General features: G+C 45.1%; 1 protein-coding gene across 1 annotated transcript; it reads right to left on the bottom strand.

Annotated features, from left to right (window-relative positions):
• Positions 1–89,184: 89,184 nt before the first annotated feature.
• mbd2 (methyl-CpG binding domain protein 2) lies at positions 89,185–141,513 on the bottom strand. Its single transcript, XM_058060905.2, has 7 exons — positions 141,074–141,513; positions 113,831–113,990; positions 104,860–105,000; positions 95,672–95,762; positions 95,425–95,602; positions 92,300–92,436; positions 89,185–89,786 (listed from the first exon to the last, which is right to left on the bottom strand). The coding sequence occupies exons 1-6, from the start codon at positions 141,181–141,183 to the stop codon at positions 92,319–92,321; spliced, it is 798 nt and encodes a 265-aa protein (XP_057916888.2). The 5' UTR covers positions 141,184–141,513; the 3' UTR covers positions 89,185–89,786; positions 92,300–92,318.
• Positions 141,514–144,179: the final 2,666 nt, after the last annotated feature.

Below are 144,179 nucleotides of genomic sequence, written 5' to 3'. Positions count from 1 at the left end.
CCATATATGGCACATGTATGCCGCGTCCAAAAAAGCACTCCACTCGCTCAGAGAAGGCCTCCGAAGCGCGTTTTGGCACTTATGGAACACATTTAGTGTGATGTGCTTTATTGCTTGTCACACACAACCATTGTTCGAAAATGCACTTTATTCGCTCTCAAACACGTTGTGAGTAAAGCATGATACGGCGTGTCATATTGAGCCAGCGGAAGGTGCCAGGAGGCTCATTCCAAGTGTGCCTGACGCAGCTTCGCATCCTGTTCTATGTGCCACAGTTTCAGGTGGCTGAGAAGCACTGCTGTGGAGTTAGAGCGAGAAATGAGAAAATGTGTTTCTCTCGCTGTGATAATGTTTTTCAAGCTACCTATAGGCTTTGTGGTCAAAATTTTCTCCATATATGCCACATTGTGTGCCGCGTCCAAAAAAGCACTCCACTCGCTCAGAGAAGGCCTCCGAAGCGCGTTTTGGCACTTATGGAACACATTTAGTGTGATGTGCTTTATTGCTTGTCACACACAACCATTGTTCGAAAATGCACTTTATTCGCTCTCAAACACGTTGTGAGTAAAGCATGATACGGCGTGTCATATTGAGCCAGCGGAAGGTGCCAGGAGGCTCATTCCAAGTGTGCCTGACGCAGCTTCGCATCCTGTTCTATGTGCCACAGTTTCAGGTGGCTGAGAAGCACTGCTGTGGAGTTAAAGCTAAAAATGAGAAAATGTGTTTCTCTCGCTGTGATAATGTTTTTCAAGCTACCTATAGGCTTTGTGGTCAAAATTTTCTCCATATATGCCACAATGTGTGCCACGTCCAAAAAAGCACTCCACTCGCTCAGAGAAGGCCTCCGAAGCGCGTTTTGGCACTTATGGAACACATTTAGTGTGATGTGCTTTATTGCTTGTCACACACAACCATTGTTCGAAAATGCACTTTATTCGCTCTCAAACACGTTGTGAGTAAAGCATGATACGGCGTGTCATATTGAGCCAGCGGAAGGTGCCAGGAGGCTCATTCCAAGTGTGCCTGACGCAGCTTCGCATCCTGTTCTATGTGCCACAGTTTCAGGTGGCTGAGAAGCACTGCTGTGGAGTTAGAGCTGAAAATGAGAAAATGTGTTTCTCTCGCTGTGATAATGTATTTCAAGCTACCTATAGGCTTTGTGGTCAAAATTTTCTCCATATATGGCACATGTGTGCCGCGTCCAAAAAAGCACTCCACTCGCTCAGAGAAGGCCTCCGAAGCGCGTTTTGGCACTTATGGAACACATTTAGTGTGATGTGCTTTATTGCTTGTCACACACAACCATTGTTCGAAAATGCACTTTATTCGCTCTCAAACACGTTGTGAGTAAAGCATGATACGGCGTGTCATATTGAGCCAGCGGAAGGTGCCAGGAGGCTCATTCCAAGTGTGCCTGACGCAGCTTCGCATCCTGTTCTATGTGCCACAGTTTCAGGTGGCTGAGAAGCACTGCTGTGGAGTTAGAGCGAGAAATGAGAAAATGTGTTTCTCTCGCTGTGATAATGTTTTTCAAGCTACCTATAGGCTTTGTGGTCAAAATTTTCTCCATATATGCCACATTGTGTGCCACGTCCAAAAAAGCACTCCACTCGCTCAGAGAAGGCCTCCGAAGCGCGTTTTGGCACTTATGGAACACATTTAGTGTGATGTGCTTTATTGCTTGTCACACACAAACATTGTTCGAAAATGCACTTTATTCGCTCTCAAACACGTTGTGAGTAAAGCATGATACGGCGTGTCATATTGAGCCAGCGGAAGGTGCCAGGAGGCTCATTCCAAGTGTGCCTGACGCAGCTTCGCATCCTGTTCTATGTGCCACAGTTTCAGGTGGCTGAGAAGTACTGCTGTGGAGTTAGAGCTAAAAATGTGGAAATGTGTTTCTCTCGCTGTGATAATGTATTTCAAGCTACCTATAGGCTTTGTGGTCAAAATTTTCTCCATATATGACACATGTGTGCCGCGTCCAAAAAAGCACTCCACTCGCTCAGAGAAGGCCTCCGAAGCGCGTTTTGGCACTTACGGAACACATTTAGTGTGATGTGCTTTATTGCTTGTCACACACAACCATTGTTCGAAAATGCACTTTATTCGCTCTCAAACACGTTGTGAGTAAAGCATGATACGGCGTGTCATATTGAGCCAGCGGAAGGTGCCAGGAGGCTCATTCCAAGTGTGCCTGACGCAGCTTCGCATCCTGTTCTATGTGCCACAGTTTCAGGTGGCTGAGAAGCACTGCTGTGGAGTTAGAGCTGAAAATGAGAAAATGTGTTTCTCTCGCTGTGATAATGTTTTTCAAGCTACCTATAGGCTTTGTGGTCAAAATTTTCTCCATATATGCCACATTGTGTGCCACGTCCAAAAAAGCACTCCACTCGCTCAGAGAAGGCCTCCGAAGCGCGTTTTGGCACTTATGGAACACATTTAGTGTGATGTGCTTTATTGCTTGTCACACACAACCATTGTTCGAAAATGCACTTTATTCGCTCTCAAACACGTTGTGAGTAAAGCATGATACGGCGTGTCATATTGAGCCAGCGGAAGGTGCCAGGAGGCTCATTCCAAGTGTGCCTGACGCAGCTTCGCATCCTGTTCTATGTGCCACAGTTTCAGGTGGCTGAGAAGCACTGCTGTGGAGTTAGAGCTGAAAATGAGAAAATGTGTTTCTCTCGCTGTGATAATGTATTTCAAGCTACCTATAGGCTTTGTGGTCAAAATTTTCTCCATATATGGCACATGTGTGCCGCGTCCAAAAAAGCACTCCACTCGCTCAGAGAAGGCCTCCGAAGCGCGTTTTGGCACTTATGGAACACATTTAGTGTGATGTGCTTTATTGCTTGTCACACACAACCATTGTTCGAAAATGCACTTTATTCGCTCTCAAACACGTTGTGAGTAAAGCATGATACGGCGTGTCATATTGAGCCAGCGGAAGGTGCCAGGAGGCTCATTCCAAGTGTGCCTGACGCAGCTTCGCATCCTGTTCTATGTGCCACAGTTTCAGGTGGCTGAGAAGCACTGCTGTGGAGTTAAGCTAAAAATGAGAAAATGTGTTTCTCTCGCTGTGATAATGTATTTCAAGGTACATATAGGCTTTGTGGTCAAAATTTTCTCCATATATGGCACATGTGTGCCGCGTCCAAAAAAGCACTCCACTCGCTCAGAGAAGGCCTCCGAAGCGCGTTTTGGCACTTATGGAACACATTTAGTGTGATGTGCTTTATTGCTTGTCACACACAACCATTGTTCGAAAATGCACTTTATTCGCTCTCAAACACGTTGTGAGTAAAGCATGATACGGCGTGTCATATTGAGCCAGCGGAAGGTGCCAGGAGGCTCATTCCAAGTGTGCCTGACGCAGCTTCGCATCCTGTTCTATGTGCCACAGTTTCAGGTGGCTGAGAAGCACTGCTGTGGAGTTAGAGCGAGAAATGAGAAAATGTGTTTCTCTCGCTGTGATAATGTATTTCAAGCTACCTATAGGCTTTGTGGTCAAAATTTTCTCCATATATGGCACATGTATGCCGCGTCCAAAAAAGCACTCCACTCGCTCATAGAAGGCCTCCGAAGCGCGTTTTGGCACTTATGGAACACATTTAGTGTGATGTGCTTTATTGCTTGTCACACACAACCATTGTTCGAAAATGCACTTTATTCGCTCTCAAACACGTTGTGAGTAAAGCATGATACGGCGTGTCATATTGAGCCAGCGGAAGGTGCCAGGAGGCTCATTCTAAGTGTGCCTGACGCAGCTTCGCATCCTGTTCTATGTGCCACAGTTTCAGGTGGCTGAGAAGCACTGCTGTGGAGTTAGAGCGAGAAATGAGAAAATGTGTTTCTCTCGCTGTGATAATGTTTTTCAAGCTACCTATAGGCTTTGTGGTCAAAATTTTCTCCATATATGCCACATTGTGTGCCGCGTCCAAAAAAGCACTCCACTCGCTCAGAGAAGGCCTCCGAAGCGCGTTTTGGCACTTATGGAACACATTTAGTGTGATGTGCTTTATTGCTTGTCACACACAACCATTGTTCGAAAATGCACTTTATTCGCTCTCAAACACGTTGTGAGTAAAGCATGATACGGCGTGTCATATTGAGCCAGCGGAAGGTGCCAGGAGGCTCATTCCAAGTGTGCCTGACGCAGCTTCGCATCCTGTTCTATGTGCCACAGTTTCAGGTGGCTGAGAAGCACTGCTGTGGAGTTAAAGCTAAAAATGAGAAAATGTGTTTCTCTCGCTGTGATAATGTTTTTCAAGCTACCTATAGGCTTTGTGGTCAAAATTTTCTCCATATATGCCACAATGTGTGCCACGTCCAAAAAAGCACTCCACTCGCTCAGAGAAGGCCTCCGAAGCGCGTTTTGGCACTTATGGAACACATTTAGTGTGATGTGCTTTATTGCTTGTCACACACAACCATTGTTCGAAAATGCACTTTATTCGCTCTCAAACACGTTGTGAGTAAAGCATGATACGGCGTGTCATATTGAGCCAGCGGAAGGTGCCAGGAGGCTCATTCCAAGTGTGCCTGACGCAGCTTCGCATCCTGTTCTATGTGCCACAGTTTCAGGTGGCTGAGAAGCACTGCTGTGGAGTTAGAGCTGAAAATGAGAAAATGTGTTTCTCTCGCTGTGATAATGTATTTCAAGCTACCTATAGGCTTTGTGGTCAAAATTTTCTCCATATATGCCACAATGTGTGCCACGTCCAAAAAAGCACTCCACTCGCTCAGAGAAGGCCTCCGAAGCGCGTTTTGGCACTTATGGAACACATTTAGTGTGATGTGCTTTATTGCTTGTCACACACAACCATTGTTCGAAAATGCACTTTATTCGCTCTCAAACACGTTGTGAGTAAAGCATGATACGGCGTGTCATATTGAGCCAGCGGAAGGTGCCAGGAGGCTCATTCCAAGTGTGCCTGACGCAGCTTCGCATCCTGTTCTATGTGCCACAGTTTCAGGTGGCTGAGAAGCACTGCTGTGGAGTTAGAGCGAGAAATGAGAAAATGTGTTTCTCTCGCTGTGATAATGTTTTTCAAGCTACCTATAGGCTTTGTGGTCAAAATTTTCTCCATATATGCCACATTGTGTGCCACGTCCAAAAAAGCACTCCACTCGCTCAGAGAAGGCCTCCGAAGCGCGTTTTGGCACTTATGGAACACATTTAGTGTGATGTGCTTTATTGCTTGTCACACACAAACATTGTTCGAAAATGCACTTTATTCGCTCTCAAACACGTTGTGAGTAAAGCATGATACGGCGTGTCATATTGAGCCAGCGGAAGGTGCCAGGAGGCTCATTCCAAGTGTGCCTGACGCAGCTTCGCATCCTGTTCTATGTGCCACAGTTTCAGGTGGCTGAGAAGTACTGCTGTGGAGTTAGAGCTAAAAATGTGGAAATGTGTTTCTCTCGCTGTGATAATGTATTTCAAGCTACCTATAGGCTTTGTGGTCAAAATTTTCTCCATATATGACACATGTGTGCCGCGTCCAAAAAAGCACTCCACTCGCTCAGAGAAGGCCTCCGAAGCGCGTTTTGGCACTTACGGAACACATTTAGTGTGATGTGCTTTATTGCTTGTCACACACAACCATTGTTCGAAAATGCACTTTATTCGCTCTCAAACACGTTGTGAGTAAAGCATGATACGGCGTGTCATATTGAGCCAGCGGAAGGTGCCAGGAGGCTCATTCCAAGTGTGCCTGACGCAGCTTCGCATCCTGTTCTATGTGCCACAGTTTCAGGTGGCTGAGAAGCACTGCTGTGGAGTTAGAGCTGAAAATGAGAAAATGTGTTTCTCTCGCTGTGATAATGTTTTTCAAGCTACCTATAGGCTTTGTGGTCAAAATTTTCTCCATATATGCCACATTGTGTGCCACGTCCAAAAAAGCACTCCACTCGCTCAGAGAAGGCCTCCGAAGCGCGTTTTGGCACTTATGGAACACATTTAGTGTGATGTGCTTTATTGCTTGTCACACACAACCATTGTTCGAAAATGCACTTTATTCGCTCTCAAACACGTTGTGAGTAAAGCATGATACGGCGTGTCATATTGAGCCAGCGGAAGGTGCCAGGAGGCTCATTCCAAGTGTGCCTGACGCAGCTTCGCATCCTGTTCTATGTGCCACAGTTTCAGGTGGCTGAGAAGCACTGCTGTGGAGTTAGAGCTGAAAATGAGAAAATGTGTTTCTCTCGCTGTGATAATGTATTTCAAGCTACCTATAGGCTTTGTGGTCAAAATTTTCTCCATATATGGCACATGTGTGCCGCGTCCAAAAAAGCACTCCACTCGCTCAGAGAAGGCCTCCGAAGCGCGTTTTGGCACTTATGGAACACATTTAGTGTGATGTGCTTTATTGCTTGTCACACACAACCATTGTTCGAAAATGCACTTTATTCGCTCTCAAACACGTTGTGAGTAAAGCATGATACGGCGTGTCATATTGAGCCAGCGGAAGGTGCCAGGAGGCTCATTCCAAGTGTGCCTGACGCAGCTTCGCATCCTGTTCTATGTGCCACAGTTTCAGGTGGCTGAGAAGCACTGCTGTGGAGTTAAGCTAAAAATGAGAAAATGTGTTTCTCTCGCTGTGATAATGTATTTCAAGGTACATATAGGCTTTGTGGTCAAAATTTTCTCCATATATGGCACATGTGTGCCGCGTCCAAAAAAGCACTCCACTCGCTCAGAGAAGGCCTCCGAAGCGCGTTTTGGCACTTATGGAACACATTTAGTGTGATGTGCTTTATTGCTTGTCACACACAACCATTGTTCGAAAATGCACTTTATTCGCTCTCAAACACGTTGTGAGTAAAGCATGATACGGCGTGTCATATTGAGCCAGCGGAAGGTGCCAGGAGGCTCATTCCAAGTGTGCCTGACGCAGCTTCGCATCCTGTTCTATGTGCCACAGTTTCAGGTGGTTGAGAAGCACTGCTGTGGAGTTAGAGCGAGAAATGAGAAAATGTGTTTCTCTCGCTGTGATAATGTATTTCAAGCTACCTATAGGCTTTGTGGTCAAAATTTTCTCCATATATGGCACATGTATGCCGCGTCCAAAAAAGCACTCCACTCGCTCAGAGAAGGCCTCCGAAGCGCGTTTTGGCACTTATGGAACACATTTAGTGTGATGTGCTTTATTGCTTGTCACACACAACCATTGTTCGAAAATGCACTTTATTCGCTCTCAAACACGTTGTGAGTAAAGCATGATACGGCGTGTCATATTGAGCCAGCGGAAGGTGCCAGGAGGCTCATTCCAAGTGTGCCTGACGCAGCTTCGCATCCTGTTCTATGTGCCACAGTTTCAGGTGGCTGAGAAGCACTGCTGTGGAGTTAGAGCGAGAAATGAGAAAATGTGTTTCTCTCGCTGTGATAATGTTTTTCAAGCTACCTATAGGCTTTGTGGTCAAAATTTTCTCCATATATGCCACATTGTGTGCCGCGTCCAAAAAAGCACTCCACTCGCTCAGAGAAGGCCTCCGAAGCGCGTTTTGGCACTTATGGAACACATTTAGTGTGATGTGCTTTATTGCTTGTCACACACAACCATTGTTCGAAAATGCACTTTATTCGCTCTCAAACACGTTGTGAGTAAAGCATGATACGGCGTGTCATATTGAGCCAGCGGAAGGTGCCAGGAGGCTCATTCCAAGTGTGCCTGACGCAGCTTCGCATCCTGTTCTATGTGCCACAGTTTCAGGTGGCTGAGAAGCACTGCTGTGGAGTTAAAGCTAAAAATGAGAAAATGTGTTTCTCTCGCTGTGATAATGTTTTTCAAGCTACCTATAGGCTTTGTGGTCAAAATTTTCTCCATATATGCCACAATGTGTGCCACGTCCAAAAAAGCACTCCACTCGCTCAGAGAAGGCCTCCGAAGCGCGTTTTGGCACTTATGGAACACATTTAGTGTGATGTGCTTTATTGCTTGTCACACACAACCATTGTTCGAAAATGCACTTTATTCGCTCTCAAACACGTTGTGAGTAAAGCATGATACGGCGTGTCATATTGAGCCAGCGGAAGGTGCCAGGAGGCTCATTCCAAGTGTGCCTGACGCAGCTTCGCATCCTGTTCTATGTGCCACAGTTTCAGGTGGCTGAGAAGCACTGCTGTGGAGTTAGAGCTGAAAATGAGAAAATGTGTTTCTCTCGCTGTGATAATGTATTTCAAGCTACCTATAGGCTTTGTGGTCAAAATTTTCTCCATATATGGCACATGTGTGCCGCGTCCAAAAAAGCACTCCACTCGCTCAGAGAAGGCCTCCGAAGCGCGTTTTGGCACTTATGGAACACATTTAGTGTGATGTGCTTTATTGCTTGTCACACACAACCATTGTTCGAAAATGCACTTTATTCGCTCTCAAACACGTTGTGAGTAAAGCATGATACGGCGTGTCATATTGAGCCAGCGGAAGGTGCCAGGAGGCTCATTCCAAGTGTGCCTGACGCAGCTTCGCATCCTGTTCTATGTGCCACAGTTTCAGGTGGCTGAGAAGCACTGCTGTGGAGTTAGAGCGAGAAATGAGAAAATGTGTTTCTCTCGCTGTGATAATGTTTTTCAAGCTACCTATAGGCTTTGTGGTCAAAATTTTCTCCATATATGCCACATTGTGTGCCACGTCCAAAAAAGCACTCCACTCGCTCAGAGAAGGCCTCCGAAGCGCGTTTTGGCACTTACGGAACACATTTAGTGTGATGTGCTTTATTGCTTGTCACACACAAACATTGTTCGAAAATGCACTTTATTCGCTCTCAAACACGTTGTGAGTAAAGCATGATACGGCGTGTCATATTGAGCCAGCGGAAGGTGCCAGGAGGCTCATTCCAAGTGTGCCTGACGCAGCTTCGCATCCTGTTCTATGTGCCACAGTTTCAGGTGGCTGAGAAGTACTGCTGTGGAGTTAGAGCTAAAATGTGAAAATGTGTTTCTCTCGCTGTGATAATGTATTTCAAGCTACCTATAGGCTTTGTGGTCAAAATTTTCTCCATATATGACACATGTGTGCCGCGTCCAAAAAAGCACTCCACTCGCTCAGAGAAGGCCTCCGAAGCGCGTTTTGGCACTTATGGAACACATTTAGTGTGATGTGCTTTATTGCTTGTCACACACAACCATTGTTCGAAAATGCACTTTATTCGCTCTCAAACACGTTGTGAGTAAAGCATGATACGGCGTGTCATATTGAGCCAGCGGAAGGTGCCAGGAGGCTCATTCCAATTGTGCCTGACGCAGCTTCGCATCCTGTTCTATGTGCCACAGTTTCAGGTGGCTGAGAAGCACTGCTGTGGAGTTAGAGCTAAAAATGAGAAAATGTGTTTCTCTCGCTGTGATAATGTATTTCAAGGTACATATAGGCTTTGTGGTCAAAATTTTCTCCATATATGGCACATGTGTGCCGCGTCCAAAAAAGCACTCCACTCGCTCAGAGAAGGCCTCCGAAGCGCGTTTTGGCACTTATGGAACACATTTAGTGTGATGTGCTTTATTGCTTGTCACACACAACCATTGTTCGAAAATGCACTTTATTCGCTCTCAAACACGTTGTGAGTAAAGCATGATACGGCGTGTCATATTGAGCCAGCGGAAGGTGCCAGGAGGCTCATTCCAAGTGTGCCTGACGCAGCTTCGCATCCTGTTCTATGTGCCACAGTTTCAGGTGGCTGAGAAGCACTGCTGTGGAGTTAGAGCTAAAAATGAGAAAATGTGTTTCTCTCGCTGTGATAATGTATTTCAAGGTACATATAGGCTTTGTGGTCAAAATTTTCTCCATATATGGCACATGTGTGCCGCGTCCAAAAAAGCACTCCACTCGCTCAGAGGAAGCCTCCGAAGCGCGTTTTGGAACTTATGGAACACATTTAGTGTGATGTGCTTTATTGCTTGTCACACACAACCATTGTTCGAAAATGCACTTTATTCGCTCTCAAACACGTTGTGAGTAAAGCATGATACGGCGTGTCATATTGAGCCAGCGGAAGGTGCCAGGAGGCTCATTCCAAGTGTGTCTGACGCAGCTTCGCATCCTGTTCTATGTGCCACAGTTTCAGGTGGCTGAGAAGCACTGCTGTGGAGTTAGAGCTGAAAATGAGAAAATGTGTTTCTCTCGCTGTGATAATGTATTTCAAGCTACTATAGGCTTTGTGGTCAAAATTTTCTCCATATATGGCACATGTGTGCCGCGTCCAAAAAAGCACTCCACTCGCTCAGAGAAGGCCTCCGAAGCGCGTTTTGGCACTTACGGAACACATTTAGTGTGATGTGCTTTATTGCTTGTCACACACAAACATTGTTCGAAAATGCACTTTATTCGCTCTCAAACACGTTGTGAGTAAAGCATGATACGGCGTGTCATATTGAGCCAGCGGAAGGTGCCAGGAGGCTCATTCCAAGTGTGCCTGACGCAGCTTCGCATCCTGTTCTATGTGCCACAGTTTCAGGTGGCTGAGAAGCACTGCTGTGGAGTTAGAGCGAGAAATGAGAAAATGTGTTTCTCTCGCTGTGATAATGTTTTTCAAGCTACCTATAGGCTTTGTGGTCAAAATTTTCTCCATATATGCCACATTGTGTGCCACGTCCAAAAAAGCACTCCACTCGCTCAGAGAAGGCCTCCGAAGCGCGTTTTGGCACTTACGGAACACATTTAGTGTGATGTGCTTTATTGCTTGTCACACACAAACATTGTTCGAAAATGCACTTTATTCGCTCTCAAACACGTTGTGAGTAAAGCATGATACGGCGTGTCATATTGAGCCAGCGGAAGGTGCCAGGAGGCTCATTCCAAGTGTGCCTGACGCAGCTTCGCATCCTGTTCTATGTGCCACAGTTTCAGGTGGCTGAGAAGTACTGCTGTGGAGTTAGAGCTAAAATGTGAAAATGTGTTTCTCTCGCTGTGATAATGTATTTCAAGCTACCTATAGGCTTTGTGGTCAAAATTTTCTCCATATATGACACATGTGTGCCGCGTCCAAAAAAGCACTCCACTCGCTCAGAGAAGGCCTCCGAAGCGCGTTTTGGCACTTATGGAACACATTTAGTGTGATGTGCTTTATTGCTTGTCACACACAACCATTGTTCGAAAATGCACTTTATTCGCTCTCAAACACGTTGTGAGTAAAGCATGATACGGCGTGTCATATTGAGCCAGCGGAAGGTGCCAGGAGGCTCATTCCAATTGTGCCTGACGCAGCTTCGCATCCTGTTCTATGTGCCACAGTTTCAGGTGGCTGAGAAGCACTGCTGTGGAGTTAGAGCTAAAAATGAGAAAATGTGTTTCTCTCGCTGTGATAATGTATTTCAAGGTACATATAGGCTTTGTGGTCAAAATTTTCTCCATATATGGCACATGTGTGCCGCGTCCAAAAAAGCACTCCACTCGCTCAGAGAAGGCCTCCGAAGCGCGTTTTGGCACTTATGGAACACATTTAGTGTGATGTGCTTTATTGCTTGTCACACACAACCATTGTTCGAAAATGCACTTTATTCGCTCTCAAACACGTTGTGAGTAAAGCATGATACGGCGTGTCATATTGAGCCAGCGGAAGGTGCCAGGAGGCTCATTCCAAGTGTGCCTGACGCAGCTTCGCATCCTGTTCTATGTGCCACAGTTTCAGGTGGCTGAGAAGCACTGCTGTGGAGTTAGAGCTAAAAATGAGAAAATGTGTTTCTCTCGCTGTGATAATGTATTTCAAGGTACATATAGGCTTTGTGGTCAAAATTTTCTCCATATATGGCACATGTGTGCCGCGTCCAAAAAAGCACTCCACTCGCTCAGAGGAAGCCTCCGAAGCGCGTTTTGGAACTTATGGAACACATTTAGTGTGATGTGCTTTATTGCTTGTCACACACAACCATTGTTCGAAAATGCACTTTATTCGCTCTCAAACACGTTGTGAGTAAAGCATGATACGGCGTGTCATATTGAGCCAGCGGAAGGTGCCAGGAGGCTCATTCCAAGTGTGTCTGACGCAGCTTCGCATCCTGTTCTATGTGCCACAGTTTCAGGTGGCTGAGAAGCACTGCTGTGGAGTTAGAGCTGAAAATGAGAAAATGTGTTTCTCTCGCTGTGATAATGTATTTCAAGCTACTATAGGCTTTGTGGTCAAAATTTTCTCCATATATGGCACATGTGTGCCGCGTCCAAAAAAGCACTCCACTCGCTCAGAGAAGGCCTCCGAAGCGCGTTTTGGCACTTACGGAACACATTTAGTGTGATGTGCTTTATTGCTTGTCACACACAAACATTGTTCGAAAATGCACTTTATTCGCTCTCAAACACGTTGTGAGTAAAGCATGATACGGCGTGTCATATTGAGCCAGCGGAAGGTGCCAGGAGGCTCATTCCAAGTGTGCCTGACGCAGCTTCGCATCCTGTTCTATGTGCCACAGTTTCAGGTGGCTGAGAAGCACTGCTGTGGAGTTAGAGCTGAAAATGAGAAAATGTGTTTCTCTCGCTGTGATAATGTATTTCAAGCTACTATAGGCTTTGTGGTCAAAATTTTCTCCATATATGGCACATGTGTGCCGTGTCCAAAAAAGCACTCCACTCGCTCAGAGAAGGCCTCCGAAGCGCGTTTTGGCACTTACGGAACACATTTAGTGTGATGTGCTTTATTGCTTGTCACACACAACCATTGTTCGAAAATGCACTTTATTCGCTCTCAAACACGTTGTGAGTAAAGCATGATACGGCGTGTCATATTGAGCCAGCGGAAGGTGCCAGGAGGCTCATTCCAAGTGTGCCTGACGCAGCTTCGCATCCTGTTCTATGTGCCACAGTTTCAGGTGGCTGAGAAGCACTGCTGTGGAGTTAGAGCTAAAAATGAGAAAATGTGTTTCTCTCGCTGTGATAATGTATTTCAAGCTACCTATAGGCTTTGTGGTCAAAATTTTCTCCATATATGGCACATGTGTGCCGCGTCCAAAAAAGCACTCCACTCGCTCAGAGGAAGCCTCCGAAGCGCGTTTTGGAACTTATGGAACACATTTAGTGTGATGTGCTTTATTGCTTGTCACACACAACCATTGTTCGAAAATGCACTTTATTCGCTCTCAAACACGTTGTGAGTAAAGCATGATACGGCGTGTCATATTGAGCCAGCGGAAGGTGCCAGGAGGCTCATTCCAAGTGTGTCTGACGCAGCTTCGCATCCTGTTCTATGTGCCACAGTTTCAGGTGGCTGAGAAGCACTGCTGTGGAGTTAGAGCTGAAAATGAGAAAATGTGTTTCTCTCGCTGTGATAATGTATTTCAAGCTACTATAGGCTTTGTGGTCAAAATTTTCTCCATATATGACACATGTGTGCCGCGTCCAAAAAAGCACTCCACTCGCTCAGAGAAGGCCTCCGAAGCGCGTTTTGGCACTTACGGAACACATTTAGTGTGATGTGCTTTATTGCTTGTCACACACAACCATTGTTCGAAAATGCACTTTATTCGCTCTCAAACACGTTGTGAGTAAAGCATGATACGGCGTGTCATATTGAGCCAGCGGAAGGTGCCAGGAGGCTCATTCCAAGTGTGCCTGACGCAGCTTCGCATCCTGTTCTATGTGCCACAGTTTCAGGTGGCTGAGAAGCACTGCTGTGGAGTTAGAGCTGAAAATGAGAAAATGTGTTTCTCTCGCTGTGATAATGTATTTCAAGCTACCTATAGGCTTTGTGGTCAAAATTTTCTCCATATATGGCACATGTGTGCCGCGTCCAAAAAAGCACTCCACTCGCTCAGAGAAGGCCTCCGAAGCGCGTTTTGGCACTTATGGAACACATTTAGTGTGATGTGCTTTATTGCTTGTCACACACAACCATTGTTCGAAAATGCACTTTATTCGCTCTCAAACACGTTGTGAGTAAAGCATGATACGGCGTGTCATATTGAGCCAGCGGAAGGTGCCAGGAGGCTCATTCCAAGTGTGCCTGACGCAGCTTCGCATCCTGTTCTATGTGCCACAGTTTCAGGTGGCTGAGAAGCACTGCTGTGGAGTTAGAGCTGAAAATGAGAAAATGTGTTTCTCTCGCTGTGATAATGTTTTTCAAGCTACCTATAGGCTTTGTGGTCAAAATTTTCTCCATATATGCCACATTGTGTGCCACGTCCAAAAAAGCACTCCACTCGCTCAGAGAAGGCCTCCGAAGCGCGTTTTGGCACTTATGGAACACATTTAGTGTGATGTGCTTTATTGCTTGTCACACACAACCATTGTTCGAAAATGCACTTTATTCGCTCTCAAACACGTTGTGAGTAAAGCATGATACGGCGTGTCATATTGAGCCAGCGGAAGGTGCCAGGAGGCTCATTCCAAGTGTGCCTGACGCAGCTTCGCATCCTGTTCTATGTGCCACAGTTTCAGGTGGCTGAGAAGCACTGCTGTGGAGTTAGAGCTGAAAATGAGAAAATGTGTTTCTCTCGCTGTGATAATGTATTTCAAGCTACCTATAGGCTTTGTGGTCAAAATTTTCTCCATATATGGCACATGTGTGCCGCGTCCAAAAAAGCACTCCACTCGCTCAGAGAAGGCCTCCGAAGCGCGTTTTGGCACTTATGGAACACATTTAGTGTGATGTGCTTTATTGCTTGTCACACACAACCATTGTTCGAAAATGCACTTTATTCGCTCTCAAACACGTTGTGAGTAAAGCATGATACGGCGTGTCATATTGAGCCAGCGGAAGGTGCCAGGAGGCTCATTCCAAGTGTGCCTGACGCAGCTTCGCATCCTGTTCTATGTGCCACAGTTTCAGGTGGCTGAGAAGCACTGCTGTGGAGTTAAGCTAAAAATGAGAAAATGTGTTTCTCTCGCTGTGATAATGTATTTCAAGGTACATATAGGCTTTGTGGTCAAAATTTTCTCCATATATGGCACATGTGTGCCGCGTCCAAAAAAGCACTCCACTCGCTCAGAGAAGGCCTCCGAAGCGCGTTTTGGCACTTATGGAACACATTTAGTGTGATGTGCTTTATTGCTTGTCACACACAACCATTGTTCGAAAATGCACTTTATTCGCTCTCAAACACGTTGTGAGTAAAGCATGATACGGCGTGTCATATTGAGCCAGCGGAAGGTGCCAGGAGGCTCATTCCAAGTGTGCCTGACGCAGCTTCGCATCCTGTTCTATGTGCCACAGTTTCAGGTGGCTGAGAAGCACTGCTGTGGAGTTAGAGCGAGAAATGAGAAAATGTGTTTCTCTCGCTGTGATAATGTATTTCAAGCTACCTATAGGCTTTGTGGTCAAAATTTTCTCCATATATGGCACATGTATGCCGCGTCCAAAAAAGCACTCCACTCGCTCATAGAAGGCCTCCGAAGCGCGTTTTGGCACTTATGGAACACATTTAGTGTGATGTGCTTTATTGCTTGTCACACACAACCATTGTTCGAAAATGCACTTTATTCGCTCTCAAACACGTTGTGAGTAAAGCATGATACGGCGTGTCATATTGAGCCAGCGGAAGGTGCCAGGAGGCTCATTCTAAGTGTGCCTGACGCAGCTTCGCATCCTGTTCTATGTGCCACAGTTTCAGGTGGCTGAGAAGCACTGCTGTGGAGTTAGAGCGAGAAATGAGAAAATGTGTTTCTCTCGCTGTGATAATGTTTTTCAAGCTACCTATAGGCTTTGTGGTCAAAATTTTCTCCATATATGCCACATTGTGTGCCGCGTCCAAAAAAGCACTCCACTCGCTCAGAGAAGGCCTCCGAAGCGCGTTTTGGCACTTATGGAACACATTTAGTGTGATGTGCTTTATTGCTTGTCACACACAACCATTGTTCGAAAATGCACTTTATTCGCTCTCAAACACGTTGTGAGTAAAGCATGATACGGCGTGTCATATTGAGCCAGCGGAAGGTGCCAGGAGGCTCATTCCAAGTGTGCCTGACGCAGCTTCGCATCCTGTTCTATGTGCCACAGTTTCAGGTGGCTGAGAAGCACTGCTGTGGAGTTAAAGCTAAAAATGAGAAAATGTGTTTCTCTCGCTGTGATAATGTTTTTCAAGCTACCTATAGGCTTTGTGGTCAAAATTTTCTCCATATATGCCACAATGTGTGCCACGTCCAAAAAAGCACTCCACTCGCTCAGAGAAGGCCTCCGAAGCGCGTTTTGGCACTTATGGAACACATTTAGTGTGATGTGCTTTATTGCTTGTCACACACAACCATTGTTCGAAAATGCACTTTATTCGCTCTCAAACACGTTGTGAGTAAAGCATGATACGGCGTGTCATATTGAGCCAGCGGAAGGTGCCAGGAGGCTCATTCCAAGTGTGCCTGACGCAGCTTCGCATCCTGTTCTATGTGCCACAGTTTCAGGTGGCTGAGAAGCACTGCTGTGGAGTTAGAGCTGAAAATGAGAAAATGTGTTTCTCTCGCTGTGATAATGTATTTCAAGCTACCTATAGGCTTTGTGGTCAAAATTTTCTCCATATATGCCACAATGTGTGCCACGTCCAAAAAAGCACTCCACTCGCTCAGAGAAGGCCTCCGAAGCGCGTTTTGGCACTTATGGAACACATTTAGTGTGATGTGCTTTATTGCTTGTCACACACAACCATTGTTCGAAAATGCACTTTATTCGCTCTCAAACACGTTGTGAGTAAAGCATGATACGGCGTGTCATATTGAGCCAGCGGAAGGTGCCAGGAGGCTCATTCCAAGTGTGCCTGACGCAGCTTCGCATCCTGTTCTATGTGCCACAGTTTCAGGTGGCTGAGAAGCACTGCTGTGGAGTTAGAGCGAGAAATGAGAAAATGTGTTTCTCTCGCTGTGATAATGTTTTTCAAGCTACCTATAGGCTTTGTGGTCAAAATTTTCTCCATATATGCCACATTGTGTGCCACGTCCAAAAAAGCACTCCACTCGCTCAGAGAAGGCCTCCGAAGCGCGTTTTGGCACTTATGGAACACATTTAGTGTGATGTGCTTTATTGCTTGTCACACACAAACATTGTTCGAAAATGCACTTTATTCGCTCTCAAACACGTTGTGAGTAAAGCATGATACGGCGTGTCATATTGAGCCAGCGGAAGGTGCCAGGAGGCTCATTCCAAGTGTGCCTGACGCAGCTTCGCATCCTGTTCTATGTGCCACAGTTTCAGGTGGCTGAGAAGTACTGCTGTGGAGTTAGAGCTAAAAATGTGGAAATGTGTTTCTCTCGCTGTGATAATGTATTTCAAGCTACCTATAGGCTTTGTGGTCAAAATTTTCTCCATATATGACACATGTGTGCCGCGTCCAAAAAAGCACTCCACTCGCTCAGAGAAGGCCTCCGAAGCGCGTTTTGGCACTTACGGAACACATTTAGTGTGATGTGCTTTATTGCTTGTCACACACAACCATTGTTCGAAAATGCACTTTATTCGCTCTCAAACACGTTGTGAGTAAAGCATGATACGGCGTGTCATATTGAGCCAGCGGAAGGTGCCAGGAGGCTCATTCCAAGTGTGCCTGACGCAGCTTCGCATCCTGTTCTATGTGCCACAGTTTCAGGTGGCTGAGAAGCACTGCTGTGGAGTTAGAGCTGAAAATGAGAAAATGTGTTTCTCTCGCTGTGATAATGTTTTTCAAGCTACCTATAGGCTTTGTGGTCAAAATTTTCTCCATATATGCCACATTGTGTGCCACGTCCAAAAAAGCACTCCACTCGCTCAGAGAAGGCCTCCGAAGCGCGTTTTGGCACTTATGGAACACATTTAGTGTGATGTGCTTTATTGCTTGTCACACACAACCATTGTTCGAAAATGCACTTTATTCGCTCTCAAACACGTTGTGAGTAAAGCATGATACGGCGTGTCATATTGAGCCAGCGGAAGGTGCCAGGAGGCTCATTCCAAGTGTGCCTGACGCAGCTTCGCATCCTGTTCTATGTGCCACAGTTTCAGGTGGCTGAGAAGCACTGCTGTGGAGTTAGAGCTGAAAATGAGAAAATGTGTTTCTCTCGCTGTGATAATGTATTTCAAGCTACCTATAGGCTTTGTGGTCAAAATTTTCTCCATATATGGCACATGTGTGCCGCGTCCAAAAAAGCACTCCACTCGCTCAGAGAAGGCCTCCGAAGCGCGTTTTGGCACTTATGGAACACATTTAGTGTGATGTGCTTTATTGCTTGTCACACACAACCATTGTTCGAAAATGCACTTTATTCGCTCTCAAACACGTTGTGAGTAAAGCATGATACGGCGTGTCATATTGAGCCAGCGGAAGGTGCCAGGAGGCTCATTCCAAGTGTGCCTGACGCAGCTTCGCATCCTGTTCTATGTGCCACAGTTTCAGGTGGCTGAGAAGCACTGCTGTGGAGTTAAGCTAAAAATGAGAAAATGTGTTTCTCTCGCTGTGATAATGTATTTCAAGGTACATATAGGCTTTGTGGTCAAAATTTTCTCCATATATGGCACATGTGTGCCGCGTCCAAAAAAGCACTCCACTCGCTCAGAGAAGGCCTCCGAAGCGCGTTTTGGCACTTATGGAACACATTTAGTGTGATGTGCTTTATTGCTTGTCACACACAACCATTGTTCGAAAATGCACTTTATTCGCTCTCAAACACGTTGTGAGTAAAGCATGATACGGCGTGTCATATTGAGCCAGCGGAAGGTGCCAGGAGGCTCATTCCAAGTGTGCCTGACGCAGCTTCGCATCCTGTTCTATGTGCCACAGTTTCAGGTGGTTGAGAAGCACTGCTGTGGAGTTAGAGCGAGAAATGAGAAAATGTGTTTCTCTCGCTGTGATAATGTATTTCAAGCTACCTATAGGCTTTGTGGTCAAAATTTTCTCCATATATGGCACATGTATGCCGCGTCCAAAAAAGCACTCCACTCGCTCAGAGAAGGCCTCCGAAGCGCGTTTTGGCACTTATGGAACACATTTAGTGTGATGTGCTTTATTGCTTGTCACACACAACCATTGTTCGAAAATGCACTTTATTCGCTCTCAAACACGTTGTGAGTAAAGCATGATACGGCGTGTCATATTGAGCCAGCGGAAGGTGCCAGGAGGCTCATTCCAAGTGTGCCTGACGCAGCTTCGCATCCTGTTCTATGTGCCACAGTTTCAGGTGGCTGAGAAGCACTGCTGTGGAGTTAGAGCGAGAAATGAGAAAATGTGTTTCTCTCGCTGTGATAATGTTTTTCAAGCTACCTATAGGCTTTGTGGTCAAAATTTTCTCCATATATGCCACATTGTGTGCCGCGTCCAAAAAAGCACTCCACTCGCTCAGAGAAGGCCTCCGAAGCGCGTTTTGGCACTTATGGAACACATTTAGTGTGATGTGCTTTATTGCTTGTCACACACAACCATTGTTCGAAAATGCACTTTATTCGCTCTCAAACACGTTGTGAGTAAAGCATGATACGGCGTGTCATATTGAGCCAGCGGAAGGTGCCAGGAGGCTCATTCCAAGTGTGCCTGACGCAGCTTCGCATCCTGTTCTATGTGCCACAGTTTCAGGTGGCTGAGAAGCACTGCTGTGGAGTTAGAGCGAGAAATGAGAAAATGTGTTTCTCTCGCTGTGATAATGTTTTTCAAGCTACCTATAGGCTTTGTGGTCAAAATTTTCTCCATATATGCCACAATGTGTGCCACGTCCAAAAAAGCACTCCACTCGCTCAGAGAAGGCCTCCGAAGCGCGTTTTGGCACTTATGGAACACATTTAGTGTGATGTGCTTTATTGCTTGTCACACACAACCATTGTTCGAAAATGCACTTTATTCGCTCTCAAACACGTTGTGAGTAAAGCATGATACGGCGTGTCATATTGAGCCAGCGGAAGGTGCCAGGAGGCTCATTCCAAGTGTGCCTGACGCAGCTTCGCATCCTGTTCTATGTGCCACAGTTTCAGGTGGCTGAGAAGCACTGCTGTGGAGTTAGAGCTGAAAATGAGAAAATGTGTTTCTCTCGCTGTGATAATGTATTTCAAGCTACCTATAGGCTTTGTGGTCAAAATTTTCTCCATATATGCCACAATGTGTGCCACGTCCAAAAAAGCACTCCACTCGCTCAGAGAAGGCCTCCGAAGCGCGTTTTGGCACTTATGGAACACATTTAGTGTGATGTGCTTTATTGCTTGTCACACACAACCATTGTTCGAAAATGCACTTTATTCGCTCTCAAACACGTTGTGAGTAAAGCATGATACGGCGTGTCATATTGAGCCAGCGGAAGGTGCCAGGAGGCTCATTCCAAGTGTGCCTGACGCAGCTTCGCATCCTGTTCTATGTGCCACAGTTTCAGGTGGCTGAGAAGCACTGCTGTGGAGTTAGAGCGAGAAATGAGAAAATGTGTTTCTCTCGCTGTGATAATGTTTTTCAAGCTACCTATAGGCTTTGTGGTCAAAATTTTCTCCATATATGCCACATTGTGTGCCACGTCCAAAAAAGCACTCCACTCGCTCAGAGAAGGCCTCCGAAGCGCGTTTTGGCACTTATGGAACACATTTAGTGTGATGTGCTTTATTGCTTGTCACACACAAACATTGTTCGAAAATGCACTTTATTCGCTCTCAAACACGTTGTGAGTAAAGCATGATACGGCGTGTCATATTGAGCCAGCGGAAGGTGCCAGGAGGCTCATTCCAAGTGTGCCTGACGCAGCTTCGCATCCTGTTCTATGTGCCACAGTTTCAGGTGGCTGAGAAGTACTGCTGTGGAGTTAGAGCTAAAAATGTGGAAATGTGTTTCTCTCGCTGTGATAATGTATTTCAAGCTACCTATAGGCTTTGTGGTCAAAATTTTCTCCATATATGACACATGTGTGCCGCGTCCAAAAAAGCACTCCACTCGCTCAGAGAAGGCCTCCGAAGCGCGTTTTGGCACTTACGGAACACATTTAGTGTGATGTGCTTTATTGCTTGTCACACACAACCATTGTTCGAAAATGCACTTTATTCGCTCTCAAACACGTTGTGAGTAAAGCATGATACGGCGTGTCATATTGAGCCAGCGGAAGGTGCCAGGAGGCTCATTCCAAGTGTGCCTGACGCAGCTTCGCATCCTGTTCTATGTGCCACAGTTTCAGGTGGCTGAGAAGCACTGCTGTGGAGTTAGAGCTGAAAATGAGAAAATGTGTTTCTCTCGCTGTGATAATGTTTTTCAAGCTACCTATAGGCTTTGTGGTCAAAATTTTCTCCATATATGCCACATTGTGTGCCACGTCCAAAAAAGCACTCCACTCGCTCAGAGAAGGCCTCCGAAGCGCGTTTTGGCACTTATGGAACACATTTAGTGTGATGTGCTTTATTGCTTGTCACACACAACCATTGTTCGAAAATGCACTTTATTCGCTCTCAAACACGTTGTGAGTAAAGCATGATACGGCGTGTCATATTGAGCCAGCGGAAGGTGCCAGGAGGCTCATTCCAAGTGTGCCTGACGCAGCTTCGCATCCTGTTCTATGTGCCACAGTTTCAGGTGGCTGAGAAGCACTGCTGTGGAGTTAGAGCTGAAAATGAGAAAATGTGTTTCTCTCGCTGTGATAATGTATTTCAAGCTACCTATAGGCTTTGTGGTCAAAATTTTCTCCATATATGGCACATGTGTGCCGCGTCCAAAAAAGCACTCCACTCGCTCAGAGAAGGCCTCCGAAGCGCGTTTTGGCACTTATGGAACACATTTAGTGTGATGTGCTTTATTGCTTGTCACACACAACCATTGTTCGAAAATGCACTTTATTCGCTCTCAAACACGTTGTGAGTAAAGCATGATACGGCGTGTCATATTGAGCCAGCGGAAGGTGCCAGGAGGCTCATTCCAAGTGTGCCTGACGCAGCTTCGCATCCTGTTCTATGTGCCACAGTTTCAGGTGGCTGAGAAGCACTGCTGTGGAGTTAAGCTAAAAATGAGAAAATGTGTTTCTCTCGCTGTGATAATGTATTTCAAGGTACATATAGGCTTTGTGGTCAAAATTTTCTCCATATATGGCACATGTGTGCCGCGTCCAAAAAAGCACTCCACTCGCTCAGAGAAGGCCTCCGAAGCGCGTTTTGGCACTTATGGAACACATTTAGTGTGATGTGCTTTATTGCTTGTCACACACAACCATTGTTCGAAAATGCACTTTATTCGCTCTCAAACACGTTGTGAGTAAAGCATGATACGGCGTGTCATATTGAGCCAGCGGAAGGTGCCAGGAGGCTCATTCCAAGTGTGCCTGACGCAGCTTCGCATCCTGTTCTATGTGCCACAGTTTCAGGTGGTTGAGAAGCACTGCTGTGGAGTTAGAGCGAGAAATGAGAAAATGTGTTTCTCTCGCTGTGATAATGTATTTCAAGCTACCTATAGGCTTTGTGGTCAAAATTTTCTCCATATATGGCACATGTATGCCGCGTCCAAAAAAGCACTCCACTCGCTCAGAGAAGGCCTCCGAAGCGCGTTTTGGCACTTATGGAACACATTTAGTGTGATGTGCTTTATTGCTTGTCACACACAACCATTGTTCGAAAATGCACTTTATTCGCTCTCAAACACGTTGTGAGTAAAGCATGATACGGCGTGTCATATTGAGCCAGCGGAAGGTGCCAGGAGGCTCATTCCAAGTGTGCCTGACGCAGCTTCGCATCCTGTTCTATGTGCCACAGTTTCAGGTGGCTGAGAAGCACTGCTGTGGAGTTAGAGCGAGAAATGAGAAAATGTGTTTCTCTCGCTGTGATAATGTTTTTCAAGCTACCTATAGGCTTTGTGGTCAAAATTTTCTCCATATATGCCACATTGTGTGCCGCGTCCAAAAAAGCACTCCACTCGCTCAGAGAAGGCCTCCGAAGCGCGTTTTGGCACTTATGGAACACATTTAGTGTGATGTGCTTTATTGCTTGTCACACACAACCATTGTTCGAAAATGCACTTTATTCGCTCTCAAACACGTTGTGAGTAAAGCATGATACGGCGTGTCATATTGAGCCAGCGGAAGGTGCCAGGAGGCTCATTCCAAGTGTGCCTGACGCAGCTTCGCATCCTGTTCTATGTGCCACAGTTTCAGGTGGCTGAGAAGCACTGCTGTGGAGTTAAAGCTAAAAATGAGAAAATGTGTTTCTCTCGCTGTGATAATGTTTTTCAAGCTACCTATAGGCTTTGTGGTCAAAATTTTCTCCATATATGCCACAATGTGTGCCACGTCCAAAAAAGCACTCCACTCGCTCAGAGAAGGCCTCCGAAGCGCGTTTTGGCACTTATGGAACACATTTAGTGTGATGTGCTTTATTGCTTGTCACACACAACCATTGTTCGAAAATGCACTTTATTCGCTCTCAAACACGTTGTGAGTAAAGCATGATACGGCGTGTCATATTGAGCCAGCGGAAGGTGCCAGGAGGCTCATTCCAAGTGTGCCTGACGCAGCTTCGCATCCTGTTCTATGTGCCACAGTTTCAGGTGGCTGAGAAGCACTGCTGTGGAGTTAGAGCTGAAAATGAGAAAATGTGTTTCTCTCGCTGTGATAATGTATTTCAAGCTACCTATAGGCTTTGTGGTCAAAATTTTCTCCATATATGGCACATGTGTGCCGCGTCCAAAAAAGCACTCCACTCGCTCAGAGAAGGCCTCCGAAGCGCGTTTTGGCACTTATGGAACACATTTAGTGTGATGTGCTTTATTGCTTGTCACACACAACCATTGTTCGAAAATGCACTTTATTCGCTCTCAAACACGTTGTGAGTAAAGCATGATACGGCGTGTCATATTGAGCCAGCGGAAGGTGCCAGGAGGCTCATTCCAAGTGTGCCTGACGCAGCTTCGCATCCTGTTCTATGTGCCACAGTTTCAGGTGGCTGAGAAGCACTGCTGTGGAGTTAGAGCGAGAAATGAGAAAATGTGTTTCTCTCGCTGTGATAATGTTTTTCAAGCTACCTATAGGCTTTGTGGTCAAAATTTTCTCCATATATGCCACATTGTGTGCCACGTCCAAAAAAGCACTCCACTCGCTCAGAGAAGGCCTCCGAAGCGCGTTTTGGCACTTACGGAACACATTTAGTGTGATGTGCTTTATTGCTTGTCACACACAAACATTGTTCGAAAATGCACTTTATTCGCTCTCAAACACGTTGTGAGTAAAGCATGATACGGCGTGTCATATTGAGCCAGCGGAAGGTGCCAGGAGGCTCATTCCAAGTGTGCCTGACGCAGCTTCGCATCCTGTTCTATGTGCCACAGTTTCAGGTGGCTGAGAAGTACTGCTGTGGAGTTAGAGCTAAAATGTGAAAATGTGTTTCTCTCGCTGTGATAATGTATTTCAAGCTACCTATAGGCTTTGTGGTCAAAATTTTCTCCATATATGACACATGTGTGCCGCGTCCAAAAAAGCACTCCACTCGCTCAGAGAAGGCCTCCGAAGCGCGTTTTGGCACTTATGGAACACATTTAGTGTGATGTGCTTTATTGCTTGTCACACACAACCATTGTTCGAAAATGCACTTTATTCGCTCTCAAACACGTTGTGAGTAAAGCATGATACGGCGTGTCATATTGAGCCAGCGGAAGGTGCCAGGAGGCTCATTCCAATTGTGCCTGACGCAGCTTCGCATCCTGTTCTATGTGCCACAGTTTCAGGTGGCTGAGAAGCACTGCTGTGGAGTTAGAGCTAAAAATGAGAAAATGTGTTTCTCTCGCTGTGATAATGTATTTCAAGGTACATATAGGCTTTGTGGTCAAAATTTTCTCCATATATGGCACATGTGTGCCGCGTCCAAAAAAGCACTCCACTCGCTCAGAGAAGGCCTCCGAAGCGCGTTTTGGCACTTATGGAACACATTTAGTGTGATGTGCTTTATTGCTTGTCACACACAACCATTGTTCGAAAATGCACTTTATTCGCTCTCAAACACGTTGTGAGTAAAGCATGATACGGCGTGTCATATTGAGCCAGCGGAAGGTGCCAGGAGGCTCATTCCAAGTGTGCCTGACGCAGCTTCGCATCCTGTTCTATGTGCCACAGTTTCAGGTGGCTGAGAAGCACTGCTGTGGAGTTAGAGCTAAAAATGAGAAAATGTGTTTCTCTCGCTGTGATAATGTATTTCAAGCTACCTATAGGCTTTGTGGTCAAAATTTTCTCCATATATGGCACATGTGTGCCGCGTCCAAAAAAGCACTCCACTCGCTCAGAGGAAGCCTCCGAAGCGCGTTTTGGAACTTATGGAACACATTTAGTGTGATGTGCTTTATTGCTTGTCACACACAACCATTGTTCGAAAATGCACTTTATTCGCTCTCAAACACGTTGTGAGTAAAGCATGATACGGCGTGTCATATTGAGCCAGCGGAAGGTGCCAGGAGGCTCATTCCAAGTGTGTCTGACGCAGCTTCGCATCCTGTTCTATGTGCCACAGTTTCAGGTGGCTGAGAAGCACTGCTGTGGAGTTAGAGCTGAAAATGAGAAAATGTGTTTCTCTCGCTGTGATAATGTATTTCAAGCTACTATAGGCTTTGTGGTCAAAATTTTCTCCATATATGGCACATGTGTGCCGCGTCCAAAAAAGCACTCCACTCGCTCAGAGAAGGCCTCCGAAGCGCGTTTTGGCACTTACGGAACACATTTAGTGTGATGTGCTTTATTGCTTGTCACACACAAACATTGTTCGAAAATGCACTTTATTCGCTCTCAAACACGTTGTGAGTAAAGCATGATACGGCGTGTCATATTGAGCCAGCGGAAGGTGCCAGGAGGCTCATTCCAAGTGTGTCTGACGCAGCTTCGCATCCTGTTCTATGTGCCACAGTTTCAGGTGGCTGAGAAGCACTGCTGTGGAGTTAGAGCTGAAAATGAGAAAATGTGTTTCTCTCGCTGTGATAATGTATTTCAAGCTACTATAGGCTTTGTGGTCAAAATTTTCTCCATATATGCCACAATGTGTGCCACGTCCAAAAAAGCACTCCACTCGCTCAGAGAAGGCCTCCGAAGCGCGTTTTGGCACTTATGGAACACATTTAGTGTGATGTGCTTTATTGCTTGTCACACACAACCATTGTTCGAAAATGCACTTTATTCGCTCTCAAACACGTTGTGAGTAAAGCATGATACGGCGTGTCATATTGAGCCAGCGGAAGGTGCCAGGAGGCTCATTCCAAGTGTGCCTGACGCAGCTTCGCATCCTGTTCTATGTGCCACAGTTTCAGGTGGCTGAGAAGCACTGCTGTGGAGTTAGAGCGAGAAATGAGAAAATGTGTTTCTCTCGCTGTGATAATGTTTTTCAAGCTACCTATAGGCTTTGTGGTCAAAATTTTCTCCATATATGCCACATTGTGTGCCACGTCCAAAAAAGCACTCCACTCGCTCAGAGAAGGCCTCCGAAGCGCGTTTTGGCACTTATGGAACACATTTAGTGTGATGTGCTTTATTGCTTGTCACACACAACCATTGTTCGAAAATGCACTTTATTCGCTCTCAAACACGTTGTGAGTAAAGCATGATACGGCGTGTCATATTGAGCCAGCGGAAGGTGCCAGGAGGCTCATTCCAAGTGTGTCTGACGCAGCTTCGCATCCTGTTCTATGTGCCACAGTTTCAGGTGGCTGAGAAGCACTGCTGTGGAGTTAGAGCTGAAAATGAGAAAATGTGTTTCTCTCGCTGTGATAATGTATTTCAAGCTACTATAGGCTTTGTGGTCAAAATTTTCTCCATATATGGCACATGTGTGCCGCGTCCAAAAAAGCACTCCACTCGCTCAGAGAAGGCCTCCGAAGCGCGTTTTGGCACTTACGGAACACATTTAGTGTGATGTGCTTTATTGCTTGTCACACACAAACATTGTTCGAAAATGCACTTTATTCGCTCTCAAACACGTTGTGAGTAAAGCATGATACGGCGTGTCATATTGAGCCAGCGGAAGGTGCCAGGAGGCTCATTCCAAGTGTGCCTGACGCAGCTTCGCATCCTGTTCTATGTGCCACAGTTTCAGGTGGCTGAGAAGCACTGCTGTGGAGTTAGAGCGAGAAATGAGAAAATGTGTTTCTCTCGCTGTGATAATGTTTTTCAAGCTACCTATAGGCTTTGTGGTCAAAATTTTCTCCATATATGCCACATTGTGTGCCACGTCCAAAAAAGCACTCCACTCGCTCAGAGAAGGCCTCCGAAGCGCGTTTTGGCACTTATGGAACACATTTAGTGTGATGTGCTTTATTGCTTGTCACACACAACCATTGTTCGAAAATGCACTTTATTCGCTCTCAAACACGTTGTGAGTAAAGCATGATACGGCGTGTCATATTGAGCCAGCGGAAGGTGTCAGGAGGCTCATTCCAAGTGTGCCTGACGCAGCTTCGCATCCTGTTCTATGTGCCACAGTTTCAGGTGGCTGAGAAGCACTGCTGTGGAGTTAAAGCTAAAAATGAGAAAATGTGTTTCTCTCGCTGTGATAATGTTTTTCAAGCTACCTATAGGCTTTGTGGTCAAAATTTTCTCCATATATGGCACATGTGTGCCGCGTCCAAAAAAGCACTCCACTCGCTCAGAGAAGGCCTCCGAAGCGCGTTTTGGGACTTATGGAACACATTTAGTGTGATGTGCTTTATTGCTTGTCACACACAACCATTGTTCGAAAATGCACTTTATTCGCTCTCAAACACGTTGTGAGTAAAGCATGATACGGCGTGTCATATTGAGCCAGCGGAAGGTGCCAGGAGGCTCATTCCAAGTGTGCCTGACGCAGCTTCGCATCCTGTTCTATGTGCCACAGTTTCAGGTGGCTGAGAAGCACTGCTGTGGAGTTAGAGCTAAAAATGAGAAAATGTGTTTCTCTCGCTGTGATAATGTATTTCAAGGTACATATAGGCTTTGTGGTCAAAATTTTCTCCATATATGGCACATGTGTGCCGCGTCCAAAAAAGCACTCCACTCGCTCAGAGAAGGCCTCCGAAGCGCGTTTTGGCACTTATGGAACACATTTAGTGTGATGTGCTTTATTGCTTGTCACACACAACCATTGTTCGAAAATGCACTTTATTCGCTCTCAAACACGTTGTGAGTAAAGCATGATACGGCGTGTCATATTGAGCCAGCGGAAGGTGCCAGGAGGCTCATTCCAAGTGTGCCTGACGCAGCTTCGCATCCTGTTCTATGTGCCACAGTTTCAGGTGGCTGAGAAGCACTGCTGTGGAGTTAGAGCTAAAAATGAGAAAATGTGTTTCTCTCGCTGTGATAATGTATTTCAAGGTACATATAGGCTTTGTGGTCAAAATTTTCTCCATATATGGCACATGTGTGCCGCGTCCAAAAAAGCACTCCACTCGCTCAGAGAAGGCCTCCGAAGCGCGTTTTGGCACTTATGGAACACATTTAGTGTGATGTGCTTTATTGCTTGTCACACACAACCATTGTTCGAAAATGCACTTTATTCGCTCTCAAACACGTTGTGAGTAAAGCATGATACGGCGTGTCATATTGAGCCAGCGGAAGGTGCCAGGAGGCTCATTCCAAGTGTGCCTGACGCAGCTTCGCATCCTGTTCTATGTGCCACAGTTTCAGGTGGCTGAGAAGCACTGCTGTGGAGTTAGAGCTAAAAATGAGAAAATGTGTTTCTCTCGCTGTGATAATGTATTTCAAGCTACCTATAGGCTTTGTGGTCAAAATTTTCTCCATATATGGCACATGTGTGCCGCGTCCAAAAAAGCACTCCACTCGCTCAGAGGAAGCCTCCGAAGCGCGTTTTGGAACTTATGGAACACATTTAGTGTGATGTGCTTTATTGCTTGTCACACACAACCATTGTTCGAAAATGCACTTTATTCGCTCTCAAACACGTTGTGAGTAAAGCATGATACGGCGTGTCATATTGAGCCAGCGGAAGGTGCCAGGAGGCTCATTCCAAGTGTGTCTGACGCAGCTTCGCATCCTGTTCTATGTGCCACAGTTTCAGGTGGCTGAGAAGCACTGCTGTGGAGTTAGAGCTGAAAATGAGAAAATGTGTTTCTCTCGCTGTGATAATGTATTTCAAGCTACTATAGGCTTTGTGGTCAAAATTTTCTCCATATATGGCACATGTGTGCCGCGTCCAAAAAAGCACTCCACTCGCTCAGAGAAGGCCTCCGAAGCGCGTTTTGGCACTTACGGAACACATTTAGTGTGATGTGCTTTATTGCTTGTCACACACAAACATTGTTCGAAAATGCACTTTATTCGCTCTCAAACACGTTGTGAGTAAAGCATGATACGGCGTGTCATATTGAGCCAGCGGAAGGTGCCAGGAGGCTCATTCCAAGTGTGCCTGACGCAGCTTCGCATCCTGTTCTATGTGCCACAGTTTCAGGTGGCTGAGAAGCACTGCTGTGGAGTTAGAGCGAGAAATGAGAAAATGTGTTTCTCTCGCTGTGATAATGTTTTTCAAGCTACCTATAGGCTTTGTGGTCAAAATTTTCTCCATATATGCCACATTGTGTGCCACGTCCAAAAAAGCACTCCACTCGCTCAGAGAAGGCCTCCGAAGCGCGTTTTGGCACTTATGGAACACATTTAGTGTGATGTGCTTTATTGCTTGTCACACACAACCATTGTTCGAAAATGCACTTTATTCGCTCTCAAACACGTTGTGAGTAAAGCATGATACGGCGTGTCATATTGAGCCAGCGGAAGGTGTCAGGAGGCTCATTCCAAGTGTGCCTGACGCAGCTTCGCATCCTGTTCTATGTGCCACAGTTTCAGGTGGCTGAGAAGCACTGCTGTGGAGTTAAAGCTAAAAATGAGAAAATGTGTTTCTCTCGCTGTGATAATGTTTTTCAAGCTACCTATAGGCTTTGTGGTCAAAATTTTCTCCATATATGGCACATGTGTGCCGCGTCCAAAAAAGCACTCCACTCGCTCAGAGAAGGCCTCCGAAGCGCGTTTTGGGACTTATGGAACACATTTAGTGTGATGTGCTTTATTGCTTGTCACACACAACCATTGTTCGAAAATGCACTTTATTCGCTCTCAAACACGTTGTGAGTAAAGCATGATACGGCGTGTCATATTGAGCCAGCGGAAGGTGCCAGGAGGCTCATTCCAAGTGTGCCTGACGCAGCTTCGCATCCTGTTCTATGTGCCACAGTTTCAGGTGGCTGAGAAGCACTGCTGTGGAGTTAGAGCTAAAAATGAGAAAATGTGTTTCTCTCGCTGTGATAATGTATTTCAAGGTACATATAGGCTTTGTGGTCAAAATTTTCTCCATATATGGCACATGTGTGCCGCGTCCAAAAAAGCACTCCACTCGCTCAGAGGAAGCCTCCGAAGCGCGTTTTGGAACTTATGGAACACATTTAGTGTGATGTGCTTTATTGCTTGTCACACACAACCATTGTTCGAAAATGCACTTTATTCGCTCTCAAACACGTTGTGAGTAAAGCATGATACGGCGTGTCATATTGAGCCAGCGGAAGGTGCCAGGAGGCTCATTCCAAGTGTGTCTGACGCAGCTTCGCATCCTGTTCTATGTGCCACAGTTTCAGGTGGCTGAGAAGCACTGCTGTGGAGTTAGAGCTGAAAATGAGAAAATGTGTTTCTCTCGCTGTGATAATGTATTTCAAGCTACTATAGGCTTTGTGGTCAAAATTTTCTCCATATATGGCACATGTGTGCCGCGTCCAAAAAAGCACTCCACTCGCTCAGAGAAGGCCTCCGAAGCGCGTTTTGGCACTTACGGAACACATTTAGTGTGATGTGCTTTATTGCTTGTCACACACAAACATTGTTCGAAAATGCACTTTATTCGCTCTCAAACACGTTGTGAGTAAAGCATGATACGGCGTGTCATATTGAGCCAGCGGAAGGTGCCAGGAGGCTCATTCCAAGTGTGCCTGACGCAGCTTCGCATCCTGTTCTATGTGCCACAGTTTCAGGTGGCTGAGAAGTACTGCTGTGGAGTTAGAGCTAAAATGTGAAAATGTGTTTCTCTCGCTGTGATAATGTATTTCAAGCTACCTATAGGCTTTGTGGTCAAAATTTTCTCCATATATGACACATGTGTGCCGCGTCCAAAAAAGCACTCCACTCGCTCAGAGAAGGCCTCCGAAGCGCGTTTTGGCACTTATGGAACACATTTAGTGTGATGTGCTTTATTGCTTGTCACACACAACCATTGTTCGAAAATGCACTTTATTCGCTCTCAAACACGTTGTGAGTAAAGCATGATACGGCGTGTCATATTGAGCCAGCGGAAGGTGCCAGGAGGCTCATTCCAAGTGTGTCTGACGCAGCTTCGCATCCTGTTCTATGTGCCACAGTTTCAGGTGGCTGAGAAGCACTGCTGTGGAGTTAGAGCTGAAAATGAGAAAATGTGTTTCTCTCGCTGTGATAATGTATTTCAAGCTACTATAGGCTTTGTGGTCAAAATTTTCTCCATATATGGCACATGTGTGCCGCGTCCAAAAAAGCACTCCACTCGCTCAGAGAAGGCCTCCGAAGCGCGTTTTGGCACTTATGGAACACATTTAGTGTGATGTGCTTTATTGCTTGTCACACACAACCATTGTTCAAAAATGCACTTTATTCGCTCTCAAACACGTTGTGAGTAAAGCATGATACGGCGTGTCATATTGAGCCAGCGGAAGGTGCCAGGAGGCTCATTCCAAGTGTGTCTGACGCAGCTTCGCATCCTGTTCTATGTGCCACAGTTTCAGGTGGCTGAGAAGCACTGCTGTGGAGTTAGAGCTGAAAATGAGAAAATGTGTTTCTCTCGCTGTGATAATGTATTTCAAGCTACTATAGGCTTTGTGGTCAAAATTTTCTCCATATATGCCACAATGTGTGCCACGTCCAAAAAAGCACTCCACTCGCTCAGAGAAGGCCTCCGAAGCGCGTTTTGGCACTTATGGAAGACATTTAGTGTGATGTGCTTTATTGCTTGTCACACACAACCATTGTTCGAAAATGCACTTTATTCGCTCTCAAACACGTTGTGAGTAAAGCATGATACGGCGTGTCATATTGAGCCAGCGGAAGGTGCCAGGAGGCTCATTCCAAGTGTGCCTGACGCAGCTTCGCATCCTGTTCTATGTGCCACAGTTTCAGGTGGCTGAGAAGCACTGCTGTGGAGTTAGAGCTGAAAATGAGAAAATGTGTTTCTCTCGCTGTGATAATGTATTTCAAGCTACCTATAGGCTTTGTGGTCAAAATTTTCTCCATATATGGCACATGTGTGCCGCGTCCAAAAAAGCACTCCACTCGCTCAGAGAAGGCCTCCGAAGCGCGTTTTGGCACTTATGGAACACATTTAGTGTGATGTGCTTTATTGCTTGTCACACACAACCATTGTTCGAAAATGCACTTTATTCGCTCTCAAACACGTTGTGAGTAAAGCATGATACGGCGTGTCATATTGAGCCAGCGGAAGGTGCCAGGAGGCTCATTCCAAGTGTGCCTGACGCAGCTTCGCATCCTGTTCTATGTGCCACAGTTTCAGGTGGCTGAGAAGCACTGCTGTGGAGTTAGAGCGAGAAATGAGAAAATGTGTTTCTCTCGCTGTGATAATGTTTTTCAAGCTACCTATAGGCTTTGTGGTCAAAATTTTCTCCATATATGCCACATTGTGTGCCACGTCCAAAAAAGCACTCCACTCGCTCAGAGAAGGCCTCCGAAGCGCGTTTTGGCACTTACGGAACACATTTAGTGTGATGTGCTTTATTGCTTGTCACACACAAACATTGTTCGAAAATGCACTTTATTCGCTCTCAAACACGTTGTGAGTAAAGCATGATACGGCGTGTCATATTGAGCCAGCGGAAGGTGCCAGGAGGCTCATTCCAAGTGTGCCTGACGCAGCTTCGCATCCTGTTCTATGTGCCACAGTTTCAGGTGGCTGAGAAGTACTGCTGTGGAGTTAGAGCTAAAATGTGAAAATGTGTTTCTCTCGCTGTGATAATGTATTTCAAGCTACCTATAGGCTTTGTGGTCAAAATTTTCTCCATATATGACACATGTGTGCCGCGTCCAAAAAAGCACTCCACTCGCTCAGAGAAGGCCTCCGAAGCGCGTTTTGGCACTTATGGAACACATTTAGTGTGATGTGCTTTATTGCTTGTCACACACAACCATTGTTCGAAAATGCACTTTATTCGCTCTCAAACACGTTGTGAGTAAAGCATGATACGGCGTGTCATATTGAGCCAGCGGAAGGTGCCAGGAGGCTCATTCCAATTGTGCCTGACGCAGCTTCGCATCCTGTTCTATGTGCCACAGTTTCAGGTGGCTGAGAAGCACTGCTGTGGAGTTAGAGCTAAAAATGAGAAAATGTGTTTCTCTCGCTGTGATAATGTATTTCAAGGTACATATAGGCTTTGTGGTCAAAATTTTCTCCATATATGGCACATGTGTGCCGCGTCCAAAAAAGCACTCCACTCGCTCAGAGAAGGCCTCCGAAGCGCGTTTTGGCACTTATGGAACACATTTAGTGTGATGTGCTTTATTGCTTGTCACACACAACCATTGTTCGAAAATGCACTTTATTCGCTCTCAAACACGTTGTGAGTAAAGCATGATACGGCGTGTCATATTGAGCCAGCGGAAGGTGCCAGGAGGCTCATTCCAAGTGTGCCTGACGCAGCTTCGCATCCTGTTCTATGTGCCACAGTTTCAGGTGGCTGAGAAGCACTGCTGTGGAGTTAGAGCTAAAAATGAGAAAATGTGTTTCTCTCGCTGTGATAATGTATTTCAAGCTACCTATAGGCTTTGTGGTCAAAATTTTCTCCATATATGGCACATGTGTGCCGCGTCCAAAAAAGCACTCCACTCGCTCAGAGGAAGCCTCCGAAGCGCGTTTTGGAACTTATGGAACACATTTAGTGTGATGTGCTTTATTGCTTGTCACACACAACCATTGTTCGAAAATGCACTTTATTCGCTCTCAAACACGTTGTGAGTAAAGCATGATACGGCGTGTCATATTGAGCCAGCGGAAGGTGCCAGGAGGCTCATTCCAAGTGTGTCTGACGCAGCTTCGCATCCTGTTCTATGTGCCACAGTTTCAGGTGGCTGAGAAGCACTGCTGTGGAGTTAGAGCTGAAAATGAGAAAATGTGTTTCTCTCGCTGTGATAATGTATTTCAAGCTACTATAGGCTTTGTGGTCAAAATTTTCTCCATATATGGCACATGTGTGCCGCGTCCAAAAAAGCACTCCACTCGCTCAGAGAAGGCCTCCGAAGCGCGTTTTGGCACTTACGGAACACATTTAGTGTGATGTGCTTTATTGCTTGTCACACACAAACATTGTTCGAAAATGCACTTTATTCGCTCTCAAACACGTTGTGAGTAAAGCATGATACGGCGTGTCATATTGAGCCAGCGGAAGGTGCCAGGAGGCTCATTCCAAGTGTGTCTGACGCAGCTTCGCATCCTGTTCTATGTGCCACAGTTTCAGGTGGCTGAGAAGCACTGCTGTGGAGTTAGAGCTGAAAATGAGAAAATGTGTTTCTCTCGCTGTGATAATGTATTTCAAGCTACTATAGGCTTTGTGGTCAAAATTTTCTCCATATATGCCACAATGTGTGCCACGTCCAAAAAAGCACTCCACTCGCTCAGAGAAGGCCTCCGAAGCGCGTTTTGGCACTTATGGAACACATTTAGTGTGATGTGCTTTATTGCTTGTCACACACAACCATTGTTCGAAAATGCACTTTATTCGCTCTCAAACACGTTGTGAGTAAAGCATGATACGGCGTGTCATATTGAGCCAGCGGAAGGTGCCAGGAGGCTCATTCCAAGTTGCCTGACGCAGCTTCGCATCCTGTTCTATGTGCCACAGTTTCAGGTGGCTGAGAAGCACTGCTGTGGAGTTAGAGCGAGAAATGAGAAAATGTGTTTCTCTCGCTGTGATAATGTTTTTCAAGCTACCTATAGGCTTTGTGGTCAAAATTTTCTCCATATATGCCACATTGTGTGCCACGTCCAAAAAAGCACTCCACTCGCTCAGAGAAGGCCTCCGAAGCGCGTTTTGGCACTTATGGAACACATTTAGTGTGATGTGCTTTATTGCTTGTCACACACAACCATTGTTCGAAAATGCACTTTATTCGCTCTCAAACACGTTGTGAGTAAAGCATGATACGGCGTGTCATATTGAGCCAGCGGAAGGTGCCAGGAGGCTCATTCCAAGTGTGTCTGACGCAGCTTCGCATCCTGTTCTATGTGCCACAGTTTCAGGTGGCTGAGAAGCACTGCTGTGGAGTTAGAGCTGAAAATGAGAAAATGTGTTTCTCTCGCTGTGATAATGTATTTCAAGCTACTATAGGCTTTGTGGTCAAAATTTTCTCCATATATGGCACATGTGTGCCGCGTCCAAAAAAGCACTCCACTCGCTCAGAGAAGGCCTCCGAAGCGCGTTTTGGCACTTACGGAACACATTTAGTGTGATGTGCTTTATTGCTTGTCACACACAAACATTGTTCGAAAATGCACTTTATTCGCTCTCAAACACGTTGTGAGTAAAGCATGATACGGCGTGTCATATTGAGCCAGCGGAAGGTGCCAGGAGGCTCATTCCAAGTGTGCCTGACGCAGCTTCGCATCCTGTTCTATGTGCCACAGTTTCAGGTGGCTGAGAAGCACTGCTGTGGAGTTAGAGCGAGAAATGAGAAAATGTGTTTCTCTCGCTGTGATAATGTTTTTCAAGCTACCTATAGGCTTTGTGGTCAAAATTTTCTCCATATATGCCACATTGTGTGCCACGTCCAAAAAAGCACTCCACTCGCTCAGAGAAGGCCTCCGAAGCGCGTTTTGGCACTTATGGAACACATTTAGTGTGATGTGCTTTATTGCTTGTCACACACAACCATTGTTCGAAAATGCACTTTATTCGCTCTCAAACACGTTGTGAGTAAAGCATGATACGGCGTGTCATATTGAGCCAGCGGAAGGTGTCAGGAGGCTCATTCCAAGTGTGCCTGACGCAGCTTCGCATCCTGTTCTATGTGCCACAGTTTCAGGTGGCTGAGAAGCACTGCTGTGGAGTTAAAGCTAAAAATGAGAAAATGTGTTTCTCTCGCTGTGATAATGTTTTTCAAGCTACCTATAGGCTTTGTGGTCAAAATTTTCTCCATATATGGCACATGTGTGCCGCGTCCAAAAAAGCACTCCACTCGCTCAGAGAAGGCCTCCGAAGCGCGTTTTGGGACTTATGGAACACATTTAGTGTGATGTGCTTTATTGCTTGTCACACACAACCATTGTTCGAAAATGCACTTTATTCGCTCTCAAACACGTTGTGAGTAAAGCATGATACGGCGTGTCATATTGAGCCAGCGGAAGGTGCCAGGAGGCTCATTCCAAGTGTGCCTGACGCAGCTTCGCATCCTGTTCTATGTGCCACAGTTTCAGGTGGCTGAGAAGCACTGCTGTGGAGTTAGAGCTAAAAATGAGAAAATGTGTTTCTCTCGCTGTGATAATGTATTTCAAGGTACATATAGGCTTTGTGGTCAAAATTTTCTCCATATATGGCACATGTGTGCCGCGTCCAAAAAAGCACTCCACTCGCTCAGAGAAGGCCTCCGAAGCGCGTTTTGGCACTTATGGAACACATTTAGTGTGATGTGCTTTATTGCTTGTCACACACAACCATTGTTCGAAAATGCACTTTATTCGCTCTCAAACACGTTGTGAGTAAAGCATGATACGGCGTGTCATATTGAGCCAGCGGAAGGTGCCAGGAGGCTCATTCCAAGTGTGCCTGACGCAGCTTCGCATCCTGTTCTATGTGCCACAGTTTCAGGTGGCTGAGAAGCACTGCTGTGGAGTTAGAGCTAAAAATGAGAAAATGTGTTTCTCTCGCTGTGATAATGTATTTCAAGGTACATATAGGCTTTGTGGTCAAAATTTTCTCCATATATGGCACATGTGTGCCGCGTCCAAAAAAGCACTCCACTCGCTCAGAGAAGGCCTCCGAAGCGCGTTTTGGCACTTATGGAACACATTTAGTGTGATGTGCTTTATTGCTTGTCACACACAACCATTGTTCGAAAATGCACTTTATTCGCTCTCAAACACGTTGTGAGTAAAGCATGATACGGCGTGTCATATTGAGCCAGCGGAAGGTGCCAGGAGGCTCATTCCAAGTGTGCCTGACGCAGCTTCGCATCCTGTTCTATGTGCCACAGTTTCAGGTGGCTGAGAAGCACTGCTGTGGAGTTAGAGCTAAAAATGAGAAAATGTGTTTCTCTCGCTGTGATAATGTATTTCAAGCTACCTATAGGCTTTGTGGTCAAAATTTTCTCCATATATGGCACATGTGTGCCGCGTCCAAAAAAGCACTCCACTCGCTCAGAGGAAGCCTCCGAAGCGCGTTTTGGAACTTATGGAACACATTTAGTGTGATGTGCTTTATTGCTTGTCACACACAACCATTGTTCGAAAATGCACTTTATTCGCTCTCAAACACGTTGTGAGTAAAGCATGATACGGCGTGTCATATTGAGCCAGCGGAAGGTGCCAGGAGGCTCATTCCAAGTGTGTCTGACGCAGCTTCGCATCCTGTTCTATGTGCCACAGTTTCAGGTGGCTGAGAAGCACTGCTGTGGAGTTAGAGCTGAAAATGAGAAAATGTGTTTCTCTCGCTGTGATAATGTATTTCAAGCTACTATAGGCTTTGTGGTCAAAATTTTCTCCATATATGGCACATGTGTGCCGCGTCCAAAAAAGCACTCCACTCGCTCAGAGAAGGCCTCCGAAGCGCGTTTTGGCACTTACGGAACACATTTAGTGTGATGTGCTTTATTGCTTGTCACACACAAACATTGTTCGAAAATGCACTTTATTCGCTCTCAAACACGTTGTGAGTAAAGCATGATACGGCGTGTCATATTGAGCCAGCGGAAGGTGCCAGGAGGCTCATTCCAAGTGTGCCTGACGCAGCTTCGCATCCTGTTCTATGTGCCACAGTTTCAGGTGGCTGAGAAGCACTGCTGTGGAGTTAGAGCGAGAAATGAGAAAATGTGTTTCTCTCGCTGTGATAATGTTTTTCAAGCTACCTATAGGCTTTGTGGTCAAAATTTTCTCCATATATGCCACATTGTGTGCCACGTCCAAAAAAGCACTCCACTCGCTCAGAGAAGGCCTCCGAAGCGCGTTTTGGCACTTATGGAACACATTTAGTGTGATGTGCTTTATTGCTTGTCACACACAACCATTGTTCGAAAATGCACTTTATTCGCTCTCAAACACGTTGTGAGTAAAGCATGATACGGCGTGTCATATTGAGCCAGCGGAAGGTGTCAGGAGGCTCATTCCAAGTGTGCCTGACGCAGCTTCGCATCCTGTTCTATGTGCCACAGTTTCAGGTGGCTGAGAAGCACTGCTGTGGAGTTAAAGCTAAAAATGAGAAAATGTGTTTCTCTCGCTGTGATAATGTTTTTCAAGCTACCTATAGGCTTTGTGGTCAAAATTTTCTCCATATATGGCACATGTGTGCCGCGTCCAAAAAAGCACTCCACTCGCTCAGAGAAGGCCTCCGAAGCGCGTTTTGGGACTTATGGAACACATTTAGTGTGATGTGCTTTATTGCTTGTCACACACAACCATTGTTCGAAAATGCACTTTATTCGCTCTCAAACACGTTGTGAGTAAAGCATGATACGGCGTGTCATATTGAGCCAGCGGAAGGTGCCAGGAGGCTCATTCCAAGTGTGCCTGACGCAGCTTCGCATCCTGTTCTATGTGCCACAGTTTCAGGTGGCTGAGAAGCACTGCTGTGGAGTTAGAGCTAAAAATGAGAAAATGTGTTTCTCTCGCTGTGATAATGTATTTCAAGGTACATATAGGCTTTGTGGTCAAAATTTTCTCCATATATGGCACATGTGTGCCGCGTCCAAAAAAGCACTCCACTCGCTCAGAGGAAGCCTCCGAAGCGCGTTTTGGAACTTATGGAACACATTTAGTGTGATGTGCTTTATTGCTTGTCACACACAACCATTGTTCGAAAATGCACTTTATTCGCTCTCAAACACGTTGTGAGTAAAGCATGATACGGCGTGTCATATTGAGCCAGCGGAAGGTGTCAGGAGGCTCATTCCAAGTGTGCCTGACGCAGCTTCGCATCCTGTTCTATGTGCCACAGTTTCAGGTGGCTGAGAAGCACTGCTGTGGAGTTAAAGCTAAAAATGAGAAAATGTGTTTCTCTCGCTGTGATAATGTTTTTCAAGCTACCTATAGGCTTTGTGGTCAAAATTTTCTCCATATATGGCACATGTGTGCCGCGTCCAAAAAAGCACTCCACTCGCTCAGAGAAGGCCTCCGAAGCGCGTTTTGGCACTTACGGAACACATTTAGTGTGATGTGCTTTATTGCTTGTCACACACAAACATTGTTCGAAAATGCACTTTATTCGCTCTCAAACACGTTGTGAGTAAAGCATGATACGGCGTGTCATATTGAGCCAGCGGAAGGTGCCAGGAGGCTCATTCCAAGTGTGCCTGACGCAGCTTCGCATCCTGTTCTATGTGCCACAGTTTCAGGTGGCTGAGAAGCACTGCTGTGGAGTTAGAGCGAGAAATGAGAAAATGTGTTTCTCTCGCTGTGATAATGTTTTTCAAGCTACCTATAGGCTTTGTGGTCAAAATTTTCTCCATATATGCCACATTGTGTGCCACGTCCAAAAAAGCACTCCACTCGCTCAGAGAAGGCCTCCGAAGCGCGTTTTGGCACTTATGGAACACATTTAGTGTGATGTGCTTTATTGCTTGTCACACACAACCATTGTTCGAAAATGCACTTTATTCGCTCTCAAACACGTTGTGAGTAAAGCATGATACGGCGTGTCATATTGAGCCAGCGGAAGGTGTCAGGAGGCTCATTCCAAGTGTGCCTGACGCAGCTTCGCATCCTGTTCTATGTGCCACAGTTTCAGGTGGCTGAGAAGCACTGCTGTGGAGTTAAAGCTAAAAATGAGAAAATGTGTTTCTCTCGCTGTGATAATGTTTTTCAAGCTACCTATAGGCTTTGTGGTCAAAATTTTCTCCATATATGGCACATGTGTGCCGCGTCCAAAAAAGCACTCCACTCGCTCAGAGAAGGCCTCCGAAGCGCGTTTTGGCACTTACGGAACACATTTAGTGTGATGTGCTTTATTGCTTGTCACACACAACCATTGTTCGAAAATGCACTTTATTCGCTCTCAAACACGTTGTGAGTAAAGCATGATACGGCGTGTCATATTGAGCCAGCGGAAGGTGCCAGGAGGCTCATTCCAAGTGTGTCTGACGCAGCTTCGCATCCTGTTCTATGTGCCACAGTTTCAGGTGGCTGAGAAGCACTGCTGTGGATTTAGAGCTGAAAATGAGAAAATGTGTTTCTCTCGCTGTGATAATGTATTTCAAGCTACTATAGGCTTTGTGGTCAAAATTTTCTCCAGATATGGCACATGTGTGCCGCGTCCAAAAAAGCACTCCACTCGCTCAGAGAAGGCCTCCGAAGCGCGTTTTGGCACTTACGGAACACATTTAGTGTGATGTGCTTTATTGCTTGTCACACACAAACATTGTTCGAAAATGCACTTTATTCGCTCTCAAACACGTTGTGAGTAAAGCATGATACGGCGTGTCATATTGAGCCAGCGGAAGGTGCCAGGAGGCTCATTCCAAGTGTGCCTGACGCAGCTTCGCATCCTGTTCTATGTGCCACAGTTTCAGGTGGCTGAGAAGCACTGCTGTGGAGTTAGAGCTAAAAATGAGAAAATGTGTTTCTCTCGCTGTGATAATGTTTTTCAAGCTACCTATAGGCTTTGTGGTCAAAATTTTCTCCATATATGCCACAATGTGTGCCACGTCCAAAAAAGCACTCCACTCGCTCAGAGAAGGCCTCCGAAGCGCGTTTTGGCACTTATGGAACACATTTAGTGTGATGTGCTTTATTGCTTGTCACACACAACCATTGTTCGAAAATGCACTTTATTCGCTCTCAAACACGTTGTGAGTAAAGCATGATACGGCGTGTCATATTGAGCCAGCGGAAGGTGCCAGGAGGCTCATTCCAAGTGTGCCTGACGCAGCTTCGCATCCTGTTCTATGTGCCACAGTTTCAGGTGGCTGAGAAGCACTGCTGTGGAGTTAGAGCGAGAAATGAGAAAATGTGTTTCTCTCGCTGTGATAATGTATTTCAAGCTACCTATAGGCTTTGTGGTCAAAATTTTCTCCATATATGCCACAATGTGTGCCACGTCCAAAAAAGCACTCCACTCGCTCAGAGAAGGCCTCCGAAGCGCGTTTTGGCACTTATGGAACACATTTAGTGTGATGTGCTTTATTGCTTGTCACACACAACCATTGTTCGAAAATGCACTTTATTCGCTCTCAAACACGTTGTGAGTAAAGCATGAGCGTGTCATATTGAGCCAGCGGAAGGTGCCAGGAGGCTCATTCCAAGTGTGCCTGACGCAGCTTCGCATCCTGTTCTATGTGCCACAGTTTCAGGTGGCTGAGAAGTACTGCTGTGGAGTTAGAGCTAAAAATGAGAAAATGTGTTTCTCTCGCTGTGATAATGTATTTCAAGCTACCTATAGGCTTTGTGGTCAAAATTTTCTCCATATATGCCACAATGTGTGCCACGTCCAAAAAAGCACTCCACTCGCTCAGAGAAGGCCTCCGAAGCGCGTTTTGGCACTTATGGAACACATTTAGTGTGATGTGCTTTATTGCTTGTCACACACAACCATTGTTCGAAAATGCACTTTATTCGATCTCAAACACGTTGTGAGTAAAGCATGATACGGCGTGTCATATTGAGCCAGCGGAAGGTGCCAGGAGGCTCATTCCAAGTGTGCCTGACGCAGCTTCGCATCCTGTTCTATGTGCCACAGTTTCAGGTGGCTGAGAAGCACTGCTGTGGAGTTAGAGCTAAAAATGAGAAAATGTGTTTCTCTCGCTGTGATAATGTTTTTCAAGCTACCTATAGGCTTTGTGGTCAAAATTTTCTCCATATATGGCACATGTGTGCCGCGTCCAAAAAAGCACTCCACTCGCTCAGAGAAGGCCTCCGAAGCGCGTTTTGGCTTTTATGGAACACATTTAGTGTGATGTGCTTTATTGCTTGTCACACACAACCATTGTTCAAAAATGCACTTTATTCGCTCTCAAACACGTTGTGAGTAAAGCATGATACGGCGTGTCATATTGAGCCAGCGGAAGGTGCCAGGAGGCTCATTCCAAGTGTGTCTGACGCAGCTTCGCATCCTGTTCTATGTGCCACAGTTTCAGGTGGCTGAGAAGCACTGCTGTGGAGTTAGAGCTGAAAATGAGAAAATGTGTTTCTCTCGCTGTGATAATGTATTTCAAGCTACTATAGGCTTTGTGGTCAAAATTTTCTCCATATATGGCACATGTGTGCCGTGTCCAAAAAAGCACTCCACTCGCTCAGAGAAGGCCTCCGAAGCGCGTTTTGGCACTTACGGAACACATTTAGTGTGATGTGCTTTATTGCTTGTCACACACAAACATTGTTCGAAAATGCACTTTATTCGCTCTCAAACACGTTGTGAGTAAAGCATGATACGGCGTGTCATATTGAGCCAGCGGAAGGTGCCAGGAGGCTCATTCCAAGTGTGCCTGACGCAGCTTCGCATCCTGTTCTATGTGCCACAGTTTCAGGTGGCTGAGAAGCACTGCTGTGGAGTTAGAGCTAAAAATGAGAAAATGTGTTTCTCTCGCTGTGATAATGTATTTCAAGCTACCTATAGGCTTTGTGGTCAAAATTTTCTCCATATATGGCACATGTGTGCCGCGTCCAAAAAAGCACTCCACTCGCTCAGAGGAAGCCTCCGAAGCGCGTTTTGGAACTTATGGAACACATTTAGTGTGATGTGCTTTATTGCTTGTCACACACAACCATTGTTCGAAAATGCACTTTATTCGCTCTCAAACACGTTGTGAGTAAAGCATGATACGGCGTGTCATATTGAGCCAGCGGAAGGTGCCAGGAGGCTCATTCCAAGTGTGTCTGACGCAGCTTCGCATCCTGTTCTATGTGCCACAGTTTCAGGTGGCTGAGAAGCACTGCTGTGGAGTTAGAGCTGAAAATGAGAAAATGTGTTTCTCTCGCTGTGATAATGTATTTCAAGCTACTATAGGCTTTGTGGTCAAAATTTTCTCCATATATGGCACATGTGTGCCGCGTCCAAAAAAGCACTCCACTCGCTCAGAGAAGGCCTCCGAAGCGCGTTTTGGCACTTACGGAACACATTTAGTGTGATGTGCTTTATTGCTTGTCACACACAAACATTGTTCGAAAATGCACTTTATTCGCTCTCAAACACGTTGTGAGTAAAGCATGATACGGCGTGTCATATTGAGCCAGCGGAAGGTGCCAGGAGGCTCATTCCAAGTGTGCCTGACGCAGCTTCGCATCCTGTTCTATGTGCCACAGTTTCAGGTGGCTGAGAAGCACTGCTGTGGAGTTAGAGCGAGAAATGAGAAAATGTGTTTCTCTCGCTGTGATAATGTTTTTCAAGCTACCTATAGGCTTTGTGGTCAAAATTTTCTCCATATATGCCACATTGTGTGCCACGTCCAAAAAAGCACTCCACTCGCTCAGAGAAGGCCTCCGAAGCGCGTTTTGGCACTTATGGAACACATTTAGTGTGATGTGCTTTATTGCTTGTCACACACAACCATTGTTCGAAAATGCACTTTATTCGCTCTCAAACACGTTGTGAGTAAAGCATGATACGGCGTGTCATATTGAGCCAGCGGAAGGTGTCAGGAGGCTCATTCCAAGTGTGCCTGACGCAGCTTCGCATCCTGTTCTATGTGCCACAGTTTCAGGTGGCTGAGAAGCACTGCTGTGGAGTTAAAGCTAAAAATGAGAAAATGTGTTTCTCTCGCTGTGATAATGTTTTTCAAGCTACCTATAGGCTTTGTGGTCAAAATTTTCTCCATATATGGCACATGTGTGCCGCGTCCAAAAAAGCACTCCACTCGCTCAGAGAAGGCCTCCGAAGCGCGTTTTGGCACTTACGGAACACATTTAGTGTGATGTGCTTTATTGCTTGTCACACACAACCATTGTTCGAAAATGCACTTTATTCGCTCTCAAACACGTTGTGAGTAAAGCATGATACGGCGTGTCATATTGAGCCAGCGGAAGGTGCCAGGAGGCTCATTCCAAGTGTGTCTGACGCAGCTTCGCATCCTGTTCTATGTGCCACAGTTTCAGGTGGCTGAGAAGCACTGCTGTGGATTTAGAGCTGAAAATGAGAAAATGTGTTTCTCTCGCTGTGATAATGTATTTCAAGCTACTATAGGCTTTGTGGTCAAAATTTTCTCCAGATATGGCACATGTGTGCCGCGTCCAAAAAAGCACTCCACTCGCTCAGAGAAGGCCTCCGAAGCGCGTTTTGGCACTTACGGAACACATTTAGTGTGATGTGCTTTATTGCTTGTCACACACAAACATTGTTCGAAAATGCACTTTATTCGCTCTCAAACACGTTGTGAGTAAAGCATGATACGGCGTGTCATATTGAGCCAGCGGAAGGTGCCAGGAGGCTCATTCCAAGTGTGCCTGACGCAGCTTCGCATCCTGTTCTATGTGCCACAGTTTCAGGTGGCTGAGAAGCACTGCTGTGGAGTTAGAGCTAAAAATGAGAAAATGTGTTTCTCTCGCTGTGATAATGTTTTTCAAGCTACCTATAGGCTTTGTGGTCAAAATTTTCTCCATATATGCCACAATGTGTGCCACGTCCAAAAAAGCACTCCACTCGCTCAGAGAAGGCCTCCGAAGCGCGTTTTGGCACTTATGGAACACATTTAGTGTGATGTGCTTTATTGCTTGTCACACACAACCATTGTTCGAAAATGCACTTTATTCGCTCTCAAACACGTTGTGAGTAAAGCATGATACGGCGTGTCATATTGAGCCAGCGGAAGGTGCCAGGAGGCTCATTCCAAGTGTGCCTGACGCAGCTTCGCATCCTGTTCTATGTGCCACAGTTTCAGGTGGCTGAGAAGCACTGCTGTGGAGTTAGAGCGAGAAATGAGAAAATGTGTTTCTCTCGCTGTGATAATGTATTTCAAGCTACCTATAGGCTTTGTGGTCAAAATTTTCTCCATATATGCCACAATGTGTGCCACGTCCAAAAAAGCACTCCACTCGCTCAGAGAAGGCCTCCGAAGCGCGTTTTGGCACTTATGGAACACATTTAGTGTGATGTGCTTTATTGCTTGTCACACACAACCATTGTTCGAAAATGCACTTTATTCGCTCTCAAACACGTTGTGAGTAAAGCATGAGCGTGTCATATTGAGCCAGCGGAAGGTGCCAGGAGGCTCATTCCAAGTGTGCCTGACGCAGCTTCGCATCCTGTTCTATGTGCCACAGTTTCAGGTGGCTGAGAAGTACTGCTGTGGAGTTAGAGCTAAAAATGAGAAAATGTGTTTCTCTCGCTGTGATAATGTATTTCAAGCTACCTATAGGCTTTGTGGTCAAAATTTTCTCCATATATGCCACAATGTGTGCCACGTCCAAAAAAGCACTCCACTCGCTCAGAGAAGGCCTCCGAAGCGCGTTTTGGCACTTATGGAACACATTTAGTGTGATGTGCTTTATTGCTTGTCACACACAACCATTGTTCGAAAATGCACTTTATTCGATCTCAAACACGTTGTGAGTAAAGCATGATACGGCGTGTCATATTGAGCCAGCGGAAGGTGCCAGGAGGCTCATTCCAAGTGTGCCTGACGCAGCTTCGCATCCTGTTCTATGTGCCACAGTTTCAGGTGGCTGAGAAGCACTGCTGTGGAGTTAGAGCTAAAAATGAGAAAATGTGTTTCTCTCGCTGTGATAATGTTTTTCAAGCTACCTATAGGCTTTGTGGTCAAAATTTTCTCCATATATGGCACATGTGTGCCGCGTCCAAAAAAGCACTCCACTCGCTCAGAGAAGGCCTCCGAAGCGCGTTTTGGCTTTTATGGAACACATTTAGTGTGATGTGCTTTATTGCTTGTCACACACAACCATTGTTCAAAAATGCACTTTATTCGCTCTCAAACACGTTGTGAGTAAAGCATGATACGGCGTGTCATATTGAGCCAGCGGAAGGTGCCAGGAGGCTCATTCCAAGTGTGTCTGACGCAGCTTCGCATCCTGTTCTATGTGCCACAGTTTCAGGTGGCTGAGAAGCACTGCTGTGGAGTTAGAGCTGAAAATGAGAAAATGTGTTTCTCTCGCTGTGATAATGTATTTCAAGCTACTATAGGCTTTGTGGTCAAAATTTTCTCCATATATGGCACATGTGTGCCGTGTCCAAAAAAGCACTCCACTCGCTCAGAGAAGGCCTCCGAAGCGCGTTTTGGCACTTACGGAACACATTTAGTGTGATGTGCTTTATTGCTTGTCACACACAAACATTGTTCGAAAATGCACTTTATTCGCTCTCAAACACGTTGTGAGTAAAGCATGATACGGCGTGTCATATTGAGCCAGCGGAAGGTGCCAGGAGGCTCATTCCAAGTGTGCCTGACGCAGCTTCGCATCCTGTTCTATGTGCCACAGTTTCAGGTGGCTGAGAAGCACTGCTGTGGAGTTAGAGCTAAAAATGAGAAAATGTGTTATTCTCGCTGTGATAATGTATTTCAAGCTACCTATAGGCTTTGTGGTCAAAATTTTCTCCATATATGGCACATGTGTGCCGCGTCCAAAAAAGCACTCCACTCGCTCAGAGGAAGCCTCCGAAGCGCGTTTTGGAACTTATGGAACACATTTAGTGTGATGTGCTTTATTGCTTGTCACACACAACCATTGTTCGAAAATGCACTTTATTCGCTCTCAAACACGTTGTGAGTAAAGCATGATACGGCGTGTCATATTGAGCCAGCGGAAGGTGCCAGGAGGCTCATTCCAAGTGTGTCTGACGCAGCTTCGCATCCTGTTCTATGTGCCACAGTTTCAGGTGGCTGAGAAGCACTGCTGTGGAGTTAGAGCTGAAAATGAGAAAATGTGTTTCTCTCGCTGTGATAATGTATTTCAAGCTACTATAGGCTTTGTGGTCAAAATTTTCTCCATATATGGCACATGTGTGCCGCGTCCAAAAAAGCACTCCACTCGCTCAGAGAAGGCCTCCGAAGCGCGTTTTGGCACTTACGGAACACATTTAGTGTGATGTGCTTTATTGCTTGTCACACACAAACATTGTTCGAAAATGCACTTTATTCGCTCTCAAACACGTTGTGAGTAAAGCATGATACGGCGTGTCATATTGAGCCAGCGGAAGGTGCCAGGAGGCTCATTCCAAGTGTGCCTGACGCAGCTTCGCATCCTGTTCTATGTGCCACAGTTTCAGGTGGCTGAGAAGCACTGCTGTGGAGTTAGAGCGAGAAATGAGAAAATGTGTTTCTCTCGCTGTGATAATGTTTTTCAAGCTACCTATAGGCTTTGTGGTCAAAATTTTCTCCATATATGCCACATTGTGTGCCACGTCCAAAAAAGCACTCCACTCGCTCAGAGAAGGCCTCCGAAGCGCGTTTTGGCACTTATGGAACACATTTAGTGTGATGTGCTTTATTGCTTGTCACACACAACCATTGTTCGAAAATGCACTTTATTCGCTCTCAAACACGTTGTGAGTAAAGCATGATACGGCGTGTCATATTGAGCCAGCGGAAGGTGTCAGGAGGCTCATTCCAAGTGTGCCTGACGCAGCTTCGCATCCTGTTCTATGTGCCACAGTTTCAGGTGGCTGAGAAGCACTGCTGTGGAGTTAAAGCTAAAAATGAGAAAATGTGTTTCTCTCGCTGTGATAATGTTTTTCAAGCTACCTATAGGCTTTGTGGTCAAAATTTTCTCCATATATGGCACATGTGTGCCGCGTCCAAAAAAGCACTCCACTCGCTCAGAGAAGGCCTCCGAAGCGCGTTTTGGCACTTACGGAACACATTTAGTGTGATGTGCTTTATTGCTTGTCACACACAACCATTGTTCGAAAATGCACTTTATTCGCTCTCAAACACGTTGTGAGTAAAGCATGATACGGCGTGTCATATTGAGCCAGCGGAAGGTGCCAGGAGGCTCATTCCAAGTGTGTCTGACGCAGCTTCGCATCCTGTTCTATGTGCCACAGTTTCAGGTGGCTGAGAAGCACTGCTGTGGATTTAGAGCTGAAAATGAGAAAATGTGTTTCTCTCGCTGTGATAATGTATTTCAAGCTACTATAGGCTTTGTGGTCAAAATTTTCTCCAGATATGGCACATGTGTGCCGCGTCCAAAAAAGCACTCCACTCGCTCAGAGAAGGCCTCCGAAGCGCGTTTTGGCACTTACGGAACACATTTAGTGTGATGTGCTTTATTGCTTGTCACACACAAACATTGTTCGAAAATGCACTTTATTCGCTCTCAAACACGTTGTGAGTAAAGCATGATACGGCGTGTCATATTGAGCCAGCGGAAGGTGCCAGGAGGCTCATTCCAAGTGTGCCTGACGCAGCTTCGCATCCTGTTCTATGTGCCACAGTTTCAGGTGGCTGAGAAGCACTGCTGTGGAGTTAGAGCTAAAAATGAGAAAATGTGTTTCTCTCGCTGTGATAATGTTTTTCAAGCTACCTATAGGCTTTGTGGTCAAAATTTTCTCCATATATGCCACAATGTGTGCCACGTCCAAAAAAGCACTCCACTCGCTCAGAGAAGGCCTCCGAAGCGCGTTTTGGCACTTATGGAACACATTTAGTGTGATGTGCTTTATTGCTTGTCACACACAACCATTGTTCGAAAATGCACTTTATTCGCTCTCAAACACGTTGTGAGTAAAGCATGATACGGCGTGTCATATTGAGCCAGCGGAAGGTGCCAGGAGGCTCATTCCAAGTGTGCCTGACGCAGCTTCGCATCCTGTTCTATGTGCCACAGTTTCAGGTGGCTGAGAAGCACTGCTGTGGAGTTAGAGCGAGAAATGAGAAAATGTGTTTCTCTCGCTGTGATAATGTATTTCAAGCTACCTATAGGCTTTGTGGTCAAAATTTTCTCCATATATGCCACAATGTGTGCCACGTCCAAAAAAGCACTCCACTCGCTCAGAGAAGGCCTCCGAAGCGCGTTTTGGCACTTATGGAACACATTTAGTGTGATGTGCTTTATTGCTTGTCACACACAACCATTGTTCGAAAATGCACTTTATTCGCTCTCAAACACGTTGTGAGTAAAGCATGAGCGTGTCATATTGAGCCAGCGGAAGGTGCCAGGAGGCTCATTCCAAGTGTGCCTGACGCAGCTTCGCATCCTGTTCTATGTGCCACAGTTTCAGGTGGCTGAGAAGTACTGCTGTGGAGTTAGAGCTAAAAATGAGAAAATGTGTTTCTCTCGCTGTGATAATGTATTTCAAGCTACCTATAGGCTTTGTGGTCAAAATTTTCTCCATATATGCCACAATGTGTGCCACGTCCAAAAAAGCACTCCACTCGCTCAGAGAAGGCCTCCGAAGCGCGTTTTGGCACTTATGGAACACATTTAGTGTGATGTGCTTTATTGCTTGTCACACACAACCATTGTTCGAAAATGCACTTTATTCGATCTCAAACACGTTGTGAGTAAAGCATGATACGGCGTGTCATATTGAGCCAGCGGAAGGTGCCAGGAGGCTCATTCCAAGTGTGCCTGACGCAGCTTCGCATCCTGTTCTATGTGCCACAGTTTCAGGTGGCTGAGAAGCACTGCTGTGGAGTTAGAGCTAAAAATGAGAAAATGTGTTTCTCTCGCTGTGATAATGTTTTTCAAGCTACCTATAGGCTTTGTGGTCAAAATTTTCTCCATATATGGCACATGTGTGCCGCGTCCAAAAAAGCACTCCACTCGCTCAGAGAAGGCCTCCGAAGCGCGTTTTGGCTTTTATGGAACACATTTAGTGTGATGTGCTTTATTGCTTGTCACACACAACCATTGTTCAAAAATGCACTTTATTCGCTCTCAAACACGTTGTGAGTAAAGCATGATACGGCGTGTCATATTGAGCCAGCGGAAGGTGCCAGGAGGCTCATTCCAAGTGTGTCTGACGCAGCTTCGCATCCTGTTCTATGTGCCACAGTTTCAGGTGGCTGAGAAGCACTGCTGTGGAGTTAGAGCTGAAAATGAGAAAATGTGTTTCTCTCGCTGTGATAATGTATTTCAAGCTACTATAGGCTTTGTGGTCAAAATTTTCTCCATATATGGCACATGTGTGCCGTGTCCAAAAAAGCACTCCACTCGCTCAGAGAAGGCCTCCGAAGCGCGTTTTGGCACTTACGGAACACATTTAGTGTGATGTGCTTTATTGCTTGTCACACACAAACATTGTTCGAAAATGCACTTTATTCGCTCTCAAACACGTTGTGAGTAAAGCATGATACGGCGTGTCATATTGAGCCAGCGGAAGGTGCCAGGAGGCTCATTCCAAGTGTGCCTGACGCAGCTTCGCATCCTGTTCTATGTGCCACAGTTTCAGGTGGCTGAGAAGCACTGCTGTGGAGTTAGAGCTAAAAATGAGAAAATGTGTTTCTCTCGCTGTGATAATGTATTTCAAGCTACCTATAGGCTTTGTGGTCAAAATTTTCTCCATATATGGCACATGTGTGCCGCGTCCAAAAAAGCACTCCACTCGCTCAGAGGAAGCCTCCGAAGCGCGTTTTGGCACTTATGGAACACATTTAGTGTGATGTGCTTTATTGCTTGTCACACACAACCATTGTTCGAAAATGCACTTTATTCGCTCTCAAACACGTTGTGAGTAAAGCATGATACGGCGTGTCATATTGAGCCAGCGGAAGGTGCCAGGAGGCTCATTCCAAGTGTGCCTGACGCAGCTTCGCATCCTGTTCTATGTGCCACAGTTTCAGGTGGCTGAGAAGCACTGCTGTGGAGTTAGAGCTAAAAATGAGAAAATGTGTTTCTCTCGCTGTGATAATGTATTTCAAGGTACATATAGGCTTTGTGGTCAAAATTTTCTCCATATATGGCACATGTGTGCCGCGTCCAAAAAAGCACTCCACTCGCTCAGAGAAGGCCTCCGAAGCGCGTTTTGGCACTTATGGAACACATTTAGTGTGATGTGCTTTATTGCTTGTCACACACAACCATTGTTCGAAAATGCACTTTATTCGCTCTCAAACACGTTGTGAGTAAAGCATGATACGGCGTGTCATATTGAGCCAGCGGAAGGTGCCAGGAGGCTCATTCCAAGTGTGCCTGACGCAGCTTCGCATCCTGTTCTATATGCCACAGTTTCAGGTGGCTGAGAAGCACTGCTGTGGAGTTAGAGCTAAAAATGAGAAAATGTGTTTCTCTCGCTGTGATAATGTATTTCAAGGTACATATAGGCTTTGTGGTCAAAATTTTCTCCATATATGGCACATGTGTGCCGCGTCCAAAAAAGCACTCCACTCGCTCAGAGAAGGCCTCCGAAGCGCGTTTTGGCACTTATGGAACACATTTAGTGTGATGTGCTTTATTGCTTGTCACACACAACCATTGTTCGAAAATGCACTTTATTCGCTCTCAAACACGTTGTGAGTAAAGCATGATACGGCGTGTCATATTGAGCCAGCGGAAGGTGCCAGGAGGCTCATTCCAAGTGTGCCTGACGCAGCTTCGCATCCTGTTCTATATGCCACAGTTTCAGGTGGCTGAGAAGCACTGCTGTGGAGTTAGAGCTAAAAATGAGAAAATGTGTTTCTCTCGCTGTGATAATGTATTTCAAGGTACATATAGGCTTTGTGGTCAAAATTTTCTCCATATATGGCACATGTGTGCCGCGTCCAAAAAAGCACTCCACTCGCTCAGAGAAGGCCTCCGAAGCGCGTTTTGGCACTTATGGAACACATTTAGTGTGATGTGCTTTATTGCTTGTCACACACAACCATTGTTCGAAAATGCACTTTATTCGCTCTCAAACACGTTGTGAGTAAAGCATGATACGGCGTGTCATATTGAGCCAGCGGAAGGTGCCAGGAGGCTCATTCCAAGTGTGCCTGACGCAGCTTCGCATCCTGTTCTATGTGCCACAGTTTCAGGTGGCTGAGAAGCACTGCTGTGGAGTTAGAGCTAAAAATGAGAAAATGTGTTTCTCTCGCTGTGATAATGTTTTTCAAGCTACCTATAGGCTTTGTGGTCAAAATTTTCTCCATATATGCCACAATGTGTGCCGCGTCCAAAAAAGCACTCCACTCGCTCAGAGAAGGCCTCCGAAGCGCGTTTTGGCACTTATGGAACACATTTAGTGTGATGTGCTTTATTGCTTGTCACACACAACCATTGTTCGAAAATGCACTTTATTCGCTCTCAAACACGTTGTGAGTAAAGCATGATACGGCGTGTCATATTGAGCCAGCGGAAGGTGCCAGGAGGCTCATTCCAAGTGTGTCTGACGCAGCTTCGCATCCTGTTCTATGTGCCACAGTTTCAGGTGGCTGAGTAGCACTGCTGTGGAGTTAGAGCTGAAAATGAGAAAATGTGTTTCTCTCGCTGTGATAATGTATTTCAAGCTACTATAGGCTTTGTGGTCAAAATTTTCTCCATATATGGCACATGTGTGCCGCGTCCAAAAAAGCACTCCACTCGCTCAGAGAAGGCCTCCGAAGCGCGTTTTGGCACTTACGGAACACATTTAGTGTGATGTGCTTTATTGCTTGTCACACACAAACATTGTTCGAAAATGCACTTTATTCGCTCTCAAACACGTTGTGAGTAAAGCATGATACGGCGTGTCATATTGAGCCAGCGGAAGGTGCCAGGAGGCTCATTCCAAGTGTGCCTGACGCAGCTTCGCATCCTGTTCTATGTGCCACAGTTTCAGGTGGCTGAGAAGCACTGCTGTGGAGTTAGAGCTAAAAATGAGAAAATGTGTTTCTCTCGCTGTGATAATGTATTTCAAGGTACATATAGGCTTTGTGGTCAAAATTTTCTCCATATATGGCACATGTGTGCCGCGTCCAAAAAAGCACTCCACACGCTCAGAGAAGGCCTCCGAAGCGCGTTTTGGCACTTATGGAACACATTTAGTGTGATGTGCTTTATTGCTTGTCACACACAACCATTGTTCGAAAATGCACTTTATTCGCTCTCAAACACGTTGTGAGTAAAGCATGATACGGCGTGTCATATTGAGCCAGCGGAAGGTGCCAGGAGGCTCATTCCAAGTGTGCCTGACGCAGCTTCGCATCCTGTTCTATGTGCCACAGTTTCAGGTGGCTGAGAAGCACTGCTGTGGAGTTAGAGCTAAAAATGAGAAAATGTGTTTCTCTCGCTGTGATAATGTATTTCAAGCTACCTATAGGCTTTGTGGTCAAAATTTTCTCCATATATGGCACATGTGTGCCGCGTCCAAAAAAGCACTCCACTCGCTCAGAGAAAGCCTCCGAAGCGCGTTTTGGCACTTATGGAACACATTTAGTGTGATGTGCTTTATTGCTTGTCACACACAACCATTGTTCGAAAATGCACTTTATTCGCTCTCAAACACGTTGTGAGTAAAGCATGATACGGCGTGTCATATTGAGCCAGCGGAAGGTGCCAGGAGGCTCATTCCAAGTGTGCCTGACGCAGCTTCGCATCCTGTTCTATGTGCCACAGTTTCAGGTGGCTGAGAAGCACTGCTGTGGAGTTAGAGCTAAAAATGAGAAAATGTGTTTCTCTCGCTGTGATAATGTATTTCAAGGTACATATAGGCTTTGTGGTCAAAATTTTCTCCATATATGGCACATGTGTGCCGCGTCCAAAAAAGCACTCCACTCGCTCAGAGAAGGCCTCCGAAGCGCGTTTTGGCACTTATGGAACACATTTAGTGTGATGTGCTTTATTGCTTGTCACACACAACCATTGTTCGAAAATGCACTTTATTCGCTCTCAAACACGTTGTGAGTAAAGCATGATACGGCGTGTCATATTGAGCCAGCGGAAGGTGCCAGGAGGCTCATTCCAAGTGTGCCTGACGCAGCTTCGCATCCTGTTCTATGTGCCACAGTTTCAGGTGGCTGAGAAGCACTGCTGTGGAGTTAGAGCTAAAAATGAGAAAATGTGTTTCTCTCGCTGTGATAATGTATTTCAAGCTACCTATAGGCTTTGTGGTCAAATTTTTCTCCATATATGGCACATGTGTGCCGCGTCCAAAAAAGCACTCCACTCGCTCAGAGGAAGCCTCCGAAGCGCGTTTTGGCACTTATGGAACACATTTAGTGTGATGTGCTTTATTGCTTGTCACACACAACCATTGTTCGAAAATGCACTTTATTCGCTCTCAAACACGTTGTGAGTAAAGCATGATACGGCGTGTCATATTGAGCCAGCGGAAGGTGCCAGGAGGCTCATTCCAAGTGTGCCTGACGCAGCTTCGCATCCTGTTCTATGTGCCACAGTTTCAGGTGGCTGAGAAGCACTGCTGTGGAGTTAGAGCTAAAAATGAGAAAATGTGTTTCTCTCGCTGTGATAATGTATTTCAAGGTACATATAGGCTTTGTGGTCAACATTTTCTCCATATATGCCACAATGTGTGCCGCGTCCAAAAAAGCACTCCACTCGCTCAGAGAAGGCCTCCGAAGCGCGTTTTGGCACTTATGGAACACATTTAGTGTGATGTGCTTTTTATTGCTTGTCACACACAACCATTGTTCGAAAATGCACTTTATTCGCTCTCAAACACGTTGTGAGTAAAGCATGATACGGCGTGTCATATTGAGCCAGCGGAAGGTGCCAGGAGGCTCATTCCAAGTGTGCCTGACGCAGCTTCGCATCCTGTTCTATGTGCCACAGTTTCAGGTGGCTGAGAAGCACTGCTGTGGAGTTAGAGCTAAAAATGAGAAAATGTGTTTCTCTCGCTGTGATAATGTATTTCAAGCTACCTATAGGCTTTGTGGTCAAAATTTTCTCCATATATGGCACATGTATGCCGCGTCCAAAAAAGCACTCCACTCGCTCATAAAAGGCCTCCGAAGCGCGTTTTGGCACTTATGGAACACATTTAGTGTGATGTGCTTTATTGCTTGTCACACACAACCATTGTTCGAAAATGCACTTTATTCGCTCTCAAACACGTTGTGAGTAAAGCATGATACGGCGTGTCATATTGAGCCAGCGGAAGGTGCCAGGAGGCTCATTCCAAGTGTGCCTGACGCAGCTTCGCATCCTGTTCTATGTGCCACAGTTTCAGGTGGCTGAGAAGCACTGCTGTGGAGTTAGAGCGAGAAATGAGAAAATGTGTTTCTCTCGCTGTGATAATGTTTTTCAAGCTACCTATAGGCTTTGTGGTCAAAATTTTCTCCATATATGCCACATTGTGTGCCACGTCCAAAAAAGCACTCCACTCGCTCAGAGAAGGCCTCCGAAGCGCGTTTTGGCACTTATGGAACACATTTAGTGTGATGTGCTTTATTGCTTGTCACACACAACCATTGTTCGAAAATGCACTTTATTCGCTCTCAAACACGTTGTGAGTAAAGCATGATACGGCGTGTCATATTGAGCCAGCGGAAGGTGCCAGGAGGCTCATTCCAAGTGTGCCTGACGCAGCTTCGCATCCTGTTCTATGTGCCACAGTTTCAGGTGGCTGAGAAGCACTGCTGTGGAGTTAGAGCGAGAAATGAGAAAATGTGTTTCTCTCGCTGCGATAATGTTTTTCAAGCTACTTATAGGCTTTGTGGTCAAAATTTTCTCCATATATGCCACATTGTGTGCCACGTCCAAAAAAGCACTCCACTCGCTCAGAGAAGGCCTCCGAAGCGCGTTTTGGCACTTATGGAACACATTTAGTGTGATGTGCTTTATTGCTTGTCACACACAACCATTGTTCGAAAATGCACTTTATTCGCTCTCAAACACGTTGTGAGTAAAGCATGATACGGCGTGTCATATTGAGCCAGCGGAAGGTGCCAGGAGGCTCATTCCAAGTGTGCCTGACGCAGCTTCGCATCCTGTTCTATGTGCCACAGTTTCAGGTGGCTGAGAAGCACTGCTGTGGAGTTAGAGCTAAAAATGAGAAAATGTGTTTCTCTCGCTGTGATAATGTTTTTCAAGCTACCTATAGGCTTTGTGGTCAAAATTTTCTCCATATATGCCACAATGTGTGCCGCGTCCAAAAAAGCACTCCACTCGCTCAGAGAAGGCCTCCGAAGCGCGTTTTGGCACTTATGGAACACATTTAGTGTGATGTGCTTTATTGCTTGTCACACACAACCATTGTTCGAAAATGCACTTTATTCGCTCTCAAACACGTTGTGAGTAAAGCATGATACGGCGTGTCATATTGAGCCAGCGGAAGGTGCCAGGAGGCTCATTCCAAGTGTGCCTGACGCAGCTTCGCATCCTGTTCTATGTGCCACAGTTTCAGGTGGCTGAGAAGCACTGCTGTGGAGTTAGAGCTAAAAATGAGAAAATGTGTTTTTCTCGCTGTGATAATGTTTTTCAAGCTACCTATAGGCTTTGTGATCAAAATTTTCTCCATATGTGCCACAATGTGTGCCACGTCCAAAAAAGCACTCCACTCGCTCAGAGAAGGCCTCCGAAGCGCGTTTTGGCACTTATGGAACACATTTAGTGTGATGTGCTTTATTGCTTGTCACACACAACCATTGTTCGAAAATGCACTTTATTCGCTCTCAAACACGTTGTGAGTAAAGCATGATACGGCGTGTCATATTGAGCCAGCGGAAGGTGCCAGGAGGCTCATTCCAAGTGTGCCTGACGCAGCTTCGCATCCTGTTCTATGTGCCACAGTTTCAGGTGGCTGAGAAGCACTGCTGTGGAGTTAGAGCTAAAAATGAGAAAATGTGTTTCTCTCGCTGTGATAATGTATTTCAAGCTACCTATAGGCTTTGTGGTCAAAATTTTCTCCATATATGGCACATGTATGCCGCGTCCAAAAAAGCACTCCACTCGCTCATAAAAGGCCTCCGAAGCGCGTTTTGGCACTTATGGAACACATTTAGTGTGATGTGCTTTATTGCTTGTCACACACAACCATTGTTCGAAAATGCACTTTATTCGCTCTCAAACACGTTGTGAGTAAAGCATGATACGGCGTGTCATATTGAGCCAGCGGAAGGTGCCAGGAGGCTCATTCCAAGTGTGCCTGACGCAGCTTCGCATCCTGTTCTATGTGCCACAGTTTCAGGTGGCTGAGAAGCACTGCTGTGGAGTTAGAGCGAGAAATGAGAAAATGTGTTTCTCTCGCTGTGATAATGTTTTTCAAGCTACCTATAGGCTTTGTGGTCAAAATTTTCTCCATATATGCCACATTGTGTGCCACGTCCAAAAAAGCACTCCACTCGCTCAGAGAAGGCCTCCGAAGCGCGTTTTGGCACTTATGGAACACATTTAGTGTGATGTGCTTTATTGCTTGTCACACACAACCATTGTTCGAAAATGCACTTTATTCGCTCTCAAACACGTTGTGAGTAAAGCATGATACGGCGTGTCATATTGAGCCAGCGGAAGGTGCCAGGAGGCTCATTCCAAGTGTGCCTGACGCAGCTTCGCATCCTGTTCTATGTGCCACAGTTTCAGGTGGCTGAGAAGCACTGCTGTGGAGTTAGAGCTAAAAATGAGAAAATGTGTTTCTCTCGCTGTGATAATGTTTTTCAAGCTACCTATAGGCTTTGTGGTCAAACTTTTCTCCATATATGCCACAATGTGTGCCACGTCCAAAAAAGCACTCCACTCGCTCAGAGAAGGCCTCCGAAGCGCGTTTTGGCACTTATGGAACACATTTAGTGTGATGTGCTTTATTGCTTGTCACACACAACCATTGTTCGAAAATGCACTTTATTCGCTCTCAAACACGTTGTGAGTAAAGCATGATACGGCGTGTCATATTGAGCCAGCGGAAGGTGCCAGGAGGCTCATTCCAAGTGTGCCTGACGCAGCTTCGCATCCTGTTCTATGTGCCACAGTTTCAGGTGGCTGAGAAGCACTGCTGTGGAGTTAGAGCGAGAAATGAGAAAATGTGTTTCTCTCGCTGTGATAATGTTTTTCAAGCTACCTATAGGCTTTGTGGTCAAAATTTTCTCCATATATGCCACATTGTGTGCCACGTCCAAAAAAGCACTCCACTCGCTCAGAAAAGGCCTCCGAAGCGCGTTTTGGCACTTATGGAACACATTTAGTGTGATGTGCTTTATTGCTTGTCACACACAACCATTGTTCGAAAATGCACTTTATTCGCTCTCAAACACGTTGTGAGTAAAGCATGATATGGCGTGTCATATTGAGCCAGCGGAAGGTGCCAGGAGGCTCATTCCAAGTGTGCCTGACGCAGCTTCGCATCCTGTTCTATGTGCCACAGTTTCAGGTGGCTGAGAAGTACTGCTGTGGAGTTAGAGCTAAAAATGAGAAAATGTGTTTCTCTCGCTGTGATAATGTATTTCAAGCTACCTATAGGCTTTGTGGTCAAAATGTTCTCCATATATGGCACATGTGTGCCGCGTCCAAAAAAGCACTCCACTCGCTCAGAGAAGGCCTCCGAAGCGCGTTTTGGCACTTATGGAACACATTTAGTGTGATGTGCTTTATTGCTTGTCACACACAACCATTGTTCAAAAATGCACTTTATTCGCTCTCAAACACGTTGTGAGTAAAGCATGATACGGCGTGTCATATTGAGCCAGCGGAAGGTGCCAGGAGGCTCATTGCAAGTGTGCCTGACGCAGCTTCGCATCCTGTTCTATGTGCCACAGTTTCAGGTGGCTGAGAAGCACTGCTGTGGAGTTAGAGCGAGAAATGAGAAAATGTGTTTGTCTCGCTGTGATAATGTATTTCAAGCTACCTATAGGCTTTGTGGTCAAAATTTTCTCCATATATGGCACATGTATGCCGCGTCCAAAAAAGCACTCCACTCGCTCATAGAAGGCCTCCGAAGCGCGTTTTGGCACTTATGGAACACATTTAGTGTGATGTGCTTTATTGCTTGTCACACACAACCATTGTTCGAAAATGCACTTTATTCGCTCTCAAACACGTTGTGAGTAAAGCATGATACGGCGTGTCATATTGAGCCAGCGGAAGGTGCCAGGAGGCTCATTCCAAGTGTGCCTGACGCAGCTTCGCATCCTGTTCTATGTGCCACAGTTTCAGGTGGCTGAGAAGCACTGCTGTGGAGTTAGAGCTAAAAATGAGAAAATGTGTTTCTCTCGCTGTGATAATGTTTTTCAAGCTACCTATAGGCTTTGTGGTCAAAATTTTCTCCATATATGCCACATTGTGTGCCACGTCCAAAAAAGCACTCCACTCGCTCAGAAAAGGCCTCCGAAGCGCGTTTTGGCACTTATGGAACACATTTAGTGTGATGTGCTTTATTGCTTGTCACACACAACCATTGTTCGAAAATGCACTTTATTCGCTCTCAAACACGTTGTGAGTAAAGCATGATACGGCGTGTCATATTGAGCCAGCGGAAGGTGCCAGGAGGCTCATTCCAAGTGTGCCTGACGCAGCTTCGCATCCTGTTCTATGTGCCACAGTTTCAGGTGGCTGAGAAGCACTGCTGTGGAGTTAGAGCGAGAAATGAGAAAATGTGTTTCTCTCGCTGTGATAATGTTTTTCAAGCTACCTATAGGCTTTGTGGTCAAAATTTTCTCCATATATGCCACATTGTGTGCCACGTCCAAAAAAGCACTCCACTCGCTCAGAGAAGGCCTCCGAAGCGCGTTTTGGCACTTATGGAACACATTTAGTGTGATGTGCTTTATTGCTTGTCACACACAACCATTGTTCGAAAATGCACTTTATTCGCTCTCAAACACGTTGTGAGTAAAGCATGATACGGCGTGTCATATTGAGCCAGCGGAAGGTGCCAGGAGGCTCATTGCAAGTGTGCCTGACGCAGCTTCGCATCCTGTTCTATGTGCCACAGTTTCAGGTGGCTGAGAAGCACTGCTGTGGAGTTAGAGCGAGAAATGAGAAAATGTGTTTGTCTCGCTGTGATAATGTATTTCAAGCTACCTATAGGCTTTGTGGTCAAAATTTTCTCCATATATGGCACATGTATGCCGCGTCCAAAAAAGCACTCCACTCGCTCATAGAAGGCCTCCGAAGCGCGTTTTGGCACTTATGGAACACATTTAGTGTGATGTGCTTTATTGCTTGTCACACACAACCATTGTTCGAAAATGCACTTTATTCGCTCTCAAACACGTTGTGAGTAAAGCATGATACGGCGTGTCATATTGAGCCAGCGGAAGGTGCCAGGAGGCTCATTCCAAGTGTGCCTGACGCAGCTTCGCATCCTGTTCTATGTGCCACAGTTTCAGGTGGCTGAGAAGCACTGCTGTGGAGTTAGAGCTAAAAATGAGAAAATGTGTTTCTCTCGCTGTGATAATGTTTTTCAAGCTACCTATAGGCTTTGTGGTCAAAATTTTCTCCATATATGCCACAATGTGTGCCACGTCCAAAAAAGCACTCCACTCGCTCAGAGAAGGCCTCCGAAGCGCGTTTTGGCACTTATGGAACACATTTAGTGTGATGTGCTTTATTGCTTGTCACACACAACCATTGTTCGAAAATGCACTTTATTCGCTCTCAAACACGTTGTGAGTAAAGCATGATACGGCGTGTCATATTGAGCCAGCGGAAGGTGCCAGGAGGCTCATTCCAAGTGTGCCTGACGCAGCTTCGCATCCTGTTCTATGTGCCACAGTTTCAGGTGGCTGAGAAGCACTGCTGTGGAGTTAGAGCGAGAAATGAGAAAATGTGTTTCTCTCGCTGTGATAATGTTTTTCAAGCTACCTATAGGCTTTGTGGTCAAAATTTTCTCCATATATGCCACATTGTGTGCCACGTCCAAAAAAGCACTCCACTCGCTCAGAAAAGGCCTCCGAAGCGCGTTTTTGCACTTATGGAACACATTTAGTGTGATGTGCTTTATTGCTTGTCACACACAACCATTGTTCGAAAATGCACTTTATTCGCTCTCAAACACGTTGTGAGTAAAGCATGATATGGCGTGTCATATTGAGCCAGCGGAAGGTGCCAGGAGGCTCATTCCAAGTGTGCCTGACGCAGCTTCGCATCCTGTTCTATGTGCCACAGTTTCAGGTGGCTGAGAAGCACTGCTGTGGAGTTAGAGCTAAAAATGGGAAAATGTGTTTCTCTCGCTGTGATAATGTATTTCAAGCTACTATAGGCTTTGTGGTCAAAATTTTCTCCATATATGGCACATGTGTGCCGCCTCCAAAAAAGCACTCCACTCGCTCAGAGAAGGACTCCGAAGCGCGTTTTGGCACTTACGGAACACATTTAGTGTGATGTGCTTTATTGCTTGTCACACACAAACATTGTTCGAAAATGCACTTTATTCGCTCTCAAACACGTTGTGAGTAAAGCATGATACGGCGTGTCATATTGAGCCAGCGGAAGGTGCCAGGAGGCTCATTCCAAGTGTGCCTGACGCAGCTTCGCATCCTGTTCTATGTGCCACATTTCAGGTGGCTGAGAAGCACTGCTGTGGAGTTAGAGCGAGAAATGAGAAAATGTGTTTCTCTCGCTGTGATAATGTATTTCAAGGTACATATAGGCTTTGTGGTCAAAATTTTCTCCATATATGCCACATTGTGTGCCACGTCCAAAAAAGCACTCCACTCGCTCAGAGAAGGCCTCCGAAGCGCGTTTTGGCACTTATGGAACACATTTAGTGTGATGTGCTTTATTGCTTGTCACACACAACCATTGTTCGAAAATGCACTTTATTCGCTCTCAAACACGTTGTGAGTAAAGCATGATACGGCGTGTCATATTGAGCCAGCGGATGGTGCCAGGAGGCACATTCCAAGTGTGCCTGACGCAGCTTCGCATCCTGTTCTATGTGCCACAGTTTCAGGTGGCTGAGAAGCACTGCTGTGGAGTTAGAGCGAGAAATGAGAAAATGTGTTTCTCTCGCTGTGATAATGTATTTCAAGCTACCTATAGGCTTTGTGGTAAAAATTTTCTCCATATATGGCACAATGTGTGCCACGTCCAAAAAAGCACTCCACTCGCTCAGAGAAGGCCTCCGAAGCGCGTTTTGGCACTTATGGAACACATTTAGTGTGATGTGCTTTATTGCTTGTCACACACAACCATTGTTCGAAAATGCACTTTATTCGCTCTCAAACACGTTGTGAGTAAAGCATGATACGGCGTGTCATATTGAGCCAGCGGAAGGTGCCAGGAGGCTCATTCCAAGTGTGCCTGACGCAGCTTCGCATCCTGTTCTATGTGCCACAGTTTCAGGTGGCTGAGAAGCACTGCTGTGGAGTTAGAGCTAAAAATGAGAAAATGTGTTTCTCTCGCTGTGATAATGTTTTTCAAGCTACCTATAGGCTTTGTGGTCAAACTTTTCTCCATATATGCCACAATGTGTGCCACGTCCAAAAAAGCACTCCACTCGCTCAGAGAAGGCCTCCGAAGCGCGTTTTGGCACTTATGGAACACATTTAGTGTGATGTGCTTTATTGCTTGTCACACACAACCATTGTTCGAAAATGCACTTTATTCGCTCTCAAACACGTTGTGAGTAAAGCATGATACGGCGTGTCATATTGAGCCAGCGGAAGGTGCCAGGAGGCTCATTCCAAGTGTGCCTGACGCAGCTTCGCATCCTGTTCTATGTGCCACAGTTTCAGGTGGCTGAGAAGCACTGCTGTGGAGTTAGAGCGAGAAATGAGAAAATGTGTTTCTCTCGCTGTGATAATGTTTTTCAAGCTACCTATAGGCTTTGTGGTCAAAATTTTCTCCATATATGCCACATTGTGTGCCACGTCCAAAAAAGCACTCCACTCGCTCAGAAAAGGCCTCCGAAGCGCGTTTTGGCACTTATGGAACACATTTAGTGTGATGTGCTTTATTGCTTGTCACACACAACCATTGTTCGAAAATGCACTTTATTCGCTCTCAAACACGTTGTGAGTAAAGCATGATATGGCGTGTCATATTGAGCCAGCGGAAGGTGCCAGGAGGCTCATTCCAAGTGTGCCTGACGCAGCTTCGCATCCTGTTCTATGTGCCACAGTTTCAGGTGGCTGAGAAGTACTGCTGTGGAGTTAGAGCTAAAAATGAGAAAATGTGTTTCTCTCGCTGTGATAATGTATTTCAAGCTACCTATAGGCTTTGTGGTCAAAATGTTCTCCATATATGGCACATGTGTGCCGCGTCCAAAAAAGCACTCCACTCGCTCAGAGAAGGCCTCCGAAGCGCGTTTTGGCACTTATGGAACACATTTAGTGTGATGTGCTTTATTGCTTGTCACACACAACCATTGTTCAAAAATGCACTTTATTCGCTCTCAAACACGTTGTGAGTAAAGCATGATACGGCGTGTCATATTGAGCCAGCGGAAGGTGCCAGGAGGCTCATTGCAAGTGTGCCTGACGCAGCTTCGCATCCTGTTCTATGTGCCACAGTTTCAGGTGGCTGAGAAGCACTGCTGTGGAGTTAGAGCGAGAAATGAGAAAATGTGTTTGTCTCGCTGTGATAATGTATTTCAAGCTACCTATAGGCTTTGTGGTCAAAATTTTCTCCATATATGGCACATGTATGCCGCGTCCAAAAAAGCACTCCACTCGCTCATAGAAGGCCTCCGAAGCGCGTTTTGGCACTTATGGAACACATTTAGTGTGATGTGCTTTATTGCTTGTCACACACAACCATTGTTCGAAAATGCACTTTATTCGCTCTCAAACACGTTGTGAGTAAAGCATGATACGGCGTGTCATATTGAGCCAGCGGAAGGTGCCAGGAGGCTCATTCCAAGTGTGCCTGACGCAGCTTCGCATCCTGTTCTATGTGCCACAGTTTCAGGTGGCTGAGAAGCACTGCTGTGGAGTTAGAGCTAAAAATGAGAAAATGTGTTTCTCTCGCTGTGATAATGTTTTTCAAGCTACCTATAGGCTTTGTGGTCAAAATTTTCTCCATATATGCCACATTGTGTGCCACGTCCAAAAAAGCACTCCACTCGCTCAGAAAAGGCCTCCGAAGCGCGTTTTGGCACTTATGGAACACATTTAGTGTGATGTGCTTTATTGCTTGTCACACACAACCATTGTTCGAAAATGCACTTTATTCGCTCTCAAACACGTTGTGAGTAAAGCATGATACGGCGTGTCATATTGAGCCAGCGGAAGGTGCCAGGAGGCTCATTCCAAGTGTGCCTGACGCAGCTTCGCATCCTGTTCTATGTGCCACAGTTTCAGGTGGCTGAGAAGCACTGCTGTGGAGTTAGAGCGAGAAATGAGAAAATGTGTTTCTCTCGCTGTGATAATGTTTTTCAAGCTACCTATAGGCTTTGTGGTCAAAATTTTCTCCATATATGCCACATTGTGTGCCACGTCCAAAAAAGCACTCCACTCGCTCAGAGAAGGCCTCCGAAGCGCGTTTTGGCACTTATGGAACACATTTAGTGTGATGTGCTTTATTGCTTGTCACACACAACCATTGTTCGAAAATGCACTTTATTCGCTCTCAAACACGTTGTGAGTAAAGCATGATACGGCGTGTCATATTGAGCCAGCGGAAGGTGCCAGGAGGCTCATTGCAAGTGTGCCTGACGCAGCTTCGCATCCTGTTCTATGTGCCACAGTTTCAGGTGGCTGAGAAGCACTGCTGTGGAGTTAGAGCGAGAAATGAGAAAATGTGTTTGTCTCGCTGTGATAATGTATTTCAAGCTACCTATAGGCTTTGTGGTCAAAATTTTCTCCATATATGGCACATGTATGCCGCGTCCAAAAAAGCACTCCACTCGCTCATAGAAGGCCTCCGAAGCGCGTTTTGGCACTTATGGAACACATTTAGTGTGATGTGCTTTATTGCTTGTCACACACAACCATTGTTCGAAAATGCACTTTATTCGCTCTCAAACACGTTGTGAGTAAAGCATGATACGGCGTGTCATATTGAGCCAGCGGAAGGTGCCAGGAGGCTCATTCCAAGTGTGCCTGACGCAGCTTCGCATCCTGTTCTATGTGCCACAGTTTCAGGTGGCTGAGAAGCACTGCTGTGGAGTTAGAGCTAAAAATGAGAAAATGTGTTTCTCTCGCTGTGATAATGTTTTTCAAGCTACCTATAGGCTTTGTGGTCAAAATTTTCTCCATATATGCCACAATGTGTGCCACGTCCAAAAAAGCACTCCACTCGCTCAGAGAAGGCCTCCGAAGCGCGTTTTGGCACTTATGGAACACATTTAGTGTGATGTGCTTTATTGCTTGTCACACACAACCATTGTTCGAAAATGCACTTTATTCGCTCTCAAACACGTTGTGAGTAAAGCATGATACGGCGTGTCATATTGAGCCAGCGGAAGGTGCCAGGAGGCTCATTCCAAGTGTGCCTGACGCAGCTTCGCATCCTGTTCTATGTGCCACAGTTTCAGGTGGCTGAGAAGCACTGCTGTGGAGTTAGAGCGAGAAATGAGAAAATGTGTTTCTCTCGCTGTGATAATGTTTTTCAAGCTACCTATAGGCTTTGTGGTCAAAATTTTCTCCATATATGCCACATTGTGTGCCACGTCCAAAAAAGCACTCCACTCGCTCAGAAAAGGCCTCCGAAGCGCGTTTTTGCACTTATGGAACACATTTAGTGTGATGTGCTTTATTGCTTGTCACACACAACCATTGTTCGAAAATGCACTTTATTCGCTCTCAAACACGTTGTGAGTAAAGCATGATATGGCGTGTCATATTGAGCCAGCGGAAGGTGCCAGGAGGCTCATTCCAAGTGTGCCTGACGCAGCTTCGCATCCTGTTCTATGTGCCACAGTTTCAGGTGGCTGAGAAGCACTGCTGTGGAGTTAGAGCTAAAAATGGGAAAATGTGTTTCTCTCGCTGTGATAATGTATTTCAAGCTACTATAGGCTTTGTGGTCAAAATTTTCTCCATATATGGCACATGTGTGCCGCCTCCAAAAAAGCACTCCACTCGCTCAGAGAAGGACTCCGAAGCGCGTTTTGGCACTTACGGAACACATTTAGTGTGATGTGCTTTATTGCTTGTCACACACAAACATTGTTCGAAAATGCACTTTATTCGCTCTCAAACACGTTGTGAGTAAAGCATGATACGGCGTGTCATATTGAGCCAGCGGAAGGTGCCAGGAGGCTCATTCCAAGTGTGCCTGACGCAGCTTCGCATCCTGTTCTATGTGCCACATTTCAGGTGGCTGAGAAGCACTGCTGTGGAGTTAGAGCGAGAAATGAGAAAATGTGTTTCTCTCGCTGTGATAATGTATTTCAAGGTACATATAGGCTTTGTGGTCAAAATTTTCTCCATATATGCCACATTGTGTGCCACGTCCAAAAAAGCACTCCACTCGCTCAGAGAAGGCCTCCGAAGCGCGTTTTGGCACTTATGGAACACATTTAGTGTGATGTGCTTTATTGCTTGTCACACACAACCATTGTTCGAAAATGCACTTTATTCGCTCTCAAACACGTTGTGAGTAAAGCATGATACGGCGTGTCATATTGAGCCAGCGGATGGTGCCAGGAGGCACATTCCAAGTGTGCCTGACGCAGCTTCGCATCCTGTTCTATGTGCCACAGTTTCAGGTGGCTGAGAAGCACTGCTGTGGAGTTAGAGCGAGAAATGAGAAAATGTGTTTCTCTCGCTGTGATAATGTATTTCAAGCTACCTATAGGCTTTGTGGTAAAAATTTTCTCCATATATGGCACAATGTGTGCCACGTCCAAAAAAGCACTCCACTCGCTCAGAGAAGGCCTCCGAAGCGCGTTTTGGCACTTATGGAACACATTTAGTGTGATGTGCTTTATTGCTTGTCACACACAACCATTGTTCGAAAATGCACTTTATTCGCTCTCAAACACGTTGTGAGTAAAGCATGATACGGCGTGTCATATTGAGCCAGCGGAAGGTGCCAGGAGGCTCATTCCAAGTGTGCCTGACGCAGCTTCGCATCCTGTTCTATGTGCCACAGTTTCAGGTGGCTGAGAAGCACTGCTGTGGAGTTAGAGCTAAAAATGAGAAAATGTGTTTCTCTCGCTGTGATAATGTTTTTCAAGCTACCTATAGGCTTTGTGGTCAAACTTTTCTCCATATATGCCACAATGTGTGCCACGTCCAAAAAAGCACTCCACTCGCTCAGAGAAGGCCTCCGAAGCGCGTTTTGGCACTTATGGAACACATTTAGTGTGATGTGCTTTATTGCTTGTCACACACAACCATTGTTCGAAAATGCACTTTATTCGCTCTCAAACACGTTGTGAGTAAAGCATGATACGGCGTGTCATATTGAGCCAGCGGAAGGTGCCAGGAGGCTCATTCCAAGTGTGCCTGACGCAGCTTCGCATCCTGTTCTATGTGCCACAGTTTCAGGTGGCTGAGAAGCACTGCTGTGGAGTTAGAGCGAGAAATGAGAAAATGTGTTTCTCTCGCTGTGATAATGTTTTTCAAGCTACCTATAGGCTTTGTGGTCAAAATTTTCTCCATATATGCCACATTGTGTGCCACGTCCAAAAAAGCACTCCACTCGCTCAGAAAAGGCCTCCGAAGCGCGTTTTGGCACTTATGGAACACATTTAGTGTGATGTGCTTTATTGCTTGTCACACACAACCATTGTTCGAAAATGCACTTTATTCGCTCTCAAACACGTTGTGAGTAAAGCATGATATGGCGTGTCATATTGAGCCAGCGGAAGGTGCCAGGAGGCTCATTCCAAGTGTGCCTGACGCAGCTTCGCATCCTGTTCTATGTGCCACAGTTTCAGGTGGCTGAGAAGTACTGCTGTGGAGTTAGAGCTAAAAATGAGAAAATGTGTTTCTCTCGCTGTGATAATGTATTTCAAGCTACCTATAGGCTTTGTGGTCAAAATGTTCTCCATATATGGCACATGTGTGCCGCGTCCAAAAAAGCACTCCACTCGCTCAGAGAAGGCCTCCGAAGCGCGTTTTGGCACTTATGGAACACATTTAGTGTGATGTGCTTTATTGCTTGTCACACACAACCATTGTTCAAAAATGCACTTTATTCGCTCTCAAACACGTTGTGAGTAAAGCATGATACGGCGTGTCATATTGAGCCAGCGGAAGGTGCCAGGAGGCTCATTGCAAGTGTGCCTGACGCAGCTTCGCATCCTGTTCCATGTGCCACAGTTTCAGGTGGCTGAGAAGCACTGCTGTGGAGTTAGAGCGAGAAATGAGAAAATGTGTTTGTCTCGCTGTGATAATGTATTTCAAGCTACCTATAGGCTTTGTGGTCAAAATTTTCTCCATATATGGCACATGTATGCCGCGTCCAAAAAAGCACTCCACTCGCTCATAGAAGGCCTCCGAAGCGCGTTTTGGCACTTATGGAACACATTTAGTGTGATGTGCTTTATTGCTTGTCACACACAACCATTGTTCGAAAATGCACTTTATTCGCTCTCAAACACGTTGTGAGTAAAGCATGATACGGCGTGTCATATTGAGCCAGCGGAAGGTGCCAGGAGGCTCATTCCAAGTGTGCCTGACGCAGCTTCGCATCCTGTTCTATGTGCCACAGTTTCAGGTGGCTGAGAAGCACTGCTGTGGAGTTAGAGCTAAAAATGAGAAAATGTGTTTCTCTCGCTGTGATAATGTTTTTCAAGCTACCTATAGGCTTTGTGGTCAAAATTTTCTCCATATATGCCACATTGTGTGCCACGTCCAAAAAAGCACTCCACTCGCTCAGAAAAGGCCTCCGAAGCGCGTTTTGGCACTTATGGAACACATTTAGTGTGATGTGCTTTATTGCTTGTCACACACAACCATTGTTCGAAAATGCACTTTATTCGCTCTCAAACACGTTGTGAGTAAAGCATGATACGGCGTGTCATATTGAGCCAGCGGAAGGTGCCAGGAGGCTCATTCCAAGTGTGCCTGACGCAGCTTCGCATCCTGTTCTATGTGCCACAGTTTCAGGTGGCTGAGAAGCACTGCTGTGGAGTTAGAGCGAGAAATGAGAAAATGTGTTTCTCTCGCTGTGATAATGTTTTTCAAGCTACCTATAGGCTTTGTGGTCAAAATTTTCTCCATATATGCCACATTGTGTGCCACGTCCAAAAAAGCACTCCACTCGCTCAGAGAAGGCCTCCGAAGCGCGTTTTGGCACTTATGGAACACATTTAGTGTGATGTGCTTTATTGCTTGTCACACACAACCATTGTTCGAAAATGCACTTTATTCGCTCTCAAACACGTTGTGAGTAAAGCATGATACGGCGTGTCATATTGAGCCAGCGGAAGGTGCCAGGAGGCTCATTGCAAGTGTGCCTGACGCAGCTTCGCATCCTGTTCTATGTGCCACAGTTTCAGGTGGCTGAGAAGCACTGCTGTGGAGTTAGAGCGAGAAATGAGAAAATGTGTTTGTCTCGCTGTGATAATGTATTTCAAGCTACCTATAGGCTTTGTGGTCAAAATTTTCTCCATATATGGCACATGTATGCCGCGTCCAAAAAAGCACTCCACTCGCTCATAGAAGGCCTCCGAAGCGCGTTTTGGCACTTATGGAACACATTTAGTGTGATGTGCTTTATTGCTTGTCACACACAACCATTGTTCGAAAATGCACTTTATTCGCTCTCAAACACGTTGTGAGTAAAGCATGATACGGCGTGTCATATTGAGCCAGCGGAAGGTGCCAGGAGGCTCATTCCAAGTGTGCCTGACGCAGCTTCGCATCCTGTTCTATGTGCCACAGTTTCAGGTGGCTGAGAAGCACTGCTGTGGAGTTAGAGCTAAAAATGAGAAAATGTGTTTCTCTCGCTGTGATAATGTTTTTCAAGCTACCTATAGGCTTTGTGGTCAAAATTTTCTCCATATATGCCACAATGTGTGCCACGTCCAAAAAAGCACTCCACTCGCTCAGAGAAGGCCTCCGAAGCGCGTTTTGGCACTTATGGAACACATTTAGTGTGATGTGCTTTATTGCTTGTCACACACAACCATTGTTCGAAAATGCACTTTATTCGCTCTCAAACACGTTGTGAGTAAAGCATGATACGGCGTGTCATATTGAGCCAGCGGAAGGTGCCAGGAGGCTCATTCCAAGTGTGCCTGACGCAGCTTCGCATCCTGTTCTATGTGCCACAGTTTCAGGTGGCTGAGAAGCACTGCTGTGGAGTTAGAGCGAGAAATGAGAAAATGTGTTTCTCTCGCTGTGATAATGTTTTTCAAGCTACCTATAGGCTTTGTGGTCAAAATTTTCTCCATATATGCCACATTGTGTGCCACGTCCAAAAAAGCACTCCACTCGCTCAGAAAAGGCCTCCGAAGCGCGTTTTTGCACTTATGGAACACATTTAGTGTGATGTGCTTTATTGCTTGTCACACACAACCATTGTTCGAAAATGCACTTTATTCGCTCTCAAACACGTTGTGAGTAAAGCATGATATGGCGTGTCATATTGAGCCAGCGGAAGGTGCCAGGAGGCTCATTCCAAGTGTGCCTGACGCAGCTTCGCATCCTGTTCTATGTGCCACAGTTTCAGGTGGCTGAGAAGCACTGCTGTGGAGTTAGAGCTAAAAATGGGAAAATGTGTTTCTCTCGCTGTGATAATGTATTTCAAGCTACCTATAGGCTTTGTGGTCAAAATTTTCTCCATATATGGCACATGTGTGCCGCCTCCAAAAAAGCACTCCACTCGCTCAGAGAAGGACTCCGAAGCGCGTTTTGGCACTTACGGAACACATTTAGTGTGATGTGCTTTATTGCTTGTCACACACAAACATTGTTCGAAAATGCACTTTATTCGCTCTCAAACACGTTGTGAGTAAAGCATGATACGGCGTGTCATATTGAGCCAGCGGAAGGTGCCAGGAGGCTCATTCCAAGTGTGCCTGACGCAGCTTCGCATCCTGTTCTATGTGCCACATTTCAGGTGGCTGAGAAGCACTGCTGTGGAGTTAGAGCGAGAAATGAGAAAATGTGTTTCTCTCGCTGTGATAATGTATTTCAAGGTACATATAGGCTTTGTGGTCAAAATTTTCTCCATATATGCCACATTGTGTGCCACGTCCAAAAAAGCACTCCACTCGCTCAGAGAAGGCCTCCGAAGCGCGTTTTGGCACTTATGGAACACATTTAGTGTGATGTGCTTTATTGCTTGTCACACACAACCATTGTTCGAAAATGCACTTTATTCGCTCTCAAACACGTTGTGAGTAAAGCATGATACGGCGTGTCATATTGAGCCAGCGGATGGTGCCAGGAGGCACATTCCAAGTGTGCCTGACGCAGCTTCGCATCCTGTTCTATGTGCCACAGTTTCAGGTGGCTGAGAAGCACTGCTGTGGAGTTAGAGCGAGAAATGAGAAAATGTGTTTCTCTCGCTGTGATAATGTATTTCAAGCTACCTATAGGCTTTGTGGTAAAAATTTTCTCCATATATGGCACAATGTGTGCCACGTCCAAAAAAGCACTCCACTCGCTCAGAGAAGGCCTCCGAAGCGCGTTTTGGCACTTATGGAACACATTTAGTGTGATGTGCTTTATTGCTTGTCACACACAACCATTGTTCGAAAATGCACTTTATTCGCTCTCAAACACGTTGTGAGTAAAGCATGATACGGCGTGTCATATTGAGCCAGCGGAAGGTGCCAGGAGGCTCATTCCAAGTGTGCCTGACGCAGCTTCGCATCTTGTTCCATGTGCCACAGTTTCAGGTGGCTGAGAAGCACTGCTGTGGAGTTAGAGCTAAAAATGAGAAAATGTGTTTCTCTCGCTGTGATAATGTATTTCAAGCTACCTATAGGCTTTGTGGTCAAAATTTTCTCCATATATGGCACATGTGTGCCGCGTCCAAAAAAGCACTCCACTCGCTCAGAGAAGGCCTCCGAAGCGCGTTTTGGCACTTATGGAACACATTTAGTGTGATGTGCTTTATTGCTTGTCACACACAACCATTGTTCGAAAATGCACTTTATTCGCTCTCAAACACGTTGTGAGTAAAGCATGATACGGCGTGTCATATTGAGCCAGCGGAAGGTGCCAGGAGGCTCATTCCAAGTGTGCCTGACGCAGCTTCGCATCCTGTTCTATGTGCCACAGTTTCAGGTGGCTGAGAAGCACTGCTGTGGAGTTAGAGCTAAAAATGAGAAAATGTGTTTCTCTCGCTGTGATAATGTATTTCAAGCTACCTATAGGCTTTGTGGTCAAAATTTTCTCCATATATGGCACATGTGTGCCGCGTCCAAAAACGCACTCCACTCGCTCAGAGGAAGCCTCCGAAGCGCGTTTTGGCACTTATGGAACACATTTAGTGTGATGTGCTTTATTGCTTGTCACACACAACCATTGTTCGAAAATGCACTTTATTCGCTCTCAAACACGTTGTGAGTAAAGCATGATACGGCGTGTCATATTGAGCCAGCGGAAGGTGCCAGGAGGCTCATTCCAAGTGTGCCTGACGCAGCTTCGCATCCTGTTCTATGTGCCACAGTTTCAGGTGGCTGAGAAGCACTGCTGTGGATTTAGAGCTAAAAATGAGAAAATGTGTTTCTCTCGCTGTGATAATGTTTTTCAAGCTACCTATAGGCTTTGTGGTCAAAATTTTCTCCATATATGGCACATGTGTGCCGCGTCCGAAAAAGCACTCCACTCGCTCAGAGAAGGCCTCCGAAGCGCGTTTTGGCACTTATGGAACACATTTAGTGTGATGTGCTTTATTGCTTGTCACACACAACCATTGTTCGAAAATGCACTTTATTCGCCCTCAAACACGTTGTGAGTAAAGCATGATACGGCGTGTCATATTGAGCCAGCGGAAGGTGCCAGGAGGCTCATTCCAAGTGTGTCTGACGCAGCTTCGCATCCTGTTCTATGTGCCACAGTTTCAGGTGGCTGAGAAGCACTGCTGTGGAGATAGAGCGAGAAATGAGAAAATGTGTTTCTCTCGCTGTGATAATGTATTTCAAGCTACCTATAGGCTTTGTGGTAAAAATTTTCTCCATATATGGCACAATGTGTGCCACGTCCAAAAAAGCACTCCACTCGCTCAGAGAAGGCCTCCGAAGCGCGTTTTGGCACTTATGGAACACATTTAGTGTGATGTGCTTTATTGCTTGTCACACACAACCATTGTTCGAAAATGCACTTTATTCGCTCTCAAACACGTTGTGAGTAAAGCATGATACGGCGTGTCATATTGAGCCAGCGGAAGGTGCCAGGAGGCTCATTCCAAGTGTGCCTGACGCAGCTTCGCATCCTGTTCTATGTGCCACAGTTTCAGGTGGCTGAGAAGCACTGCTGTGGAGTTAGAGCTAAAAATGAGAAAATGTGTTTCTCTCGCTGTGATAATGTATTTCAAGCTACCTATAAGCTTTGTGGTCAAAATTTTCTCCATATATGGCACAATGTGTGCCACGTCCAAAAAAGCACTCCACTCGCTCAGAGAAGGCCTCCAAAGCGCGTTTTGGCACTTATGGAACACATTTAGTGTGATGTGCTTTATTGCTTGTCACACACAACCATTGTTCGAAAATGCACTTTATTCGCTCTCAAACACGTTGTGAGTAAAGCATGATACGGCGTGTCATATTGAGCCAGCGGAAGGTGCCAGGAGGCTCATTCCAAGTGTGCCTGACGCAGCTTCGCATCCTGTTCTATGACCCACAGTTTCAGGTGGCTGAGAAGCACTGCTCCTGAGTTACAGCTAAAATTAGAAAATTCCCGCGGAAATTTTAATGGACTGGCCACCTGTGCTGTGAACCTCGGGCCCGGTGTGCCAACGGCTACCGCGGTAGCACCTAGCAAGAAAGCCTCAAGTACGGAAAAGGTTGATGCAGTCCCATAGTGTCCCCACATCATGCCAAGTGTGTATTTGCCTTTAAACTTGAGTAAATTAGCTAAAATGCTAAAATGCTAACATGATAACGGCTACCATGCTAACACATAGCAAAACAGCCTCAGGTACTGAAAAGTTTGGGGCAGTCCTACAGTGTCCCCACATCATGCCATGTGTGTATTTTCCTCTAGACATGAGTAAATTAGGTAAAATGCTAACATGCTAACAGTCATCATGCTAGCACCTAGCAAGAGGGCCTCGAGTTTAGAAAGTACCAAGGTTGTCCTATAAACTCCCCACATCATGACATGTGCATAGTAGCCTTTAGGCATGAGTAAATTAGCTTAAATGTTAACATGATAACAGTCATCATGCTAGCACTTAGCAAGAGAGCCTTACGTTAAAAAAATGCCTGGGTTGTCCTGTAACCCCCCTAAATCATGCCATGTGTGTATTATCCTTTAGACATGAGTATATTAGCTTAAATGCTTACATGCTAACGGCAACCCTGCTAGCACCTAGCAAGATGGCCTCAAGTTTAGAAACTACAAAGGTTGTCCTATAACCTCCCTATATCATGCCATGTGTTTATTTGCCTTTAAATGTGAGTAAATTAGCTTAAATGCTAACATGCTCACAGTTATCATGCTAGCCCCTCCTGTTTAGAAAGTGCCAAGGTTGTCCTATAACCTTCCGACATCATGTCATGTGTGTATTTGCCTTTAGACATGAGTAAATTAGCTTAAATGCTAAGATGTTAACGGCTACCATGCTCGCACCTAGCAAGAGAGCCTCGAGTTTAGTAAGTGCCAAGGTTGTCCTATAACCTCCCTACATCATGCCATGTGTGTATTTGCCTTTAAATGTGAGTAAATTAGCCTAAATGCTAACATGCTAACAGTCGTCATGCTAGCACCTAGCAAGAGAGCCTCAAGTTTAGAAAGTGCCAAGGTTGTCCTATAACCTCCCTGCATCATGCCATGTGTATATTTGCCTTTAGACATGAGTAAATTAGCTTAAATGCTAACATGCTAACGGCTACCATGCTAGCACCTAGCAAAAGGGCCTCAAGTTTAGAAAGTGTCAAGGTTGTCCTATAACCTCCCTAGATCATGCTATGTGTCTATTTGCCTGTAGACATGAGTAAATTAGCTTAAATGCTAACATGCTAACGGCTACCATGCTAGCACCTAGCAAGAGAGCCTCAAGTTTAGAAAGTGCCAATGTTGTCCTATAACCTCCCTACATCATGCCATGTGTCTATTTGCCTGTAGACATGAGTAAATTAGCTTAAATGCTAACATGCTAACGGCTACCATGTTAGCACCTAGCAAGAGGGCCTCAAGTTTAAAAACTGCCAAGGTTGTCCTATAACCTCCCTACATCATGCCATGTGTGTATTTGCCTTTAAACGTGAGTAAATTAGCTTAAATGCTAACATGCTAACACTTATCATGCTAGCACCTAGCAAGAGAGCCTCAAGTTTAGAAAGTGCCAAGGTTGTCCTAGAACCTCCCTACATCATGCCATGTGTGTATTTGCCTTTAAACGTGAGTAAATTAGCTTAAATGCTAACATGCTAACAGTTATCATGCTAGCACCTAGTATGAAAGCCTCAAGTTTAGAAAGTGCCAAGGTTGTCCTATAACCTCCTGACATCATGCCATGTGTGTATTTGCCTTTAGACATGAGTAAATTAGCTTATATGCTAACATGCTAACGGCTACCATGCTAGCACCTAGCAAGAGGGCCTCAAGTTTAGAAAGGGCCAAGGTTGTCCTATAACCTCCCTACATCATGCCATGTGTGTATTTGCCTGTAGACATAAGTAAATTAGCTTAAATGCTAACATGCTAACGGATACCATGCTAGCACCTAGCAAGAGGGCCTCAAGTTTAGAAAGTGCCAAGGTTGTCCGATAACCTCCCTACATCATGCCATATGTGTATTTGCTTTTAAACGTGAGTAAATTAGCTTAAATGCTAACATGCTAACAGTCATCATGCTAGCACTGAGCAAGAGAGCCTCAAGTTTAGAAAGTGCCAAGGTTGTCCTATAACCTCCCTACATCATGCCATGTGTGTATTTACCTTTAGACATGAGTAAATTAGCTTAAATGCTAACATGCTAACATGCTAGCAATAGCATTTAGCCACAGAGAGAGTTCAGAAGTTTATCTAAAAAATGAGCCATCAATCACGTTTCTACGTGGCCGTATGGCTGAGCTACAAGGCTGTGAAAAGTCTGTAAATTCTCGTTTTTTTCTCTGCCATGTGCTGTTCTAAAAATAGAACATGGTGTACCTAATCTAGTGGCCCATTTTTGAACGTTTTGGTTAATAGCGTCGCCATGGTTACATGAACCTCTCCAAAAAATAAATACCGCTGTAGTCCCGAGCGTCACGATTCCGGCGGTGTAACATGTGTGGGTGTCCTTGCGGTTTTGGCCGCATTACGCGCGCAAAAAGTGGAAGATTAAGACATAATAACTAGAAAATTTCTGCGGAAATTTTGATGGACTGGCCACCTGTGCTGTGAACCTCGGGCCTGGTGTGCCAACGGCTACCACGGTAGCACCCAGCAAGAAAGCCTCAAGTACGGAGTAGTACACAGTAGTGTCCCCACATCATGCCAAGTGTGTATTTGCCTTTAAACTTGAGTAAATTAGCTAAAATGCTAACATGATAACGGCTACCGTGCTAACACGTAGCAAAACAGCCTCAGGTCCTGAAAAGTTTGGGGCAGTCCTACAGTGTCCCCACATCATGCCATGTGTGTATTTTCCTTTAGACATGAGTAAATTAGGTAAAATGCTAACATGCTAACAGTCATCATGCTAGCACCTAGCAAGAGGGCCTCAAGTTTAGAAAGTGCCAAGGTTGTCCTATAACCTCCCGACATCATGCCATGTGTGTATTTGCCTTCAGACATGAGTAAATTAGTTTAAATGCTAACATGCAAATGGATACCATGCTAGCACTTAGCAAGAGAGCCTCAAGTTTAGGAAGTGCCAAGGTTGTCCTATAACCTCCCTACATCATGCCATGTGTGTATTTGCCTTTAAACGTGCGTAAATTAGCTTAAATGCTAACATGCTAACAGTCATCATGCTAGCACCTAGCAAGAAAGCCTCAACTTTAGAAAGTGCCAAGGTTGTCCTATAACCTCCCTACATCATGCCATGTGTGTATTTGCCTTTAAACATGAGCAAATTAGCTTAAATGCTAACATGCTAATAGTCATCATGCTAGCACCTAGCAAGAGAATCCCAAATTTAGAAAGTGCCAAGGTTGTCCTATAACCTCCCTACACCGTGCCATGTGTGTATTTGCCTGAAGACATGAGTAAATTAGCTTAAATGCTAACATGCCAACGGCTACCATGCTAGCACCTAGCAAGAGGGCCTCAAGTTTAGAAACTGCCAAGGTTGTCCTATAACCTCCCTGCATCATGCCATGTGTGTATTTGCCTTTAAACATGAGCAAATTAGCTTAAATGCTAACATGCTAACAGTCATCATGCTAGCACCTAGCAAGAGAGTCCCAAATTTAGAAAGTGCCAAGGTTGTCCTATAACTTCCCTACATCATGCCATATGTGTATTTGCTTTTAGACATGAGTAAATTAGCTTAAATGCTAACATGCTAACGGCTAACATGCTAGAACCTAGCAAGACAGCCTCAAGTTTAGAAAATGCCAAGGTTGTCCTATAATCTCCCCACATCATGTCATGTGTGTATTTGCCTTTAAACGTGAGTAAATTAGCTGAAATGCTAACATGCTAACAATCATTATGCTAGCACCTAAAAAGAGAGCCTCAAGTTTAGAAAGTGCCAAGGTTGTCCTATAAGCTCCCTACACCATGCCATGTGTGTATTTGCCTGAAGACATGAGTAAATTAGCTTAAATGCTAACATGCTAAGGGCTACCATGCTAGCACCTAGCAAGAGAGTCCCAAGTTTAGAAAGTGCCAAGGTTGTCCTATAACCTCCCTACATCATGCCATGTGTGTATTTGCCTTTAGACATGAGTAAATTAGCTTAAATGCTAACATGCTAACGGCTACCATGCTAGCACCTAGCAAGAGGGCCTCAAGTTTAGAAAGGGCCAAGGTTGTCCTATAACCTCCCTACATCATGCCATGTGTGTATTTGCCTTTAGACATGAGTAAATTAGGTTAAATGCTAACATGCTAACGGATACCATGCTAGCACCTAGCAAAAGGGCCTCAAGTTTCGAAAGTGACAAGGTTGTCCTATAACCTCCCTACATCATGCCATATGTGTATTTGCCTTTAAACGTGAGTAAATTAGCTTAAATGTTAACATGCTAACAGTCATCATGCTAGCACCTAGCAAGAGAGTCCCAAGTTTAGAAACTGCCAAGGTTGTCCTATAACCTCCCTACATCATGACATATGTGTATTTGCCTTTAAACGTGAGTAAATTAGCTTAAATGCTAACATGCTAACAGTCATCATGCTAGCACCTAGCAAGAGAGCCTCAAGTTTAGAAAGTGCCAAGATTGTCCTAGAACCTCCCTACATCATGCCATGTGTATATTTGCCTTTAAACGTGAGTAAATTAGCTTAAATGCTAACATGCTTACAGTTATCATGCTAGCACCTAGCATGAAAGCCTCAAGTTTAGAAAGTGCCAAGGTTGTCCTATAACCTCCTGACATCATGCCATGTGTGTATTTGTCTTTAGACATGAGTAAATTAGCTTAAATGCTAACATGCTAACGGCTACCATGCTAGCACCTAGCATGAGGGCCTCAAGTTTAGAAAGGGCCAAGGTCGTCCTATAACCTCCCTACATCATGCCATGTATGTATTTGCCTTTAGACATGAGTAAATTAGCTTAAATGCTAACATGCTAGCAATTAGCATTTAGCCACAGAGAGAGTTCAGAAGTTTATCTAAAAAATGAGCCATCAATCACGTTTCTACGTGGCCGTATGGCTGAGCTACAAGGCTGTGAAAAGTCTGTAAATTCTCGTTTTTTTCTCTGCCATGTGCTGTTCTAAAAATAGAACATGGTGTACCTAATCTAGTGGCCCATTTTTGAACGTTTTGGTTAATAGCGTCGCCATGGTTACATGAACCTCTCCATAAAATAAATACCGCTGTAGTCCCGAGCGTCACGATTCCGGCGGTGTAACATGTGTGGGGGTCCTTGCGGTTTTGGCCGCATTACGCGCGCAAAAAGTGGAAGATTAAGATATAATAACTAGAAAATTCCCGCGGAAATTTTGATGGACTGGCCACCTGTGCTGTGAACCTCGGGCCTGGTGTGCCAACGGCTACCACGGTAGCACCCAGCAAGAAAGCCTCAAGTACGGAAAAGGTTGATGCAGTCCCATTGTGTCCCCACATCATGCCAAGTGTGTATTTGCCTTTAAACTTGAGTAAATTAGCTAAAATGCTAACATGATAACGGCTACCGTGTTAACACGTAGCAAAAAAGCCTCAGGTCCTGAAAAGTTTGGGGCAGTCCTACAGTGTCCCCACATCATGCCATGTGTGTATTTTCCTTTAGACATGAGTAAATTAGGTAAAATGCTAACATGCTAACAGTCATCATGCTAGCACCTAGCAAGAGGGCCTCAAGTTTAGAAAGTACCAAGGTTGTCCTATAACCTCCCCACATCATGACATGTGCTTAGTAGCCTTTAGGCATGAGTAAATTAGCTTAAATGCTAACATGCTAACAGTCATCATGCTAGCACTTAGCAAGAGAGCCTTACGTTAAAAAAGTTCCTGGGTTGTCCTGTAACCTCCCTAAATCATGCCATGTGTGTATTATCCTTTAGACATAAGTAAATTAGCTTAAATGCTAACATGCTAACGGCTACCCTGCTAGCACCTAGCCTCAAGTTTAGAAACTACAAAGGTTGTCCTATAACCTCCCTAAATCATGCCATGTGTGTATTTGCCTTTAAACGTGAGTAAATTAGCTTAAATGCTAACATGCTAACAGTTATCATGCTAGCACCTAGCAAGAGAGCCCCAAGTTTAGAAAGTGCCAAGGTTGTCCTATAACCTCCCTACACCATGCCATGTGTGTATTTGCCTGAAGACATGAGTAAATTAGCTTAAATGCTAACATGCTAACGGCTACCAAGCTAGCACCTAGCAAGAGAGTCCTAAGTTTAGAAACTGCCAAGGTTGTCCTATAACCTCCCTACATCATGCCATGTGTGTATTTGTCTTTAGACATGAGTAAATTAGCTTAAATGCTAACATTCTAACGGCTAACACGCTAGCACCTAGCAAGACAGCCTCAAGTTTAGAAACTGCCAAGGTTGTCCTATAACGTCCCTGCATCATGCATGTGTGTATTTGCCTTTAAACATGAGCAAATTAGCTTAAATGCTAACATGCTAACAGTCATCATGCTAGCACCTAGCAAGAGAGTCCCAAATTTAGAAAGTGCCAAGGTTGTCCTATAACCTCCCTACATCATGCCATATGTGTATTTGCTTTTAGACATGAGTAAATTAGCTTAAATGCTAACATGCTAACGGCTAACATGCTAGCACCTAGCAAGACAGCCTCAAGTTTAGAAAATGCCAAGGTTGTCCTATAACCTCCCCACATCATGTCATGTGTGTATTTGCCTTTAAACGTGAGTAAATTAGCTGAAATGCTAACATGCTAACAATCATTATGCTAGCACCTAGAAAGAGAGCCTCAAGTTTAGAAAGTGCCAAGGTTGTCCTATAACCTCCCTACACCATGCCATGTGTGTATTTGCCTGAAGACATGAGTAAATTAGCTTAAATGCTAACATGCTAAGGGCTACCATGCTAGCACCTAGCAAGAGGGCCTCAAGCTTAGAAAGTGCCAAGGTTGTCCTATAACCTCCCTACATCATGCCATATATGTATTTGCCTTTAAACGTGAGTAAATTAGCTTAAATGCTAACATGCTAACAGTCATCATGCTAGCAAGAGAGTCTCAAGTTTACTAGCAAGAGAGTCTCAAGTTTAGAAAGTGCCAAGGTTGTCCTATAACCTCCCTACATCATGCCATGTGTGTATTTGCCTTTAGACATGAGTAAATTAGCTTAAATGCTAACATGCTAACGGCTAACATTCTAGCACCTAGCAAGACAGCCTCAAGTTTAGAAACTGCCAAGGTTGTCCTATAACCTCCCTACATCATGACATATGTGTATTTGCCTTTAAACGGGAGTAAATTAGCTTAAATGCTAACATGCTAACAGTCATCATGCTAGCACCTAGCAAGAGAGCCTCAAGTTTAGAAAGTGCCAAGGTTGTCCTATGACCTCCCTACATCATGCCATGTGTGTATTTGCCTTTAGACATGAGTAAATTAGCTTAAATGCTAACATGCTAACATGCTAGCAATTAGCATTTAGCCACAGAGAGAGATCGGAAGTTTATCTAAAAAATGAGCCATCAATCACGTTTCTACGTGGCCGTATGGCTGAGCTACAAGGGGGTGAATAGTCTGTAAATTCTCGTTTTCTCTGGAATGCGGCTGTTCTAAAATTAGAACAGGTATACCTAATCTACTGGCCCATTTTTGAACGTTTCGGTTAATAGCGTCGCCATGGTTACACAAAATGTTCCAAAAAATAAATACCGCTGTAGTCCCGAGCGTCACGATTCCGACGGTGTAACCAGTGTAGCCAGTCCGTAATGAGAAAATGTGTTTCTCTCGCTGTGATAATGCATTTCAAGCATATGGCACATGTGTGCCACGTCCAAAAAAGCACTCCTCTCGCTCAGAGAAGGCCTCCGAAGCGCGTTTTGGCACTTATGGAACACATTTAGGGTGATGTGCTTTATTGCTTGGCACACACAACCATTGTTCGAAAATGCACTTTATTCGCTCTCAAACACGTTGTGAGTAAAGCATGATACGGCGTGTCATATTGACCCAGCGGAAGGTGCCAGGAGGCTCATTCCAAGTGTGCCTGACGCAGCTTCGCATCCTGTTCTATGTGCCACAGTTTCAGGTGGCTGAGAAGCACTGCTGTGGAGTTAGAGCGAGAAATGAGAAAATGTGTTTCTCTCGCTGTGATAATGTTTTTCAAGCTACCTATAGACTTTGTGGTCAAAATTTTCTCCATATATGGCACATGTGTGCCACGTCCAAAAAAGCACTCCACTCGCTCAGAGAAGGCCTCCGAAGCGCGTTTTGGCACTTATGGAACACATTTAGGGTGATGTGCTTTATTGCTTGGCACACACAACCATTGGGTTAGGGTTAGGGTTAGGGTTAGGGTTAGAGTCAGGGTTAGGGTTACAGTTAGGGTTAGGGTTAGAATTAGGGTTAGGTTAAGGGTTAGGGTTAGGGTTAGGGTTAGGGTTAGGGTTAGGGTTAGGGTTAGGGTTAGGGTTAGGGTTAGGGTTAGGGTTAGGGTTAGGGTTAGGGTTTTGGCACTTATGGAACACATTTAGTGTGAGGTGCTTTATTGCTTGGCACACACAACCATTGTTCGAAAATGCACTTTATTCGCTCTCAAACACATTGTGAGCAAAGGATGATACGGTGGGTCATTGTGAGCCAGCGGAAGGTGCCAGGAGGCTCATTCCAAGTGTGCCTGACGCAGCTTCGCATCCTGTTCTATGTGCCACAGTTTCAGGTGGCTGAGAAGCACTGCTGTGGAGTTAGAGCGGAAATGAGAAAAAGTGTTTCACTCGCTGTGATAAAGTATTTCAAGCTACCTATAGGCTTTGTGGTAAAAATCTTCTCCATATATGGCACATGTGTGCCACGTCCAAAAAAGCTCTCCACTCCTTCAGAGAAAGAAGGGATAGGGTTAGGGTTAGGGTTAGGTTAAGGGTTAGGGTTAGCATTAGGGTTGGTGTTAGGGTTAGGTTCAGGTTTAGGGTTAGGTTTAGGGTTAGGTTAAGGGTTAGGGTTTTGGCACTTATGGAACACATTTAGTGTGATGTGCTTTATTGCTTGTCACACACAACCATTGTTCGAAAATGCACTTTATTCGCTCTTGTTGTGGAAATTTTTTCTATCATCCTAAGTAGGCTAGAGAATGCCTGAAATAAATACATAGCTCTGGCAGTTTTTATTACCTTTGCAAAACAAAGGGGTCAGACAACACACAGTATGCATGGCGGTCTGTAGGTGTCTGGCAAAGAGTGGTCTCTTGGCGGGAACTTTTATAGTCCATAGCATGTAAATGAATTACATTACAATAGAAAAGAGACATTCATGTCACTCCCCCGATGCCACCCTCATGCATGGGGGTTAGCCTACACACCCATTCCTCTGGCACGGTTTGTCACACCCATCTGAGATAACCTCCTAGGGTCAACCATTTGGTGGGACCTCTTGATGTCCCCTGTCCCGTGAAGGTAGAGCTGTGATCAAAGAATGACCTCCTCCGACACTGCCCCTAACCCCAGGTTACAGATAGCCTCCTGCTGTGCCACCATCCTTGAAGGAACAGCAGGATGTGCTCGGATGCAAACGTTGAAGCTCTACAAAAGGCCGTAAAGTAATTCACACAATGTGTAACCTATGTTATACCTGTGAAATATAAAATTTTCCATCACACTCCTCCCTTTTGATTATTAATTAATCACGAATTACAGTACATTTACAGATAAACAAACATCAGACCGGGGTTGTCAGTAAACTAATTATCGTGAAAGTTAGGAATGTGGAAAACCGTATTATAATGTGTTCAATTGTTGCGATAGATGGTGGAGGTGTTGATCGACAGTCAGTTCAATTCATTTTGATATTTGGTGTCTGCCATGTGATTGGTTGGCAGTCCGTGCATCCTCTTGCCCAAAGTCAACCGGGATAGGCTCCAGCCTACCCGCAATCCCAGTGAGAATAAGCGACATGGGAAAATGATGAATGGATGTCCAGGTGTCTTAAAGTGTTTGTCTTCAACTTTTGTGGTGGATGCTGTCCGTATGACATCAACAATGTGGTAAACATGATGTGTATGAGTTGAGATGTTAGATTGCCGAATCATGTCGAAGTCCTTGTGCCTCCGTTGATGGCTTGCTGTTGTTCTATCGTGTCGTATTCAATCAGTCAGTCAGTCAGTCAGCCAATTCTCTTGATTGTAGCACTTGTTCTTAGGCTGCCGGAGCTTGCGGTGCAAACTCGTGAGCTCCATCCAGACATGCAGTTGAGAAGGTTGAGTGCGTCGTGAACATTTCGTCTGTTCTGGTTGTTGTTGTAGTCCTCTAGTATTCAGGTAGTGTCTTTCTGCCTTGACCGATCTGTGTGCAGGTCTCTCATATGACCACGCTGACAGTGGAATCTTCCCTCTGCTGGAACTCCAACACGTCCTCTCCATGGCCCTCAGGGCCAACAGATGTCAGGCCACTCGACACCCACCAAGAACATAGAAAGAAATTAAGGAGCAACACAACATTTTACATCTATGCGATACATGTCTCTACACATGACTAATCTCGCTAATCTCGAGAGCAGTAGGCAACCTAAGAGCAGTAGGCAGCCATCATGCAGTGTCTGACTGAATACCGACACTTTGTTCATATTTTGGCCATTGACGTTGATTGTAAATGAGTCTTAAAACTTTCTAATCGTCAGGAGTAAGCATGAGAAGAACATGAAACTCCACACAGAAAGGTTCTCAAACCTTCTTGCTGTGAGACAGCAGTGCTAACCACTCTTCCATCATGCCACCAATATCTATTTTAACTGGTTTTCGAAAGTTGCCTTTTAACATCCACTCTCCGCATTTAAGTTTTTGCCTAGCAACACAAGGTTTACAATCAATTTACAACCAATACACCGTCTGGTCTCTGCCTGAATTTGCATTGTCACACTGTAGTAGTGTTCCTTGCTCACAGCTGGAAATTTGGGTTTCAATGGACCATTTGCTCTCATTAGCATGACCATTGGCACTACGGAAGGCAAAGTACCAAATACTGTAATATAGTCAAGAAAAACAAGATACAGTAACTTACCAAAGTCTTCAGCATGTTGTACAATCCATGGAGTGTCATTACTACTGCTGATCACTGATCATTATCAACCTCTAATGTTGGAACTCATACCTACCTTTGTTTCACTCACTTTGGTTTTGGAGAAACCAATTCTAGCAAAAAAAATATATCATGTCCAATTGTTAACAATGATTACTCAACAAAATGACATTCCCCCCCTTTTGACACATGTATTTCCCATGTGTCAACTTCCAAAAGCATTGGCAGTTCCCTGTAAAATCAAATGATGGCTATCTTTCCTATACATCTGCAAACAGTAATCTGTGAAGCTGGACACATCAAACAAAGTTCAACAATTCAAACTCTGGATCCTGAAGAAGTGTCCTGTGGAACAAACTGAAGTTAATGATGACACACCCTGCCAGGTGTGTGAATGACTTCAAGTTTTCAACAATCACATTTAAATTTCAGTCAATTTAAATTTTTGTCACAGTCCACTGTCCCCCATGAAGAACCCATTTGTTTCCCTTTCCCAAAGTGATGGTCGGGGATGGCTTCAGCCTCACATTCACTCACACAGACAAACAAGACAACACAACAATGAAAAACCAGCTGGACAGTCCTTTCTGAGTGTATTCTTGCCGAAAACACTTTTCAAAAAATCCAATTCTGGACTGTAATAAATTAGCAAATTCTTTGTGTATTCCCAATTGAATGTAAAATAGCATGCTTGTACAAAAAAGGCCCACATTATTCCATTTGTCACTGTGTCTCTGTTAGATAGAGACCCATGAGGAATGGAATCATGACGTCAAAAAAAAAACGGTACCCGAGTAACCCAAATGTGCATCAAGGCAGCACTTAAATATTTGTGACATAAACATTCCCTAACAGATATCGCTATGTCAATATCTTTTATCAAATTTCTCATCACCATAGAAAGGTATGATGTGCATTGAAGACCTTGAAGAGCATCAATTTGCATTAATTGTGTGTGTATGCGTGCGTGTGAGAAAGTACATTCTTAACCTCCTCCACCAGTTGAGCACTCATGTCACCAGTTTGCATCTTCCTTTGAGATGCATACAGCTGATTGGCATCTTGCTTCACCAAAGTGTGAACATCAGGGTCAGTGTCAGTTTTTACACCTTCACCTCCATCTGAATTAGAAAATAGACCATTTGGTCCTTTGCACCATATGCCAACAAACTTAATTTTTGAAGTTGAATTTTCTTTTAAACAGAAAATCCAATGGTAAATTGTCTTGAATTTGTCACTCTTAGTGAGTGTGTTTCGTCAGAGTCGAAAGGAAAAGAAATAACCTTGCCATATTTTGTATACTAAGTCTTCTTATAGCATATTCTAAAAGAGAGAAGTAGATCATATCCTACGTAGTTATCAGCAAGAGGGGCTGATTTAAGCCAAGACTCTAAACAAAAGGAAGAAAAGGACAGAGCATATAGATGTGTATGTGTGTGTGTGTTACTGTCAACTTCAGTATCATCCTTGGCATCAGATGAGTCAGAGTAGCCATGATCCCATCACGCCTCACCTCCTTGCTTCCTTCCACCATGCTTGTTAAGAAAGTCCTCCATCAAGTCTTTGGTCCAAAGTCTCCTTTTGCTGCACATGCCAGGGTCATATTACTGTCCCAGTCTCTTCTCTGGATGTCCTCCTTGCAGGTGGCCATTTGTTGCCACCCATGGATTCTGGTGCATGGCTTGTCCTTGCATCAAAGGTGTGATCCATCCAGTTCTAATTCGGCCACATTCCGCTTTAGTGGGTGGTGATGTGATTGTTGTCACCGTGAACACCATGTCAGCAAACGTCTTCAGAACTCTTCAGTCGTCAGGGAAAGTGGGACAACTTCACTAAACACAAGCAGGGCTGTTATGGCCTCCCCGCACGCCTTCCTTACACCATTGTCCCACTCATGGTGTCCACCGTCATTCACAAGATACTTGCTAAGCATCCGTTTGGATACGAATGTAATGTATACAATGTATGTCTGGAAGGGATCATTTGCAGTCAGAACACAGTTCATTTGATGAATCTTCATTAGGTCTTGGTGAAGATGAAACTGGACATAATGGCATGGCTGATGATATTGGACTCATCGTGCATGTTGTTGTATCAGGATGTTGTTGTCAGGTTGTTGGCAGAGCATGGGTGAAGGTGTGCGATCAAGATCATGGTCCACTCTGAGACACTGAGGCACTGTAGGAGAAAGAGAAGGAAGACCTATTCTGAGAAGTCTTGTCTGTTCTTTTCATGTCCGTGTGTGTTGCAGAGCTTGCCTATGTAATTATGATCGTTGCAAGTCTTAGTTGCAAGCAGTGCTCTCTGCTCTCAATGGTTTTTAGCCTTTCATTTTTTTTTTTTCAGTATTTTTTTTTCCAACATAACATGCCCTTAACAAAATTCTTGAATGCTCTTTGATTTTCTCTCAAATAATTATTTTTGTTTTAAACAATGCAATGTGATGTTTTCCCTTATCACCACTTTTCCCAACAAAAATCTCAAAAATCTTTTGTTCTATTTTGTTTAACTCACTTTCTCTTGTTCATTTAAAACTCACTCCTCTTTTTCTCAAAAGTTCCCCATATTAGTGTTTTTTTTTAATGCATGCTTCCCCCATTTTTTACCTTATTTTTTACCTATAGTTGCTTGTTTACCAGATTTCCCATATTTACAAATGTCACTGCCTGTGCACAGTTACCCATAGACGAGGCCGTCGCCCCGAATCCTAAACACATTGTGAGCAAAGCATGATTCGGCGTGTCATTGTGAACCAGCGGAAGGTGCCAGGAGGCTCATTCCAAGTGTGCTTGACGCAGCTTCGCATCCCGTTCTATCTGCAACAGTTTCAGGTGACTGAGAAGCACTGCTGTGGAGTTACAGCTAAAATGAGAAAATGTGTTTCTCTCGCTGTGATAATGTATTTCAAGCTACCTATAGGCTTTGTGGTAAAAATTTTCTCCATATATGGCACATGTGTGCCGCGTCCAAAAAAGCACTCCACTCCCTCAGAGAAGAAGGGCTAGGGTTAGGGTTACAGTTAGGGTTAGGGTTAGGGTTAGAATTAGGGTTAGGTTAAGGGTTAGGGTTAGAGGTAGGGTTAGGTTAGGGTTTTGGCACTTATGGAACACATTTAGTGTGATGTGCTTTATTGCTTGGCACACACAACCATTGGGTTAGGGTTAGGGTTAGGGTTAGGGTTAGGGTTAGGGTTAGGGTTAGAGTCAGGGTTAGGGTTAGGGTTAGGTTAGAGTTAGGGTTGGGGTTAGGTTAGGGTTAGGTTAGGGTTAAGGATTTGGCACTTATGGAACACATTTAGTGTGATGTGCTTTATTGCTTGGCACACACAACCATTGGTTTAGGGTTAGGGTTAGGGTTAGAGTCAGGGTTAGGGTTAGGGTTAGGGTTAGGTTAGAGTTAGGGTTGGGGTTAGGTTAGGGTTAGGTTAGGGTTAAGGATTTGGCACTTATGGAACACATTTAGTGTGATGTGCTTTATTGCTTGGCACACACAACCATTGTTCGAAAATGCACTTTATTCGCTCTCAAACACATTGTGAGCAAAGCATGATTCGGCGTGTCATTGTGAACCAGCGGAAGGTGCCAGGAGGTTCATTCCAAGTGTGCCTGACGCAGCTTCGCATCCCGTTCTATCTGCAACAGTTTCAGGTGACTGAGAAGCACTGCTGTGGAGTTAGAGCTAAAAATGAGAAAATGTGTTTCTCTCGCTGTGATAATGTATTTCAAGCTACCTATAGGCTTTGTGGTCAAAATTTTCTCCATATATGGCACATGTGTGCTACGTCCAAAAAAGCACTCCACTCCCTCAGAGAAGAAGGGCTAGGGTTAGGGTTACAGTTAGGGTTAGGGTTAGGTTAGAGTTAGGGTTGGGGTTAGGTTAGGGTTAGGTTAGGGTTAAGGATTTGGCACTTATGGAACACATTTAGTGTGATGTGCTTTATTGCTTGGCACACACAACCATTGGTTTAGGGTTAGGGTTAGGGTTAGAGTCAGGGTTAGGGTTAGGGTTAGGTTAGAGTTAGGGTTGGGGTTAGGTTAGGGTTAGGTTAGGGTTAGGTTAGGTCGACCAGAGTTGTTGTTTTTTTTTAAACGAGCAATGACATTTCCAATACCGTTGTAGTACCAGAATTGTCTGGCCTAAATAAATGCAAACCTAATGGTATGTTACCATTCTTTGAATGGTAGCTAATTAAACAAAACAGTAGCTAATTAGCGACCAGGAGCTCCTAACCACTTAGTAGCTCATAGCTCATTATACTCAAAACTCATAACTGTTATATTGACAAAATTAGAAAAGCAAAGTTCGGCAGTAGTCCCGAAGTCATCAGTTGAGCTTTGAAGTGCAACCAATGGATGTAATAAATTAGACCAGACCATTTTAGAAAGCCAAGGAAATACAGCTGGAGTAGTGGCAGATCTAGAAACTTTCTGTCCGGGTTATTGTGTGTAGCTGCTCTATAGGAGTCCACAACTCAATACAAAGAGCAAAAAAATGAGCATGATAGGTCCCCTTTTAATAAAAAATCCTTGGTAAACGTGATGTTCTTGAATGTAACTTTATTAAGTACGTTCCAAATAAATTAAGGAATTGCATTAATTGACTGCATTAATATATTTTACAAAAGAAAAAAAAACAAATAATGAATATAATTTTTATTTAGTCCAGTCCAAGAAATGTACATGACTGTTAACGTATAAAATTTGTATTAAATAAGACACTCCTCTATTTCATATTCTATTAATGTAAAACACTGATTTGAGCGGAATTAAAGTGTGTCATGACAAAAAAAAGAATGAGTCGTTAGCAAAAGCTGTCCAGCAGTTTGCAAGCAGGTTATAGATTACGTGAGGGTGACAGTCTTTGGGATTGATCATCAGAAAATGGGAAAAAAATACAGTTGCATTTTAAAAACCCATTTACAAAAAGTACTAGTTCAAAGCTTTCTGGAGATTTCTCATCAGTGAGGCTTGTTTTGTCCACACACACATTTGTGTTGTACAGTGGTTGTCGTATTGCGTAGCTGTTGTGCAGGTGTTGCTCATTATTTTCCTGGTAAAGAGAGGCTTCCTTCAAAAATAAAGTGAACACCGTCCAGGCACGCCATCCAGGAAAACATCCACTAATGGGAAAGTTGCAACAGTAGCATTGTGGGACGATCAATATTTTGGGTTTCTTTGTTTGCTTTGGGGTCCAAATGAAGATGATGATGAACCTGAGGCTGGTGAACACCCTGCAAAGACAGAATGAAAAAACATTGCCACTAATAATCTACCCAGATTTCAATGCATTTTACAAAATAGACAAGTTTATGAAAAAAAATATTTGAGTAAAATAAGTATTTGATACCTTAGGTGTACACGAGAAGACACAAATGAGTCCTGCCCCTTTCAGAAAGTACTTTAATTGCAAATCATTATGTCTATAATGGAACAGATCAAATAGCTTTATTTTATTGGTTTATTTGACAGGAACCGTGTACTTTAATTAACACTGCTACAAATGAAGCATAATTACCCAAAAGGCTATGCTTATGTGTGAGTAACTTGATGAGTTATTCACAGAAGTTAACAAGGAAGGTCCAAGATTCTAGATAAATTAATTGCCCCACAACCTGCTCCAAAAGGGTTGTGGGGCAAGAAAGAATTTAACCTTTGTATACACCTCATTCCGAAAGAAAAGTGCCAATCCAATTGAACATATAATCGGATTCACAGGGGTGGAATATTCCTTTCCCCAATCCGATTGAGGTATCTTGTACCCGCTCAAATGGAATAGCAGCAGCTACAATGCCATTATTGTTTTAATATTTATCACTGTGAGGGCCAGTATTGTTTACATTGTTTAATATACAGTATATTGCCATACATTTCCATTTAACCTGGTTGGGATTAAAATTGAGCATCGACCATCGATCGGAACAGGTTTTGACATTCCGATTCTCCCGGAATCGTTCATTTATTTAACTTCCTGTGCCTACATTCGGTGATAGGCCAAGCGGCATAACACCAAATAAGAAGAGCCATCCATTTCAACCATGGACATTGTGCAACGGTGCTCGCTAGTTTGGCTGAAATAGTGAAGAAAGGACGATTGTGCAAAGGTAGATGCACCACTCACAGGATTAAACACCTTCGGATTCACAGTGTACAGTCTATGACACGCTACACTAGACATTTCACCCCGTTTTACGACGGGCTAGGCTGAACTTTCCAAACCAATCAGGTAGATCATCAGGAAGGCCAGCTCTGCACTGGGTTGCCCTCTTGACCCAGTGGAGGTGGTGGGAGAGAGGAGGATGTTGGCTAAGCTATCATCCATGTTGGAGAACGACTCCCACCCCCTGCAGGACACTTTGACAGCACTTGAGAGCTCCTTCAGCGATAGACTGCTTCACCCCAAGTGTGTGAAGGAGCGATATCGCAGGTCTTTTCTTCCTGCAGCTGTCAGGCTGTACAACCAGCACCGCTCACAATAGACTTCTACACTGCTATGTACATCTGTGTAATACTTGCTTTTAGTCAGTATAGTTACTCCAGACCCCATTCACTGTACAATATCTGATAAACCTCCATGTGCAATATTATGGGCTCTAATGCAATATACTAAGTTCTATGTGAAGTATTTTCCATAATGCCTCATATTAACTCTCTAACAAGATCTCAGTGTATAGACTGGTCATATATCTCATCTTGTTTCATATTATCTACATACTGTATTGGTATATAACTGGGAAAAACTGTTGATTTTGTTAATACTTGGGTTGTTTATATTGTTTATTTTTCTATATTGTGTATTTTGTACTGCTTAACTGACTCTGTACTCTTGCTGCTGTGCAATACAAATTTCCCCACTGAGGGACGAATAAAGGCATATCTTAATCTTAATCTTAATCTTAGGCCAACATTGAAGCAGCAAACAAACTTTACACTGTGAATACAGTGGCCAATTCAACTATTCAGCAAACATAATACTGTGTACTTTACCTGACATTACTTTACCTTGCTGGCTTTAGCATCATAAGACACTCTCCAACACATAAACAGCAGGATATGTGCCATTGGTTTTTCATAAGCTGAAAAGCTCAAAATTCTCTTATATAAAGAGTATGTTTTTATGTTCCTGTTCAACGGGTTGATACTTACGTATACTGTATACTGGTTATTACTAGCCCTGTGAGAAATTCATGGTCATCATTAAGTAATTCATAAAAAGGTCATATTATCAAAAAAGTACAATGGAAAAAAAATGTTAGGACAAACAAACTTTTGCATTTAATCAAATCACAAATAAAAAAATGCAGGTGTGTTTTGAAATGTTTATAGCCCCATAAACTGACGCTAAAATATATTACTGTCAATGTTATTTGAGACCAAATAGACCACTGTTAATAATCATAATAATAATAATAATAACATATGCATGGTTGTTTGTCTATATGTGCCCTGTGATTGGCTGGCGACAAGTCCAGGGTGTACCCCGCCTCTTGCCCGAAGAGAGCTAGGATAGGCTCCAGCACCCCCGCGACCCTCGTGAGGAAAAGCGGTAGAAAATGAATGAATGAATGAATGAATAACATATGCAATATTTTCTCTTCTCTATCTTGCTTCATTTTTCACTCCATCATTGTAGAATTGGTAATATGTATCAAGGTCCAAATTCTAGCAGAGGTGTCACAGAGGTGGTACAGTTTTTCAGTCTGTATGTATATGTATAACATGTATATGTATAACAATGTTTGTGTACCTGTCTCATGTTTCTGTGCTCAAGCCATCATGCCCTCCAGCATCTCTCGGGTGTTTTCAGCAACACGTGCCAAACCGTCAGCCATCAGCGCCTCCTCCAGACTCCTCCTTGCCTGATGAACCTTCAGTTCCTGCTCGCTAAAAACACAATCATAACATCCGATTATGAATCAACTGCATGTGACATTGTGTCTGGTTGCAGTCGTCATGGGGTCAACCATATGAGGGGCGACAAAGAAGCATAGTTGTAACGAGACATCAAGAGACGCCTGTCTCTCTCATCAAGTGGAGCAGAGTATAACATGTTTCAAAATGTAGACTAAAATCAATGCAACAATAATATTGTTGGATGTTAAAAATGCTCATGAAAATGTGTAATAATTTACTCAAAAGACTATAATGTGTTATATATAAATATATATTTAAACAATGTTACTCCAAAGGTTATTAAGAAGACTTTAATAAGGAGCGCAAAGTCATAGCTCTTAATGAACCCAATATTATTAATAATATATATATATTTTTTTAAACTACACTGATAAAATTGAGAACTAGACAAACAGACTTTTTTCTTTAACTGAGTCACAAAACAATGCAAATACATTTTGAAATGTGCATGCACAACCTCCCCACGATGGTTTTAACTGTTGAATGTTACAAAAATTAAACTAGCCACGTATACATGGACCCAACTATTCCAATTGCATTCGGTTTATTTGCTCAAATGGAAAAAATTTAACCTTTGTATACACCTCATTCCGAAAGAAAAGTGCCAATCCGAACGAACATATAATCGGGTTCACAGGGGTGGAATATTCCTTTCCCCAATCCGTATCTTGTACCCGCTCAAACGGAAAGTTGTCAGGGTGTGTTCTTCATCGTGTTTTTCTTCTTCTGTTGTTTATTGGCGATTGGCAAGCAGCTTTCGTTGTGCATTACCGTCATCTGTGGAACATATATATCTATATAAAAATATATCTATATAAAACATGCCCTGAGTTTAATTATAAAATATTAGCAAGATTGAATTTAATCTTTTCCTGTTTAAATTTATCCCGGGTGCGTTCTTTCATCGCATGCTCAGATATGACGTAACACGCAGCTCGAGACTTCTTCAGTTTTAAAAACGGAGGCGAGCAATTGGCACTGGAATGCTGCGGAAAGTTTGTTTTTGATCCAAACTAAATTTCAAGACTGGACGAATGAAAAACTCTACGAAGTTATAATACGGAGTTATTCCAACAATTGAAAGAAAAACTCTGAGAAGCCGGTATCACGTCATGTTGACGTTTACGCTTTACTGCGCATGCCCCATTTTGTTTGATTATAGCGGTGTATGTAGACAAGAGATTGGAATATTCCTTTCCATGTATACCATTGTTTTCGGAAAAGTCATTCAAAAAAGATTCCATTCGGAAAGAGGAAAATGTCATGAAAACGTGTCTAGTGTCTGCCAATAAAGATTCTGGCTGGTCAAGTCCCCACAGAAGGGGCTAAATGCACCGCCAACCACTGATAACTACATAGCAACAAAAATGAAGAGTAGCAGCAGCTACAATGCCATTATTGCATGCAATAAGCTCCTGCAGTAGCGGGCAACATCCTCCTACAGCTGTTGACCCCCACCTCGGTGGACAGCTTCCCCCATTGGACGTACGGTGGGATAGCATGAATGCCCTGGACCCAGCCATTGAGAGCGGCGAGAGTTTTTCATTTTAATGCAGACCTACCAACATGTAGACATTTATAGTACTCAACATGCAATTTGACTCCCGAATATGCTTGTATGCTCTCCATTTTGTTCAGTCTGTACAGTACAGACACATTAATAAATATTATCACTTTCTCAAGTATTCACTTTCCCAAGTATTTCTCAAATCGGGGTGGCGCTATTTATTCTGATTTATGTGGTTATCAAATTACCAAACAAATGCACCTTGTTAATGTGAACACAAAGCATCTGGAAAGTGATGTGCACGCGTAAAAAGCACAACATCATATTTCTCTGTGTTTATGGAAATAAAGATTGAGGTAGTGTGTGTGCAAGTACTACATTGATTTAATGTCTAATCCAATACCGGAGCAGCGTGTCTATCAGAGGTCTTTAGTGTGCACAACACAGACTTTAATGATGAGAGAAATGTTTAATGTCGTACTAAATTGTGTCAGTGTGATGTGTTTGTGTGTGTGTGTGGGGGGGGGGGTGCATCTCACTGCGGAAGAGGAGTCGTTACATCGATGCTAGAGAAACTTAAACTACGACAGAAATGTTTTGCACATGGTTGATTATTTCTTCCTTTTAAAGTTGATAATGCCGTATAAATGTGTGTTTAAGAAAGCTGAATCCTACTGTGTTTTTTTTATGTAAATTGAGGGCGCAAAAGCAGTATCAGCTCAGGGTGATAGGAAAAAATCGTTATCAGCATCGGCCCGAAAAAAAAACATATCGGTCGATCCTAGTATCAATCTGCACATTGCTAGTGTGCTCTCCTTAACATGTTTGTGGTAATTTCAAGGATTTTGTGTAGTAAGAGCCAACATTTTCTATTTTTAAGGGGGTCTGCATTTTTGTTGTGTTGTTGTTGTACGGTTTCTTAACATGGAATTAACAAATAAGATGTGTCGTATGTCGAAGAAATGTCCAATTAAAATAAATAATCTGAGAATTTGCAAGGGTGTGAATACTGAATTACAAATACACATACTGTATATCCACTGTCACATTTTGTGACGTTCGTGTCTGCATCAGGTCCAAGACCTAACAGCGTTAAATTAGCACATCTATTAGTAGATACAATATAGTTACGATATGGAAATGAAAGAACTGCTTAAACTTTGGGGGTGATCTGGATCACTGTCTGGATCCAGGAATATTTGCATTGTAAATTGCAAGAGGGGACCATTTTCACCTTTTGTGCTTTTCATGACACAGAAAAATGGTCAGAGCACTGACAGAGCACCCACAAAATAGTGGGTATATCCCGCCATAAGTATCGTACCATAAAATATCTGATTACAAATAAATGTACTGTTGCTCCATTACCATCCAGGTATAAACCTTTCTCAATTTCAAGCCATGCAGAGAAAAAAATGCCTCAACGATAATAACACCTGTCTGTCTCTCACCGTATTTGTTCGTCAGTCACTATGAAGGCCTTGCACAGGGGCTGTGATGTGTTCAGCCAGACTGCTGGGTTCTTCTCAGCTGCCACAGATGTTTGTCCTGTGATAGGAGACGAGCTCATGTGCAGAGCACTGGCGATGGCCGACAGGAGAGTGTCATCACTTGAGTCGACACCCACACCTGCAGTGTCATAAAGGTCAGAGCCAAAGTGCACATATTTTGGGTCCTAGGCAGATGATGAAGACTCACTCTGTAAGCTTTTGGGTAGGTCTATGGTACGTAGAACTTCTTCAGAGATATCTGATGATCGCAAACCTTTCAACCTCCTCTCCCAAAAAAGCTGCAGAGAGACAGAGACAGCATTGAGTGGCGTCAGGGAGCCATTCTTTCATTTGTCACTGTACATAATGACTTCTTTTCCAATTTGGAGTCTGCTGCTTGGTCACAATGAAAAATCTAAAGTTGAATATGCCTGAATGGATTGTCTCTCGGTCGAGTGTTTGCGTGCAGGCCACACAGCTAGGAGACCTGAGTTCGATTCCACCCTTGGACATCTCTGTGTGGAGTTTGCATGTTCTCCCCGTGCATGCATGGGTTTTCTCCGGGTACTCCGGTTTCCTCCCACATTCCAAAAATATGGTTATATAGTCATTTATATAATTAATTATTAATATAGTTAATATATTGGCGACTCCAAATTGTCCATAGGTATGAATGTGAGTGTGAATGGTTGTTAGCCGCCTCTCGCCAAAGACAGCTGGGATAGGCTCCAGCACCCCCGTGATCCTTGTGAAGACAAGCAGTAGAAAATGAATTAATGAATGAAAGATTGTCTCTCACTTACAGACCAATTTATAGCAGTTTTCCCACTCACCAGATGGAAAATCACAGGAAGCAACACACACATAAGAAAATGATCAATTAGTTTACTCGCATTTACTTGGTAAACAAATACTGTGCAGTCCAGCCTTGAACTAGCTGGAGTCAACCAGAGGTATTAATACTGCACTTCCACCTATAAACGATGAACTTTGGATTTCTACACAATTTCAGTTTTAAAAAAACAGTACAAAAACATAGTCGTTACAAAGTACAAAAAAAGAATACTGAAACACAGTGTCATTAACCTGAAAATTATTACCAAAGCCTGGTATATTCTGTACTCATTTATCACTGAAAAATAATTGTGACAAGAGCTGCTACTCCTCCACATCGAGAGGAACCAGTTGAGGTAAATAAACTTTAAACAAATTTATTGACAGTCCCTGGTATAAACAATCAGTGGTTATAGCAAAATTTCCTATGCGAGCTGCCCGCACAATGACAATGCAGTCCAGGCACAGCAAGAGGGAACTACCGTTGTAACAATGGAGCCTAATATCTAACGTCCAATGTGAAACTAATTTCACCGTGGTACACCGCACAAGTTTGCATGGTGGTGTTATGTTTTCTTCTTCTTGCGGGTGGTGGGAGTCGAGTGGGTACAATGTGTGGCCCAGAGTCACGAATGGGATCGACTAGATCTCTTGACGGAAGTTGATATTATCCGATCTTCAAACTACAGCAGCTTGACAGATGATACTATTTCTGTCACGGCTCGTTTGGGCCAGGATCCCAGACGCGGAGGCAGGAGGCAGGTGAGTACGGTCAAAACAGTTTATTGAGTCCAAAAGAGATAACAAAAGGCGATGGTGTAGAAAAGAGTACACCATGGAAAAATAATATACAGAGCAGGGCTGGTGGAGGCTCGAGCCGCTGAACGCATAAACTAGAACAACTGGGTTTGGTAGCATCGGGTGGCGAAAGAGAATAATCCAGCGAAGGTCAGCAGATAGAGGAGAGCTTAAATACCGGACAGGGATCATCAGCTTCAGGTGCGTTCAACGGCTCCGCCTCCAGCCAGGTGCAACAGATCTGGGGTAACAAAAGGACAGGAGGGAGACAGAGGCACAAACAAGGGCAACCGGACGTGACAGTATCCCCCCCTTAAGGATGGGCGCCACCTGGCGGCCTACCTGGCTTCTCCGGGAAGCGGCTGTAAAAGTCAGAGAGCAGTTTAGGATCCAAAATGAGGGCACGAGAAACCCATGAGCGGTCCTCGGGGCTGTACCCCTCCCAGTCGACCAAGTACTGGAAATCCCTGCCCCTTCTTCTCACATCCAAAATGGCCTTGACCGAGAAAGCCGGGTGGTCGTCTATTAGCCTAGGAGGAGGTGGAGGCACCTCTGGAGGGCTGAGGTCGCTGACGCTGACAGGTTTAATGAGGGAAACGTGGAAGGTGGGGTGTATTCCCAGGGCATCTGGGAGGCGCAGCAGGACAGAGGAGGGGCAGATGACCCGTTCCACAGGGTAAGGACCAATGAACCTGGGCTGTAGTTTCCTGGAGTTGGTGTGGAGGGGCAAGTCCCGAGTCGACAGCCATACCCTCTGGCCAGGTTTGTATTCAGGGGCAGGCAAGCGGTGGCGATTGGCCAGACGCTGGTTGCGCTCGGCTGTGGTGTCAGGGCCTTCCGGGTGTTTCGCCAAGCCAGGCGAGCACGGCGTAGGTGGGCAGAGACGGAAGGGACTGCAGACTCTGCATCCAGAGAAGGAAAAGCTGGGGGCTGGTACCCATACGCTCCGTTGAAAGGCGAAAGGCCTGTGGCAGAGCAGACGAGGGAATTGCAGGCATACTCTATCCACGGCAGGTTGATGGACCATGAGGCGGGCTGTTGGTGGCAGACGCAGCGAATGGCAGCCTCCAAGTCCTGGTTAGCGCGCTCAGACTGGCCGTTCGTCTGCGGGTGGTAGCCTGACAAGCTGGCGGTAGCCCCCATGGCCCTGCAAAAAGCCTTCCAAACGTCCGAAGAGAACTGGGGACCCCGGTCGGAGACCACATCGAGGGGGATGCCGTGGAGCCTGAAGACATGGCAGACCAGGAGTTGAGCTGTCTCGAGTGCCGAGGGGAGTTTGGGGAGGGCAACAAAATGGGCCATCTTCGAGAACCTGTCAATGATGGTGAGGATGACTGTGTTGCCGTTGGAAGGGGGAAGACCCATTACGAAGTCCAAAGCAACATGGGACCACAGCCGGGTGGGGATGGGTAGAGGGCGCAGAAGACCGGCTGGAGCCTGATGGGACGGTTTATTTCTTGCACAGGTCGTACGTAGGCGGCCACAAACTCCCTGACGTCAGCACGCAGGGAAGGCCACCAGAAGCGCTGAGACAGGAGAAAGATGGTGCATGCAATTCCAGGATGGCAGGCGAGCTTGGACTTGTGCCCAGCGAAGGACCTGAGAGCAAAGGCCCGGGACCACGAACAGACGCCCGGCCGGGCAGTCACTCGGGGGGAGGAGTCCACTGAACCCCCCCCAGGATACGGGACTGAGGAAGGATGGTCTCCTTGGGAGGAGCGTCCGAGGTCCGAGGGTGGGGAGTACATCCTGGAGAGGGCGTCAGGCTTGCCGTTTCTGGAGCCAGGGCGGAAGGTCAGGGAAAAGTCAAAACGGGTTAGGAAAAGCGCCCATCGTGCCTGCCGGGGGTTGAGCCTGTGAGCTGAACGGAGATAGGCCAGGTTTTTATGGTCCGTGAGTACAACAAAAGGGACCTCAGAACCCTCCAGCCAGTGCCTCCACTCCTGCAGCGCCAAGACCACGGCCAATAATTCCCTATTGCCGATGTCGTAGTTTCTCTCTGCCGGGGTCAGGCGACATGAGAAGAAGGCGCAGGGATGCAACTTGTGGTCGGTGGTGGAGCGCTGGGAGAGGACAGCCCCGACGCCGGTGTCGGACGCATCAACCTCGACAAAAAATTGAGACAAGGGGTCAGGGTGGGCAAGGACAGGAGCCGAGGTGAAACGCAATTTAAGGTCTTCAAAAGCGGCATTGGCATCTGGGGTCCATACAAATGGACTCTTAGGGGATGTGAGCCGGTTCAAAGGTTCTGCAACCCGACTGAAGTCCTGAATAAAGCGGCGGTAAAAATTAGCGAAGCCCAGAAACCTTTGAAGGTCCTTCCTTGATGTAGGAGGGGGCCACTGGACCACAGCCTGGATCTTGGCAGGGTCGGCTCGGAGTTGCCCCTTCTCCACAATGAACCCCAGAAAAGAAACAGAGGGAGCGTGGAACGTACATTTCTCCGCCTTGACAAAAAGTCTGTTGGCAAGGAGCCTCTGTAATACCAGCCGCACCTGCTGGGTGTGTTCCTCGAGAGAGTCCGAAAAAATCAAAATATCATCAAGATAGACCAAAACGAAGCGACCAAGCATATCGCGTAGTACGTCATTAATAAGACACTGAAAAACGGTGGGTGCATTGGTGAGGCCAAAAGGCATGACGAGGTATTCGAAATGGCCAATGGGGGTGTTAAATGCGGTCTTCCACTCGTCCCCCTTGCGGATGCGGACGAGGTGGTAAGCATTGCGGAGATCAAGTTTAGTGAAGAACTTAGCAGAACTGAGGGAATTAAATGCGGAATCCAATAATGGCAGTGGGTATTTGTTCTTGATAGTGATGTTATTGAGAGCGCGGTAATCAACACAAGGGCGGAGTGACTTATCCTTCTTCTCGATGAAAAAGAAACCGGCAGCTAACGGGGAGGAAGAAGGGCGAATGAGACCAGCGGCGAGCGAGGAAGATATGTAATTTTCGAGAGCCTCCCTCTCAGGCTTAGACACGTTATACAGCCGCGAGGAAGGGAGCGCAGCGCCGGGGTGGAGATTAATGCAACAGTCGTACGGACGGTGCGGGGGGAGTGACATTGCTCTGTGCTTGCTGAAAACATCGCGACGGTCATGATAGACAGGAGGGACCAAAGTAAGGTCGATCCTCTCTGGTGCGAGGGCGCGAGTGTCTGAGGGATGGGGACACGCCCCCCTGAAACAGTGCGTGTGGCAAAAAATGCTCCAGCTAGCGATAGCTGGTTTAGACGAGTCTATCTGGGGATTGTGCCTGCACAACCAATTAAGCCCCAATACTACCGGGGCGGAGCGCAAGGGAATGATAAAAAAAGTCAAGTTCTCAATGTGATTGCCTGCCAGGCGGAGCGAAAGGGGGCGGGACTGGTGAGTGACGTTAGCCAGGTGACGCCCATCCAGAGAACGAACAACTTTGGCAGAGGATAACGGTATCACAGGAATAGAAGAATTAGCCACAAACGCCTTGTCGAGGAAACAGTCGTCCGAGCCAGAGTCGATAAATGCAGTGATATCAACACAGATGTCGGACCAAGAGAGTGTACCTGGCAACTGTAGTCGATTGGTCGCTGGCGTGAACGCGGAAGTGGGCGTGGTCAGAGGCTCCACCGGTGAGCCAGGAAGAAGCTTGGCCGATGCTTGGGAGCGTTGGCTGTCCGGGCGGACGGGACAGCGGGAGATCGTGTGGTCCGCATGGCCACAGTAGAGGCAGAGGTGGAGCCGCACCCGACGCTTCCTCTCGGCCGACGTGAGGCGATGACCACCAAGCTGCATGGGTTCCTCCAACGCCAGCATAGGGGGCGTTCCCGAGGGAATGCCTGCCGTCGGAGGGGAGAACATCGAAGGAGCCCCGGGCGAAGGGGGGGTCGGCACGTCGGAGCAGCCTGTCTTGCTCCCGGAAGTCCAGGCGCTTCTCGATGCGCACTGCCAGGGCGATCAGGTCGCCCAGCTCACCCGGCGTCTCCAGGGTCCCTTATCTGCTCAGCGAGCCCATCGGAAAAGACGTCCAGAAGGGCCGAAGGGTTCCAGTCGCTTTTTGCCGCGAGCGCGCGGAACTCGATGGCGTAATCGGATACGCGCCGTCTGCCCTGGCGAAGCCTCAGGAGGGTGCGTGCAGCCTCACGGCCGGGAGGGTCTCGTTGAAAGACTTGCTCCAATGCCCTCGCAAAAGTGGAGAAGGAGGAGCAGATGGCTGAGCGTCGGCTCCATTCGGCCGTGGCCCAGGCCCCCGCCTTGCCCGTGAGGTGGGAGGTGGCGAAGGCCACTCGGGCGCGCTCCGTCGGGTAAGCGGCAGCTTGGAGCTCGAAATGTAGCTCGCACTGAGTCAAAAAGGTGTGCACGTCACCTGAGTCCCCGGAGAATCGCTCCGGTCTTGAGAGCAGGGGACACGGGGCTGCTGAGCTGGAGACTGCGACCGAGGGGGGAGGAGGATCCGGCGCTTGTGGTGCTGTGAGAGCCGGGTGGACCTGAATGGCGGACAGCACGGCGGCGAGCTGAGCCTCGAGTGCGGCCATGCGGGCGTCTTGCCGCTCTGCTAGGTTGTGCATGCTAGCTCCAATTACGCTGAACTGTTCCTCCTGCTGGGACAGGCGCATGGCTTGGAGACGAAGGGATTCCTTGACGGGGTCCGCGTCCATTCTGTTGGCTGGATTATTCTGTCACGGCTCGTTTGGGCCAGGATCCCAGACGCGGAGGCAGGAGGCAGGTGAGTACGGTCAAAACAGTTTATTGAGTCCAAAAGAGATAACAAAAGGCGATGGTGTAGAAAAGGGTACACCATGGAAAAATAATATACAGAGCAGGGCTGGTGGAGGCTCGAGCCGCTGAATGCATAAACTAGAACAACTGGGTTTGGTAGCATCGGGTGGCGAAAGAGAATAATCCAGCGAAGGTCAGCAGATAGAGGAGAGCTTAAATACCGGACAGGGATCATCAGCTTCAGGTGCGTTCAACGGCTCCGCCTCCAGCCAGGTGCAACAGATCTGGGGTAACAAAAGGACAGGAGGGAGACAGAGGCACAAACAAGGGCAACCGGACGTGACAATTTCCCTATTTAAAACTCTTTCTTAAGGTTATAATAAATAAATTGTAGGCTAGTTACAAGTTAGCTCGCTTATCCTCACACTTGTGAGGTACAGAAAATGGATGGATGGACGTAAATTTTTTAAACGTAATTAACGCATGTGCACAAGAGCAAGCGGGTCTGTCGTCATAGCACAGTGGAGCACAGTGTAGTGTACTAACACACCGCAGTACAGTTACAACACTATATACTACAGTGCATCCGGAAAGTATTCACAGCGCTTCACTTTTTCTACATTTTGTCATGTTACAGCCTCATTCCAAACTGTATTAAATTAATCTCTTATCTCAAAATTCTACACAAAATACTCCATTATGACAATGTGAAAAAAGGTTTTTTTGACATGTTTTGAATTTATTAAAAATAGAAAACAAAAAAATCACATTTACATAAGTATTCACAGCCTTTGCTTAATACTTTGTTGATCCACCTTTGGCAGCAATTACAGCCTCAAGTCTTTTTGAATATGATCCCACAAGTTTAGCACACCTATCTTTAGGCAGTTTTGCCAATTCTTCTTTGCAATAAGTCTCAAGCCCCATCAGGTTGGATGGGAGACGTCTGTGCACAGCCATTTTCAGATCTCTCCAGAGATGTTTGATCGGATTCAAGTCTGGACTCTGGCTGGGCCACTCCAAGACATTCACGGAGTGGTTCTGAAGCCAATCTTTTGAGATCTTGGCTGTGTGCTTCGGGTCGTTGTCCTGCTGAAAAATGAACCTTCGCCCCAGCCTGTGGTCAAGAGCGCTCTGGAGCAGGTTTTCATCCAGGATATCTCTATATATTGCTGCATTCATTTTTCCTTCTATCCTGACTAGTCTGCCAGTTCCTGCTGCTGAAAAACATCCCCACAGCATGATGCTGCCACCACCATGCTTCACTGTAGGGATGGTATTGGCCTGGTGATGAGCAGTGCCTGGTTTCCTCCAAACATGGCGCCTGGCATTCACACCAAAGAGTTCAATCTTTGTCTCATCAGACCAGAGAATTTTGTTTCTCATGGTCTGAGAGTCATTCAGGTGCTTTTTGGCAAATTCCAGACGGGCTGCCATGTTCCTTTTACTAAGGAGTGGCTTTCGTCTGGCCACTCTACCATACAGGCCTGATTGGTGGATTGCTGCAGAGATGGTTGTCCTTCTGGAAGGCTCTCCTCTCTCCACAGAGGAACGCTGGAGCTCTGACAGAGTGACCATCGGGGCCTTGGTCACCTCCCTGACTAAGGCCCTTCTTCCCCGATCGCTCAGTTTAGAAGGTTTGAAGATTTGTGCCAAGACAATCCTGTCTCGCAGGTCTACAGACAGTTCTTTTGACTTCATGCTTGGTGTTTGTGCTCTGACATGCACAGTCAACTGTGGGACCTTATATAGACAGGTGTGTGCCTTTCCAAATCATGTCCAATCAACTGAATTTACTGCAGGTGGACTCCAATTAAGCTGTAGAAAGATCTCAAGGATGATCAGTGGAAAAAAGATGCACCTGAGCTCAATTTTGAGCTTCATGGCAAAGGCTGTGAATACTTATGTAAATGTGATTTTTTTGTTTTCTATTTTTAATAAATTCAAAACATGTAAAAAAAAACCTTTTTTCACATTGTCATAATGGAGTATTTTGTGTAGAATTTTGAGGTAAGAGATTAATTTAATACAGTTTGGAATGAGGCTGTAACATGACAAAATGTAGAAAAAGTGAAGCGCTGTGAATACTTTCCGGATGCACTGTATGGACTATATATGTATCTCCATCCCACACATCTCTACTTCCTTCTTCCTTTCACATTCTCAGTACAAGAACGCAAGATACATTCAGGCAAACTCCAAACATCACAAAACGGCTTAATAATGTGTGTGTGTGTGTGTAAATAAACAGGAAGATAAAGAAAAACATGAATTGGATAATCTTCCACACTCTTCAGCAGTTTAATGAGACTCAAGTGCCGCAACACGGATTGAGTGAACGCGGTAACGGCTCCTGGAGGAAACAGCAAAATCAGACATCGTGCAAGAGCGCGGAGAGTGGTCTTTATGCGCGCAGTACGTTTTTATGCGCGTTAATTTTGGCATCGATATTTTCTTTAAAAAAAAAACTCGATAGGGTTAATTCAGATGAAGAGTTTGCTACATTTTAGGTATGCTGAAATTACGCTGAAAAAACTACATTTACCTTAAACTATGTGATGTCTGTCAGCACAACTGTTCAAATGTTCTACTACTATTCAAGAGACTAGTGTTAGACAAATAGATTTTGTGTGCAAACTTGATTGGCAGAGTCAGCTCATTTCGAGCTCTTAATACATACAAATATATATGATTTATCTTTCTATTCATTAAATACAGTAAAAATGGGCATAGTAGTTCAGACACACACAGACAGACACAGACAGATTAACCAGTTGTTAATGGTGATTAATCATGATCAATTATTTAAGAAACGAAGGACAACAGTATTCTCAGTGATGTGTGAATACAAAAATGAACTTTCGGCATTAAAATACAGCTTTACATCCAAAGAAACACTTTTACGAGCCGTTGCAACAGAGCATTTTCAGCTATCCCAAGCTTCTTTCAGGGTTCACTTCCAAATGCGCAAATCTCATTATTTGTACTTGTACTTTGTACACGAGAATACAACAAGAATACAATGTATGCATGTGTATGAGAGAAAAAGTGACTAAAAGGACAATACTTGTGTGGGCTGCTCAGTCGCTTTCTGCAGGTCTGTCTTGACCTTGTTTCCAGGGTGACTTGTAACCTTGGTAACAGGTTGTTTAAAGATGGATGCCGTCTGTCTGATGGGCAGGGATGTGTTCAGATCAGGCTTACCTCCCTGTGGGGATAGAAACAGTGTGTCAGGGAAAGCCTTTCTCTCCTTACCTTCACCAGCTTCAGCATCCTCAGTTTTCCAACTGAGGTTGGTTTCTGCATGATTTCTGCATGATTCACCAAAATTAGTTCTCGTACATTGTCTAGGTCAGGGGTCTGCAACCCACGGCTCTTCATCCTCTTTGTTGTGGCTCCCTTTGCAATGCTCCAATATTTGTTTAACACCAACTTTGTGTGAGACGATGACTGCATCCTGGCTGAGTTCTGTCTTAGACCAGGGGTTGGCAACCTTTACTATGAAAAGAGCCATTTTACCCCCTTGCCCACTAAAGAAAAATAGCCTGGAGCCGCAAAACAAAAGTCTCATGAACTCTAACAAGAGAATGCAACAAATAGAAGTGCAGTGAGTGTGCATGTGTAATAGATGCCAACTATAGTAGGGTTATCATGGTATCCTCTTGGTATTCATGGTATCCTCCCTGACGCATGAAGAAATGTGTAGCACAGTGAATTCACAGCCTGTGTCACGTTCTCGGTTGGGCCTGGATCCCAATTGCGGAGGCATGAGGCAGGTGAGTACTCTCAAGAGTTTATAGATAGATAGATAGACTCCCTTTATTGTCATTGCACAAAAACACAGTAGTGAAATTGCCAACGAAATGTCGTTGCCTGGCTCCCATATAATAACAGACACAAAAGAAGATAAGTAATAATAAATAATAATAATAATAATAATGTGGAGAATAAATAGATAGAATAGACACCAAATATGAACAACATTATGTAAAGAGCAGCGTGAACAGTAAATTGCCCAAATAATTTCAATAATTTAAATAAATAATAATAATGTTAGTAAAGGTAGAGGGGCTTATTTGGCATTCAGCAGTCTGATGGCCAGGGGGAAGTAGCTGTCTCTGAACCTGGTCGTCCTACAGCGGATGCTGCAGAGCCTTCTCCCCGATGCCAGGCGAGAGAACAGTCCATGCTGGGGGTGTGTGGGGTCAGAGCAGATCCGATGGGCTCTAGATACACACCGGCTGTTTGCTATGTCCTTAATGGGGGGGAGCTGGGTCCCGATGATCTTCTCCGCTGTCCTCACCACTCTCTGCAGTAACATCCAGTCAGAGGCCTTGCAGCTCCCAGACCAGACGGAGATGCAGTTGGTCAGCAGGCTCTCAATGGTCCCTCTGTAGAAGGTGGTAAGGATAGGAGGGGAGAGGGAGGCTCTTCTCATCCGCCGCAGGAAGTGCAGTCGCTGCTGTGCCTTCTTCGCCAGAGCGGAGGTGTGGAGTGACCAGCCGAGGTTGTCCGTGATATGCACCCCCAAGTACTTGGTTGTGTTCACAACTTCTACGGCTGTGCCGTTGATGCTGAGTGGAGTGTGGCTGGGTCTGGATCTCCTGAAGTCGACGATGATCTCCTTTGTTTTGTCAACATTCAGGATCAGGTTGTTCGCCTTGCACCAATCCACAAGGTGTCGCACTTCCTCCCTGTAAGCCAGTTCGTTGTTGTTCTGAATGAGGCCCACAACTGTTGTGTCGTCCGCGTACTTCAGGATATGGTTGCTGCTGTACTTGGGGCGACAGTCATGGGTCATTAGGGTAAACAACAGGGGGCTCAGAACACATCCCTGGGGTGAGCCGGTGTTCAGGGAGATGACACTGGATGTGTTGTTGCCCACTCTGACATACTGGGTTCTATCTGTGAGGAAGTCAAGCAGCCAGTTGCACAGGGAGGTCTTGAGGCCCAGTGGCTCCAACTTGCGTACCAGGTCCTGGGGGATGATCGTGTTGAATGCTGAGCTGAAGTCTAGGAACAGCATCCGTACATGGGTGTTTTTCTTCTCCAGGTGCTCCAGGCTCAGGTGGAGAGCAGTGGAGATGGCGTCTTCAGTGGAGCGGTTTGGCTGGTACGCGAATTGGAAGGGGTCGAGTGATGGGGGGAGTATGGAGGTGATATGGTCCTTAACCACCCTCTCGAAACATTTCATAATGGTTGGTGTGAGTGCAACGGGCCGAAAGTCGTTCAGACATGTAATAGATGGTTTCTTGGGCACTGGAATTATTGTGGTGGTCTTGAAACACGGGGGGACTACAGCTTGGGCCAGTGAGGTGTTGAAGATGTCTGTGAGCATGTGGGCCAGCTGGTCTGCACATTCCTTGATCACCCGTCCTGGAATGGCGTCTGGGCCTGCAGCTTTCCGCACGTTGACCTTCCTCAGGACTCTCCACACAGCAGCAGTATCAAACTTGACTGCCTGTTCATCGGGGTGGGGGTAGCCTTCCTAGCAGGGTTATTGTTCAGAACCTTAAACCTTCCGAAGAAGTTATTTAGCTCATTGAGGAAGCTGATGTCATTCTGGCAGGGTGCAGGTCTGGCTGTAGTCAGTGACAGTCTGGATGCCCTGCCACAGTTGTCTGGTGTTGCCGGGGTCCTGGAAGAAGCTTTGGATCTTCCGGCTGTGGGCACGCTTTGCCACTCTGATGGCACGGTTCAGATTTGCCCTTGCTGATCTGAGTGCCATCACATCACCAGATTTAAACGCAGCATTGCGTTCTCTTAGTCTTTCACGCACCTCCTGAGTCATCCAAGGTTTCTGGTTGGCCCGTGTGATGGTTGTCTTGGTGACTGTAACCTCCTCCATGCACCACTGTATGTAGCCTTTTACAGATGCAGCATACTCCCCCACATTGGTGTGTTGGTTGTATGTTGCAGCTTCTCTGTCATGTCCCATTCAGTGCACTCAAAACAGTCTTGCAGTGCAGACATAGCTCCCTCTGGCCACACCCTCACCTTCTTCACAGCAGGCTTTCCCCTGGTGAGCAGGGGCTGGTATGCTGGGATTAACATAACAGATCTGTGATCTGAGGAGCCAAGGTGTGGGCGGGGGACGGCTTTGAATGCTTCCTTGATGTTTGTGGAAGCCAAGTCCAAAGTATTCTCACCTCTAGTAGCAATGATGGCAAGGTAGAGTACATTCAGGGCTTGCTTGCAGTTAGCATCAGGTGGAATGTAGACGGCAACAATGGTGACGCTGGTGAATTCTCGGGGAAGGTAGAAAGGTCTGCATCTCACAATCATGAACTCAATGTCCACACAACAGTGACTGGAGACCAGGGTAGCGTTGTTACACCAACTGTTATTAGTATAGATGCAAACACCGCCCCCCCGGGTTTTACCCATGAGTGCATGGCTCCTGTCAGACCTGAATGTTGTGAGCCCGTCCAGGCTAATGGCGGAATCCGGGAGAGATGAGTTGAGCCATGTCTCGGTGAGGATGCAGCAGTTTCTTGTCTCCCGTTTGGTGCTTAAGTCCAATTTCAAGTAGTCCAATTTGTTTTCCAGGGAGCGTACGTTGGCGAGCAAGACTGATTGAAGCGCTGGTCGGAACGGGTTCGCTTTTAGCTTAGCTGTAAGTCCACCACGACAACCCCGCTTCTGCTTCCTCTCGCATCGCCTTCGATGTCTCCACGGGCGGTCTGTACTGTGATCTGTTATTCCTAACTGCCGTAGCAGATCAAGGCTTTCAAAGTTTATGGGCTTCAAATTGCTGATTTTTCTCAGACGAAGGATAGCCAGTCTGTCGTATACTATTCTTGTACTGTTACGCTGGGCATTTGATGCTGAAAACACTGATCTATGTGGTGAAATTATTGATAAAGTGTCTGTATTACCAGGAGCCAAAGCAGCCGCAGCCGGACAGGGCGCCGCCATCTTGAAAAAAAAAAAAAAAAAAAAATGAGTCCAAAGGGGAACAAAAGGCTATGGTGTCGAAAAGGGTGCACCATGGAACAAAAACACACAGAACAAGGCTGGTGGAGGCTAGAGCCACTGAACGCATAAACTACACAAACAGGGTTTTGTAGCAAAGCTGTAGCATCGGGTGGCGAAAGAGAATAATCCAGCGAGGACCAGCTGTTAGAGATGAGCTTAAGTATTGGACAAGGGTCATCAGCTTCAGGTGCGTTCAGCAGCTCTGCCTCCAGCCCGGAGCAAGAGATCTGGAGCAACAGAAATGGACAGGAGGGAGACAGAGGCACAAAGCAAGGGCAACCGGACGTGACAGTATCCCCCCCTTAAAGATGGGCGCCATATATATATATATATATATATATATATATATATATATATATATATATATATATGTGTGTGCGTGTGTGTGTATGGCTATATAGATATATGGGGGGTGGGCTCTGCGGGGGTCTGGCGCAGGGCGTTCAATCCCGGTCCTCCATGGGGCAGTGGGTCCGGGCCTCTTCTGTCCTGGCCGGGGTGGTACTATGTCGGTGGTCAGACCTGGGGTTACCTGGGGCCGGCTTCCGCTTCCTGGGGGTGTGTGGAGGGCGAGGGGGGCGGTGCCTCTGGCCGTGGACGGGCTACCTTCCGGTTGGCAGCGGTGCCCTTATGCCTGCAGGTGTGTGGCCCTCGATGCCCTTCTGCCCTAGTGGGGTATGGTCTCCCGCCGGTTTCGGGGGTGCGGCTCTCCTCCGACCTGCTGGCACCCTGTTGCCGGGATTGCTCCTCCATGGCCTCTTGCTGGTCTCTTCGGGGGCGGGTCTTGGGGAGTCGGCCCTGGCTTTGCCCGCACCCACAGGGCCGGGGGATCTCTGGCGGTGGGGGCTTGACCTGGCTACGCGGGGCGGGGTTTACTGGGTGTTTCTTCTTGCTCCGGTCCAGTCGCTCCAAATGCGCATAACAAAAACATCAAATAACGGCAAATAAAATTTAATGGTACAGGGAAGTTGTAGCCAACACCTTTCCTGACACAGAGCAAATCTGTTTAGCATGTAAGGACATTTAGATCAACAATACTATCTGCCCCAATGGCTGGACGGGACAAAAAATAAATAAATAGGGGCGCCACCTGGCGGCCTACCTGGCTTCTCCGGGAAGTGACTGTAAAAGTCAGAGAGCATTTTAGGATCCAAAATGAGGGCACGAGAAACCCATGAGCAGTCCTCAGGGCTGTACCCCTCCCAGTCGACCAAGTACTGGAAACCCCTTGGCCTTGGCCTTGACCGAGAAAGCCGGGTGCCCGTCTATTAGCCTGGGAGGAGGTGGAGGCACCTCTGGAGGGCTGAGGTCGACCGATGAATCTGGGCTGTAGTTTCCTGGAATGGAGGGGCAAATCCCGACTCGACAGCCACACCCTCTGGCCAGGTTTGTATTCAGGAGCAGGCAAGCGGTGGCCAGACGGAGGTTGCCCTCGGCTGTGCGTGCCAGGGCCTTCCGGGTATTTCGCCAAGCCAGGCGAGCACGGCGCAGGTGGGCAGAGATGAAAGGGACTGCCGACTCCGCCTCCAGAGAAGGAAAAGCTGGGGGCTGGTACCCGTACACTCCGTGGAAAGACGAAAGGCCTGTGGCACAGCAGACGAGGGAGTTGTGCGCATACTCGATCCATGGCAGGTTGATGGCCCAGGAGGCGGGCTGCTGGTGGCAAACACAGTGAATGGCGGCCTCCAAGTCCTGGTTAGCTCGCTGGCCGTTCATTTGCGGGTGGTAGCCTGACGACAAGCTGGCGGTAGCCCCCATGGCCCTGCAAAAAGCCTTCCACACGGCCGAAGAAAACTGGGTACCCCGGTCAGAGACCACATCGAGGAGGATGCCATGGAGCCTGAAGACATGGTGATCCAGGAGTTGAGCCGTCTCAAGCGCAGAGAGGAGTTTGGGGAGGGCAACAAAATGGGCCATATTTGAGAACCTGTCGATTGTGAGGATGACTGTGTTGCCATTGGAAGGGGGAAGACCAGTTACGAAGTCCAAAGCCACATGGGACAACGGCCGGGTGGGGATGGGCAGGGGGCGCAGGAGACCCGGTGGAGCCTGATGAGATGGTTTATTCCTTGCACAGGTAGTACAGGCGGCTACAAACACCCTGACGTCAGCACGCAGGGAAGGCCACCAGAAGCACTGTGACAGGAGGAAGGGGGTGCGTGCAATTCCGGGTGGCAGGCGAGCTTGGACTTGTGCGCCCAGCGAAGAACCTCAGAGCAAAGTGAAGGACCACGAACAGGCGCCCGGCAGGGCAGTCCCCTGGGACTGGCGAAAGAGAATAATCCAGAGATTATTGGACAAGGACAAGTACTGGACAAGGGTCATCAGTTTCAGGTGCGTTCAGCAGCTCCACCGCCAGCCAGGAGCAAGTGATCTGGAGCAACAGAAATGGACAGGAGGGAGACGGAGGCACAAAGCAAGGGCAACCGGACGTGACAGCCTGTTTTTTTTAGCTGGTGACCAACAGTTATGATGACTTCACATGCTGTGTGAATTAGGAGTCTCACACAGTTTTGGCCGTCAAATTTGGAAGGAATTTGGGGGTATCAAAGTACTTCAGATAACTGAATTGATTATGTGATGTATTCAATTGTAACCTGATGCATGTTCAAATAAAATTAAACCATGACCATTACTATAGTGCTAAGTGTTTATATTTGTGTTTACCCATGAAAATCCCTAAAAATGCTAATATGTTAATGTTAACATGCTGACGTTATCCAATTAATGAACTGAATCTTGGAGGACAAAACAAATTTTCCTTCTTTTTTTGTTGACCATTTATTTTGTTAATTATGTATACTTTAATTTCTGTTTTGCAACAGCCTGCTGTGGCACTAGTCATCCTGGAAATTTACTTGAAATTGCATACATTTGCTGTGTGCTGAGAACACGTTGGTCCACCCTTAGCAGCAAAAACTACAATCACGTTAACTTGCAAAAGTCTCTTACAACGTTGTGAAGGAAAAAAATACTGCACTTGACTGCGCTGCTCGTGAAAATTGCAAAGTGCGCTGGCCGCACCACGTAGGCTTACTGACTTACTGTGTTTGTGCAGGGGTAGATATGCGTGTGTGCGTGCTTTATTATACATATGAGCTTTTAAAAATACTTGCATGAGGTTAGCTGGGCTCCATGTAAGTGTGTGTAACATTGTACATCTAATACCTCACAATGTGGTAGTGTCATGTAGTGTTGGCGCTGGAATACACAGCATGTCTTGCGGGCATTTTGCAAATAACTAAAGTGACGTGTTTGGTGTTAGTGCTTAGTCGTCGTTACCCTTGTAGAATGGAAGTTCATTGTTGTGTGTTCAAACTGCGTGGAGTGGCCACAGATAGGTCTGAAGCCTCTTGAGTCGAGGTGCGGGAGTGGGTGGTATATTGGCCACTTTGAATTTGGCTGCGTGCAATGTTGACTCCGAGGTGGAGGGCGGCAGAATCTAGGGGCACCATGGCGCGGGCTTTGGAACTAGGCCGTTGTCGAATGTGAAGAGGGCAGCTGAAACTTAAAGCGCGAAGGCGTGTGAGGAGAAAGTGTACTGTGCTCCTCTTTGTGTTGTACGAGAGGCAACAGGGACCCAGACGAGGACAGTGGGAGATCGGCGTGCTAACATGGAGCGGTAGCCTTCGTGTGCTCAATTGTAGGCCGGCACTCCGAAGCAGCGTGAGCGGGGTGGTGCACCCTGGCTTGGCATGGAAGTGAGGAAGGAGACTGCTGTACTGTATGACGCCGTGAAGCCCTTGACGTAATCGGTCGAGACGTGCGTTGGCGTCGCAGTCGGTTTGTTGTGACAGCGGCAGTCCGGGGTACACCCGCCATCGGGATCAGCGTGCCGCCCAGCCCCCATGTCCTCCAACTCCTCTGGAGTAAACTGCGTGCACGACTTTAGAACCTGCCAGGTTCAGAAGTCCATCTCCGCGAGGTCGTCTTCGTCTGGTTGGTGCAGTCTGTCACGTTTGCGCATGTAGGCGTTGCGATGCAACCCCAGGATGCAGAGATGAGGACCAATTGCAGGGAAAAACTTTTTTTTTTTTTACGTTTTATTTATGATAATGAGCGTGGACTAGGCGAATCACTGGCATACAGCACTTCAAAGGCTCAATGCACCAACAAAGGAAGAAGCACCCTGAACTAAATACAACAATCAACAATTACTACCAGGTGTGCATAAGCGGGAACGTAAGAGCTGCGAGAACCACAACAGACCAACACGGGAAATAATACAAAATAAGAGCACGAAACCAGGAAATCAGGCTTACAAAGAGTGAAGAGAAACAAAACACAGAAAACACAGAAACTGTCACACAGGCAACAATGCAGATTGTGACATTTTACTTCCAACTGTGACTAAGATTGCTGTTCTGTTTGATGACCCTCTGTCTGTTTGCACTGTGTTGTCTAGCTAGTTGTTAGCTATTGCTTGCAAATTAAAGGGCACCTTCCTTATGCAAGTTGAAGTGCCTCTGACTTCGGGTTTTGTAGAGTTCTGATGCCATTTACTGAACGGAGCTGTAACAGCCATTCAAACTCATACTATACTGTGATTGTGGACAAGGATGAACAGTACCAAATCTAAAAAAAAAAAAGTCACACAAAATCCTTCTGTGGCAATACAAATGTAATTGTAAAATGTATGGAAAGTCCTGAGAATGACAGAAAACATCTTTGTCGTCTTTGTTGGAGATGGCAATGTGATCCAGTGTTTCCAGGGTGGCTTCGATGTGTTCACCCTTGATCACATTTACATTATAATGATGTGCATGAATGGGTTGCTGTTACAACTCTGTCCAGTAGATGGAAGAGTGGACCACATAAATTCCACGACACTGATGGAAAAAAGACTTCACCAAAAGTGCCAAATAACCAAGTCTCAACAAACAAGTACCATTAAGACCTAAGTCCTAAACCAAGTCATTAAGTAAGGCATAACGAGTGCCTGTCACCTGACCTACCAACCTGTGGAGCTGCTGCAGAATGTGGTGTTAATCTGATAATCTGATGACACACAGTGCAAGAAAAGCATGGCCCTGGAAGAGATCAAAGTTTTTTTTGATTACCTTAGCCAGGCTGAGAGGGTCATGTCTCAACCTTTGTTTGTTCTTCTGCAGTTTGCCAGGCATCATCTTCCCTGTCCGGAAATCGAAACATGCCAGATCCACTGAGTTTCCAAGGTAACGGGCCAACTGAGGCTTACTCCTGAACTTTTTCCCTGTTGGACTAAATGCAGAAAGACAAAAGGGAGGAGTCAGAATGACACATTTGAGAAGAACAAACAATATTTGTTCAACAATACACATGTAAAGCTACCTTGAAACTTCCACAAATTTTGTCCCTGGAGTGGTGCGTAATTTTGCATGCTAATGAGTAAATTCAACAGTTGTGAAGTACTGTTATGTACTATTGTGTGCCAAGTGCGTAACATTAATACATTACTCGTAACAGGCCTAAACACCACCAGCTATTCGGACATAGTAACACACGTAATAGTAATACAGCTCCAATTATATTAGGATGAGGCAGTCATAGCAAGGACTTGTAATCTTGCCAGAAAGATGTCTTGCATTGAGTAGTTGTCACTGGCCCCCTGCCTGCGAGAGGCAATAATGAGAGGTTTAGCAGATTATTTTTGCTTAACCCGGGGGCCGGCAACCCCCGGCTCGAGAGCTGCATGTGGCTCTTTAGCTTTTTGAAAAATGTTTGAAAATGGAAAAAGATGGGGAGAAAAATATTTTTTTTTTCTTTTAATATGGTTTATGTAGGAGAACAGCCATGACACAAACATTCTTAACATTTTCCAATGCTGTAAAAATGTGTAGAGTAAATATTATCCAGCCATCCATCCATCCATTTTCCTCCGCTTATCCGGGTCCGGGTCGCGGGAGCAGCAGTCTCAGTAGGGAAGGCCCAGACTACCCGGTCCCGGCCACCTCCTCCAGCTGCACCGGGAGGACACCAAGGTGTTCCCAGGCCAGCTGTGAGACATTATCCCTCCAGCGTGTCCTAGGTCTGCCCCGGGGCCTTTTCCCGGCTGGGCATGCCCGGAACACCTCACCAGGGAGGCGTCTGGGAGGCATCCGGACGAGATTCCCGAGCCACCTCAACTGACTCCTCTCGATGTGAAGGAGAAGCGACTCTACTCTGAGCCCCTCCCGGATGACTGAGCTCCTCACCCTATCTCTTAGTGTGAGTCCAGCTACCCTACGGAGGAAAATAATTTCAACCGCCTGTATCCGCAATCTCATTCTTCCGGTCTTGACCCAAAGCTCATGACCATAGGTGAGGGTGGGAACATAGATCGACCGGTAAATTGAGAGCTTTGCCTTCCGGCTCAGCTCTCTTTTCACCATGACGATCCGGTACAGCGACTGCATTACTGCTCAGGCTGCGCTGATCCGTCTGTCGACCTCACGCTCCCACCTTCCCTCACTCGTGAACAAGACCCCGAGATACTTAAACTCCTCCACCTGGGGCAGGACCTCATTCCCAACCCAGAGGGAGCACTCCACCCTTTTCTGACTGAGAACCATGGCCTCTGATTTGGAGGTACTGAGTCTCATCCCAGACGCTTCACAATCAGATGATAACGGTCCCAGTAAACGCTGAAAGTCACAGCCCGAAGAGGCCATAAACACCACATCATCTGCAAATAGCAGAGATGAGATTCTAAGTCCCCCGAACTGGACTCCCTCAACACCTTGGTTGCACCTAGAAATTCTGGCCGTGAAAAATGTGACCAGAATCGGTGACTGTAATTCCAGGCTGTAACATCGAGTGAGAGACTATATTCGCTATAACAACGAACATTAAATATAGAAGACAGAAGATAGTAAAGGCAAGCTAACAGGCTAACAGACTGTGTTGACACACGCTTTGCCTAGCAACCACAACATACCGAGATCCAAGAGGAAGGGTTCACCCCGCGGACAAAATACTGAACCTCCCAGCCCAAGTACCTCGGATCGAGGTGTACCTGTGAGCTCATTTAGCTCGGGCTGAAGCACTCTGGACACAATTATAGACACAGAAAAAGTCTTCATAGATCCGCCGCCGATTCCCACTGAAAGCGATCTCCACCTGATGATGCAGCCGCTAACGGAGAGTAGACTAGAGCTGCTATCAAAGCTGGTATGTAAGGTGGATTACATAGCCCGGAGGACGGCTCACATTGACAGGAAAGTACGGAAAAACGGGGATGAACTGCAAAAGGTGGCTCTGAAGTTGGATAAAACGGAGCAGAAGATGGAAGAGCACGTTCAAACCCTTATGCAGGAGATGATAAATTTGAAAGAGGCATATCAAGAATTACAGGAGAGTCATACCATAATCAAAAAAGATAATGAGGAGAAAGACAAAATAATTCAGGAGCTGAAAAATACAATCAACGGCATGGATCAAAACACAAGGATGAAAGACATTATAGTGACGGGGCTGAAGATCAAACCCAGGTCTTATGCCAGGGCAGTCAGAAACAGGGAGGAAGCAGACAAACCTCAACAGAACAAGTAGTGGATTCCCTAATATCTAAAGAGGTAAATGTGGACATCCAATCAATCGACACTTGCATTCTACTGTATGGCAGGAACAGAACCACACCCGTCGTCATCGTCCAGTTCACTAACAGGAAATCCAAGACCGCTGTACTAAAACAGGGAAAGAAGCTGAAAGGTACAAATGTCTACATGAATGACCACCTGACCAAACGCAATGCTAAAATTACGAAGAAAGCATGTGACCTGAGAAAGCAGGGATAGATTCAAGCCACTTGGAGTGCCAACTGCAAAATTTTCATCAAGTTCAATGGAGGACTGGAAGCCAGTGTGCTCGTTGTCAAAAATATCAAGGATTACTATTTATCAAGGATTAAGATTACTCTAACTTGAAAATGGAAAACGGCTTAAACATCACCATTATGACACAAGAAGATCTACAATTAGACACCGTTGGCTCTACAAATCACCAACAATTGGAATTGGAAAATGATATAGATCTGGACACAATTTTTTTTCACACATGAGAATTGACTATCATCATTAAACAGATGAGCAATACAATGATAATTTAAGTATTGGCAACAAGTTGTCAAACATACATATAAACTGCAGAAGCAAACAATATTTGAATGTATTCAAGGAACCTTTCAAAGTAACCGTAATTCGGAAACCTGGCTAAACGAGGATAAAGGCACAGACTTTGAGTTGGAAGCTTATGAGATGACCTGCATCAACAGGAACAACACAAGGGGAGGAGGAGTCGCCCTGTATGTGGACAAACAACTACATTACAAGTGGTAAAAAATATGTCAGTTGCTATTGATAATATCTTAGAATGCATAAATAATGAGATCTGTAAAGAAAAAAGCAAACACATGTTCATAAGTTGTTTATACAGAACGCCACATTCAAGGATAGAAATGTTGCAGATTGGATCAAAACAACTTTTCAAATAACAATCAAAAAACAATTTCCATATGTGGAGACTTCAATTGATCGATCTGCTGAATCCACACAAGACCAAGGTAATTGATGATTTTATAGATAAAATGTACAGCTTAAGTTTGTTTCCCAAAATCACCAGACCAAGTAGAATAACCGACCACTGTGCCACTTTAATCAATATATCACAATATATTCACCAATTACTTTGATAACAAAACCACTAGTGGCCTACTAATCAAAGACATCAGTGATCATCTTCCTGTGTTTTTTACAATTTACAAGCATCATTACAACAACAGAACAATGGAGGCTACAAAGACTGTCCAAAGACTACGTTCAGAGGACAGTCAACACTTTCAAGAAGAATCTAGAAGAATAAAAATGGGAGTGTGTGTACAGTGCCAAAAACATGGATGAAGCATATGAACACTTTCTACATACCTATATGAAGCTGTATGATAAGAACTTTTCCTGGAGAGAAAAGTCAAAGAAGCAAAAGAAAAACAACCAGCCATGAATGACAAAAGGACTTACTAATGCTTGAAAGAAAAAGAACACACTATACAGGAAATTCATCATTCAACAGTCTAAACAAACAGGAAGAACATATAAGACTTATAAAAATAAGTTGACTACAAGAGTGTGTCTGAAGAAATATTACAGCCAACTATTAGACAAGCACAAAAACAATATTCGAGCAACCTGGGGAATTCTAAATAGTATTATCAGGTAAAATAACAAAAAGACAGACTACCCTAATTATTTCATGGTTGGAAACACCTATAATGATGATATGGATGAGACAGTTGAAAAGTTCAATAACTACTTTGTCAATATTGGTCCCAAACTGGAAGAAGGGATTCCGAAACAAACAACAAGGGAGGAAAGGAATGAAACAATAGAAAGGAATCCTGACAGATGTAACAAAAAAGGAAATCATTGACATTGTCTGAAATTGTAAAGCAAAAACATCAGCTGATTGTACTGGAATCGAAATGGACACTATAAAAACGGTAATCAACAGGATTGTAGAAGTGCTTATGTACATCAGTAATTTTCTCATCAAATCTTTTCATACCGGAAGATTTCCCCAAGAAATGAAAACAGCTAAGGTTGTTCCAATTTTGAAAAATGGTGACAAACACCAATTTACAAACTATCGACCAGTCTCCTTACTACTACAATTCTTCAAAATTATTGAGAAGCTATTCAACAATAGGCTGGATACATTTATTAATGCAAACAAATTACGAATCAAAAAGTCTGTACGGATACAGAGCTAACATTTCTACCTCCATGCCACTGATCAAAATTATGGAGAAAATCACTAATGCTATAGATCACAGGAAGTGTACAGCCACAGTATTCATGGGTCTGACAAAAGCCTTTGATACAATCAATCATGACATCCTAATAACTAAATTAGAAAGGTACGGAATAAGAGGATTAGTTCTGAACTCGGTCAAAAGCTACTTAGCTGACAGCAAGCAATACGTAAAGCTAGGAGAATACACATCTGCAAGTTCATATATTACATGTGAAGTACCCCAGGGGTCAATACTGGGATCAAAATTGTTCAACTACCGCACCGCAGTAGTGCTTTTATGGTACGCCATCTCCATTTTGCACAGGTCACAGACCAACGAATCATTTCCTTTAAGTGTAAAGTACTCCCATACTTTTGACATCCTATTGCAAGATCTTTTCTCCCCCGACTTGCTATGATTCCATGCTGTGGCGGCCGCCACCTTTTTAAAAAAAAATTTTTTGAATGACAACGCATCGACGTGCAGTTCTTGCATCGATGAAGTCAACGCGTTGTCCCAGCCCTAACTGGCGCTAGTCCGGACTTACACAATACACATACTGTAGGTCTTTATGTGGAATAAAGCGACATATTATGCACAACCCATGAATGCACCATAGTCTGTCTTGCTTTTTACTGAGGTACCGCTTGGTGCTAAACCTGAACCTCCCTCTTTGATCTCTTTTTCTAGTGAAAATTCAACAAATAACTATCAGACCCCTATGGTATTAACTTCTTGTTGTGTGGTTAACAAACCAAAATACAACATGGGTTCTAGACAAAGCAATCTTATTAATATTACTACTATGAATTCACTGGGGGTGAACAGCCTCACAAAGCCCACTTGAACGAAAATTGGCCTTATGAATATTAGATTGCTCTCCTCAAATGCTAGTATGCTTGTTAATGATCTAATAAGAGTCCACAGTCTTAACATAATTGGTCTTTGTGAAACCTGGTTGAAACCAAAAGACTTTATATCTCAGATAAAAGAAGAAACAAAGATGGTCTAATTTTTTTTTTGTGACTGTATATATCTCTAAAGAAATTCTGAGTTATTATATTATTTATAAAGAGGCATCTTCCCTTAATTTTAATTGAGTTCTCAGGTTGCACATTCTAATAGGCCTTCATCCATGAAACCGCTTTTAAACTTGCTCCAATTCCGACTTTAAAACATTTGAGGTTTTATCTGGCACTTCTCTATCGTCCCCCCAGTTCCTATTCGGGCTTCTTGGGTGCATTCTCTGTATTTATTGCAGACTTGGTAACCCTCACGGACAATATTGTACTCATGGGTGACTTAAATATTCATGTAAATTCTCCAGTGACATACTATTTGCAGAAAATGATTCATTCATTTTCTACCGCTTTTGCCCATGAGGGGGATGGTTGCAGGAGTATTGGAGTCTATCCCACCTGTCTTCGGGTGAGAGGTGGGACTCACCCTGGACTGGTCACCAGCCAATCACAAGGCACATATAGACAAACAACCATTCACACTCACATTCATACCGATGGACAATTTGGAGTTGCCAATTAACGTAGCATGTTTTTGGAATATGGGAGAAAGACTGCTCCCAATTTTAGCTCTATCAATCTTAAATATTATATATCTATCTTTCCTCCGGCACTGTGCCTGCAGTTTTCAAGAGTGCAGTGATTTGACCTCTATGAAAAAAACAAACCTCGCGAGTATTTCTAATTTAAGGCCAGTGTCTACCCTCCCATTTATTTTGAAAATCTTTGAAAAAATTGTCACGGAACAGTTCAATGGTCACATGGCCTTCAGTAATTTATTTGAACCTCTTCAGTCTGGTTTTTGGGTGAAGCACTCGACTGAATTGGCACTGGCAAAACTGACAAACGATCTTCTTCAATCTATAGATTGTGAAACCTCCTCATATTATTATTTAGGGCTGCAGCTATTGAATATTTTAGTGATCGAGTATTTTAACGATATTTTTCTCGATTAATCAAGTAATCGGACAAAACATATTTTAGGCTGTTTAAAGAGAATTAATAAATTCACAAGAAAAAATAAAACATTTGGAAAAGTAATGAAGGACCAATTGGTTGAATTACCTACTAGATAATGGAGCTTATATGTCTTCAATGGACATAGTGCAGTGTGTGTGGTTATGTTTGCGGCTATATACGTACACTATATGCAATATGACTACACACAGAAGAAAGACTTCCAGAGGGAGACTAACTAGTGTGAATGAAGCAGGTAAACTAAAATGTTCAAATAAAGTTGAAAATAAGTTGAAATAAAATGGTATAGAGAGGTTGAGGGAGTCTCGTTGGTAAAAGATTAATTCGTTCAGTTCAGGGTTGAGCAACCATTAAAGATACAAGAAACAGACATTTAAAAGACATAACATAAACATAGGCGGCACGGCGAACAAGTGGTTAGAGCACAGACCTCACAGCTAGGAGACCAGGGTTCAATTCCACCCTTGGCCATCTCTGTGTGGAGTTTGCGTGTTCTCCCCGTGCATGCGTGGGTTTTCTCCAAGTACTCCGGTTTCCTCCCCATTCCAAAAACATGCTAGGTTAATTGCAGACTCCAAATTGTCCATAGGTATGAATGTGAGTGTGAATGGTTGTTTGTCTATATGTGCCCTGTGAATAGCTGGCGACCAGTCCAGGGTGTACCCCGCCTCTCGCCTTGAAGACAGCTAGGATAGGCTCCAGCACCCCCGCGTTGTGAGGAAAAGCGTGTAGTCTAATTTAGTTTTTTAAACAATTGTCTTTTATGTAGGGTAGATGAGTATCAAGTTAAACTGTTGACCACTGCAGGTCAAGGGTCAGCTAACAGAAGGTCAGGGCACAACATCCTGTGTTGTGTTTCTTCTTTTCATCCTTGCAGAGCTCATTGGGGGAGAACCAAAAGGCCAGGAGGGTCTTAGGTATTTATAGTTATTTACTCAGGAGGCAATGAAGATAATGGGGTGAAGGAGGAAGTATCTGGTCCGGGAACGGGATCCTGGTCAATCCCCCACACATACCCCCAGCTCCACCCCATCTAAGGCGATCTACAAAAAGCTCTAGGATGCAAAAATCAGGGATGACTTTCCTTCTTATCGTCGGGAGGCTGCAGGCGGACATTGGAAGAGAAACTCAGCACAGGATCCTGTGTTTTTGTGATTTTATTCTGTCTGACCAATTTTACAATACATGATGTTAACTTTTACTAGTGAGTGAGTTTTATTCCTTCTCATAAGTGGAGACGAATAACGAATACGCTTGGGGAGATGAAATTTACTTAAACAAGTGGTCTTGGAGGCCTCAATTAGGTTGCAGAGAATTTATTCTCCAACAATTATGGTGACCCCGACGTGATCTCCAGAGAAGAAAAAAAAACCTTTTCATAAACCAACATATTTAACTGCTGGAAAAGTTACAGTTCACAAAAAACAAACCTGGAAGATCTGGAGGAGTACATCGACGGGTGCTTCGATAGTATCGTCATGGGCAAGTCACCCAAGACGCCGAACTCCAAGCGTAGCCGTCCTGAGGACTCCCCTGGGGGGACGTTGCCACCAGGCACAGACATCAAGGACATCCTCGATTCCATCGGCAAGAGGATTTGCTTGGACGGCCGCCTGGCTCTTGGCCATCCGTGAGTCTCTGGACTTCAGCCAAAAACAAATAATCTCCTTGGTGACGGAGAACGCAACCCTCCATGAATCGGTGAAGTCCCTCACCGACGGAGTTTCACAACTACGCCAGGAAAACAAGTCCATGAAGGAAACGATTTTGGACCTTCAGGCTCGAAGCATGAGGGACAACCTCGTCTTTGCAGGAATTCCGGAGAAATCTGAGGAAGACCCGGAAGAATCCGTAAGGGCCTTCATGGCGCAACGGCTCAAGCTCCCAGCTGACGTCATCGGGGACATCACCTTCCATCGCGTCCACCGCCTGGGAACCAAGAAGCCAGAAAATAGAAGGCCGAGACCCATCGTGGCAAAATTTGAACACTTCAAGCAGAAGGAGCAGGTGAAAGGCCGAGGCCGAGAGCTGAAGGGGACGGACTTCAGCGTGAACGACCAGTTCCCAAGGGAGATCCTCGACAGACGCCGTCGCCTGTTCCCTATCCGAAAAAAGTTCATCAACGAGGGGTGCCGAGCTGTCATCACAGTGGACAAACTCTTTGTTAATGGACAGCTATACCGCGATCGTGAAATTACACCGTGGCTGTATTAATCATTCTAACATGGTAACTGAATATGCTTGGTAAGGTAAGGTAACATCCTACTTTTTTCATAGCAACATGATAAAGGTTCGTATATTATAACGCGCTCATCCTCGTTAACGCCTGCACTCTGCCTTCAAATTACTCCCCATTTTTCTCCCTTGCATGTCACCTCATTCCTTTCCTCCCTGTCTCGCACACTTTCTCACTGTCTTTCCCCTCTTTCACTCACTTATATTCCTGTTTGTCACTTGTCTGTTTTCTGCACCAGCATGTCTATACAGTTCACACACACTCACATAATCACAAACCCGCAAATACAAACATTGTACATAAAGACACACATCCATGTACACAGGTGGCTCGTACTGTACATCTGACACATAAACCTACAACACTGCCACTTACACACACGCATATCTCACACATGCATACACCAACATTACACCTTCACTAGTCAGATCAGGAGGACTACATTATAATATGCCCATGTGCACTTTAAGCATATATTTAATGTACTATATGCTTACATTACCTACAGGCACATATACTTCACACTTGCACATGTACTATACACACACATATCATCATAAGCTAGTCTAGGATGTCCTCACTGCAATTTGTCACTTGGAATGTCAGGGGAGTCGGGTCTCGAGAAAAAAGAAAAAAATGTTTAACCATCTAAAGAATATCCAAGCAGACATTGTCTTATTGCAAGAGACTCACATCTCCAAAGCAGCTGCCCATACATTTCACTCACCACAGTTTCCACACATATACTTAGCAAACTACAACTCCAAACAGAGGGGCGTAGCCATTTTAATTAGCCGGAGGGTCAATTTTACACTGCTCAACAATACTATAGACATAGAAGGTAGATATATAATAATTAACATATCTGTGGACAATGTTAAATTTTGCATTGCCAACATATATGGTCCTAATGTTGATGACCCCTCTTTCTTTCACACCTTTTTTTCTTCTCTCTCTGCACACCTGGATTCAAGCTTGATCTTGGGAGGGGACTTCAACTTGGTATTTAATCCAGATGTAGATAGGTCTAGCCCAGCTGGGGGACATCGTGAGTCTCAATCAACAACAACACTGAAAAAATATATGACTGATTTTGGTCTTTGTGATGCTTGGCGCTCTTATCACCCTACTCACAGAGAATATACGTATTTCTCACCAGTGCACCACATGTACTCCCGAATTGACTACTTCTTAACAAGTAGCTCAATCTTATCTGACATATCAAATATTCACATACACCCTATCATTATTAGTGATCACGCACCAGTCTCTCTCTTTCTTACTAACCAAACCACAAGTACACCTACTAAATGCTGGAGATTTAATACATCATTGCTTAAAGACCCAGACTTTTTAAAGGACTTTGAGAGAGAGTGGACAATGTTTTTAGATTTTAATGACCAACCGGAAACCTCGGCTTGTGTTCTCTGGGAGACAGCAAAAGTAGTAATGCGCGGGAAAATTATCTCCTACTCATCATATAAGAAAAAGAAAGAAAGATTATTGGAATTGGAGGAAAAAATCAAACTCCTTGAAACCGCTTATGCAGATTCACAGGATGAGAATACTCTGAATAATCTTAGAAAATTTAAATTAGATTTAAAAGAAATTACTGATAAGAAAATTCTGTTCCAATTACAAAGACTACGTTTGGAGAAGTTTGAACATGCCAATAAATCTGGTAAATACTTAGCTAACCAACTAAAACTTAATAAAGAAAAAAATCTCCTCCATTAGAAACTCAGAAGGTAACCACTCACCTTCCGGAGGAAATTAATTCAGTCTTTAGGGACTTTTATAAAAGACTATACACACCTCAGATTAACCTTTCTGTTCCAGACATTGAAACATTTCTTAGCACCATAGAATTACCAAAATTGGAAAAAAAATCAGGTGACAACCCTGGACTTACCCATTTCTCTAACAGATCTTTATGATACGCTACAGCAAATGCCAAATAACAAGGCACCAGGACCGGACGGGTTCCCTGCCGAATTTTATAAAACATTCTGGTCATTGCTAGCCCCAGTATTTTTTAAAATGGTTCAGGAAATAAAAGAAAATGCACGCCTACCCCCATATATGAACTCTGCTACAATCAGTCTTTTGCTAAAATCAGAAAAGGACCCAACATTACCTTCCAGTTATCGTCCAATTTCACTTATTAATGCGGACCTTAAAATAATATGCAAAGTATTAGCTAGAAGACTGGAAAAAGTTACCCCTCATACAATACATCCCGATCAATCAGGATTTATCAAGGGGAGACACTCAGTTAGCAATGTACGCCGCTTAACCAATCTGATTGATCACTCTATCATCCATAATTTGGAAACCACAATCGTCTCACTAGACGCTGAAAAAGCATTTGACAGAGTTAACTGGAAATTTCTCTTTGTAACCCTACAGAAATTTGGCTTTGGAGAGTCATTTAGAACGTGGATCCAAATATTATATAGCACCCCAAAGGCCTCCGTTCGAACCAATAATCTGATCTCTCCAGAATTCACTTTACAAAGAGGTACTAGGCAAGGTTGTCCACTCTCCCCCTCATTGTTTGCTATCTTCATTGAACCTCTTGCAGCTGCAATTCGACAACATGTAAATATTAAAGGGATCTACACAACGAATGTTCATCATAAGATAAGCCTTTATGCTGATGATGTGTTACTCTTCCTAAAAAACTCACACTCCTCACTTCACCAAGCTATCACACTCATCAATAACTTTAGCACCTTCTCGGACTACTCTATTAACTGGTCTAAATCCATAGTATTGCCCATTAATTTCGTTTTCCAGAGCACCCCCTCTATACCACTGCGTTCAGGGAATATCAGGTATTTGGGCATCAACATTTCCTCCAAGCTGTCAGACCTGATCAACTTGAATTATACCCCACTGTTGAAATCGATTGAGGATGATCTTGAACGTTGGAGAACTTTGCCGATCTCTCTTATGGGCAGAGTATCCACTGTGAAAATGATGATATTACCAAGGATCAATTATCTGTTCTCTATGATCCCAACCAAACCATCTATAACTTGGTTTAAGTCATTAGATTCATATATAAATACATTTCTTTGGAAAAATAAGCCAGCACGAATAAGCCTAAAAACATTACAAAAATCTAAAGAATGTGGGGGCTTAGAACTGCCAAATTTCTCCAATTACTTCCTGGCAAATAGGCTACAGTATCTTAAATCTTAAAATGGATAAAACCTAACCCCTTGGATCAGTTATGGCTAGACATTGAACAATCATTTAGCCAAGAAATCCCCATCTTTAACTTACCTTTCATAAGTCAAATCCTTAGGAAACACCATTGTTTTAAAAGCATAAATATTAAAACCACTCTGACAGCTTGGTGGGAATTTTTAAAAATAACTAGGTCCTCGCTCACTCCTTGCCAGTACACTCCGATCTGGAATAACCCTGATATATTGCTTAAAAAAAAACCTTGGATTTTACAACATGGCATGACAAAGGAATAAGTTGCTTGGAAAATATCATAAGGGGGGGAAAGTTTGTGTCATTCACTTACCTTGTTACACAGTATGGGTTAAGCCAGAATACATTTCTTGAATACTCACAAATTAAATCCATAATTAGAGCTAGGTTTCGTAACACATCTTGGGAAAGCTATCCCACCATTGACCAATTCTTAAACGTATCCGCTCCCCAAACATTATCCAAGTTGTACATTCTTTTGTCAAAGTGTGACAACACCGTTGGGGTTCCAGTCTCCAAATGGAACGTAGATTTATCTACAAGCTGTGACCCTGAGTTCTGGAAGCAAATATGCCTTAATTCGTCCCGTTTAATAAAAAATCCCAACCTACAGTTGGTTCAGTTCAAAACCATTCATAGAGTACACTACACAGGGCAGAGAATGTTTAAAATGGGTCTAACCGACTCTAACATCTGTGTACACTGCCCAGATCATGTAGTAGATGATTATTTACACTCCATGTGGGCATGTGCCCCCATTAGTAATTTCTGGCAAGCAGTGTGCGAAGACCTTTCTTTGGCACGTGGGACCTCTATTCCTTCCTCACCTGTATTATGCTTGTTGGGTGATCTTTCTACAGTCAACGTAGAAACAAATCACACACAACTCCTCATCACAGCGTTAAGCATTGCCAAAAAAAACATTCTTATCAATTGGAAATCCAAAAAAAACTGAACCTAGCCTTTTACAAAAATCTTCTGTTAGATCACATAGCAATTGAGAGAATGTCTGCTGAATCCAAAGAACAACTGTCAGAATTTCAATCTATATGGGCTCCAATAATTAATCTCTTAAACTAATCTCTTAATCTAATCTCTTAATCTAATTCTCGAAGGGCTGAGTGTGCCTGTCTCTGCCCCTGGCGGTCCCGTTCCTCTGGCTTGGGGCATGGTCTTGGTCGCCGGGTTGCCCTGGCGTCTGGGGGGTGGGCGGGTGGGTGCCGTGTATCTCTGTCCCTTCTTGCTGGGCTGACCCCCTGGAGGTTCTGGTGGGGATTGGTGGGCGGCTGTCCGGATCTGGGGATGGGGCGTGGGTGGGGTGGTGGTGGTCGTCCCGGGGGTGGTGCAGGCCGTCCCTCGGGGTGGTGGGTAGACGGGGAGCTGCATCCTGTGGGTGGTGGGCGCCTGCTGCTGCTGGGGGGGGCCTGTGTGCGTCCGGTGGCGCTGGTTCCTCCGCGGCCTCCCTCGCCCCTGGGGGTGGGCCGGGTTTGCCCTGGGTGCTCTGGCTTGGCTACTGTGTGGGACCGTGGGGTGTGGGCATGGGAGGCTTTGGCCCTGCCCTTGGTGTGGGCACGGGTGGTTATACCCCGCTGCCCTTGCAGAGCCTTCCCCCTTAGGTATGTATATGGCTATATATGTGTGTGTGTAGGTATGCATGTATATATTTATTATTATCATATCTAAAATAGCTAAAAGATCTAAATTATTAGTAAATATATTATATATAAATTATTATATATTAAGTATCAATAGTAGTATCATTATTATACATACATAACTATTATAAATAAATATTATTATTATTATTACTATTATTATTATTATTACCATTATTGTTATTATTACCATTATTGTTATTATTATTATTACTATTATTATTATGATTACTATTATTATTATTATTATCAATTACTTTACTTTATTTTTATTTATTATTTTTATTCTCAATTTTTATGTATGTTGTACGTATGTGTATGGTAGGCATGTGTGAGTTATGGGGACTGTGTGCTATCGTCCCTCTGGCTGTGGCTGTTTCCCGGGTGGGGCGCCTGGTAAGCTCATACGGGAGGGGGGGTCTCGTTTGTGCAGCTTGGGCTCTGGGTGGGGAGGTGCGGTGCTGGGGTGGGGCATTACCTGCTTCTCTCCCTTCGGTAAGGGGGTGGCTGGGTTGTGGTGGATGTGGGGCGGGCAGGTGGGGGGGCTGGCTGTGGGTGCGTGGGTAGCGGGGTGGATAGCGGTTGGGGTGGTGCCCTGCGCGGCGCTGGCCGGGATTAGCGGGGGGCTTGCTTGGGGGGCGGGGTGGTGGGCTCTGGGTTGTGGGGGGGCCTCGACCAAGGGTTGGGGGGTGGGACTGGCCGGTGGCTCACGGGCGGCCCCTGCTATTTGCCGGTGTCTGGTTGGCCCCTTCTGTCTCCGGTCTGGTGGCGGTCTTCCCGCCTCCGGGGTTTCCCGCCCTGGCACTCTTGGCTCACGTGCCCGGGGGGCGGGGTTGGGCTCTTCCCCATGCGGGTCCCGGTTCTCCTGCGGTCTCTGTGGTGTCACTCCCTGGGCTGCCACGGTGACGGATGTGTTGCCGGGGCGCGGCCCCTGCTGTTCTGGTGGTTGTAGGAGCTGCCTCGGGCGTGTGGTTTGTCCGCGGCTCCTGGTGGTCCGGGGGTGGCTAGCTGGCACAATTTCTAGTGGGGCCCTCCGGGGGGGAGCTGGCAGGCCGGACTGGCTGCCACGATGGGCTGGGTGGGTCCTGTGGCCCAGGGCTTGCTCCGGGCGGCTGGCTTGCCTGGCTCGGTTGGTCGGTAGTGCGGGGTGGGCGTGTGTGGGGCCCCGGTCCTCCCTGCTGCACTGCACCACCTCACATACATGTAGAACTTTGGGGGGTGGCCTACAACTGGTTATGCCGGGGGCGAAGGGTTTCCTTGCGGATGCCCTTTTGTCCTCGGCATTCCTCTGGCTTGGTCACCCTTCAATTTTAACCGCACCTTAGACACTCAGTTCTGGGGGGGATCTGGGCAGGCATGGGACCCACCATTGCTCAGCTTCCCTCCACACACACACATACACATACACCACACACATATGGGGCAGGCCTATTTTTAATTGCACAATCTACACAATACCATCATCACACACACAGGTGTAGCGGGCTGGACCGGAGAGCCTTCTGCCTACCCCCGCGAATGGCCTGCTGGCTGCTGGGGCTTGGCGACTCGCTCGGGGTACCCTGGGCTGCAGGATATTTTGGTCTGGTCTGCCTGGCCTTCCCGGGGGTCCCGCTGGAACCAGCTGACGCCGGGGCTTGCCCTAGGGTCATGGTTGGCGCTACCTCCCTGGGTCTGTAGTGGGTCGCGGGCACAAACGTGCCCTTGGGGGGGCGTTCGCCGGCCTCCAGGCGGTGGGGTCCGCGCTGCTGGTGGCCTGAAGTCTACGGTGGTGGCCTGGGGTTGTTGCGCTGTGGTGGCTGCTGCGGGGACCGGGCTGTGTGTTGGGAGGGGGCCTGATCCTGCCTGGGTGGCGTGTGAGGATGGGGAGCATGCTCCTCGGAGTGGGGCCTGCTAGGAGGGTGGTGCTCTTCCGGGCGTTTGGGTGTCTGCTGCCACTGGCCCTATGCTCTGCTGCATCGCTCTCCCTGTCTTTGCCCATCCCCAATCTTGCCTTAGGGCTCGTCGGGGATGGTTCTCCGGTACGTGGGTGGAGCGCTGCTGGTTCTGGGGGCGGGGGGCGGTTGGCCCTCCCGGTGGATGGTGGGGTCCGTCGGTGGCCTTGCGCTGGTCTTAACTCCTCGGCTGTGGTGCCTGGCCTCCCCATGACTTGGAGCTATGGCTCACCCTCACGGGGGTGAGCTGCCCGGCGAGTGTTGGCCGGCGCGGTGGAGCGCCTCACCACTCACCTGCTCACCCCCTCCGCTTGCTCATGTGCGGGCCTTCTCCCCTCGCCCGCTCCTTTGTCTGCCACACTGCCGTAGCCCTGCTGCCGTGGTCGAGGGGAGTCTGGGGGTGCTATGCCTTGGCAGTCCATACCTCCCTGGGCTCGGGGCCTGGTTGTGGGTCTGGGACCCCTGGGTCCCCCGCCCTGTGATGCCCCGGACGCCCCACCCGGGGACGTCCACAGTGTGTGCTTGCGTGTGTGTGTATTGAGCGGATGGGGTGTGCGCGTGTGTATTATTATTATTTTATGTATTTATTCTTTTAAATACTTAGATAAATAATGATTAGTTTTATTATGATTATATATATATATATGTGTGTGGGTGTGTGTGTGCGTATATGGCCATATAGATATACGGGGGTGGGGCTCTGCGGGGGTCTGGCGCAGGGCATTCCATCTATACCGCCCGGTCCTCCATGGGGCAGTGTGCCCGGGCCTCTCCTGTCCTGGCCGGGGCAGTCCTATGTCGGTGGTCAGGCCTGGGGTTACCTGGGGCGGCCCGGGTTCTGCTTCCTGGGGGTGTGTGCGGGGCGGGGGGCGGTGCCTCCGGCCGTGGACGGGCTCCCTTCCGGCTGGCAGGGGCGCCCCTGTGCCCACGGGTGTGTGGCCTTCGATGCCCTTCTGCCCTAGTGGGGTATGGTCTCCCGCTGGTCTCGGGGGTGCGGCTCTCCTCCGGCCTGCTGGCGCCCTGTTGCCGGTTGGGATTGCTCCTCTATGGCCTCTTGCTGGTCTCTTCGGGGAGTTGCTTCGGGGGCGGGTCTTGGGGAGTCGGCCCTGGCTTTGCCCACACCCACGGGGCCGGAGGATCTCTGGCGGTGGGGGCTTGGCCTGGCTGCACGGGGCGGGGCTTGCTGGGTGGTAGAAGGCAGTCTCTCTCCTTTTGTCATTCTCAGTGACAATTACACATTCACACACTCGCATTCACATACACAACACACCTCCATATGGACACTCACAGCACATGGGTGCTTCTCTATACAATCGACCATTTTATCCCTGATGTTTATATGCTATTGGTATGCTATTATTACAGTAATAATGATGTCAAGCAGTGAGATTTTACTATCATGGTTCATGTCTTTATTGTTACTATTGCTACTGGTAAGTTGAACTGTTTCATTTCACTGATATCATCTCCATTATGACCCTTAGCCATCATTGACATTTAACTGTTCTGTTTGTCTCTGTTGTTGTTATGGGAATTCTTGTTGCTGCTGTTTTTGTCTCTCCCTCTACTGCCCCACCCCACCTTTCTCTTCTTCTTTTCTGTTCTTCTTCTTGCTCCGGTCCAGTCGCTCCAAATGGCATAACAAAAACATCAAATAACGGCAAATAAAATTTCATGGTACAGGGAAGTTGTAGCCAACACCTTTCCTGACACAGAGCAAATCTGTCTAGCATGTAAGGGCATTTAGATCAACAATACTATCTGCCCCAATGGCTGGACGGGACAAAAAATAAAAAATAAAAAAAATAAAAATTAAAAAAAACCTTTTCGGGTGGACAGAAAAGTGTTTGGAATATCAGGGCCGGCCCATATAAAAGGTAAGAAGAGACCTGTTTATTCAAACTCTTCATATTGGCTGTTACTTCATGAAGATATTCCTGGACTTTTCTGTTTGCCAATTATTAAGACGAGGCAGAATAAATTGACAAACTGGGGTACTTTCCCAGGAGAATTTGAAAAATTCTTCTAAAAAAAAAAACAAAGGAGGTTTCAGACCTGTGGTATAAGATAAATTGGGTTAAAGGCCCTGAAGAACTTGATCAATTCTTCTAAACAAACCAAAGGAGGTTTCGAACCTGTGGTAGAAAATAAATTGGGTTAATGTCCCTGAGAAATTTTAACAATTCCACTAAAAACACCAAAGGAGGTTTCGGACCTGTGGTATAAAATAAATCATTAGATGGGTTGGAGGCCCAGAAGAATTTAGTAATTCTTCTAAAGTACCAAGTGAAGGTTTTGAACCTGTGGTGAAAGCCCACTGAAGTATAAATGTAAGACGTCGTGTGTGTATGTGTATAGAAAATAACAAAAAAAATTGCAAAACTAGTAGGGTAAGTAAGGGCAGAAGATGACAGAGTTTACTTATAAGAATGAACTTATTAAGGTTAACGTGGATAAAGTAAATGCACACACAAAGGTGTGGAGAACACAGTTGGAAGAAGTGTGGCCTTACTATGAGGCCACCTTTAGCGGTTTGGAGTCAGATAAGGGAAAAAAAAGAAGCCTGGGTAAGGAAGATGATTAAACAACTACAAGAAAATGGTATACTGCCCAGAGATTATGATATGAGAAACCTGTATCAATCAGTGATACAAGCGAGAGAAGGCCTGATGAATAAAATTGATGATCTGGAAAAACATGAAATGGCTGGGATGTTTAAAAAATGGGGCCTAAAAAAGAGAATGGCTAAATGACAGGAGTTGCAAGTAATGTTATTTACCATAGGGAGTGCTGTAAATATGTTGAGAACAGTAAAAAAAAGACATCACCTTCTGAGTGTGATCAGAACTCACCACCATACTTGACTGAAGACAGCACATTGCATGTACAAGCTCCAACAGTGACCATCATACGCGGACAGGTAATGTATGAAAATGATGGGGAAGCGACAAGAAGGAATGTAAATAACAGAATGTCCAGTGTGTCTTTCCTCACAGGTCTGGGCGGCGTGAAAGAGGTGGACAGACCCCTCACTAAAAGTGACAGCGACCGCATTAACGAGTGGTCTGATAGGAGTTTAAGAAATGCCAAGCAGACACAGGATTTATACAAAGAAGCACATGATATGTTAACTGACTTGAAGGAACAGGCCAAAAATCCAAAGGTGGCAGAGGCCAAGGCGGAGTGCCTCTACAGGGGGTCATTAACAATGAAAGTGGCTTATGCAGTGGTAAGGCAGTAGGAGCATGGGAACATGGAAGTGTTGGAGGCAAAGCAAGTGACAAGTAGACCTTTTAGTTGAACTAAGGGGAGTTATAAGAGCGCTGGAGCTCTCAGAAGGTAAAAGGTAATATTGTATGGGTGGCGTGTGGTACATTGAGAGTTGGTACAGTGGAGAGAGTAGGATAGAAAATCGCAACAAGAAAACAAGATAAGGACATTTTGAGGCTGTAAAATGCCCGGTTGTAGGTATAAAGGACATGCAAAAGGGGGTGATCTTATCTCCCTAGGAAATGCAGGCAGTAGCTTGCTACAATTCAATTGCAGTTGAGTGTTTTAGAAATTGAAGGTATGTTATCAAAGTTGGCATAATTAGATAGTGTTGTAAGCAGCACAAGAAAAAAAATGTTGGCTATCATAGAGTGGTAGTAAAAACAAGGATGGAGTTTGGGTTTCCAGTGATGGGTGCACTGTCCCCTCTGCACGGCTGCTCCGGATGAGGCACATGGACTTGGACAATTAGGTAAACAATATATGATACATGCAAGGACACACAGGTGTCATCCATAGATGATAGATAAAGCTGAGGTAAGGTTGAAAGAATTAATAAAAAATGTAAAAACAAAATAGCAAAAATATGCAGGATACAAAAATGGGTTGAAGCACTTCCATTAGCTCATATAGCTGTCAGATGTGCCGTAAACATCCAGATGAGGTTCACAACATTTGAACTCACTGGATGTCAGCTGTTTCCCACGGATGTCATGGAGAAAATGATGTATGACACTTGTTGCACCACAATGGTTGGTGAGTAAAATTTTCTGTACAGGTTGCTGATACTGCAAAAGGGGGTCCTGAGAACGGGGTGTACACATCACCATGGGTGTACTTAAGGTTTGAAAAAAAGAGTGTGGACGCAGCCCAGGTTGATACGCCCATACTGGGTGACAGTAAGAACGTCACATTTCCTCTGGCTGAAGGAAATAGAAGTTTGTGGTTCCAAACACTTTGGAGGAAATTACTCTTGAAAATATCCTTCTGTATCTTTGGTATGCCTGTGGGGGAATTGTAGTCTAATTTAGTTTTTTAAACAATTGTCTTTTATGTAGGGTAGATGAGTATCAAATTAAACTGTTGACCAGTGCAGGTCAAGAGTCAGCTAACAGAAGGTCACGGCACAACATCCTGTGTTGTGTTTCTTCTTTTCATCTTTGCAGAGCTCATTGGGAGAGAACCAAAAGGCCAGGAGAGCCTTAGGTATTTACGGTTATTTACTCAGGAGGCAATGACGATAATGGGGTGAAGGAGGAAGTATCTGGTCCGGGAATGGGATGCTGATCCATCCCCCACACATACCCACAGCTCCACCCCATCTAAGGCAAGTTACAAAAAGCTCTGGGATGCTGACTTTCCTTCCGATTCCTGACTTTCCGTCTGCAGGCGGACATTGGAAGAGAAACTCAGCACAGGGTCCTATGTTTTTGTGATTTTATTCTGTCTGACCAATTTTACAATACATGATGTTAACTTTTACTAGTGAGTGAGTTTTATTCCTTCTCGTAAGTGGAGATGAACGAATACGCTTGGGGAGATGAAATTTACTTAAGCAAGTGGTCTTGGAGGCCTCAATTAGGTTGCGGAGAATTTCTTCTCCAACAAGCGGTAGAAAATGAATGAATGAACATAAAAATAGCCAAAATGAAGGTAACAACAAAAACTTAAGCCAGTGACACCACTAGTCACTCAGTCAGACAATAATAAATGAACAAGTACATGAGAAAATTATTATTACTAATAATAATATTATTACATTATTACAATGGCGTTCATGGCACGAATGGCGCAACCAAACAAGTCATTTTTCCACGCAACATAGCAGCTTCAAATACGACGAGGGCAATTGTCACAAAATTGTCAAAAGTCACAAACAAAGCCACACCAGCAACCGCTGGGATTTCATTGTTGGCGCACAGCAGCAAGCGGCGACAGAGATGGCAACCGCAAAGCGCGGCATTAAAGCTGATGAACGTCACGGGGTTGTTTTCAATTGCTGTTTAGCCACATTTTTTTAATGCAAACTCCACACGGAGATGCCCAAAATTTCTCTCTGCTGTTTTCAGCTACTTGCAGCTTGTAGTCTGCAGAATATGATTTTCTTTTGTGTTCTGTCGTTCTCAGTTGTCTTTGTAAGCTAACATTACTGTTTAAATATTAAATTGTTGAGCTATCGGTGCAAAAGTCTAGAGTGCCCTCTTGTGGCTGTCTGTGGCTATATATTTTTTTCATTTATAAGTCGCTGTGGAGTTGCAGGAACAGCCAATGTTTTGTTTGTTTTTTGCACAATAGTTGTATTTATTGAAAGAAAGTTTAATTTATTATTTTGTTAATATAGGATTCAATTGTGAACTGTATTGTTGTATTGTTCAATACAATTATTTTTTTAACTTGTTAATAAAAATATATTGGAAAGAAGAAATTTTTTGTTGTGTTTTATTCATGGTGATAAATTTGCATTAATTGCTATATAGGTGGCTGCATGTCTTTTGAGTGGTTAGCGTGCAGGCCTCACAGCTAGGAGACTCGAGTTCAATTGCACTCTCGGCCATCTCTGTGTGGAGTTTGCATGTTCTCCTCATGCATGCGTGGGTTTTCTCCGGGGACCCCGATTTCCTCCCACATTCCAAAAACATGCTCGGTTAAATGGGACTCCAAATTGTCCATAGGTATGAATGTGAGTGTAAATGGTTGTTTGTGCCCTGTGAGTGCCTGGCGACCGGTCCAGGGTGTACCCCCGCCTCTCGCCCGAAGACAGCTGGGATAGGCTCCAGAACCCCAGCGACCCTCATGAGGATAAACGGTAGAAAATGAATGAATGCTATATAGGTCAAATTATGGGGAGATAATCGAATCGAATCAAATCGGATTTAAAAATGAATGGTTAGATTAATCTGTCACGTTTTGGCATGGTCGTGTAGCGTTGGGACCCCAGGATGCATAGATGAGGACCCAAATGCAGGAAAAATGGCTTTAATGAAGATGCTATATGCAGCAGAACAACTCACTTGCATGTCCAACAGAAAAACGACAATGATCTGACGACGGAAGGAGCACACACCTGAACTAAATAGACGGGGTAAAAATTAGAAGCAGGTGTGGAAGATACAAAAGCAAGAAAACAGGCAAGACAGGAAGTGGATATCAAAATAAGAGCATAAGCCAGGAACTAAACACGAAAATGAAACTAAGTGAACTGTCACGGGGGCTAACTCCTACATCGTGACATAATCAATGCATCAAAAATCTATTTTTTAGATTAATCGATTACAAAAATAATAATTAAACCCAGCCCTAGAGCACACGTCTTGTGCTGAAAGATACTATTGATGCTATTCCTCCAGTCAGCATCCGAGCGGACATTGTAAGTTACTGTTCTGTGTGTACGTGTATGTTTCACTATATCCTGATCGACATAACACACAGCAACATGATTCTGCCTGGGGGAAGGAGGCATCTTACCTTGTTGACAGAAGCAGCGTTAGTTCTGATCAATCAAATGTGCAGAGGAAGTATTACATGTTATCATCAATGTACTTGTTCATGCATGATCAGAGCATGTATATAAAATGCTAAAACTTTGTTAGCTTTTTTAGAAGGCTTCATAGTCGAAATAGGTGTGTCCCAATGCATGCATTGTTCGCTAACACAGTGAAATAAATTCACAATTTCACATAAGGGTTGTAAATGCTGGGCAATTTTTTTTTAAGTGGAGTTCCCCTTTAAAGCTGCAAATATTGATGAACCAATGATTGAGGTATGAATGAACTTCAGAGATGAGGTCAACAGACTGACAGTGTGGTGTTCAGTAAACAACCTGCCACTGAACACCCTAAAATCAAGAGTTAATCCTGGACTTCAGGAAGAGCAGAGCGGACCCAGCCCCGCTTTACATCCAGGGGGACTGTGTGGAAAGGGTCAGCTCCATCAGATTCCTGGCCGTGCAGCTCTCGCTGACCTCTCTTGGACAGCCAACACCACGGTGGCAGTGAGGAAAGCCCAGCAGCGACTCCATTTCCTGAGGGTGCTCAGGAGGAACAACCTGAAGGAGAAGCTGCTGGTGATGTTCTACAGAGCTACCATCGAGAGCATCCTGACATACTGCATCACAGCATGGCACGCAGGGTGCTCAGCAGCAGACAAGAGAGCGCTGCAGAGAGTGATAAACACGGCACAGAAGATCACTGGCTGCTCTCTGCCCAGCCTGGAGGACGTTGCCAGCTCTCACTACCTCAGCAGAGCTGCCAGCATCATCAAGGATGCATCCCACCCCGGCAACCACCTGTTTGACCTGCTTATCTGTGAACTGTCACTTATGAACATTACTTATTTTTGCACTACTAAAACACACACCTCACTGTTATGTACAATAATGCTTCAAATGTGCAATACTGGACTTACGTATGTGTAATAGGATTCATTCATTCAAGTGAAACTCAGGTACAATACAGTAAAGTCTCGTTATATCGATATCGGTTATAACGAATTACTACTTATTACGATACTATTTTCATTTCCCGGGAAATTTCTAGTCTTTTATGATATAATTAGTTAGCACGATACCCGGTTATTATGATAATCCGGTTACTACGATGCCCTTTTCATCTCCCGCCAGCCAATTTGGTCAGCTTATATCGATACAAAAGCAGCTTAAATCAATCTTTGCTTAAGGATTTCAATACCAAAAAAGAACACGGCGAGCGGCTGCTTCCAGTCAACTTTATTTTTCACACTTCCACCACCAGAGCACAGCACACACACCGTTCGCCGTGTTATTTTTTGGTATTGAAATCCTTAAGCAAAGATTGATTTAAGCTGCTCGACATTGTTCTATTCTATAGAACAATGTTGAGTGCATTATTGCCCACTTTTAATGCAGTTCGGTGCAGGATCGGATATATGGATAGTCCGGTTATATCGGTATTTTTTCCGACTCCCGAGAATATCGATATAACGAGACTTTACTGTATGTGCAATACTACATTTTGTTGACTGAAATTACACATTTTGGTTACTGCAATTCTACATCTTGTTACTCATAGATGACTATGAGACTTGTTACTCCTCACGAGGTGCTGGAGAAACCGGAGTACCCGGAGAAAACCCACGCATGCATGGGGAGAACATGCAAACTTCACACAGATATGGCCTAGGGTGGAATCGAACCCTGGTTCCTCACAGCTAGGTTCGACCTCCTAGCTGTGAGGTCTGCGCGCTAACCACTCGACCGCCGTGCCGCCTACATCTTGTTACTGTATAGGTTATTGTTTTTGACTGCAATTCTACATTTTGTTACTGCATAGGTTATTGTTTTTGATGTACATATATTTACACTTGCACATGCCACTTTTACATTAATATTGTTATTCTTTGTATTCTTTTTATCCTTTTCCTTATTCTAATTTTTACTTTCTACAAAATGCACCGGGGAGTTGCACTCAAATTTCTTTGTATGCAATACAATGACAATAAAGTTGATTCTGATTCTGAATGTGAGTGTGAATGGTTGTTTTTCTATATGTGCCCTGTGATTGGCTGGCGACCAAACCAGGGTGTACCCCACCTCTCGTCCGAAGACAGCTTGGATAGGCTGCAGCACCCCTGTAACCCTCGTGAGGATAAGCGGTAGAAAATGAATGAATGAATGAATGATTGATTATCTGTCACCAATTAATCAACATCTACTTTGGTACATGACTGTTCTTTTATTTAAATATCATCTGATTCCAGCCTTGCAAATGTCAATATTTTCTAAATTTCCTAATCATTACCTTTGTTATTTAAGTAAAACAATACATCGTCACAGACCAGTTTTGACTTTGAAAAACAGTGATCAACTTTTGTTTTCTGTTATGTCGGGCTGTTTGTATTTGCTTCATTTTCATTAACCAAAGCAAGCTTCCATTAATCAACTAAGAAAAATTGTTAGTCGTAACCCCAGTGTCATGTCCTGTATATGCTGCCTTGCTGCTGTCTGTCGTTTGTTGCAGCACAATGTTGATGCGCTGGGGAGGAGTCATCCGACACACCTGATTCCCATTACTGGCTGGCGTACTTAAGCTCCTCTTTTTTCTGCACCTGTTGCCAGATTGTCCTGCCATGTACCAGCTCCTGCCAGCCTGGCTGCCATGCTCACTGTGTGCTTCTCTCTGGCCATAATCTGTTTTTGTGAGTGTGTTCACTATTCCCTGCTTAGCTGTTTTTGCCAGCAGTGCTATTTCTACGGTTACCAGTACCTGTTTTCAGCAGTGTTTTTTGTGTTCATGCATTCATTCATTTTCTACCGCTTATCCTCACAAGGGTCGCGGGGAGTGCTGGAGCCTATTCCAGCAGTCTGTGGGTAGAGAGGTGGGGTACATCCTGTACTAGTCGCCAGCTAATCACAATGCACATATAGACAAAACAATCATTCACACTCACATACCTATGGAGAATTTGGAGTCACCAATTAACCTAGCATGTTTTTGGAATGTGGGAGGAAACCGGAGTCCCCGGAGAAAACCCACGCATGCACGGGGAGAACATGCAAACTCCTAGCTGTGAGGCCTGCATCCTAACCACTCGCTGCCGTGCAGCCTGTGTTCATGCAGTTTACAGCAATTTGTCCATACAGAATTACAAACATCAACTTCATTGTAAGACATTGTAATATTGCTTCATCATTTCTTGTGTTATTCATAACTAGGAAAGGTAACATGTTGAATGGGAAATTAACAAATGTATCAGCAGTCCTCACTCTATTGCAGTGATCCGCCAGGCAGCTTTGTCTTGCCGGAGGACTCTGCAACACAAGCAGTCGCGGCACCTTGCCGCCACATCCCAATAAGGGTACGTTTTCAACTTCTAATCTAATGGAAATTATCTTCCAATTAAAGTGCCACTCCAGGTCAGTCAGGCCTCAGGTTGAACCCAGAACATTCTTGTGGTGAAGCAGCAGAACTACCACCCTCAATGGAGTTTTAGGTTGTTTTTTTTTTCATAAAGATGAAAATGATGATGATAAGCACTTGAACAAAACATTATGAGAATTGGTTGGAAGAGCTGAGTTTTAGTGCTCTTCCAGTAAGTGGAGGTTCTGACTAGTTTCCTGACTGGAACTGATGAGTCACATCAGAAACCAAAGTAAAAGTAAGTCACAGCTCTGAGCTTATGATGTACTTTCACAAGACAGGCTGGGGAAGTAACAGCGTGCAGATGTTTGTGATGGTGAACAGGAAGTAGATCTTGCTGAGTGTAACCATGTCATGACAAGCACAATGTTTTTTTTTTTCATTAGTCAGTAATCAAATATTTAGCTCCCACCTATGCAGTAGAGGACCACCAGCAACTGGCCAAAAAAATATTGATGCTCCTACATTACATACTTGATTTACATTAAGTATAAATGGATATACATTAAGTATAAATGTAATTTGTGGTACTCACCACAAATGAATGATACTGTAAGATGAAACCATGAGACATGGTGTAAAAGATATATACACAAGTTTTCACAACATCTATGGTGTGTTCAAAGGCTGCCAGATAGATAGATAGATAGATAGATAGATAGATAGATAGATTTCAATGTAACAATAATGTACAGCGTAAACAGTAAATTGCACAAATAATTTTGATAATTTGGAATAGATAATAATAATTTAAAGGTTTGTGTGTGCGTGTGGGCAGGTAGAGGGGCTTATTTGGCATTCAGCAGTCTGATGGCCAGGGGGAAGTAGCTGTCTTTAAACCAGGTTGTTCTCCAGCGGATGAGAACAGCATGAAAGAACAGCATCAGTGAGGCATCGATAAAAATATGACAAAAATAAATAGGGTGCTTTTTTTAACCAAACATTTTACCACATTTTGGGGTAACAAATGTCACCTTCTTTTGTGAGTAATCAAAAAATGAACAGGTGAATATATGTTGTTTTGTAAGAAAAGCTGGGGTTGTAGAGGAAGTGTGCTGATGTGAGAGGTCGTGATCAGTAGAGGCAGGGTGTGACACTTAGCTGCTATCAGAGTTTACTTACAAAGTCATACAGTAATATCGTATGTTGTACTAGTTCAGTGATGTTGGGTTACACAGGAAGTTAGCTTTAAAGCCTACATGACTGATCAGCACCAGTAGGAATAAGCCAGAGCGTCGCTGTCTTTTACGCCATGAGGATCATTCCTTGTGAGATCTTTGTGGGTACTTGATCACTGATACAGTACATTTAGTAAATTGAGTATACTTGAAGCAGGGCAGTGTACCTGTAGTAGTAGACGTCGCTCTTCCCGGCACTCAAACCAGACTTCCTGATTACTTCTTCCTTCTTCCAACCGGACGGCAGAGCAGGACAGTCGGACCTCCTCTTCTCCATCAGCACCGTCTTATGGATCCCAGGATTCAGCCGTTCAAGTCAACTGGTAAACAGTCGTGAACAGTGGTGAAGAGTGGTCGCCGCCAATGGCGCTCCAGCAGACAGACAGCGTGAAGGCAGCCGAGGCGGAACAAGCACAACGTCACAGATGTCACGTTATGGCCGGCTCGCCCTGTAACTCCGCCCTGGCCGCTAATAGCGCTTTTTCTTGGTTACATAAAAAGTGGAAGAATGAAAGTAAGCTGCCTTTTAGTCACGAAATATGTTTCAGTTACCCCCGGAAGAACGCCAACGCCCGGCAAAGTCCGAGCTGCGCTAACGGCGGGCTGTTACGTCACACTCTCTCTCCCTCTCGCTCACTCGCCACATTCTCAAAGATCTTCTATTGACACTGAGGTGTCACTCTGAATCGCGTGAAGGATAATAACCAATTTTCACCCTGAACAACATGCTAAAATCACTTCATGAAACATAAATTCTATAAAACATACATGTAAACGCTGATTAAAAGTGACCAGACCAGGGTGTACCCTGCCTCTCACCCTGAAGTCATCTGAGCTCCAGCATACGCCCGCAACCCTAGTGAGGATAAGCGGCATAGAAAATTCATGGATGATTAAAAGTGAAGAGTGCAGGTAACATACTTCAGTTGTCATATTTACAGCTTAATTGAACTGTGGGATCTTCCTGCGTGTGTAGAGGATTGTCACACATCTTTTGGAAGACTCTGATTTTGGCAGGTTAAAACTGAAATTCAACCTCACCGTGTTTAGTCCCGACTATGGAGACCCAAGAGATTCCCTGAGCTTCTCAGCGCCCGATGTGGTCCATGTGTTTTGTAAATTAATTGATACTGTAACTTGCCAATAGGCCAAATTAAAAAATAATTGCATTGCCAACGAGACGCACCATTCAGGGGTGATACATATTTGTTGTTTTGTTCACTTTAAATGTATTTTTTGTGTACTTTTAATGAATTATAATGCAGTATTCCTCCTTATCACAGTTAACTGGTTCCAGACACAACCATAGTAAGTGAATTTCCATGAAGTAGGATTCCTTATTTACAACTTGAATACCTTTGTAGTTCGAGCATCGAAAACCTGGTTCCAACCTTCCAAATATTTTTTTAACATCACTAGAGCCCCCAGACATGAGATAAAATTTGTCACATTTACACTCAAGAGAAAATAAGAAATTTAAACTCCTGTGTGCCGCAGTAAATGTTCATCCAGTGCTAGTGTGGGAGCTCAATGGGTACAGGAAGTAACGTCAGGGGTTCAGAGTTGAGTTTTAGTCGCTTATCATGTGTTATGGCCACAGCAGTATCCCATCTTTTTGTTATGATTATTATGTTGTTATTATTGTCACATTTGTGAGATTTGAGCCTGCAATAAGCCTGCATGTTTATCTAGCGATCAAGTATGGTGCTTGTCTCACCAAACAATTACTGACACCTATCAGAACAACGTCATCGTGGACTGGAGGAGTGGTTTGCTTGTCTACGGATATGACAAGATGGTGTTTTCCATGTTGATGAAAGATAGAAACGATAAAATACCTGAAAATGTTTCCTAAGTGTGCACTCAGATGGTAGGGGGGACTTGTACACAAAGGAGAGAAGCCACACTCAGAGAAGGCTCACTTTCTACCTCTTCCCTATTTGATCAGGAAATCTACAAATTCAGTGATTTTTACTGAAGAAAATGCTTTTTTAATGACTGGAATCATACAGAAAATGTATGACATTGTGGTGGACACTAGGGGGCAGGTCACTCACCAAGTCGTCAGGCAGGTTGGGGGCATTTTTTGCATGTAAATGTTCGCTATATTAGACATGTTCCATCTTTGTGATGCTGTGGCTGAGTCTTTCCTGCAACAGCCACAACATAACATAACATTTGCTAAAATATGCATATTTATTCACTAATTTGTATTCAACTCAGCATGCCTTATTAATGAGTACATGTTTGAAAAAACATGATAGAAGGTATAGTCGTGAAATAGGAAGCGCAATGTGGCGAGGGAAGGGACAATTGTGATGAAATTTTTGAAATGAATGACCGCAGCGAATACAATAAAACAGACCGTTTTATTTAAAGATTTGTGTGCTGGTTATTGTGTGTAGCTGTTCTATTGGAGTCAATAACTCAATACAAAGGGCCGAAAAATTATAATAGGTCCCCTTTAAAGGTATGTATTGTACAGTTTGTGTTTTTACTGAGAAGTAGCGGGGGCTGCCACAGCAGTCAGTCAGTACTGACAGCTTCCTTGGCACATTTGAGAGCATAGCGCAGCACAACCACAAAGCGCGATGCTACTGGGGTGGATCTCGCCCTATTTTATAGAGTGGGATCTTCATCTTCCTTAAATAATACTTCAGCCTCGTTCGGGCGTGGTCATTTACCTGTCAGTGTGTGAGAAAGGGTGTTGCATGATAAATGAAACAAGTAACAGCCATGAGTGCTGGAGATGAGTTTGGATGTGAATTTTTTAGTTTAATAATTATTTATTTATTTCAGGTTGAAGTTTTTTTAATATTAATGTATTTCAAGTAGATTTTTTTTAAAGCTCCTAATTTATTTATTCCAGGTTCATTCATCCATTTTCTATACCACTTATTCTCATGAGGGTCATGGGGGTGCTGGAGCCTATTCCAGCTGTCTTCGGGCGAGAGGCGGGGTACACCCTGGACTGGTCGCCAGCCAATCACAGGGCACCTATAGCCAAACAACCATTCACACTCACATTCATACCTATGGACAATTTGCGGTCACCAATTAATCTAGCATGTTTTTGGAATGTGGGAGTGGAGTACCCGGAGAAAACCCACGCATGCACGAGGAGAACATGCAAACTCCTCACAGAGATGGCCGAGGGTGAATAAAACCTCACCCATTGTCCCCTGTGTGGCCTGTGCGCTAACCACTCGTCCGCGGTGCAGCCTTATTTTATTTTATTTTATTTTACTAGTCCAGGGTGTAACCCGCCTCTTG

The sequence above is a fragment of the Doryrhamphus excisus genome, linkage group LG10, assembly GCF_037039965.1.
Source record: "Doryrhamphus excisus strain RoL-2023G ecotype Guam linkage group LG10, RoL_Dexc_Guam_v1.1, whole genome shotgun sequence".
In the NCBI taxonomy this organism is placed as follows: Eukaryota; Metazoa; Chordata; class Actinopteri; order Syngnathiformes; family Syngnathidae; genus Doryrhamphus; species Doryrhamphus excisus.
Note: the sequence above shows the minus strand (reverse complement) of the source record. Positions and strands in the feature narration are given on the sequence as shown.

Excerpts from the sequence above, each read along its gene's own strand:
- mbd2 (XM_058060905.2), bottom strand. The coding sequence starts at position 141,183 with ATGGAGAAGAGGAGGTCCGACTGTCCTGCTCTGCCGTCCGGTTGGAAG. Across the intron at positions 95,763-104,859 it reads CGACTGAGCAGCCCACACAA|CTTTTTTGGGAGAGGAGGTT; the intron begins GTATTGTCCTTT and ends GTCTCTCTGCAG. Across the intron at positions 92,437-95,424 it reads GTGACTGACGAACAAATACG|CGAGCAGGAACTGAAGGTTC; the intron begins GTGAGAGACAGA and ends TTGTGTTTTTAG.